Genomic DNA, 144179 nt, shown 5'->3' with positions numbered 1-144179 from the left:
ACACACGGCCATGCAAGAGGCAGGATTCTAATCTGCGACCGTAGCAGCAGTGCGGTTCCAGACTGAAGCGCCTAGAACCGCTCGGCCACAGCGTCTGGCGAATAGCATTCCAGAGGGTGTTTTCCAACAGAATAACGCTCGTCCTCAGACCCCTGTTACAACCCGACATGCTCTACAGAGGTTCCGCATGTTGCCCTGGCCTGCTAGATCACCATAACAGTCTCCAGTCGAGTACATATTGCTCACCATCGGACTACTATTCCAGCGTCATCCACAAACAGCATTAACCGTCCCTGTATTGACCGACTCACAAACTGATATTCGACAGCTACACAATGCAATGCATGCACGTTTGGATGTTTGCGTACAACACTGTGGCGGTTACCCTGGTTATTAATGTACCACTATTCCACATTTGCAAATGGCTTATCTCGCGTTTACATTAACCTGTGAGCTTGCAGTATTAATTATTTAAATCGGTTATCTAGACAAATGTATTCCAGAAATGTCATTACTCTGCATTAATTATTTTTTGGGGTTGCGATTCTTCCTGTCAGTGCATTTTGTCAACGTACCTATCAATATGACATGTTCCTGTGAATTGTGCCTGCAAATAAATAGGTCTAATCCAAGGATATTTTGCAAGGTTTGTCATTTCTTTATACATTTCGACATTTTGTAAATGTTCTGTAGTGTAATAATATTACAACAACACTTATAAGTCATCTCAGTGAAAACAAAAATTCGACACAGTAACACTATCATAAAATCTAAATGAACGATTGTAAGTGTGAGTAATTCAATCCATGACTTGTGTATCAAGAAGAGTCACTAAATCTCCTACAAATTCTAGATTTGTTGAATATTACTACCTTCAAGAGCCTGTATTCACCAGTACTGTATATCTACACTGCGCACAGGCTGAAATTGCGATCATACTGCTTGTTAGTGCAGCGATTATCTTTGAAATTTATTTGCTGCGTCTTAATAAACCAACATGGGGTCCCAATACATATGCAAGTACGGAGCACTGTGTGAAGGTTGAGCGGATTTCAATGAAGTTGTACTATGACATGCTGTTACGTTAATTATAACATCCCGCAGAATTGTAAGAAAGCGGAGCAGGATTCAACAAACCCGTCATCCATCGCTCATCCCTTTAACTTACGCTGATAAGAGTCGTTCTATACAAAACATGGAATCAAGGAGAGATAATACTAATTAGTTAAACATACGTTAGACATATATACTGCCGGAAAAATTAGTACACTCTTTTAGAGGTTTCCAAGTCACTGAAAATTTATTGTCGCCAAAAGTGTACATGGAATACATGAAATGATTACAAAAAAAAGGTTCAAATGGCTCTGAGCACTATGGGACTTAACTTCTGAGGTCATCAGTAGGTCATCAGTCCCCTAGAATATAGAACTACTTAAACCTAACTAACCTAAGGACATCACACACATCCATGCCCGAGGCAGGATTCGAACCTGCAACCATAGCGGTCGCGCGGTTCCAGACTGTAGCGCCTAGAACCGCTCGGCCACCCCGCAGATCAGTAGCACAAGCGGATCTGAGTTATCAAGTATCGACCCATGCTGAGACACCCACATTATGTGTTGTAGCCTCTACTGGAGGCAATGAAGGCGCTGATTCTGGGATTCAGTTGATCGCATTGCAGGGGAATACTGTCCTGGAATACTTTATGCCACAGTTGCTCGACTTGATCACTTAGTTCTGTAAGAGTTGTTGGTTGATGAGTAGCTTGAGTCACTTCTCGTCACATCATATCCGACTCATGCTCGATTGTAGACAAGTCTGGTGATCCTGCTAGCCAACAGAACACGTTGAGTTTCACGTGAGATGTGTGGGCGAGCGTTATCTGTTGGAACAGCACAACACCTCCTGTTGCAAGAAAGGCAAAGGGACAGGTTTAACAACATTCACCACGTACGGAGCGCTGGTTAGCGTCTCCTCCAGCAAAGCCAAAGGTAGACGAGAGATATAGGTTATTGCACCACAGACCGCAAAGCCTGGGATGGGGCGAGTGTATCTTGGATGAATATACTCTACGAGGCAGCGCTCTCCACGTCTACATCGTACACGCAAACGACCACCGCTTACTTACAGACACAATCCGCTTTCATCGCTGATGACCACGACGCGCCATTCCGTCTTCTAAGTGATCCTATGACGGCAGCAGTTGAGCCGTGCACGTCAACGCTGTGACGTGAGTGAGAGATGGGTTACAGGTGTGCGTGCCCGTAGTTCCACTGCTAATAATCGCTTCGCAACAGTTCATGTTGAAACGTCTGGGCTCACGAGCCATGTCATCTGTGGTGTAGCAGCTACACATCTGCCACTGCTGCTCCTTACAACACAACCATCCTGGTGAGCGTCTGCGCTGTGTGGATGCCCAGAACATCGTGTACAAGTGTGAGAAAACTGACGTGAGCACTGGTACCAGCACCGTAAAGCAACTGACGCAGCACATTCAACTTATGTGGCAATTCTCCGAAAGGACCATCCCATCACTCGGAAGGTCACAATTTCACGATTCTCAAACACTCTCAGATACCCGTAGCAAGCACTAGTGCCCCTCTGTGGAGTGGTTGCCTGCACCACACTGAGCCTTCTGGCTGTGAGCGTTCTCCATTAAGAAGTAAATACAGATGGGGCTCTGGTAGCTACGCCTCCACGCCGTCTGTTGGCAGAAGACCTTGAAACCATTATCAGTAAATCTACTATTCTTCAGGTGGCATATGCTGCCGTTGGGTCAAAATCGACGTCATCTTTCCAGGTTTACTAATATAAGCCCAAATAATGCCATAACAATCGTTATACTATACTCGGTTACAGTGGACGTAATTCATTACTGTACATTAAAATTTCTTGTACAATGGCTTTCTGCGTCTCAACGCAGAATAATATCAGTCTCTTTCACACATTGATTTCTAATGGGTCTCATACGTAACCTCAGTTATAAGATGCCCTGAATATTGTCTCTTTTAATTCCAAGGAACAACCGCAGTTCAATTCCAGAAAACTCCAAGCGAAGTATCTCAAACAATTGTTATAACATCTCTGGACGCGCTCGGCCGCGTAGCATAAGCTCACGCAAAATGTGAAGAAAAGTGAGAGGATCTTCAAAAAAACACAGCTTCTTTATCATGATATCAAGCATATTCCAAGACAAATATAGAATCAAATTTGCTGGGAGATTGGTATCGCACAAATGAAAGGAAGTACTATGGAAAATATTCAGTGCGATAAAATGTGGAAGTATGTGGATGAGAAGAAGTAATGAAGAAATCTACACCCAAACTGTACTCTATCTAATGCGATTAGTTTAATGAAGAAATTAGTTTTATTTCTGCTTAATAAAACTGGAAAGACGGTCTAAAAACATATTTGACCGTTTTGATAATAATTCCAAAACGCATATCAGTTCGTTTCGGTAACTGAAGAACGACTTAGCACAAATCAAAGTCACGGAAAGAGTAATTCTAGGAAGGCCAGCTTTTTCATACGAGATTAGGAAGTTAGATGGCTCGCAAGAAAAAGAGCAGAAGGTGCATCACTGTATGGACAGATGAAAGAAGAAAAGAATACAGTGAAAGAATGAAGATATCCTAAAATCAGGAAAGAGGAGCTTACTTCACGTGGTCCGTAGGTTGCTGCCATCGAAGAAAGAAGAAATATACTTGTAACAAATTACTGATTAAGCATTATAACATATGTTACAAAAATATGTAACTTCTGTTAAATTCTTTTCTATCTGTTACAGTTTTGTCATTGAGACTACTGGAACAATTTTATTGCAAACTCTTTGGCGAAAGGGCTATTGGCAGCATAAGTTACATTTCGTGTAGTATGAACGTGTTACATGATGAATATTTATTGTGATGTTGTGAAAGAGTACATAATGATTATTAAAATATAGAAGATTGAAACAAATTGGGTGTGTCATTTCATTTTTTAATGTGTAAGAATTAATTGCAACCCTTAAATCGTTTTTACCAACAGAATCTTCAGTTAAACAACTGTGAAAACAACGAGAATGACCACTTATGGACAGTCAACATGAGATAACTAATGAATTTATTTCTTAAAACGTCTATTCCAAAATGTTGATCAACCAATTTCTTCTCTTTTTTTTCAGACAGTAAGAAGTAGTTGAACGCATACTAGATCACATTGAAACTTAGTGGTTAGATAAACAATATTAATTCAGCTACTTTAACAGTGGCGATAATAATAGGGAGGTTAGAGGTGGGATATCCCAGTGCACTATCACGATTGAAATTCCACTCTGGGCAGTTTTCGTATATGAAGAGTAAAAGTGGGAAGGTAACGGATAAATCAGTTTATGGTAGCAATTGAATTACTGGCACCACACGATGTATAATGAAGGGCAGCTTCCACTGGTGGGTCCGAAAGGACAAATAAGCAGATGGATGAGGTGTGATGGAAGTTTTGCTGTTCTGCTAACAAAACAGGAGATCCAAGAAATAGATCATAAAAACGAGTAAGTCAACCGTGAAGTAGAGGCAGTTTTATTGTGATGCTTGGTGCGTGTCCTTGTTTGCCACTGGGTTATTTTTTTGTAGAGCAGATATTTTCTCTTATGCTCCAAGGCCATAGTGTTACGGTTTTGTTAACGGACATGAATGTATTGCGACTGTCTGTGTAATCTCAAAGACTTTAGAACTCGTTGCAAGAATCGATGAACGGACGAAAAAAGACTTTAAACCTGATCTGATGTCAGGTATTGGTAAAAACATAAAACTATGTATCCATGTGATTGGTAACCCTTAGCTCGTATTTTTGTACCGATTTAATGAGGCTTTATTCGTTCCTGTATTGTTTACTTTCTGTCAGTGTAATGTTAATGTGTCGTGCAATTTGACGTAAATAATTTTCAGTCTGTTTTATTATTGGTATTTCTCAGATCAAAGCGAGAATATAACAAAATTTCTACAAAAATCTAATGTATACTAACCATATCAATATTGATACAAAGCAATACTGTGTATAAAGCGAGAGGAATAAGCGCACAGCAAGGAAAACTTGGAAGCGGAGGGTGTGACTCACCTCACCAAAATGTATTATAAACAGTTGCCTGCACTTTGTTTACATTTGACACAATCACAAAACACTTCAAAATCTTAGCCGTTATCGGCCTATATTGACAATCACGGGAAATGTTATGTCAGCCATACTTATTATTACAAACCTTTACGTGTCCTTGTTATCATTATTTACTGCTTTCATTTTACAGTTCTGATTATGGCCGGTATAGGGTAGATATCGATTAATGTTCGAGGAATTTTGTGATTCTGTCTAATGTAAATAACATGCACAGTTCAGTCAATCTTATTTTTTGGCAACAGATTGTCATCCTTACCAAACGTGATATTAAAAATGTTGAGATTTATGAAATATTTCAATAAGTTGGTGAGGTCATTCACTTGCGTCTCATTAGGTCGGAATTAAGAACTATCGGACGCTCCAATCCTGCATGTGTAGCTCGGAAACCAATTAAATTTAGACTAGTGCATACACACACAACTCGTGTAATCTATACAGAGTGATTTTTTCTACCATGTACAAACTCTAGGGACTGATCGATGAGATGATGTGGAACAAAAAAGGTCTAATGAAATTTTATCAGGGATTGATAGAGACCATTTATTCAATCACACTTTGTTACAGAGGCTGCCGTCTAATAAACGCAATACCGTGCAGCTACAGTTACAGTATGCCTGGTTTCCTCCTAGAGGGTGGTACTATTCCTCATACATCATGCCCTAGCTCCCGCTCTTGTCATAGTAATTGATAATGTGGTGTCCGATTCACTTCTCTTGTTGACTCACCTTGTAGTGGATGTGATACGGTGTTGTACACGATGGTTTCATATTCGAATCGAGAGCTTGCCGACATGGTGTTTACTTATGGAAAGGCAAATGGCAATGGGCGGTGTGTAGTAAGGTTGTATCAGGAGGCCTATCTCCGCCGACAAAAACCACAGCAGTCCATGTCTGCAGCAGTGTTTAGCCGTTAGCCTGAGACAAGGTCCTTTCAGGATGCAGGAAATCACGAAGGACGTACCACAAATGTTCGGACAGCAGACAGAATGGAATGTGATTAGCATTGTGGAAGGCGAACGCCGCACAGTGGGCCAGAATCTTGAAAACGTGGCCAAAAAGGAAAAACAAAGTTTAAAGATGGGGATTTTGGACTATCAGGTTGGCAGCAGCAATGCTGGGACAACTGAATGCCGGCTGTGCGGACGACCAGATGTTCATTTGTTCGGTAATATCTCAGTTCAAATGCGGCAGTTCATTGTTAGCGTGCGCGCAGCTGGCCAGGCTACAAAAACAGTCGTGTTGTTGAAGGAAGTTATTTATGTTTTGTGCAAGTGAAACCAATACTTTCAATATGGAATGTATTCCAGGAGGTATCTACTAGTGAAAAAACACTTATATCACTATTAAATCATCAATTATGCACGTTTACATTTCAATTAACGTACTACAGGGAAATGTATGACAAAATCGTAAAATGCGCTTAAAAAATAGAGATAAGTTACGAATTCCACGACATTCCGCTTTCTTTTGCACTGTGTACGCAAGTATATATATTAGTACCTTGGTAAATTAAGCTTCAAATCCTGCGACTAGTTGCGACTCTGGCTTTGAGCCACGTTTTAAGCGACACTTGCAAAATGTCATTGTTCAGACATCTTCAAAAATGGCAGTAGAATCAATTAATTATGAGTTTTATTTGTAGAATTTAAATTACAATCGACACGTGGAAGCATTGTAAAGAATAAAATAATTAGAAAAATGTAACACAGATTTTTTTTTTAATTTCAGTTTCATCTGATCCAGCGTATTCCAGAATCGGATTTTGGAGGAAAGATATTTTTCTAATAACAAAAGAGTATTTGTCAAATGATTTGGAAGGGGTTATAGAACATTTGGAAAGGTCGTTGACAGAAAAAAGTGGACATACAATTAAAATTCCCTATGATATGAGGCCTGCCATTTCGATTTTGTTAACAAAGTTAAGAAGCAAGTACAAGGAAGCAACTCGGCGACAAGGATATTTTTTCAAGAAGAACGAAACCTGGTTAAATACAATAGTATTGATTCGAAACCTGCAAGTGTGACAAAAACAACAGGCCGATCTGCCACAAAATTTGAAACATTATCTGATAGGTCTAAAAGAAGGAGAACTGAGGAGATTCGTACGAAGTTCAGTCCTGTCGAATTATCGTTCGCCGCGGAAATGAGTCTTCGATCTTCGGGGCACCCAGATCCTGTGAAGATTGTGAAAGACGTCACAATCTCAAGTCCATCCAAGGTGAAAAAATACAAGGCAGGCTTGCGATTTTCAACATCATCGCCATCCTCATATGATGCAAATGAAGGTCTAGCACTGCTTTTCGACTTGAAATTGTCAAAAGAATCTCACCAGCATTTGAGAAATGGGGCTAACGGAAAAGGCTTAAACACACTATATCCACCGTATTCAGCTGTTTTGGTAGCAAAAAAATCTTGCTGCCCTCCAGACGTAACCCTCACTTTTACCGAATCAAAAGCTGAGGTACGGTTGCAAGCTTTGTTAGACCACACTGTTCAACGTGTTCTACTGCTGAAACGAGACGATATTTTACATATGAGTGATTCGGATATGTCTAATATGGCCCTTATTTGTAAGTGGGGCTTTGACGGAACCTCCGGGCAAAGCGTGTATAAAATGAAGTTTTCAGATTCGAGTATTTCAGATGTAACTTTATTTTTCACTTCGCTTGTTCCACTGAAACTTGCAGGTGTAAATGAAGAAACTAAAGAAGAAAAGATCTTATGGATTAATCTGAAGCCGTCTTCAACCCTCTTTTGCAGACCACTGAAGTTAGAATTTACAAAGGAAACAGAGCAAACGTCTTTAAATGAGAAAGCGTATTACGACAAACAGATCGAACAACTCCAGTCATTCGAAACAGTTATTCATGGGGAAGACATTTCCATTAAATACAATTTAAGCATGACCATGGTAGATGGTAAAGTGTGCAATGCTATCACCAACACGAAATCTGCGCAACGGTGCTATCTCTGCAAGGCTACGTCTGCCCAATTTAGTAACATTGACGATGTTTTGAAAAACAAGTTACCGCCGATTATCTGCAGTACGCACTATCAACTCTTCACGCCTGGATTCGATGTTTTGAATGTTGTATTCATTTGGCATACCAAATGAAAACAAAAAAGTGGCAGGCACGTAAAGCAGAAGATAAAGAGGAAGAAGCAATACTGAAAGCCAACATTCAAAAAGCTTTCGAAGAGCAGCTTGGAATTGTAATTGACATGCCGAAACAAGGGTTTGGCAGTACGAATGACGGAAACACCGCTCGACGTTTTTTTGAAAACACTCCAACATCAGCGCTGATAACTGGAGTTTCCGAAGAACTAATCCACCGTTTCCATATAATTTTGCAGACGAATTCGAGCGGACGTCAGATCGACGTTGAAAAGTTTAGAGCATACGCCTTAGCAACTGCCAGTCACTACGTGAAAGAATACCCCTTGTACAACATGCCAACAGCAGTCCATAGATTGTTGATTCACGGTCCAGACATTATTTCTTCGGCCATTTTACCCATCGGTCAACTGCCGGAGGATGCTCAGAAATCAATGAATAAGTTGATAAAGCAATATCGCCTGAGTTTTTCTCGAAAGTTTTCAAGAGTTAAGACTATGGAAGACGTGTTCAGGAGATTGTTGGCAACGACAGACCCCTACGTTTCTTCCTTACGCAAATCTTCGCCGAAGAAACTGAAGAGTTTGTCGCCAGAAGCCGTTGTCCTCTTAGTTCCTGTGGCGGAAGACTATGTAGATTCAGATGCAGATAATGAGGAAACAGTGTTTGAGGATGATGACGATTCAGTTGAAGCAGAAGATGAAAAAGAATAAGAAAATGAAAACTTGTAAATTAAGTTATAAAAAATGTACAAAATAAATAATTGTAATTAAAATGAAATAATTTTTTGTAATATTTTACACCATCTTGTAACCTATATTTGGTCCTTTCTTCGAGTTTTCCACTTTTTTGGTTTATTTTTTAAGCATTAACTAAAATAATCCCTAAATACTGACTTTTATATGAATAAAAATATATAAATAAAAATAAATAAGAAGACATAGATTTTGACCGACATCTTGGATCCACCATTTTTAAATTTTTTGAAATCTGTCATCATCAGTAACCTCGATAATTCCCTAAAAATTACTTTTATACGTAAAAAATGATAGTAGTGTACATAGAGCCTGCCATCTTGGGCCCGCCATTTTGTTTTTTTCACTTTTTGATATAATATTCTTAATCAGAAACTCCATAAACCCATACATACTAAGTTCGGTACAAATTGAACAACTACTTATATTTTGACCAGCTTTTTGGGATTCTGACCCACTGTGCGCCGTTTCAATATAAGGCAGTTTCCTCATCAGTACAGGGTAAGCCAGACGTCCGTGTGAAACATTCTCTATGGCAAATGTTACTACCCTTATCACTTACAACGTGTGCAGGGCTTACTGGCGATATACTTTCCACATAGGGAACCAGTTTTATAACTGGTTTCTTCACCAGGCAACCAATATTTCGGGATCTGTGTCATCTATTCACAGATGAGGTCACCTTCACGCGGAGTGATATCTTCAACTTTCATAACAGTCATCTGTGGGTTAGTATGCAGAACGGCCATGGTATGGTGACAGCGAATCATCAACATCGGTGCAGCCGGAATGTGTGGGCCGGAATAAATGGCGACCGTATTTTGGGACCAGTCTTCCTTCCACGTCGCCTAACAGGCTGGAACTATCGGCGTTTCTTAAGAGTGACTTTGGCTCCCCTACTGGAAGAAGTGCCATTGGTGGTTCGAAGGGTTATGTGGCTGCTACATGATGGTACTCCAGCTCACTTCACTGTTAACTTCCGGATGCATCTCAATCGTGTCTTCCCTGGCCGATGGACCTGACAAGGCGGTGCAATTGCATGGCCTGTTCGTTCACCGGATGTCAACCTGTGTGATTTCTAGTTATGAAGCCATCTCAAAGTATCGTGTATGCAGAGCCCATTCCAGATGTGGAGACGCGGGAGTAGCGTATTAATGCTGCCTTTGACACTGTTCGTATGCAACCTGGCCGAAATGAACGTGAGAGACCGAACGTGCTACGACGCGTATACGCATGTATTGAGACACATGGAAACCATTTTCAACACATACTGTAACTGTGGCTGCCCGTTACAGCGAGTATTAGAGTGCAGTCTCCGTGACCATGTATGTCCGAATAAACATTCTCTAGTGTGGAACCATGCATTTTGGGACAGAAGTTCATTAGAGCTATTTTGTTTCGTATCCTCTCATCGATCAATCCTTAGAGTTTTGTACACGGTGGAAAAAATCACCCTATATACACAACTGAAGAGTAGACGCAACGTCACACACACTATGGCCGTCGGCATGAGGGCATTGCTTAGTGGTACCTGATACCTAATTTGAGGGAGATAAACTTGTAGCTCTGCTTAGAGTTCTGGATCTGATGACATGAAATATATACATATTTTCATAGTAAAAGACATATTAATCAGTGTGTGGAATGGTTTCACACCTATTATCCAGTGGTTAAGAAGAGTCAGCTATCAAGACAAAACGTCATTTTGGTTGATTTTTGTGATGACAGTGGAACCTTAGAACTTAAGATCTGGAACGTGGCCAGCCATAGACCGTGAATGAATCACTTAAACTCTCCACAAGTCTTGAGAATAATCCAGAGAGTAATCCACTAAATTACAGGCATAGTAGCAGTAATCCATCGTTAACGTCGATATGCAGCAGGAATTTAGAACATATGTTGTGTGCAAACATTATGAATTACCTCGAAGAAAACGGTCTATTGACACACAGTCAACATGGGTTTAGAAAACATCGTTCATGTGAAACACAACTAGTTCCTTATTCACATGAAGTTTTGAGTACTATTGACAAGGGATTTCATATCGATTTCGTATTTCTGGATTTCCGGAAGGCTTTTGACACTGTACCACACAAGCGGCTCGTAGTGAAATTGCGTGCTTATGGAATATCGTCTCAGTTATGTGACTGGATTTGTGATTTCCTGTCAGAGAGGTCACAGTTAGTAGTAATTGACGGAATGTCATCGAGTAAAACATAAGTGATTTCTGGCGTTCCCCAAGGTAATGTTGTAGGCCTTTTGCTGTTCCTTATCTATATTAACGATTTTGGAGACAATCTGAGCAGCCGTCTTCGGTTGTTTGCAGATGACGCTGTCGTTTATCTACTAATAAAGTCATCAGAAGACCAAAACAAACTGCAAAACGATTTAGAAAAGATATCTGAATGGTGCGAAAAGTGGCAGGTGACACTAAATAACGAAAAGTGTGAGTTCATCCACGTGAGTGCTAAAAGGAACTCGTTAAACTTCGGTTACACGATAAATCAGTCTAATCTAAAAGCAGTAAATTCAACTAAATATCTAGGTATTACAAGAACGAACAACTTAAATTGGAAGGTACACATAGAAAGTGCTGTGGGGAAGGCTAACAAAAGACAGCGTTTCATTGGCAGGACACTTATAAAATGTAACAGATCTACTAAGGAGACTGTGTACACTACGATTGTTCGTCCTGTTTTAGAATACTGCTGCGTGGTGTGAGATCCTTACCAGATAGGACTGACGGAGTACATCGAAAAAGTTCGAAGAAAGGCAGCACGTTTTGTATTATCGCGAAATATGGGAGAGAGTGTCACAGAAATTATACAGGATTTGGGCTGGACATCATTAAAAGAAAGACGTTTTTCGTTGCGACGGAATCTTCTCACAAAATTCCAATCACCAATTTTCTCCTCCGAATGTGAAAATATTTTGTTGACACCGACCTACATAGGGAGGAACGATCACCAAGATAAAATAAGGGAAATAAGAGCTCGTACGGAAAGATATAGGTGTTCATTCCTTCCGCGCGCTATACGAAATTGAAATAATAGAGAATTGTGAAGGTGGTTCGATGAACACTCTACCAGGCACTTAAATGTGATTTGAAGAGTATCCATGTAGATGTAGAGGCACTTAGGACAAAGAGATTGATCTAGCATCAGAAACCGATAGAAATTCATGATGACAACGCATGGCAGCACTCCTTGGCACAAGAAATCAGGCGGTTGGAAGTTCGAGGTTGTCAGTGATCTCTCATCTTGCGTATAACTTCGTTGTCTTTGAGGATATTACGGGTATAGTTATTTGAAGACATAGGTTGCGGACAAGCTGCTAACGGGTGAATACGACGGTGCTCATCCTACACTGCTTCGATGATGATTCGAGAGATGACTTAGGAATGGCATAAACGCGTCACTTTTAACGAAGGGTAAGTTGGATAACATTTATGTGCATCGGAAGAGCCACTCTATCTACCTGTGCGATTTCAAGCAAATGTATCGACTGAAAAAGTTAGTTCCTCACGAACTTTACCCTAGTGTTGTCGGTCAGGCACATTCTATTACAAATCAATTGAAATACGACAGCGAAATTCTTATAGTCTTTCTAGGAGATTGCTTGGTATCATTGAAATAAATATGCCAAGTATTTCTCTCATTGGGTTTTGCGGAACAATACAATGAAATCCTCCACGCTTGTCAAAACGTACATTATGTTTACATTTGGCATTAATGTTCAAAACATCGAAATATTCCGATTTCTATTTGTTAATCATTAATTCGTATTGAACAAATTTATCTGGCCTTAAAAGATAAATAAGAGAAGGGTAGAAAGTTTTTATTTACGGCGTTCCACGCATTACGATAACGGCAGCGTCCCTGGAATTCCCTGCCTTTTTAATCTGGCACTGTGCTGCGTGACTGTCGACTCGGCCACAAGTTTCGTCCTGACTCTGACAGATTTAATTTTCATGCATATTTTCGGGATCTGCTCAACAGTATTATGCGTATGGTTTCCCTGTTAGTGTACACATCGAGAGAATTGCGCAGAACAGCTTGTGGGACTTTGGTGCGAGAACTCTGAACCCCGGGTAGCCCAGTGCGGGGGCGATGTTTGAATAACGACATAAATGTATTCATATTTTCGCCATGAAGCAATATAAATGCAAATTGACTTAGTTCGGCGGTGACCCAGTCGCAAACCGCAAGCAACCTTTGATCCTAGGTGACGCCGTCTTGTGTAGGAAAATAAAGTCGCCAGCAGAACTTGCTTTATACGTCCACCGAACACGGCAAAAGTTGAACTGACATCTCCTAAGGGATGATAAAAAATAAACATCAAAAGAGACAAAAATATCTAGGTCCAGACTGTCGTATTTAGTAGTCAATTCAGTGCTGTTAACAGCTATTGGTATGAAAATGAGAAGTTATCGAGAGGTCGTTAATTCAACAAGAAGGGAATTCTGGTATCTACGAAAGTCATTGCTTTATCATAATTTATGTAAGATGTTGTTCAGAGCTGTAAATCACGGTACAGCAATAATAAGGTATATACACTAGAAAGAAATAAGAAAACCATACAATTAATCATACATATATCTAACACTTAAGCAGTGGGAATTTATACATGTTGTGATACTGGGTTGATACTACATTGTCGTGCGGTTAGGTGAATGCTCTAGACACAATAATTATGGCAATAAAAATGTGAAACGCTGCCTTTGCAGAGTATTCAAAGCAAGCAGTGGATATGCATAAACCGAAAACTCTACCAAATGCTTACCGAAAACTTCTTCTAGTGCTTCAGTGACGTTACGTGAAATGGAAGCTACTAAGTAGCAAAGAATATAAATGGAACATTTAGCTCTGTGCCGGTACGGTTGACAACACTATCTTCGATCGAGTAGGCTACAATGGGTGGCGACCGTTTGTAACATGACCATTGTATTAAAGGTGAACTGCCATTTACGGTAGTATTCCTACGTTCTAATATATTTAATCATACTTTAATACTGATTTAATACTCCAGCCATTGTCGAGTATGATTTTGTTTTCGTTCTCTTCATTGGACAGAGTTCTCACATTAGTACAAGCATATATCTGAAAAATAACGTCATTTCCTCCAGTGATATGAAACTAGTAGCAACAATAATAAAGACAAAAGAACAATAACAATGTCTTAATTGGTTTTTGGACAATACAAAACCTGTCGAAATTTCCACATATATCTGCGTAGGATAAATTCAATTGGCAATTTACCTGAACCCGAGAATGTATCGCCGATACTTCTACAATTCTCGACAATGCTAAGCATCTCGCACGACTTAGTGAATCCATTGAATTTATCTTATCTTTAGCGACGGATACCTGTCTCTGTAGCTCACATAGCTAACACAGGCCTAATGCGCGGGGTTCGGCTCTGAGGTACGCCTGTTCGAATCTTGGTGGTGGACGATTTTCCCTGCCAGTATCTGGCCAGCCAAGATTGGTGAGGCATTGGTATAAAGTTGCGTCAGTGTCCTGTATTAAATTCTAGACCACTCCATAGCGTCTTATTAAATGAAGGCCTGTCTTACTGTTGATGGTCATATATTAATCGGATGGATATATTAAGCCCGTAGGTCCCTTGGTGTATTCGAGAGCTATAGGCTACGTGCCAGCAACGAGTTTCGCCCTCTGCCTTCCCTTCATCCAAAAGAATGCAAACCCATCACTACACAGTAGAAGCACTCTTCACAATCATCCACACGACACAATTACACACTTGAGCTTCATATGTAGTCGAAGTAAGGTAAAGTAAAACCATTTTCATTAGGACCTCGTCTAGGAAGGTGGTACAAGGTCCCTGCGTGTGCTCCAATACGCCGATTCCCTTTCCAAGAGACTACTTTGATTTGAGTGGAACGGGCAAATTAGGTCTGCTTTCATCTAAAAGTATGAAAATTCAGGTTTTCATAAATTCAAAGCTATGAAATATTGGTATAATAAGGTCACGTATGGTACCACATCAAACTCTCTAGAGAAACAATTGCAGACGCGGAAGCTGCGTTGTCTATGAACAGCAACGAAACTTCGTACATTAAAAGATTCCTTGTAACTTCACGTGAGAGCTGCCTCGATTTATATCAGTCTCTCATTTTCTATAGTTCATTTTCTACAGTTCAAATTTTTATAGAATTTCGTAAATGAAGGAAACAATACAGTAATTTAACAAATCTCTCTCTCTCTCTCTCTCTCTCTCTCTCTCTCTCTGGAACTTTAATAGTGCCAACTACTTATTTACAGATCGTACGACAGTAAATCGGGTCGGTCTATTGGCCGACGAATTTGTAGCAGTTCTGAAGCGAATGCCGTGAAGTGTTTCCTTCAGTTTAGAAATCGAGTTGAACTCACGAGGGCTTAAGTTAGGGGAGTGCAGTAGGTGGTATAGCACTTAGCAGCCCCATCAGTCAAACAAATCAGTAAGAGCTTGCACTGTACGTGCTTCAGCATTGTCCTGCCAAATGATGGTCCGGTCCTGCAGAAAGTGTCATCACTTCTGTCTCTAAGCTAGCAGTAGGTTGTGTCCAAAAATGAACAGCATAGAGACAGAAGTGATGACACTTTCTTCAGGACTTGACCATCATTTTGTAGGACAATGCTCAAGCACGTACAGTGCAAGCTGTTACTGATTTGTTTGAATGATGGGGCTGCTAAGTGCTATACCACGTGCTGCACTCCCCTGACATAAGCCCTCGTGAGTTCAACTCGATTTCTAAACTGAAGGAAACACTTCATGGCATTCGCTTCAGAACTGCTAGAAATTCGTCTGGCAATAGACCGCGCCGCTCGAACTGTCAACACAAATCTGGAAACGGGTTATACACAATGCTGGTGACTACTTTGAAGGTCAGTAAAACTTTGAAACACTTATATATTTTGTAAGAGCTGTAAATAAATAGTTTCTACTATTAAAGTTCCAACCCTTGTACCTTTATTTGTCTATCTCACCGATCTCTCTTTATCTATTTCTCTACATATGTCTCTCGGTATCTCTCTTTCTTTCTCTCTCTCTCTCTCTCTCTTTCTCTCTCTCGCTCGTCACTTGTGTGGGGACTTCTCAGCTGGATGTAGGTCTTTTTAGTTAATGCCATTTAGGTGACTTACGAGTCGCTGATGATGAAACGATGAAGAGAACAACGGGACACCCAGTACCCAACGGAACTCGGGCCTCTTGATTTTGCATCCAGCCACGCTGACCCTTCAGTTACCGAGGTGGACTTACAATAAATCACATTTGGTCTGAACTTATAAACAGTTGCTATTGGTGCAAGGGATCCATGATGTTTGCATTGACTGTGTAGGGGAACTGTACAATCGAAATTTTGATGCATTATCAGCCGAGTAGCAGGACAGTGTTGTTTTGCAAAGTTTTTTCTACAATTCTAGATCTTCTTGCTCATTTACCAGACTATTTGCTGTAGTACTATAAACTATTGAGTTGTCCCTAGTAAAGAGAGACTGATTAGATGACGGCTGAGTACACAGGGCGTTTCATAATTCCTGTTACAGGACTGTACGGGTTGCAGAGGGGCCTTGTAGATAAAATTTTCATAATGAATGGTACGCACACAGCGGAGACCAGTGATCTCTGAACTGCGCGCTCTACAAGAGTTGCTCCCTCCACGTTCCGATCCTGCCGTCCGTTGTACTGGGTTCAACTAAGATGTCCGTGTTTATACACACGATCAACAAATATTGGTGCGCATCCGTGTAGCACCACAGTCGGTCTTCCGAGTTGGGAATGTACCAGCTTCTCGCAGCCATTATTGCAGGCAGAGAAAATCGCTGTTTGAAGAACTGACACGATCCAGAAAAAGCTATAGATACAAGCTGTGAGCACCTGTACACTTACTTATCGTACCACGGAGTAGGAGATTTGAAAGCGATTCGACCTTCAAATTTGTTTTATATTCAAACAGTACACTTTCGGGCAAGAATTCCTCATCACAACTTTATCTACAAAGTCAGTTTGATTCCGACTTACTAATTAAGCACATGTTGATTGTGCTAGTCATCCGCGAACATTTTATAATGCGTGTATTGCGACCCAGCTGGCTCGAAACTAGTCAGCAAAAATATGTTCTGCGACTGTGGGAGATTTGTTAATAACTCCTTCATGAAATATTAAAGAGCTGCGGGTTCTGTATCAACAAAATGTTCAAATGAAGAAGAGAGAGAGAGAGAGCGAAAATCTAATAGCCATGGCGGATTGGGATCCAGTTTCATGAAAATGAGAAGAAAGGGTTACGGGAGAATATCGGGTTGGCAGGAGCAATGAGAGAGGAGAAAGACTAATTAAGATCTACAAAAAATTTCGCATAGCGTTGGCCAATACTTTGTTAAAGAATCACAAGGGGAGAAGATAAACTTGGAAAATAAGGAAATACAAACGTCCAGGAAAATTCAGACTGTTAAGAATGAACTAAATAGGAAGAGCAGGGAAGAGGTGACTCAGCATTTAGAAAAGTCAAAACAACCTTCGGTTTGGTGTTAACACTAAAAGCACAATGTGAATTCCGCTTTTAAATGCAAAGAAGAGGGCGGATGGATGGAAAGAGTACATTGAAGGCCTTTGTAAGGAGGAGAATTTGTCTGATAACGTGACAGAAGAAGAAACAGGACTCGACGGGTACGAGATGAGGGATCCAGTATTAGAATAAAAATTTAAAAGACCTTTGGAAGACTTAAGATCAAATAAGGCAGATGGCATAGATTGTATTCCATCGGAATTTCGTCCGCAGCTCGTGGTCGTGCGATAGCGTTCTCGCTTCCCGCGTCCGGGTTCGATGCCCGGCGGGGTCAGGGATTTTCTCTCCCTCGTGATGACTGGGTGTTGTGTGACGTCCTTAGGTTAGTTAGGTTTAAGTAGTTCTGAGTTCTAGGGGACTGATTTGAACCGTCGGAATTTCTAAAATCGTTGGGGGGAAGTAACAACAAATCGACAATTCACACTCGTGTATGGAATGTAGCAGACTAGCGATACACCTTCAGACCTTCGAAAAAACATCACCCGAATAATTCCGAAGATAACACGAACCCACTAGTGCGAGCAGTATTGCACAATCATCCTATCAACTCATGCATCCAAGTTGCTGATAAGAATAATATACAGAAGAATGTAGAAGAAAACTGAGGATCTCTTAGATGGCGATCAGTTCGGTTTTCGGAAAGGTAAAGGCACCGCAGGAGAGACTGTCACGTTGCGCTCGATAATGGAAGCAAAACTGAAGAAAAATCAATACACGTTCATAAGATTTGTCGACAAGAAAAAAATGATAGACTATGTGTTATATCCTAGCCAGTAATGCCAACCGAGCCCGCTGCCAAAATGTTGGCAGCATCAAAGTCCGGACGCCGTCCGCATAAGCAGCGCCAGCGATACAGGAAATCGCCGCAAGTCTGCGCGCGCCACCGCTGGCTTCTGGCTTCTTCAGCGCTGGAGTCGCGAGCGCTAGGACAGTTCCGTATTCGCCGCTCAGTTGTATACTCGCCACCGAATTGTGTACTTGCTAGTCAGTTGTGTGTTCATCGCAGCAGAGTTGTTGTTTGTCGTCAGCCGACGCTGACCTAGCCGCTCCGACTCGAACTAGACAGATTTCTGTAGACACGGAGTTCACCACTGTGTTTCTGTATCTTCGTTAATAAAGATAAGTACCGACTTTTATTTAATCAGTGTGTTTGGGTTTTCATCTTTCTGTTCACTGTTCCAGTGGACCGGTCGGCCCGCTATTAAAAGTGTGGCGGTGACTTCGTAAGCCGTTTCTACAGCGAATTGTTTGTCGCTACGAACGCCGCCACAAAACTGGCGACGAGGACTTCCGAACTCGTGTGCAGGGCTGGTTATACTAATTATAGCGATAAAATTTTGGGGGCTGGTTTAATTTGTGTTCACTATGTCTGCCGAATTACAACAGTTGATCTTGTTACAGAGGCAGCAAATACAAAGTCTGGTGGAAGCAATCGCCAAACAAGCGGCTAATCCTCCAACACAAAAGGAACAAGCACAGGCAGCACCACCTTTCCGTGCTTTTGATCCATCAAGAGAAGAATGGCGAGAATATTTCGCGCAGTTGCAGGCGCACATGACAGTCTACAAAATCACAGGTACTGAGCGGCAGCTTTATTTAATTTCCACTGCCGGCGTGGAAGTCTATCGACTACTTTGTAAGTTGTTCCCGGAATCCCAGCCAGAAGCTTTAGACTATGACGTTGTTGTTAACAAGCTTGCTGAGTATTTCTAGTCGCGAGTTCATGTGGCAGCAGCCAGATTCAAGTTCTTCCGATTAAAGAAACTGCCACATCAATCTAATAAACAGTGGTTAACAGATTTAAGGGGCCTCACCCGTCAGTGCCGATTTAATTGTGTGTGTGGAGCTTCCTACAGTGATGTCATGCTACGAGACGCTATTACTCAAAACATTGCAGATTCTCGTATTCGTGCTGCTATCTTAAAGTTGCCTGACCCGTCATTAGAGACTGTGATGAACATCATTGAAGCCCAAGATACTTTTAACTATGCTGAGTGTGAGTTAGATCAGCCATGTATTTCTCAAATTGCCTGTGCTAAGCAAGTTATGTCACGCCCGCGGCCCCACCGGCAGAGTCAGACTGTAAACACTAGCCGGCCGCGTCATGTTAAACACATTCGTCAGCCGCGAGTGCAAAATGATAAAGTCTTGCCCTAAGTGTGTTCTTGCTCATCCTCGTGAACGTTGCCCGTTGAGAAACGCGGTTTGTCACTTTTGTCAAAGGAAAGGACACATCCAGACTGTTTGTTTGCGTAAAGGCAAGAACAATTCTAGTGCTGCCCAGCCCGTGGATATTCATGTTTTTCAAAGCCAGCCCGCCCAGAAGGTCGCGTTTAAAGACTCTTCCACGGTTCGTGTGGGTAATAAACTTGTTCGCAATAAGCCACCCACCCAGCCCTCTATGCGACCCAAGCGTAATTCAAACGCTGTAAAAAGTAATGTACAGACTGCAAGTGAAGCGGGAGTTGTTGTTCCACCCGCCCAACCCACGAGTTGTTGTAAGCAGCGAACACGCGCTAAACGCGCTGATTTTGTGTCTTCCGCCTCCACTGCACCGATCCAGAGACAGTGTAATAAACTATTTGTGAAGCTACGCATCCAGGATAAGACCTTCAATTTTCAATTAGACACTGGTGCGTCTGTGACTCTCATAAATAGTGCTACGTATGCGGCTATCGGCCGCCCTAAACTTTCAGCGGCAAAACATTCTTTGGCTACTTATAGTGGAGAACAAATTCCTGTGTTAGGTGTATGTAGCGTGCCAGCCACATTCCGTGGCAATACAAAAACAGTTTCATTCACAGTGCTCCGCGCTACAGACAGTGTAATCATTTTCGGATTAGACTGTTTTGACTTGTTTGGCCTGTCTATCCAAGACAATGTGTTGCAAATTAATTCTGTTGTTGTTCCTCAAGACAGCATAACCGATTTGTGTAAACGATACAGTGACATATTTAAAGACGAACTAGGTTGTGCTGCGAACTTTGCCGCTCATATTACGTTAAAAGATAATGCTCAACCTCGATTTTGTCGTGCTCGTCCAGTGCCTCACGCCCTCCGGGCACCTGTAGAAGATGAACTTCGTCGTTGGCAAAACAACGGTGTTATTCAACCCGTTTCAGCGAGCCAGTGGGCTTCTCCCTTAGTTATTATAAAGAAACCGTCTGCCAAGTTACGTTTGTGTGCTGATTTTAAGTCGACAGTTAATCCTCAGACTGTCATTGATTCTTTTCCTTTGCCTAGACCGGACGAGCTGGTGGATAAGTTAGGGGAAGCTCGTTTCATTTCCAAAATTGATCTCCGTGAAGCATATTTGCAATTGCCCCTCGACGAGCAATCACAACAGTATTTTGTCATAAACACGTCGTTGGGGTTGTTCCGTTTTCTGCGTTTGCCTTTTGGTTGTGCGTCAGCCCCAGCTGTTTTTCAGCGTTTTTTGTCACAACTTCTGGCTAATGTGCCATCGTGTTGCAACTATTTAGACGATATTGTTGTGTCCGGTCGGACGCCTGCTGAACATTTCCGTAATTTGGAGTGTTTGTTTACAGTGTTGTCTCAGGCAGGCCTACGTTGCAACATCGATAAATGTTCATTTTTCCTTACGGAGATGGAGTATCTGGGACATGTTATTAATGCTCAAGGCATTCATCCCTCCCAGTCACATTTAGCAGCTGTTCGTGATTTGCCCGCCCCTCGCAATCTGCATGAATTGCAAGCAGTTCTTGGCACATTGACATATTATATTAGGTTTATACCTAATGCATCACAGATTGCTGCACCGTTGCATCGTCTCCGCCGGAAGAATGTTCCGTTTGTGTGGTCAGCTGATTGCCAATCAGCCTTTCAGCAGCTTAAAGAGGCTTTATTGAATGATCGTTGTCTGGTCCATTACGACCATAACAAGCCTCTGGTGTTAGCTTGTGATGCCTCTTCTTTCGGCCTCGGTGCTGTGTTGTCTCACCGAGTCGGTAACACCGAACGTCCTATTGCGTTCGCATCTAAATTGCTAAACAAAACTCAGTGTAATTATAGCCAATTGGACAAGGAAGCGTTGGCTCTTGTGTTCGGTGTCACAAAATTCCATCACTACCTCTATGGTAGACCATTCTATTTAGTAACAGATCACAAGCCTCTGACGTCATTGTTTCATCCGTCTAAACCAGTTCCTCAGCGGACAGCTCAGAGACTACAACGTTGGGCTCTTTTGTTATCACAATACCAGTATGAGATACTATAACGGCCTACAGCTCAGCATGCAAACGCTGACGCGCTTTCTAGATTGCCGATTGCTGCGGATGATGTCTTCGATTCCTCTGAAGACTCTTGCCATCAGATTGACGCCGATGAGCATCAATCCCTCCGGGATTTTCCGATTGATTATCGTCAGGTGGCACGTGAGACAGCTACGGATCCTCATCTGAGTTTACTATTACGTTGGCCGTCCAAGGCAAAGGACATATCGGATCCTGTGGTTCATCGCTATTATCCGCAACGTCATGTGTTGTCTGTTTCGCACGGAGTTTTGCTGTTACGCACCGAGAATGACCAGCTTCGTGTAGTGGTTCCCCAAGTGCTCCAATCCAAGGTCCTCGACTTGTTGCATCAAGGTCATTGGGGAGTGGTCCGCACCAAGCAGCTTGCCCGCCGTCATTGTACATGGATCGGCATTGATAAGCAGATTACGCAGATGTCTACAGATTGTTCGACGTGTGCCGAACACCAAGCTGCTCCTCCTCAACGCTATTTTGAGTGGGCACGCCCTGCCGGTCCCTGGCAGCGAGTACATATTGATTTCGCTGGTCCATATTGGAATTCTCGTTGGCTCATCGTGATAGATGCATTTAGTAATTTTCCGTTTGTTGTGCCCATGCAGTCTACAACGTCTGCACAAACTATACAGGCGTTGACTTCAATTTTTTGTATTGAGGGTCTTCCAGAAGTTTTAGTGTCTGACAATGGTCCACGATTTACCTCTGCTGAATTTGAAAGTTTTTGCTCTGCCAATGGCATTCGCCATGTTCTTACTTCGCCGTTCCACCCTCAATCGAATGGTGCAGCGGAACGTTTTGTACGCACATTCAAGGATCATATGGACCGCCTTCGTGCTACGCACTCTCGTCAGCAGGCCCTCATCACGTTCCTGTCGTCGTACCGGACCACGCCACGCGACGGCCCTTCGCCTGCGGAGCTTCTCCACGGCCGTCGTCATCGCACCCTACTACGGTTGTTGCACCCCCCGGATCGACCTGCCGCTTCTGAGCATCGCACGCGTTTTCAGCGCAACGACGCCGTTTTTTTCAGAGTTTATCACGGTCGCCGTCGTTGGGAACGTGGTACCGTGATAAGTGTCCAGGGTCGTGGTTTTTATACTGTTCAAGGTGCTACTGGGGTGCACAGGAGGCATCAGAACCAGTTGCGCCGCGCTGGCCGCCCGGATTCTGCCGCTCGTTCTTTGTCCACAGATTTGGTCCGCGGCGGGTTCCAGCCGCGCCTTCCGACTTCGCTGCCGTCCCCAGGGCAGCAGCAGCAGCAGCCGTCGCCGCTACCACGCCGACAGCCCGTCCCGTTGATGCCTCCCGCGCAGCTTCATCCGGGAGCGCCCTAGGTAGTCGCTCCGGCGCCTGCGGTCCCTCTTCAGGCGCCACCGCCTTCGGAGCTGATGGACGTCGACCCCTCAGCCGGGCCGCCTTCCCAAGCGGTAGCTGTGCAGCCTGTCCTGCAGCCGCTTTCCTTGGGCACCCCCAAGGAGTCTGACACCGCAGCGCCTTGTCCGGCGCCCACTCAGCAGCCGTCGACGCAGCGTCAGGAGACGCTGCCTCTCTTCGTGGGTCCCGACGCCCCGTCGCGTCCCGTACCAGAAGCTGCGCCCGTGGTCACAGGCGTGCACCCTGACCTCGGTTTTCAGTCGGTGTTTCCCGAGGCCCCGCGCAGCCAATGCTGGGGTGCGGACCGGGGACTGCCACCGACAACAGTCTCCGCCCCGGTCTCGTCCGCTACGCCTGCGGCCAGACCCCTCCCCCGCCGTCGACGCTTGCCACGTCATTATTCAACGACGGTGCGGCGATTTGGGGGGGAGGAGTGTTATATCCTAGCCAGTAATGCCAACCGAGCCTGCTGCCAAAAGGTTGGCAGCATCAAAGTCCGGACGCCGTCCGCATAAGCAGCGCCAGCGATACAGGAAATCGCCGCAAGTCTGCGCGCGCCACCGCTGGCTTCTGGCTTCTTAAGCGCTGGAGTCGCGAGCTCTAGGACAGTTCTGTATTCGCCGCTCAGTTGTATACTCGCCACCGAATTGTGTACTTGCTAGTCAGTTGTGTGTTCATCGCAGCAGAGTTGTTGTTTGTCGTCAGCCGACGCTGACCTAGCCGCTCCGACTCGAACTAGACAGATTTCTGTAGACACGGAGTTCACCACTGTGTTTCTGTATCTTCGTTAATAAAGATAAGTACCGACTTTTATTTAATCAGTGTGTTTGGGTTTTCAGCTTTCTGTTCACTGTTCCAGTGGACCGGTCGGCCCGCTATTAAAAGTGTGGCGGTGACTTCGTAAGCCGTTTCTACAGCGAATTGTTTGTCGCTACGAACGCCGCCACAAAACTATGTAAAGTTATTCAGTATGTACTAAATTCTGACACAAATAGAGGTAAGCTACAGAGAAAGACGTGATATAAAATATTTACAAGAACCAACAGGGAATAATAAGACTAAAGTACATCTACACGTCAACGAAGCATTGACGGAATTAAAAGAAAGGTCAACAACTAATATCCTTGAGCTGTAAAACTGTCGGGTAGTTGTCTTATCTATCTCTTCTTGCTGTATTTAAGGTTGTGTTGATGCTATCATTCCAAAAGTACACTGACACGTTTCAAGTTTCAGAGTTTCATAGCTTCAACATATCTGTCCCTTCTGCATTGTTTCATTGGATGTCTTACATTCTAAGTCAGGCGGTGACTCTAGATTCCTTATGCCTTCCAAATCGACAACCAAATCATCTTCTTTCACGTTTCTAGCAATTTCTTCATCGTCGTATACACTTTTTAAACATACCCTCTCTCTTCTCTGCACTTAACAGTCGAATCGCTTTTACTTTTTTATTGTTGACCCTTTGTTTAAAAAATCTACAGAACTTTTCTGCACAATAAGTCCTTTTGACGGACATTTCGTTTAGATTCCTTTACGTTTCTTCTGAAGCTATTTCGCTTTACCTTCTAGACTTTTCACTGATTTCATTTTTAAGTTACCTAAACTACTTTATTCCCTTCTTCTGACCATTTCTATCTTTTATTCTTTCATCGTCCAGTTGAAGTATTTTTTTGCTAAACGAAATTATTTTCAGTTACCTTTTTTTTTACACCTACATTTATGTTGAATTTCAGTGGTTACTCTTCGTAGAGATAACATCAACGAGACCACCTATTATGATAATCTCAAATAACTTCAAACATACTTCATTACTTCTGAGTAATTAAGCGTCCAACATCCTTACACATCGGTTCTCACTGAGAGTTTTCTAAAATTTCTGAGACTAATTAACGTATAAAATTTTCATCTACATCTACATCTACATTTATACTCGGCAAGTCACCCAACGGTGTGTGGCGGAGGGCACTTTACGTGCCACTGTAATTACCTCCCTTTCCTGTTCCAGTCGCATATGGTTCGCGGGAAGAACGACTGCCGGAAAGCCTCCGTGCGCGCTCGAATCTCTCTAATTTTACATTCGTGATCTCCTCGGGAGGTATAAGTAGGGGGAAGCAATATATTCGATACCTCATCCAGAAACGCACCCTCTCGAAACCTGCCATGTAAAGGCAGTAAACTTCAGGCTGAGTAGAAACTATTGACTTTCGGAAGAATTCTCCGAAAGGGGTAGATTCTGTGGGATAGCTGCAGCAGCTCTCTGTGGTTAAATATAGTCTGCTAATGTGCCTATCGTGAAGTGAACGTGGCTCACACCAGAATATCACAGAGAGTGTGATGACTGTCTTATTCGCAACTGGTAATGCCACGTCCCTGTTTTTCTCCGTACTTTTTTGTCTCCTAAATTAACTTAATTCAACTTCAGCGAATGTACAGTTAGGATAGAAGATGTTAACCGTTGACAGAGGGTAATCAGGGGATACCAGTATATTTTTCGTCAGTGTGCCTGGTGGTGCAACATAGTCCTCTTAGTGTAACTCATCCTCCTCTTACTTAGACTGAACAAGATGAGTAAATGTGCTGAAATATAGCTTCATGTTCCAACAACAGAATTTATTGTCCACTAAAAAAACAAATGAACTTCTTACCGAACTTGAGGCATATCCATAGTAATGATCTTGCACTTCTGAGTTACTCATTGCCTTGTTACGTAATCTGCGTTGCTGCATTAGTACGCACATAAGAAGCAGTTAACTATCATGGCCTATACAAAAATTTGTTTTCCTTAACTCATTCTGGCAGCATGGAATTGGGCGGTACTTGAATCAGTGTTCCACACGGTATTAAACGCATTTTCTAGTGTTTACTGAGCTAAAAACATTATCGATACGTTGTTTTTGTCACACGGGGCTCTTATCACTTATCATATAAAAGCGAGCTTCCCCATAATGTAACAGACGGTAAAGGTAGAGTACCTATCATATCGTTAACGAATTTTTATATTTTTTCACTTGAACATTTTTCACAATTTTTGCACTAAACTAACTAGAACACGTCTACTACGTTTCATTACCAACATCAGACTCTCGAATTGCTGTCTTTTCTTTTTTAGCCGTCAGTTTTCTAATCTGTTCGATGCAGAGCGTCACAATTTCGTCTGTGCCAACCTGTACATCTCAGAGTAGCTCATACACCTAATGTCCACGTGTATCATACTATTTCTTGCTTTCTTAAAACGTCTATCAACCTGCGGAGTTGTTTCCACATGTTCCTCATCTCGCCGATTCTGCGGACAACGCCCTAAAATGCGTTCTTAATGCGTCCTTATCTGTCAGGCCTGGTGGTCTAGTGATAAAGCTCCTACCTCTAAACAGAAAGGCCGCGGGATCGATAACCGGCCTCACCACTGAGTGTTTAAGTATGCCTTCAACCTAGCTTTCAGCTCTCAATCTTGCTACAATTTCCAGTTCCTCGTCAAATTCCAGTTCACCTTTAGCCTGTAGGTTTACTGGAGTAGTTTACAGACAATAAATTCGCCGAAATGGCGTCCAAATAAAGGACTTTCATTAGGTCATTAAGGTCCACTCCATTGTTATTTCTTATCACTTGAATGCTACTTTTCTCAGAGACCGCAGAAACCTACTTAACCCCTACACCACCAGCAAGTGAAATCATATGTGTGTACGTTCTTTACTATACACCTAAGCCCCAAAGAAACTTGTATAGGAATGTGTATTCAAATACAGATATATGTAACAAGGCAGAATACTGCACTGCGTTCGGCAACTCCTGTATAAGACAAGTTCTTAGATCGGTCACTGATGCTACAATGGACGGTTATCAAGATTTAAGTGGGTTTAAAAGCGCTGTTACAGTTGGCGCACGAGCGATGAGACACAGCATCTCCGAGGTAGCGATGATGTGGGGATTTTACAGCACAACCATTTCACGAGTTTGTCGTAAATATCAGGGATCCGTTAAAACATCAAACCTCCGACATCGCTGCGGCTGGAAAACAGCAAGAACGGGACCAACGACGACTGAGGAGAATCGGTCAACGTGACAGGGTTGCAAATCTTCCCCAAATTGTGGTAGATTTCAATGCTGGACCATCAGCAAGTGTCAGCGTGCGAACCATTAAATGAAACATCATCGATGTGGGGTTTCGCAGCCGAAGGCCTAATCGTTTGCTCTTAATGACTGCACGACACAAAGCTTTACACCTCACCTGGGCCCGTTGACACCGACGTTGTACTGTTGATGACGGGAAATAATGTCTGGTCGGACGAATTGTATTGAGCGGATGGACGTGTGCGGTTATGGAGACAATCTGATGAATCCATCTACCCTGAATGTCAGCAGGGAATTGTTCAAGTTGGTGGAGGCTCTCTAATGGTGTGAGGCGTGTGCAGTTGGAGTGATATGGGACGCCTGATACGTCTAGATACGACTCTGACAGGTACAAACATCCTGTCTGATCACCTGCATCCGTTCATGTCCATTGTGCATTCCGACGGACTTGGGCAATTTCAGCAAAACAATGCGGCACCCCAAACGTCCAGAATTGCTACAGTGTGGCTCCAGGAACACTATACTTAGTTTCAACACTTCTGCCGACCACCGAACTCCCCATATGTGAACATTATTTAGCATATCTGAGCTGCCTTGCTACGTGCTGTTCGGAAGAGATCTGATCCCACTCTTACGGATTTATGGGCAGTTCTGCAGGATTCGTGGTGTCAGCTCCCTCCAGCACTACTTGAGACATTAGCCTAGTCCTTACCACGTTGCGTTGCGGCACTTCTGCGTGCTCGCGGGGGTTCTACACGATATTAGGCAGTTGTACCAGTTTCTCTGGCTCTTCAGTGTATGTAATTCATATTTTTGATGCAGTGTTTGTAAGCATTTGAACGAGTTCAGGGTTTTGCTTGTTCATTAGCGATACCGATAATAGAGTTGTTATAAATCCGGGGCCGAAAATGCTATGATCATCATTACCGCTGTCTTCAATAAATCTTTCCTACGATCATCATCAGCATTACAATAGATGTCTCACACACGTTAACAGAATTTTCTGTTTAGTTTGTTGCCAACAAAATATTGGAGATCTGTGTCGTAGAAGTCGCCCGCCGAGGTCAACGATACGAAATTATGTGGTTTGCCTACAGGTTATGGCTAGTACGTACACAGGGGAAAATAGAACATTCTCCATATGATCGGTATCACATCAGGCGTCCAGTTCGAACAAAAAAAGAAACCACCCAGCACCATACTGTGCTAAGATGTTTGCCAAGGAAACACTTGGAATCGAACTTGAATCAAGGGCGTCGTGTTCTTTTCATGAGGGTGGGTTTAGTCTGATGGTGACAACTCTTACAGAGGATTGTGAAGGCTACCAATGCACGACTCAGGCTTCTCAGGAGATGGTTAGAGTTCCCGCACACAATCAAACTTCTTTTTCAAATGCATTCTTTTCTGTCCACGGGTTTGTCAACCGAGCCTGTATGTACATGTTCCTCATCAATTTGGTAAAAGAACCGTTCAAATGATCTGTGGAGAGTATAACTAGTTAATACGTACCAACAAAGTTTGTCAAGGCAATTTAACCTCACTTTTGACACAAAAGCTGTTCTTGTTGCGAAGCATTTAGACGTTGGTGCGAATGGCTACCACTGCAGCCACAAGATTTCTTGGCTCCAGTACTGTGTATAGAGCAGAAAAAGGAAACTAGACGCTGATCCAGAGAATGGTTGAAACTAAGCTAGTTAGTTCCTTGTTCCATAGTTCACCTGGCCGTTGTGGCCAAGCGGTTCTAGGCCCTTCAGTCTGGAACCAGCTACGGTCGCAGGTTCGAATTCTGCTTCGGGCATGGATGTGTGTAATGTCGTTAGGTTAGTTAGGTTTAAGTAATTCTAGTGCACTGATGACCCCTGATGTTAAGTCCCGTACTGCTTAGAGCCATTTGAACCATTTTTCCATAGTTCAAACTCACGATACACGAGAGATAAATATACGAAAATCTGTCAGAGGAAAGATTGCACAGAATCTGATAATTTCATCAGCTTTCTACGAAAGGATAATCAGATTTCATGTTCACATTAAGATAGAAGCACAAGTATGCAAAAATTTATACTCCTCTATTTGGTTTTCGTCCGTGGAAGAACCAGAGAACCTCGACTTTTTTATTGTCAGACTTGAACTCAGTTGTTGCACGTACAACTCTAATTTTCTTCTTAACATCTTCTCACGTAATATAATGATAGGAATGACGAAATATTTCTACCATTTTGCTAATTACCACTGCTATTTTTTTAGCCTTGATCGTTGTTGCCATAGTTGTTGAAATTCAAAACACTGAGATATGTTGTAATAAAACCCTTCATCTCTAAACACAGGAGACAAGGAAAAAATACGGTCAGCACTACGATGAAAATACGAAGAGGCAGCACCAAGAGAGGTGAGGAGTCGGACCACTAACCGTGAGAAACTATGGCCAGACACCAAAACAGGGGCTCGAAGGGCGCTGTATTGCATGGCGTCTCTGGTAGCTGGAACTATTGACGACCTGCTCGTAATACTGTAGCTGGAGATATCAGTTATCGCACGGCAACGGCTAAAAGGAAACAGGCCGTAGAAATTACCTCGTCTTCAGTTACTGGCAAATCACGTATACAAGACACAATTATAGTAGTAAATTCTAGAAACACGTTTATTATATTCATATAAAACTCCTCGTTCTCTTTATTTGACCGCCAAACACTGTGCCCTGAGCACTTAAGTCATAGTTTCAAAAGTACTATTATGTAATGAGTGTAAATTATTTTTGTTGTGCGTTTTTTCCCTTTCTGCAGATGTCACTACGTTGTGTGGAATGACTCCGTTGGCATTCAGCACTGAGTGACAGTACCATTATACAGGGTGTTTCAAAAATGACCGGTATATTTGAAACGGCAATAAAAACTAAACGAGCAGCGATAGAAATACACCGTTTGTTGCAATATGCTTGGGACAACAGTACATTTTCAGGCGGACAAACTTTCGAAATTACAGTAGTTACAATTTTCAACAACAGATGGCGCTGCAAGTGATGTGAAAGATATAGAAGACAACGCAGTCTGTGGGTGCGCCATTCTGTACGTCGTCTTTCTGCTGTAAGCGTGTGCTGTTCACAACGTGCAAGTGTGCTGTAGACAACATGGTTTATTCCTTAGAACAGAGGATTTTACTGGTGTTGGAATTCCACCGCCTAGAACACAGTGTTGTTGCAACAAGACGAAGTTTTCAACGGAGGTTTAATGTAACCAAAGGACCGAAAAGCGATACAATAAAGGATCTGTTTGAAAAATTTCAACGGACTGGGAACGTGACGGATGAACGTGCTGGAAAGGTAGGGCGACCGCGTACGGCAACCACAGAGGGCAACGCGCAGCTAGTGCAGCAGGTGATCCAACAGCGGCCTCGGGTTTCCATTCGCCGTGTTGCAGCTGCAGTCCAAATGACGCCAACGTCCACGTATCGTCTCATGCGCCAGAGTTTACGCCTCTATCCGTACAAAATTCAAACGCGGCAACCCCTCAGCGCTGCTACCATTGCTGCACGAGATACATTCGCTAACGATATAGTGCACAGGATTGATGATGGTGATATGCATGTGGGCAGCATTTGGTTTACTGACGAAGCTTATTTTTACCTGGACGGCTTCGTCAATAAACAGAACTGGCGCATATGGGGAACCGAAAAGCCCCATGTTGCAGTCCCATCGTCCCTGCATTCTCAAAAAGTACTGGTCTGGGCCGCCATTTCTTCCAAACGAATCATTGGCCCATTTTTCAGATCCGAAACGATTACTGCATCACGCTATCTGGACATTCTTCGTGAATTTGTGGCGGTACAAACTGCCTTAGACGACACTGCGAACACCTCGTGGTTTATGCAAGATGGTGCCCGGCCACATCGCACGGCCGACGTCCTTAATTTCCTGAATGAATATTTCGATGATCGTGTGATTGCTTTGGGCTGTCCAAAACATACAGGAGGCGGCGTGGATTGGCCTCCCTATTCGCCAGACATGAACCCCTGTGACTTCTTTCTGTGGGGACACTTGAAAGACCAGGTGTACCGCCAGAATCCAGAAACAATTTAACAGCTGAAGCAGTACATCTCATCTGCATGTGAAGCCATTCCGCCAGACACGTTGTCAAAGGTTTCGGGTAATTTCATTCAGAGACTACGCCATATTATTGCTACGCATGGTGGATATGTGGAAAATATCGTACTATAGAGTTTCCCAGACCGCAGCGCCATCTGTTGTTGAAAATTGTAACTACTGTAATTTCGAAAGTTTGTCTGCCTGAAAATGTACTGTTGTCCCAAGCATATTGCAACAAACGGTGTATTTCTATCGCTGCTCGTTTAGTTTTTATTGCCGTTTCAAATATACCGGTCATTTTTTAAACACCCTGTATATTAGGTTTGGTTTATGTCAAAATGGTTCAAATGGCTCTGAGCACTATGGGAATTAACTGCTGTGGTCATCAGTCGCCTAGAACTTAGAACTACTTAAACCTAACTAACCTAAGGACATCACACACATCCATACCCTAGGCAGGATTCGAACCTGCGACCGTAGCGGTCGCGCGGTTCCAGACTGTAGCGCCTAGAACTGCTCGGCCACCCCGGTCGGCTGGTTTATGTCCAGGTGAGCGATATGCTAACGAATGACTGGAGAATTATTAGGGCGCCCCTGGAATTTTAAACTGATACCTGTCCAGTGACCTGACGCATAAGACGTCAGCAACGTTCCTACTTGCAGTGGGTCCCTGGTTAATTCGGATATTGGGGAAGGTTGGAGAACATCACAATTCTTATAAGAAGAAAAAAGAAGCATGTATTCTAAAATTAGCATTAAACAAAACACAATATGTAGCCGAGGTAGCCTTCCCTGACATTAAACAATGATAAACGATACAGGGCAAATGTATTGGAGCCATAACTAGGTACAAAGAACTACGGTGAAGGCGCAGAGACTGAGAGAGAGAGAGAGAGAGAGAGAGAGAGAGAGAGAGAGAGTGTACTGAACCAAGTGAGTAGATCAGGATGGCAAAAGGGGAGAGTCCGATTAATCTTACCAAGGGGCTGGCGCCATTGGTTTGATGACATTGCAGAAGGTACTTGCGTTCGCCTAGCGAACAACATGGCGTGTGCGCGCGAGTGACATTGCTGCCTTTCGCTTAAGTCGAAGAAGAGCTAAAGTACTACTAACTGCATGGTGGTAAATGCCTACAGCAAGACCTATCTGTGATGGCAACGAAGCTGCAATTACTGTTCAGACTCAACGCTCAAATCAGAATGGGCACCGGAGCCGCACTCCTGTCAAATTCCGTCTACAAAAATCAGAGCTGTTGCCAACTATAATGAAGAGCAGAAGTCAAAGCCTTCCTTCTAATACATAGCTGACCATGTGTTTTTGCCGGAAGACGTTTCTGGCTTTTTTCTGATCGTCAGTTGCAGTTCCAGCTGTATCCGTACACCTCCACGAGTAAGAGGTAACACCATCTAAAACTCGAGCAATTACCTCCTCTCAAAACGACGGTTTCCACATTCCGGTTCCTCATTGCGTTCGGGATCAAGACACAGATTACGTGCACAGATGTCTAGTTGTAAAAAACAGACAGTACACGCAATGGTTGTGGTTTGAGATGTAGGCGCCTGCCAAACATCTCGAAGTCTGTTTAGAGGACTCGTACATGGCATCATCTACAGATGTTCCTCTCGCAGCAGAGTCACGCAACCAGTAAAGAAATCTGTGTTTCTGCCGATGCAAGGAAGATTTCTAATCGAGCGTTTCAGCTCGTTACAGCAAGGGAAATTTCGTGATACTATATATTTCGGAGCTTTGTGTAGCCAATAGCAAGTGAGGACGCTGTTCCGAAGTAGCTGACATCGCGACACGTCAGCAAAACGCCATGCTGAAAACGCCACGCTGAAAACGCCACGTCATCCTTCCGGCGAGACTGTAGGTATTGTGACATATAGCACCAATTAAGAATACTCCATTCACCTTGTGACGTACGTGGGCAGCACTCAGCCCTTGTGAGCCCAGTTGAGCTACTTGATTCAGAAGTAGTGTCTCCGTTCAAGAAAAATGACAGCAATCTGGTGTACTAGCTACATGCTCCTCCATATCCTCATCCAAGGCACCTAATGGCTGGGGTGAAACCCAAGGCACCTAATGGCTGGGGTGAAACGGAGGTCAATCGGTACCTTTGGGTCTTCCGAGTGATGTTCAGACGGACTTTAGGGTAGGTTATTGTCACATAAGTGTTACAAATACCCTGAAGTTCCTCTTCTCTCTGAAATTTCGTTGATAGTTAAAATCGCGAAGAATTTTGAAAGAACTCGAAATAAAATTCATAGGGAAATTATGGAAAGACAGTTCGTTTGTTTATTACCAAAGGGTCCTGAATCCTTCTTTTGATTGAGTGCCTATTAGTTTCGTATTCGACTCTTTGTTTCTTTTCGGCTATGTGCGATCAACCAAAAAAAAAAAAAAAAAGTTCCAAATGTGTGTGAAATCTTATGGGACCTAAACGCTAAGGTCATCAGTCCCTAAGCTTACACACTACTTAACCTAAATTATCCTAAGGACAAAGACACACACCCATGCCCGAGGGAGGACTCGAACCTCTGCCGGGACCAGCCGCACAGTCCATGACTGCAGCCCCCTAGACTTCTCGGCTAATCCCGCGCGGCTGCGATCAACACAGGCAGACGTCTCGTCATATATCGGATCTGGGCAAGTCCATTATGTTAAGGTATTCCATAAGTGGGCTATTTCCATCGCATGCTTGTGCGTTGGAGATTGTGTTTGCTGAAAACACTAGTGTAATAAACGACTTTTAGTACATCGAAGTCGGAAATGTATAGGAAAAGCCCTAGCAAAGCGCTGTTTCTGTGTTGATAGCATGCCATCGATATCGAGTGTAACTTCAATGCTGTGCGGTAGAGGAACAGAATCCTCCGACATAGTGTACATCCGCATACTTAACATTTTACATCGGGTTCGTCTCACGAGACGACAATGCACGAGCATTTCGTGCCCACCTCGTGACTACCTTGCTCCAGGAACGAGGTATCGTCATCTTCATTTTGCATGTGCTCTATGGCTGGCGCCGCTTTTCGCTTTCAGTTTTCTACTTCCTCCTACCATGCTAGTCTCCAATATGTAGTCCTCCTGCATCCATCGCACCCCAGACATTTCGACCCCAGTAGGTCGGGCATGTTTTGTTCTTTCTTCTGCTGTTGACTGCCACACTTTCTACGATCATTCCCTGTCGTCCATCTTTTCTACATCTCCATGATATTTAGATGTATCTACAGCGACAGGTACTAATTTATCGTCGCCCAAAGCCTCTCTTCTTTTGGTATTTGGTACATGATTCAGATTGGAGATGTCACAACTTCGCCTCCTAAAGTCATACAACTCTTTAACTGCTTCGATGTATATATTGTGAGCGTGAGGTTGATCTGAGATTCTGTTATTCTGCTCAACGGATTAATCTGAGATGTACCCTTTATCCTGTGGCTCCTGAAGGATGCAATTTCCACCCCCACGCTACTACAGAAGTCAGACAGACGCTCCCAACGTTCTAAAGAGAAATGCCTGAAAAACTTTCAGCAATAAATATCTTATGGAGTCGTCTGCTGTAAGGAAATGACGCAAAACTCACAAAATTTCTTACGTGACTAGTGAGATACTTGGGTACTGGAGTAGTGCTAGTTAGTGTAAGAAAAACATGAAATTAACGAAAGTTATTATTTATTTTGCAAAATTCTGAGAAATCACAATGGCACTTTTAGTTATGAATTGAACAAGTTATATCCTGGTTCGTTTCGGAATGTGAAGTTACCTTTCAAGCACAGGATTCGCTAATGAAATTTCTATACAAGGTTTAATATTGTTATTGACTTGGCAGAATGGCTGAGGGATGCGCTTACTCAACTTGAATAATTATCCTATAGAATGTTGCTAGGTATGGTCAAGGCTGTCGCATGTGAAATGCAGTGAAGTGTACTGTTATGGAGGAAATATGGAGCTTGCAATAGCTGTAGCGTACAATACCGTAAGCTGTGATCACTGCTGTCTGCACTGCACGCTGCTGACATATAAGCTAACTCTCGTTCTATCTGGATTGACCTTTGCCAATCAAACTCTCCCTACACCCTGATGAAGCCAAGGATTCCTATTCGCACCTAGTCGAACTATTGGTGTGGTACGCCATTCAGATAACCAGTCCACCGCGATGCCACTCAAAAATTCGCTCGCAGGCGCTTAACTATAATTCTGTTCGTTCACACTGCACAATAAGTGAGCGGGCAACACAGTGAACAACGCTTAATCGCAAGGACTCAATATAGAGAGTCGCCCTTCGATTCGCTCTCGACAGAGGTGCTCTCCCAGTGAAGTACTGAGGAGAGACTTGTTCCTCGCTCCAAGAGCGACAATGGAACGGCGCCTCTCCACGCCAGACGTGAAGGGGTATATCGTTCGGTCTCTTACATTACTCCTTCAGCTTAAGGCGTCAGAAATATCGTCTACCAATCAGCATTGCTCTTCTAAAACGGGAGAATGACGTTTCGTTTAAGGCGACCAATCCGGACATCTGTAGTATCGGCGTTTGGCGTTTGCTATCTCCCTGTGAAAATCTCTGAAACTGCGTGCTATGTGTAAAGAATGCGTAGGCTGGTTGCTCCCACACAATGTAGCGGAATTTGCTTTTAAGGCGAACACGGGGTCGTTCCTCCTTTATCTCGGGCGAACGCTGTCCGCTCCATGGGCGGCCACCGGCCGACGTAGATGGGTTGGGACTGGCCTCCTGGCGTGCGGTTGCCTCTCTCGAACTAAAAGCTCCTGTGACCGTCGTGTCTGGAATGTATGTGTGTACGCCAGCCTCGAGTATTTCAACCACAGTGCGCACTTGTGATTTATTAGTTATTTGCATATCGTTTACATGAATTCATACAACATTGACTTTATCTTATCGAGTTTGGGTTCGAAAGAAGCGTCTTGATGTGCGGATTATAATTGTAAGTGCGGAATATGTAAGCAATGAAGGTCAGGAGACCACGACGTCTTACAATATGTGACATGCTACTTTTCTCGGTTCCTGCTCAGATATTGTTTTGTGGTATGGCGTCGTAGGCCTTCTGCAAATCCACGAAGACTAAAAGGATGTCTATCCCTCTGGCAATTCTCTTCTCTATGAGATTCTGTAATGCGAACATTCCATCAATATGTGAGTACCCTGGTCTAAAACCATTATGTTCTTCAGATAGTTTAGCTTCCGTCTCTAATCTTTCTTTTACGATTCTCCCATGTAATCGTGCTACCGATGGCATCACACACCAGTAAATTACACAGTACTGCATATTCCTCTTCTAGTAGACTGCCGAGCGGTTCTAGGCGCTACAGTCTAGAACCGCGCGACGGCTACGGTCGCAGGTTCGAATCCTGCCACGGGGATGGATGTGTGTGATGTTCTTAGGTTAGTTAGGTTTAAGTAGTTTTAAGTTCTAGGGGACTGATGACCTCAGAAGTCAAGTCCCGTAGTGCTCAGAGCCATTTGAACCATTTCTAGTAGACTGAAGTAACAACAGACTTTTTCCATTTCTTGGATACCCCATCACCTTTCAAACGTTTGTTATACAATTATGCCATGATATCATACACAACCATAGTAGCTGTTTTTATTAACTCTATGTTTGTTCCATCCAGAGCCAGTGATTTCCCATTTTTCATATGCTTCACAAGTTTACAAATTTCCTGTGACGGCATCCGCTGTGTATGTGAAAGTCAGTCCTCTTCCATCAAATTTAACATTCCTTGTGCGAATTTCTTCCTCTTCTCACTGAACAAGGCTTGGTAATACTCTGTCCACACTTTCATTCTTATCAGAGTAATCCCAGCATTATCAGATGTCAACTGAATGCAATTGCCTACAGTTCCTGCTGGCATTAACGTGACGGAGAATACTTGGGACCAACTGAAACCTGTAATGCGTCATTGCAGAAACACTCCCCTGCCACTGGGCGACATCGGGAACGAAAAGAGTGATTTGTGGCGTCAAATTTTGACTACCTTGTGGACTGATTTTCAACGGTGATTAAAATTGTGTTACAATTGACGTTGTGGTACAAATGGGCAGTGAGTGTAACCCAGCAGCAGTTTCTAATTTCACGGATGCTCACTCTGGAAGAGAACAGTTTTATTTTGGTTATTATTTCTTATTTTATTCCACAATACAGTTGTTTATTTAGTTTCATAAGGCTTATTCTATAATTCCGTGTTTTCCTTGAATCCAAGCCCATACGAGTTCGCGTATAGGCAGGTGATGCAAAACTAATTTTTCACTTTATATGTCGAACCCAGTACCGACAGTAAAAATGTTACTGTGCGTGACTGGATAAAAAATAAATTAAAATAGAGAGAATTAATTTTCTCTCTGCTGCTCAGTTACATACCGTCTTTTACAGAAGTGTAAGATTTTGTCATTTATTTCAAAGCTTTCAGCCCAGGACCAGGAACACAATGAGTAATTAGAATGAGTGAGGTGGAATATCGCCCGTGGGAGGTGTTGCGAGTGTGCTTACTGAAGGAGACTTTAAAGGACGTAAATGTAATAAAGAGATGCAGATCGAATTTCTGTAGCTGAATGTAGGCTTGCAAATGAATAAATGGAATACCCTGTGGCAGAAAAACTGAAGATAGGGTGTACAAGACGTTAGTGACGCCACCATTGCTGTACGAAACGAAGGGGTGGATAATTATTATAAATAACTTTGGATTTCTTCCTGTGATTGTAATTTCATTTCTCGGGTGAACTTTCGTATGGGCTACACTGATCTTCAGCGTCTTCTGTGAGGCGTAACTGTGATCAGTAATGACGAGGAAAACTGGAAGCATATTTTAGGCTGTAAAGTGTACTAGAGACTTTTATGCTGCTTCATTATAGAAGTACTGCACTTTTCCAAAATTCCCCTACAAATGTAAGTGTTCCATTTTCTTCAATGAATTCATTTGTTTGACTCTTTCATCAGTGTTACCAATGGGTAAATAATTATCTGACATGCTCGTGATGTTACTGGATTCTTTCTTCTTGTTGTGGATATCGTATTGTTTTTATCCGTATCTGTGGAGATTTCCCATTCAGTACAGCAAGTGAAGTATTATGTTAGTATTATGCTAATCATGATTTTGAGGTTACGTTTATGTACAAATGAATAAATGAAATATGTCATTGGTCATACTCATTTCACCTAAGGGCAAGCGACTTGAGATATAAACATATATTCGCTAACATGCGGCACAATCCGAGTCTTGACTGAAGGCTGAAAGATTTTCAAATATGCAAAGTACCAGTCGTTTCTAGGATCTCTCGCCAAAATCTGCCTGGAAATGATCGTAATTACACGTGTAGCAATTTTTACTCACGCACGAGTTTACGTATCCCTAAAATTCTCCTTTCAAGCTATTGCCCGAAAATATTTATATTCACCACAGTATCTGTTTATCAACATAAACCCAAATTCATTTTGGCCGTCTCTTAGCGGTTTACTTGGTACTATCTTATTTATGTAGTGATTTATGAATAGTTGTGAGAACATTTTAATGAATCGCGCAACAACTCGTAATTTGAATTGAAATCCATACTACTTGTCACACTATTATTAGTATATTCTGCACACCACTGTATTTAAAGTAAGAGGTACAACGGGTGGCAAATGACTGCCATGTTAAAGGATTTTTATTTCACCGCTAATTGCAGTAGCATGAGAACGGCTTCCATAAACACCACCCTTTGACAAGTTTTGTTTACGTTTGTAACCTCATAAACTTTACCGGATAAAAGTATCTATATGTTGCCCGTTTACAAATGAAAAATCGTAATTGATAAAAGGGATGGAAAGCTGATATTATTATAAATGCCTTTGTGAGCGAAAACCACAATTATTTATGTAAATTGTCTGCATTTCCGTATCAGTTTAATAGAAGTGTTTTCTAAATGCTAAAAGTCGTTAATAACGACAGTGTACGACTGGGAATAATGGTAGCAGACGTTTGTTCTACCCCAAAATAAGCTGACAGATATTTGTAATTTTTCCATTTCATCGTGTGCAAATTGTACATTGTCAAGGTCATAACTTTTTAGGTGGTTTACAGGATCGGTATCTCAACTAGGACTTCAGTAACTTAAAAACAGGAATCTTACACTTGGCTTACCTTCCAGAATTACTTATGTCACGCAACATGAAGCATAATGATTTTTATAAATGAACTCTGTTTTCCACAGACATGCTTGCATTGAACACAATTTTTCGGGAGCGAGTTAAGAAGCAGAATAGGTGCTAGAATTTATCAAGACGGAATCGATCACACTATGCAATGTGTGTGTAAACCAATATAAGTAGCTTTATATTTGATTAATTACTACTTGCACTCGTCAGACTTAAATATCTTCAAATGTTCATTCATGGTGATCGGCAATGGTAATAGATCAAATAACATACAATCTTTTGTGACTGATAAGTGTACTAAATGCTTATGGTCAACACATCTCCTACAAGCAATACAAGCGTTTGATATATATAATTATTTCTTAAATCGTTAACATTTATTTTTCACCTTGTGACTTGCTAAGTTATCGTAGTCCGACCGGTAGTATGTGGTGATGCAGTACTCGTATTCAACTTGATTTTAAAAGCACATGCTTCTATGTGTGACGGATAATTCTTGCGTGGTGCATGCGTTTTGCTCGATGTAGGCATTAAGACAGTAGCAAGGAATTTTGTAGACAGCCGACTCTTGTTGAAGTGGATCATACTTCAGCAACAAACTCCATCGGAAAACATAAGAACACTTATTGAAGAGGCACGTAAAATTTCCGAAAATACCCCAGGTGGAGCTAGTAAAATTATTAACTTTATGTCCGATATTTTATTGTCATTTGAGTTGATCATGGGATTCCATTTCGAGTTGCCGATTTGCTTAGGAGAATATCCGGCGCGCTTGTGGGAAATGGAGACACATATGCCCACATTTTAATGCAGACAGCTTATATCATCATGACTAAAAGAGAGTCTCTTACACACATCGATAATCATCAATATTGCCGGCCGCGGTGGCCAAGCGGTTCTAGGCGCTTCAGTCTGGAACCGCGCGACTGCTACATTCGCAGGTTCGAATCCTGCCTCGGGCATGGATGTGTCTGACGTCCTTAGGTAAGTTAGGTTTAAGTATTTCTAAGATCTAGAGGACTGATGACCTCAGATGTTAAGTTCCATAGTGCTCAGAGACATTTGAACCAGTTTTCATCAGTATTGAGTCAGACGACGAACATGTATATTCCACAGAACAACATCACGAAAATATGGCCAGTCGAAATGACTGTAGATAGTGCTTAAAGAAGGCAGTGTTCCATTAGTATATGACGGTGTATACCTTCCCAACGTTGCGAATACACGTCGCATACTGACGATACCATGTTTCTACAGACTAAAGAAAAAGACGACCGTGAAGACTACGAGACAAACTGCAAATGGCAAGTAATCTATTCACCGTGGATTGTTATGAAAGGAAATAGTCCACCGACAGCAAACGCTAAACCTGATTTACGCACGAAACTCTAATGTTATTGATCAAAACACTGACAGAATGTGTTCAAATTTGTATGGTTGAAACGCGATACAGCGAGATGGAGCGTTAGGAAAGTATTCAAACAGTAATAAAATAATGCAGTCGACTGGGCCATGAGTAGATTACTGGTAAAAGACGTTAGATAGTATCTCATTCGCTACAAAGGTAGTCTCAGAAATAAATTGCAACAAAAACGGTTAAACTGTGTTCCATAACTCTGTAATTGCTTACAACCCGGGAATACACAGTCTATGTGTACTACATGCATTCTAAGTTAGTTGCCAAAGGTTGGGACACTGCGGATTTGTCATTCGCATATCAGATGACTAGAAATGGTTGACATTTGTGATTTCACATTAATGTCTGATTCCCTTTAATCCTTAACCTAATAGTTTTTAAATTACTGAAATGCGATGTTCTACAATACCAATTTTATATTTTCATTGAATTAGTTCAATTTTCTTCAATGATTTTCGACTTAGAATACCATCAACGTAACTCAACTGACTGCCGTTGTCAAAGAATATACAATTATGATGAACAACATTGAAAAAGATGTTACACATCCAGAATGTGGTGCAAACAAAAAGCACATGTCATCTTTGACAGTCCAGTGGTAAAGTAATTGAAAATGTTAAAGTTAAAGAGTAAATAATATTAAGTGAATAAACAGAAAAACATAAGCACTGCTTGTGCGCCTGTTCGCGCGCACTTGTGTGTGTGTGTGTGTGTGTGTGTGTGTGTGTGTGTGTGTGTGAGTTTCCTCAAGAAGATAAGTTAGAAGAGCAGAGAGAAATAGCAGAAAGAATTAAATTTGACTGAAGAGAAGATGTACATCATATGGAGCAACGTAAAAGGCCATAAATGATAGAACTGGCAATTTTTGCAGGAAATACATCCGCTAAATTAAATGTCAGTGGTATGAACAATTTCGTTTATTGTAGGGAGGATGTTCATATATATTGAAACAACGGAATGTCTTAAGTACAAACGTAAATAAATGGGACCATTTAATTTTTTCTTCTTCGTCCAGAACAAGGTTGGGTTGAAAACTGCGTTCCGAAACAACTGCAACGGGAACGAGATCTGTATGATAGACCAACGCATAGTTTATAAATAGTCGTATTTCTGAGCCGCCAAGAGTTGTCGATGAAATAATTCTTTCTCAGATAACCGTTTAGATCAAGTAATCATCTTCAGCCACCATAAAATTATATAATTACATTTGTCTGCTTGCAGCTTTCTTACTGTGTCATTAAATAAAAGAGCAGCCATTCTGCGGCGCTCCCGTCAATAGTAAAATATAGTCAACAGTAAAATGCGCTCTTCTCCTTTTACCCTGCGCAAATTCCGGAAAAGATGTCTTAAGGTGCTGACACGATAAAATCAGCTATGTACGAGGCTTGCTTAACTATGTCAATGCATTTTACCGCTGATTGTGTATTGTATTTAACCATTGATGGCAGTGCGGCAGGCTGAATTTTGTTTTATTTGTCGGTGCAGTAAGAAAGTTGCAAGTAGGCTCTTACACATAATTTTATACTAACTGAAGATGATCATGTGGTGACATTCCCTGCAGTTCAGCATCGGCCCACTCACATCCGCAAGGCCCACGAATCTCGATACTGCATGATTCGACGAACCATCCAAATGGAGACCCTCAGTTTCAAAAACTGTCAGGTGCTGATAACGCTGTCTCAACCAAGTATGCACCTTTTCAGTTAGCTTCATTGCGGTCTTTCGCCTGCTGACGCTATTCACGCCCTTTGTATCCTCTATCAAGCCTAGTGACAGCACTGAACGCGAACAACACCAATGTATTCTGGTGACTGCTCTACCGGTCATACAGAAGTGGCGCTCTATAAATCATTTACGTACCCGTTGACAGACTGTCCGTGTACTAAGTTATACTCACATCCTACCATGCCCGTTGCGGGCCTCGGCTTATTTTGTCAGGTGGTGTTCTTTGTTGCCGGGAGTCCAATGCAGACATTATTTTCGTTAGCTATTGTTTTATTACGCCAGTCAAATGGTTCAAATGGCTCTAAGCACTATGGGACTCAACACCTGAGGTCATCAGTCCCCTAGACTTCGAACTACATCTACAGCCAAATCTACATCTACATTTATACTCCGCAAGCCACCCAACGGTGTGCGGCGGAGGGCACTTTACGTGCCACTGTCATTACCTCCCTTTCCTGTTCCAGTCGCGTATGGTTCGCGGGAAGAACGACTGCCTGGAAGCCTCCGTGCGCGCTCGAATCTCTCTAATTTTACGTTCGTGAACTCCTCGGGAGGTATAAGTAGCGGGAAGCAATATATTCGATACCTCATCCAGAAACGCACCCTCCCGAAACGTAGACAGCAAGCTACACCGCTATGCTGAGCGCCTCTCTTGCAGAGTCTGCCACTTGAGTTTGCTAAACATTTCCGTAAGGTTATCACGCTTACCAAATAACCCTGTGATGAAACCCGCCGCTCTTCTTTGGTTATTCTCTGTCTCCTCTGTTAACCCGACCTGGTACGGATCCCACACTGATGAGCAATACTCAAGTATAGGTCGAACGAGCGTTTTGTAAGCCATCTCCTTTGTTTATGGACTACATTTTCTAAGGACTCTCCCAATGAATTGCAACCTGGCAACCGCCTTACCAACAATTAATTTTATATGATCATTGCACTTCAAATCGTTCCATAGGCATACTCCAAAATATTTTACAGAAGTAACTGCTACCAGTGTTTGTTCCGCTATCATATAATCATACAATAAAGGATCCATCTTTCTATGTATTCGCAATACATTACATTTGTCTATGTTAAGGGTCGGTTACCACTCCCTGCACGAAGTGCATATCCGCTACAGATCTTCCTGCATTTCGCTGCAACTTTCTACGAGGTGCATTCAAGTTCTAAGGCCTCCGATTTTTTTTCTCCGGATTGGAAAGAGATAGAAACATGTGCATTGTTTTAAAATGAGGCCGCGTTCATTGTCAATACGTCCCAGAGATAGCAGCACCGTACAGCAGATGGAATTTTACCGCCAGCGGCGAGAATGAGAACTGTTTTAAATACTTAAAATGGCGACGTTTTCCTTACTTGAACAGCGTGCAATCATTCGTTTTCTGAATTTGCGTGGTGTGAAACCAATTGAAATTCATCGACAGTTCAAGGAGACATGTGGTGATGGAGTTATGGATGTGTCGAAAGTGCGTTTGTGGGTGCGACAGTTTAATGAAGGCAAAACATCATGTGACATCAAACCGAAACAACCTCAGGCTCACACAAGCCAGTCTGACGACATGATCGAGAAAGTGGAGAGAATTGTTTTGGGGGATCGCCGAATGACTGTTGAACAGATCGCCTCCAGAGTTGGCATTTCTGTGGGTTCTGTGCACACAATCCTGCATGACGACCTGAAAATGCGAAAAGTGTCATCCAGGTGGGTGCCACCAATGCTGACGGACGACCACATGGCTGCCCGTGTGGCATGTTGCCAAGCAATGTTGACGCGCAACGACAGCATGAATGGGACTTTCTTTTCGTCGGTTGTGACAATGGATGAGACGTGGGTGCCATTTTTCAATCCAGAAAAAAAGCGCCAGTCAGCGCAATGGAAGCACACAGATTCACCGCCACCAAAAAAATTTCGGGTAACCGCCAGTGCTGAAAAAATGATGGTGTCCATGTTCTGGGACAGCGAGGGCGTAATCCCTTCCCATTGCGTTCCAAAGGGCACTACGGTAACAGGTGCATCCTACGAAAATGTTTTGAAGAACAACTTCCTTCCTGCACTGCAACAAAAACGTCCGGGAAGGGCTGTGCGTGTGCTGTTTCACCAAGACAACGCACCCGCACATTGAGCTAACGTTACGCAACAGTTTCTTCGTGATAACACCTTTGAAGTGATTCCTCATGCTCCCTACTCAACTGACCTGGCTCCTAGTGACTTTTGGCTTTTTCCAACAATGAAAGACACTCTCCGTGGCCGCATATTCACCATCCGTGTTGCTATTGCCTCAGCCATTTTACAGTGGTCAAAACAGACTCCTAAAGAAGCCTTCGCCGCTGCCATGGAATCATGGCGTCAGCGTTGTGAAAAATGTGTACGTCTGCAGGGCGATTACGTCGAGAAGTAACGCCAGTTTAATCGATTTCGGGTGAGTAGTTAATTAGAAAAAAAAATCGGAGGCCTTAGAACTTGAATGCATCTCGGAATGCTGCAACTTCTCTGTGTTCTACAGCATCATCCGCGAAAAGCCGCATGGAACTTCCGACACTATCTACTAGGTCATTTATTGTGAAAAGCAATGGTCCCATAACACTCCCCTGTGGCACGGCAGAGTTTACTTTAACGTCTTTAGTAGTCTCCCCATTGAGAACAACATGCTGTGTTCTGTTTGCTAAAAACTCTTCAATCCAGGCACACAGCTGGTCTGACATTCCGTAGGCTCTTACTTTGTTTATTAGGCGACAGTGCGGAACTGTATCGAACGCCTTCCGGAAGACAAAGAAAATTGCATCTACCTGGGAGCTTGTATCTAATATTTTCTTGGTCGCATGAACAAATAGAGCAAGTTGGGTCTCACGCGATCGTTGTTTCCGGAATCCATGCTGATACCTACAGAGTAGTTTCCGGGTTTCCAGAAATGACATGATACGCGAGCAAAAAACATGTTCTAAAATTCTACAACAGATCGTTGTCAGAGATATATGCCTATAGTTTTGCGCATCTGCTCGACGATCCTTCTTGAAAACTGGAACTACCTGTGCTCTTTTCCAATTTGGAAACTTTCGTTCCTCAGAGACTTGCGGTACACGGCTTTTAGAAGGGGGTCAAGTTCTTTCGCGTACTCTGTGTAGAATCGAGTTGGTATCCCGTCAGAACTACTTAAACCTAACTAACCTAAGGACATCAGACACATCCATGCCCGAGGCAGGATTCGAACCTGCGACCGTAGCAGCAGCGCTGTTACGGACTGAAGCGCCTAGAACCGCTCGGCCACAACGGCCTTCGTTACGCTAATCCTAGCCTTTCTATTGATTTATTCTCTATGCACTAGTGACACGTATATTACAGTGAAAACGTTCTCAGTTAAAAGCCCTGTAACAATACCTCAGCACTAATTTCACCATCCATAAACGTAAATTACACTGTAGTTTGCGGAAACATGTACGCTTATTGATACACGTATCGGCAGCGCTGGGAAAACGTGATGCGGCGTAGAAATAACGCTATTGGCTACCTCTGTCTGCTTCAAAATTCTGTAAAGTATTCCGTGACTGATATTAAGCAACAGATTTAATCACCATATGCTACCACAAACAAGAGGTCTCTCCCGCACATTTTTCTGAAAACTGTAAACGCAGGACTGTGAACACCTCCGCGCATAAAATGTAAAATAAATTGATATGCAGTACCAACAAGATATACCTTGGCGTCACGATTTGATTGCTACAACTGATGCAGAAAATGTCCGCTAACTATCTTTGTTGTGCAAGAGTTATATTTTAACAGTTGATGTTCGAATTCTGTATTAATGTGAAAAAGCCACATGACTAGAGGGTGAATTTTTGTATCTTTCATTAGATTTTACGTGCATATTTTTCATGAATGCAAGTAATACATATTCCACCAAATATATCTTACTCGTTTAGTAAATATTTATAAAACAAACGTATATAAAAGCGATGCTTACGAAAGGAAAGTATTTACACAATACACTGAACGAGGTCACATATTTACGTCTTAAAAAGATGTAAATTTCGTACATTTATAGGAACAGGTCTGCTATTTAAATTTTCACACCCGAATAGTGACAACTAAAGATTACAGAAAGACAATTAATTGGATAAGCAACTATTGTGGTGGTGGCAGGTATAGTTCTCGTTTCACACGTATACTTAGTGCTTGATATGTCATGACTATTGAAACGGAAACTCAAAGAAATTTGCTGTGCCGCCAGTGTGGCCGAACGGTTCTAGGTGCTTTAGTCTAGAACCGCGCGTCCGCTACGGTCGCAGGTTCAAATCCTGCCTCGGGCATGGAGGTGTGTGATGTCCTTAGTTTAGTTAGGTTTAAGTAGTTCTAAGTTCTAGGGGACTGATGTCCTCAGATGTTCAGTCCCATAGTGCTCAGAGCCATTTGAACCATTTAAAATTTTCTGTGACAGTGGATTAAGACAGACACCCGTTTGGAAGGTCCAGAGAAACGATGACAAGTTTGCTATAAATCTTCAAACCAATTTTTAATAATAATTGCGGCACATGGAAGTGAAACACATCTGAACTGCAGATAGCATGTGAGAAGGGAACTTATTCAGAATATGGAGCTTTTTTTACATGTTGAAGAAAAGTCGAAAATTTTCCCTGTCGTCATTTAAATTTGTGCAACGTAGCTTGTGCTACAATTGCTGCAAACGAAAGTATATTCTAAAAGTCTGTGCAGGGCCCTAGTGTCGGCAGACATACACTCCTGGAAATTGAAATAAGAACACCGTGAATTCATTGTCCCAGGAAGGGGAAACTTTATTGACACAATCCTGGGGTCAGATACATCACATGATCACCCTGACAGAACCACAGGCACATAGACACAGGCAACAGAGCATGCACAATGTCGGCACTAATTCAGTGTATATCCACCTTTCGCAGCAATGCAGGCTGCTATTCTCCCATGGAGACGATCGTAGAGATGCTGGATGTAGTCCTGTGGAACGGCTTGCCATGCCATTTCCACCTGGCGCCTCAGTTGGACCAGCGTTCGTGCTGGACGTGCAGTCCGCGTGAGACGACGCTTCATCCAGTCCCAAACATGCTCAATGGGGGACAGATCCGGAGATCTTGCTGGCCAGGGTAGTTGACTTACACCTTCCAGAGCACGTTGGGTGGCATGGGATACATGCGGACGTGCATTGTCCTGTTGGAACAGCAAGTTCCCTTGCCGGTCTAGGAATGGTAGAACGATGGGTTCGATGACGGTTTGGATGTACCGTGCACTATTCAGTGTCCCCTCGACGATCACCAGTGGTGTACGGCCAGTGTAGGAGATCGCTCCCCACACCATGATGCCGGGTGTTGGCCCTGTGTGCCTCGGTCGTATGCAGTCCTGATTGTGGCGCTCACCTGCACGGCGCCAAACGCGTATACGACCATCATTGGCACCAAGGCAGAAGCGACTCTCATCGCTGAAGACGACACGTCTCCATTCGTCCCTCCATTCACGCCTGTCGCGACACCAATGGAGGCGGGCTGCACGATGTTGGGGCGTGAGCGGAAGACAGCCTAACGGTGTGCGGGACCGTAGCCCAGCTTCATGGAGACGGTTGCGAATGGTCCTCGCCGATACCCCAGGAGCAACAGTGTCCCTAATTTGCTGGGAAGTGGCGGTGCGGTCCCCTACGGCACTGCGTAGGATCCTACGGTCTTGGCGTGCATCCGTGCTTCGCTGCGGTCCGGTCCCAGGTCGACGGGCACGTGCACCTTCCGCCGACCACTGGCGACAACATCGATGTACTGTGGAGACCTCACGCCCCACGTGTTGAGCAATTCGGCGGTACGTCCACCCGGCCTCCCGCATGCCCACTATACGCCCTCGCTCAAAGTCCGTCAACTGCACATACGGTTCACGTCCACGCTGTCGCGTCATGCTACCAGTGTTAAAGACTGCGATGGAGCTCCGTATGCCACGGCAAACTGGCTGACACTGACGGCGGCGGTGCACAAATGCTGCGCAGCTAGCGCCATTCGACGGCCAACACCGCGGTTCCTGGTGTGTCCGCTGTGCCGTGCGTGTGATCATTGCTTGTACAGCCCTCTCACAGTGTCCGGAGCAAGTATGGTGGGTCTGACACACCGGTGTCAATGTGTTCTTTTTTCCATTTCCAGGAGTGTAGTTTACAAGAGCATCACCTTTAGCAGGGAACTCCCCTGGAGAGGCAAAGGTACCAGGTTAGAGTTCCAGTTAATCGCTCTGGACGTTTCATATCAGCACACACTCCGCTTCAGACTGAAAATTTATTGTATAGGAATCTCAAAAATCCGCTACTTAGGAGATTCGTTGAACTATATAGTGCCATGAAAACTTTAACCACCTGATATATAGAAAGAACTACTTAAATTCGTGATTTTCTGTGGTGAAAGCAAGAACGTAGTAGACATATCCACAGTAAACGCTCATACCTGTACCATAAAACAGCTAAATTCTACATTTGGTTGCCATTTACGTATATCCTGCTGGCTATCCAGATCGTTTGACTAGAAGAAGGGATCGGTTGGTAGGACATGCTCTGAGACATCGAGGGATCACCAAATTAGTATTGGAGGGCATCGTGGAGGGTAAAAGTCGTAGAGGGAGACCAAGAGATGAATACACTAAGCAGATTCAGAAGGATGGAGGCTGCATTAAGTACTGGGAGACGAAGAAGCTTGCACAATATAGAGTAGCATGGAGATCTGCATCAAACCAGTCTCAGGACTGAAGACCACAACAACAACAACAACAACAACAACAACCATATCGTCGGGGGCGAACTGGCGAAACCTTCCAGTTGTATTAGCCTCGCGGGGTAGCCGCGCTGTCTACGGCGCCTTGCCACGGTTCGCGCGGCTTTCCCCGTCGGAGGTTCGAGTCCTCCCTCGGGCATGTGTGTTCGTGTTGTCCTTAGCGAAAGTTGTTTAAATTAGATTAAGTAGTGTGTAAGCCTAGGTACCGATGATCTCACCAGTTTGGTCCGACAGGAACTTACCACCACGCTCCAGTTGTTTTGGACAGAGGGACCGGTAGACTATTGAGAGAGAGAATTTGTAATTAAATATAGCGATTGGATATTGTAGTAAATGTGAGTTTCTATGGAATACAAATACAGATAATTGCGAACAATCACGTTTGAAATATTTGTTTATTCTCGTAAACTGGTGTTCCAGGCATTTCAGGTTCATACAGAGTTTGCATACTTACGTTTGTTCGGTGATGCTAGGTACTGGCTTGTGCCAGTGTTGGCGGTAATGTAGTCATGTTTTCTGATGTGGCACGCCACGAATTCCTCTCCTGCGCCAACCTCTTCAGTCTACAGTAGCGTTTGCACCCTATGTTCTCCGTTATTTGCTGGATTTATTTAAATCTGCGTCATCCTCTACAGTTTTTATCCTCTACAGTTCCCCCTAGTACCAGAATGCCCTCTAGTACCATGGGGATCATTCCCTGACGCCTTAACGCATGTCCTGTCATCCTGCCTTTCCTTTATGTCAAATTTTTCCGTATGTTTCATTCCTCTCCTATTCTGCAGGGATCCCTCTCATTCCTTACCTTATCAGTCCATCTAATGTTCAACATTCTCCTGTATCACCATAAACACATTGATTCTTTTCTGTTCTAGTTTTCCCACCATGATTCACTAACGTACAATTATATGCTGCAAACGTACATTCTGAGGAATTTCTTCCTTAATTTAAGGCCTATGTATGAGACTAGTATACTTTTCTTCGACAGGACTGTTCTTTTTGCCAATGCTAATCTGCTGTTCATGTCCTGCTTGCTCTGTCCATCATAGTTTACTTTGCTGCCCATGTAGCAGAACTTCTTAACTTCCTCTGCTTCGTGACCCCCAATCTGATGTCAAGAATCTTGCTGTTCTCATTTTTGCTACTTCTCATTACTCTCATCTTTCTTCGATTGACTCTCAATCCGTATTGTGTTCTCATTAGATTGTCCACTTCATTCACATTCGCTCATTCGCTCAGGATAGCAATGTCATCAGCGAATCTTATCTGTATCTTTGGTATCCTCTCACCATGGACTGAAATCGCACTCTTGAATCTGTTTTTTATTTATCTTTTTAAATTTTTTTTATTTTTTTTGTTAGCCTCACACAGTAGCTTCTTCGATATATAGCTTGAAAGCTTGAACAGTAGCAGCGAAAGAGTGTATCCCTGACTTACACCCTTTTTGTCAGAGCACTTCGTGCTTCGTCTTCTAATCTTATAGTTCGGTTTTGGTGCTTGTACATATTGTATATTACTCATCTATCCCTATAGCTTACTCATATTTTATTCAGAGATTCGAACATCTTGTGCCACTCCACATTGTCGAACGCTTTTTCTAAGTCGACAAATCCTATGACTACAGGTACGTCTTGATTTTTCTCTATTCGTGCTTCCACTACCAAGTGCAGCGTAAGAACTGCCCCTCTAGTGCCTTTACCTTTCCTAAATTCAAACTGATAGTCCTCAATTTTGTTTTCGATTAATCTGAATATTATTATTGCCAGCAACTGTTGGTAGATGAGCTTCTTCCATTTCAACGTACAAGAAGGTGCACTACCGATGAAGTACTGCTTTACGGACCACACATTAGATACCGGTAACTACTTTTAAAAACATATAGAGTTTTACCTGCCACAAAATTCTGTAACTGAAGAATTAACAAAATATTAGATATAGTTTTCATATATTATACAGCACTTAAATGTGTATAACTGGAAATATTTAGAAATGCTTCGCAAAACATGAAACCATTTCTAGGAACAATAAAAAGTATAGAATATTGCAGGGACTGCTTATCCCATGTATTTCGTGTGATTCTAAAATCAGTCACCAGACTGAAGCACCGACCAAAAGGGAACATACGTCCACAGAAACGCTATTCTCTAGGTGCAACACTCTTCTCTACATAAAAAGATGGAACTATTTTCATTAAAATTCTTTCTTAACAGGGAAAATTCGATTCTACTTAAGGAGGAAAATCGTTTTCTGATATTTTTTGTTATTTAGAAAGAAATAACAGCACAAAGGATATAACAGAAAGGTATCATATATTGTCTTCTAAATAATATTTTATAGTTGCACTGGAATGTATACGATTCCACTTGTGCGCAGTAATCGTTGAATATTGGCAGTATGAAAAAGAGCAGCTATCGATCGTGACACCCGTCATTTTATTAAAGCAGATACAGCTTTCACATGTTATATAGTCATTTTCAACAGGTAACATTAGTTCACACTGACACGTAGTAAACAGTGTTCATTGAAGTAGAGCATAAAAGATGATAAAATGAACTGAAGACGTTGCTTACATAATTTCCTTCCTGTTCAACCATGTACGTAGCGGCGTGAGTTCATGTTAGACCCCTGTATGATATATATAAACCAATACTGTTTACTACGTGACACTCTGGAGTAATCTCACCCGTTATTATATGCACTGAACATAGCTTTGTAGTAGTTGAAATCTAGATCTCCTGGAATAAACATTTCCTGATCGGTTGATTGGAAGAAACGGTCCAACACCCTGGCCACTCTGCCCTACTGGAATTGGGGATAGATAGTTATTTCTTTCTCCATTGCCTATTGTTTTATTAACATAGGAGAGTGTTACCAGTTTTTTAAGGTCTCTTACGTTTGTAAATCTCAACGTGTGCTCCCATGGTAGCTCGGAGAATGTCGAGACGGTATTCCAGTCCCCGCCAGGTGTTTCTTGACATGTGTTCTGTCACAGTACCCACAGCAGCTTGTATCCTAGCCTTGAGTTCGTCGCCGTCAGCAACTGGTGTGACGAAGACGATGTCCTTGATATAGCCCCAGAAAAAAAGTCAAGGGGCGTAATGTCAGTAGGGCGGAGTGGCCAGGGTGTTGGACCGTTCCTTCCAATCAACCGATCAGGAAATGTTTCATCCAGGAAATCACGCACTATCAAAGCCCAGTGGGGGGCGGGGGATGATCCTTCTTGCAGGAAAAGTTTCCATGGTTGATATTCTTGTAACTCTGTGGCAATGAACTGTTGCAAAAAGTGTAAGTAAATGTTAGCGGTAATGGATTTTTCCGCGAAGAAAAACGGTCCAAAAACCTTGTCATGCATGAAGCCACACCAAACATTCACTTTTTCGCTGTCTCGGTGTAACGGCACAGTAGCATATGGAGACTCTGAACCCCAAATACGGACTATATGCCTATTTAGATTTCCACTGACATGAAAGGTGGATTCATCGGTAAAGCATATGCGATTTAAGTAATCGTTAGCGCCGTCAAACCTGTTGAGAATCTCAGTTGCAAATTCAGCACATGTCAGCAAATCATTCGGTTGCAAGGGCTGCACGATTTCCACTTTGCAAGCATGCAACCTAAGCCTTTCATGAAGAATCTTCACCACACTTACGTGCGGTATTTGAAGTTCACGTGATGCTTGACGAGTTGATTTAGACGGACTCCGTTGAAACGACTACCGAACACGATCAACAGTTGCATCACTCACACGAGGCCTACCACTTCCAGGCCGGTCTTCAACGCTGCCTGTTTCGTTAAACTTCGCGTACCATAGCTTTATTGACTAAACGTCAGGAGGGCTGCGTCCATAAGAAGCCCGAAAAACCGCTGAACACTGATGGGCGATTTCTTTTCGTGAAACCGAAGTACACATTGCGCTTTCTCCTGCTTCGACGCCATTTCGCCAGCAACTAATGTGAGGTAACAGACCGCGTTGGTGTTGTGGAGCACTAGCGCCATCTATTGGTCACAGCAACTAGTAACACTAACCTATGTAGCGGCATCAAATGTAACTTATTATGTCAAACGGTTGTTCAGTTATAAATTTTTATAATCAGGGCAGGACTTTGTGCTCACCCTGTATGTTGTTGTTGTTGTTGTGGTCTTTAGTCGTGAGACTGGTTTGATGCACCTCTCCATGCTACTCTATCCTGTGCAAGCTTCTTCATCTCCCAGTACTTACTGCGACCTACGTCCTTCTGAATCTGCTTAGTGGATTCATCTCTTGGTCTCCCTCTATGATTTTTACCCTCCACACTGCCCTCCAATGCTAAATTTGTGATCCCTTGATGCCTCAGAACATGTCCTACCAACCGGTCCCTTCTTCTTGTCAAGTTGTGTCACAAACTCCTCTCCTCCCTAGTTCTATTCAATACCTCCACATTAGTTATGTGATCTACCCATCTAGTCTTCAGCATTCTTCTGTAGCATTACATTTCGAAAGCTTCTATTCTCTCCTTGTCCAAACTATTTATCGTCCATGTTTCACTTCCGTACATGGCTACACTCCATACAACTACTTTCAGAAACGATTTCCTGACACTTAAGTCTATACTCGATGTTAACAAATTTCTCTTCTTCAGAAATGCTTTTCTTGCCATTGCCAGTCTGCATTTTATATCCTCTCTACTTCGACCATCATCAGTTATTTTGCTCCCCAAATAGCAAAATTCCTTTACTACTTTAAGTGTCTCATTTCCTAATCTAATTCCCTAAGCATCACCCGACTTAATTCGACTACATTCCATTATCCTCGTTTTGCTTTTGTTGATGTTCATCTTATATCCTCCTTTCAAGACACTGCCCATTCCATTCAACTGCTCTTCCAAGTTTTTTGCTGTCTCTGACAGAATTACAATGTCATCGGCGAACCTAAAAGTTTTTATTTCTTCTCCATGGATTTTAATACCTACTCCGAATTTTTCTTTTGTTTCCTTTACTTCTTGTTCAGTATAAGATTGAATAACATCGGGAGAGGCTACAACCCTGTCTCACTCCCTTCCCCACCGTTGCTTCCCTTTCATGTCCCTCTACTCTTATAACTGCCATCTGGTTTCTGTACAAATTGTAAATAGCCTTTCGCTCCCTGTATTTTACCCCTGCCACCTTTAGAATTTGAAAGAGAGTATTCCAGTCAATCAGGTATAAACAACTTAATTCCGATGATAGTAAGGGCAGCGAAGTGCAATAATTATTGCATACTCAGCTTAATTCTTGTAATTCTTGTAATTCTTTCTAATAATACCTTTACTTCATTCAATTTCACGTTCTGATTACTGGCGTGTAGCAGAGTATTGATGTAATAGATAGACGACTAAATATGGTACCGACAAGAGATTATCGATTGTAATGCTTTCAACTTTTCATAGAATATTTGCTGCTAGGTACATCTCCATGTTCTACCGAGTAACATGATTTTTTCCATTTGCAAAAAACCTTAATTTTCCGGGACAATTTCTGTAATTTCATAAAAAGGCTGCAGCACATAAGACAGAATGGCATCATTTAAAAATGAAATAAGCAAATAAAACAGCAAAAGTAATCTGGAGTCGTAAGTATGAAAATTGTACTCAGGGAATGCAAGGTACAACATTCTCTTCTACTTGTATACGTTTTCTTTGTCCAGGTATTATAAGCCGTAAATATTTTTTGTCTTTCAGATATTTGGCCTCGTTTGTGTAACACTCTCACTGTCATACGAAAACAATAGAAATAAAAAAATAAAACATAAGAAGACATGGAAATATAAAATCTGCTACTACAATATGAGCCAGAACGGCCAGAATATGTTAACTTTCCGTATATTAGTACGCGTCGCCACCGTACCCCCCACAATATCAACGTACAAACCTACCGGCTAAGATACCTTGACAGCGCCTTTTCGTTCCACACAGTTCCGCTGACGAAGCGTGCGAAAACCATCATTTGAAATGCTGTGTGAAATGTTCTGACATTTTGTTCCATGACATGTATATGAACCTACTTTAAACGTAAAGAAACACTTTTCACTTGTATATTAGTCTCCACACAAACTTTAAGACTTCATATACAGTATTCCATTTATGAATTTTTCTTATTGTTCGCAACGTATACCTTGCTTAAAATATATACAAGATTTCGGGCCAAATGTCAAATACGGGTTGTACCTGTGACCTACCGTCACCTCGCAATAATGTCTTAGATCTCTAGAAACAGCCTTTTACAACGGCTACTTTAAAAGCCAACAAAAATTAAACTTCATAGGACCATTACCAGATTGGTCGTGATACTGACGAAATAATTGTTCTCTAGCTATAGTCATCTATCAACATACTCTGACCAGCCACAACATTATGACCACCTCCCTATAATTGCCGGTATGTTCACCTTTGGCACAGATAACAACGGTGACGCGTCGTGGCATGGAAGGAATGAGGCCTTGGTAGATGGCTCGAGGGAGTTGGCATCATATCACACAAGTCACCTAATTCCCGTATATTCCAGGGAGGGGGCTGATGAGCTCTGACGTCACGTTCAGTAACACCCCAGATGTGTTAGATTGGGGTTCAGATCTGGCGAGTTGTGGGGCCAGTACATAAAGTGGAATTCACCACTGTATTCTTGGAACTACTCCACAATATTCCTGGCCTCGTAACATGGCGCATTATCTTGTCGAAATATGCCACTGCCGTCGGGAAGCATGATAGTCGTGAAGGGGTGTACGTGATCTGCAAGCAGTGTATGAGACTCCTTTGGCCGTCATGGTGCCTCGCACGAACTCCACTGGAACCTTGCATGCCCACTTGAATGTTCTCCAGAGCATAATGGAGCCGCTAACCGCTTGTCTCCTTCCCGCAGGACAGCTATCGAGGCACTGTTCCTCTGGAAGACGACGATGACAGTATCGATATCTACATCTACATCTACATCCATACTCCGCAAGCCACCTGATGGTGTGTGGCGGAGGGTACCTTGAGTACCTCTATCGGTTTTCCCTTCTATTCCAGTCTCGTATTGTTCAGAAGGATTGTCGGTATGCCTCTGTGTGGGCTCTAATCTCTCTTATTTTATCCTCATGGTCTCTTCGCGAGATATACGTAGGAGGGAGCAATATACTGCTTGACTCCTCAGTGAAGGTATGTTCTCGAAACTTCAACAAAAGCCCGTACCGAGCTACTGAGCGTCTCTCCTGCAGAGTCTTCCACTGGAGTTTATCTATCATCTCCGTAAAGCTTTCGCGATTGCTAAATGATCCTGTAACGAAGCGCGCTGCTCTCCGTTGGATCTTCTTTATCTCTTCTATCAACTCTATCTGGTACGGATCCCACACTGCTGAGCAGTATTCAAGCAGTGGGCGAACAAGCGCACTGTAACCTACTTCCTTTGTTTTCGGATTGCATTTCCTTAGGATTCTTCCAATGAATCTCAGTCTGGCATCCGCTTTACCGACGATCAACTTTATATAATCATTCCATTTTAAATCACTCCTAATGCGTACTCCCAGATAATTTATGGAATTAACTGCTTCCAGTTGCTGACCTGCTATATTGTAGCTAAATGATAAGGGGTCTTTCTTTCTGTGTATTCGCAGCACTTTACACTTGTCTACATTGAGATTCAATTGCCGTTCCCTGCACCATGCGTCAATTCGCTGCAAATCCTCCTGCATTTCAGTACAATTTTCCATTGTTACCACCTCTCGATATGCCACAACACCATCCGCAAAAAGCCTCAGTGAACTTCCGATGTTATCCACAAGGTCATTTATTTATATTGTGAATAGCAACGGTCCTACGACACTCCCCTGCGGCACACCTGAAATCACTCTTACTTCGGAAGACTTCTCTCCATTGAGAATGACATGCTGCGTTCTGTTATCTAGGTACTCTCCAGTCCAATCACACAATTGGACTGATAGTCCATATGCTCTTACTTTGTCCATTAAACGACTGTGGGAAACTGTATCGAACGCCTTGCGGAAGTCAAGAAACGCGGTATCTACCTGGGAACCTGTGTCTACGGCCCTCTGAGTCTCGTGGACGAATAGCGCGAGCTGGGTTTCACACGATCGTCTTTTTCGAAACCCATGCTGATTCCTACAGAGTAGATCTGTAGTCTCCAGAAAAGACATTATACTCGAACATAATACGTGTTGCAAAATTCTACAACTGATAGACGTTAGAGATATATATAGTTCTGCACATATGTTCGACGTCCCTTCTTGAAAACGGGGATGACCTGTGCCCTTTTCCAATCCTTTGGAACGCTACGCTCTTCTAGACACCTACGGTACACCGCTGCAAGAAGGGGGGCAAGTTCCTTCGCGTACTCTGTGTAAAATCGAACTGGTATCCCATCAGGTCGAGCGGCCTTTCCTCTTTAGAGCGATTTGAATTGTTTCTCTATCCCTCTTTCGATATCTACCATTTTGTCATCTGTGCGACAGTCTACAGAAGGAGCTACAGTGTAGTCTTCCTCTGTGAAAGAGCTTTGGAAAAAGACATTTAGTATTTCGGCCTTTAGTCTGTCACCCTCTGTTTCAGTACCATTTTGGTCACAGAGTGTCTGGACATTTTGTTTTGATCCTCCTACCGCTTTGACATAAGACCAAAATTTCTTAGAATTTTCTGCCATGTCAGTAGATAGAACTTTACTTTCGAATTCATTGAACGCCTCTCGCATAGCCCTCCTCACACTACATTTCGCTTCGCGTAATTTTTGTTTGTCTGCAAGGCTTCGGCTATGTTTATGTTTGCTGTGAAGTTCCCTTTGCTTCCGCAGCGGTTTTCTAACTCGGTTGTTGTACCACGGTGGCTCTTTTCCATCTCTTACGATCTTGCTTGGCACATACTCATCTAACACATATTGTACGATGGTTTTGAACTTTGTCCACTGATCCTGAACACTATCTGTACTTGAAACAAAACTTTTGTGTTGACCCGTCAGGTACTCTGCAATCTGCTTTTTGTCACTTTTGCTAAACAGAAAAATCTTCCTACCTTTTTTAATATTTCTGTTTACGGCTGAAATCAACGTTGCAGTAACCGCTTTATGATCGCTGATTCCCTGTTCTGCGTTAACTGCTTCAAATAGTTCGGGGCTATCTGTCACCAGAAGGTCTAATATGTTATCGTCACGAGTCGGTTCTCTGTTTAACTGCTCAAGGTAGTTTTCAGATAAAGCACTTTAAAAAAGTTACTGGTTTCTTTGTCCCTGCCACCCGTTATGAACGTTTGAGTCTCCCAGTCTATAACCGTCAAATTAAAATCTCCATCCAGAGCTGCAACATGGTGGGGAAATCTACTCGAAATATTTTCCAAATTTTACTTCAGGTGCTCAGCCACAACAGCTGCTGAGCCAGGGGGCCTATAGAGACATCCAATTACCATGTCTGAGCCTGCTTTAACCGTGACCTTCACCCAAATTATTTCACATTTCGGTACTCCGTCAATTTCCTTCGATACTATTGCACTTCTTATCGCTATAAAAACGCCTCCCCCTTCAATGTCCAGCCTGTCTCTGCGGTATACATTCCAATCTGAGTTTAGAATTTCATTACTGTTTACATCTGGTTTCAGCCAACTTTCTGTCCCTAGTACTATGAGGGCATTGTGACCGTTTATTAATGAGAGCAGTTCTGGGACCTTTCTATAGGCGCTCCTGCAGTTTACTATTAGCAGATTAATATTGTTATTCCCTGTTGCATTTTGCCTATTCCTACCTTGCCGCGTCTTAGGAGGCGTCTTGTCTGGCCGAGGGAGGGAATTCTCTAACCTAAAAAACCCACATGTGCACTTCACACGTATTCCGCTACCCTTGTAGCCGCTTCCTGCGTGTAGTGCACGCCTGACCTATTCAGGGGGACCCTACATTTCTCCCCCCTATAGCGGAGGTCGAGAAATTTGCACCCCAGATCTCCGCAGAATCGTCTGAGCCTCTGGTTTACGCCTTCCACTCGGCTCCAAACCAAAGGACCGCGATCGGTTCTGGGAACGATACTACAAATAGTTAGCTCATTCCACCCCGCGAGCGAGGCTTTCCGCCTTCACCGACTCCGCCAACCGCCTTGGATGATGAAGAAGGTATCGGAGTTCATCAGCCCATGCAACGCAACAGCATTGTGCCAACATACAGTGTAGCAGGCAAAGTGCCCGTTTCAGTCGTGGTGTTAACACTGGCACGTGCATGGGTCACCGCCTGCGGAAGCCGATCGTTAGCACTATTCGGTATGATGTGTGTTCAGACACTCCTGTACTCTGCCCAGCATTAAAGTCTGATGTTAGTTCCACCACAGTTCGCCGCCTTTTTTACCAGTCCGCCCAGTCTATGATGTTCAACATCTCTAATGGAGGGCGGCCGCTGAGCCCCACATCGCCTGGACATTGCATCACCTTGGTTTCGCCAAATGTTGAAGACACGCACTACACCACTCTTCGAGCACCCGACAAGTCGTGTATTTACCGAAGTGCTCACGCCGAGCCTCCGGGCCATCACATTCAGCTCTCAGTAAAACTCAGATATGTAGGTCGCGCGCCTTCCCCATTCTATACACTTACAGCATGCTCACTAACACTACACGCACTGTGCGTGTGTCTGCCTAGCTATCAACCCCTACCAGGTGACGCCGTTATCGACTGGAGTAGTTTATATCGATAGTACATCTGTGGTCATAGTGTTCTGGCTGATGAGCGTATATGTAAGAGGATATTCGAACTTGTTCTGTATCGCTGATTGCGTCCAAAGTTTTGTAAACCCTCGTCGCCAGTTCGTTAAAGGCCACGTCGCTACTGCAGGGGAGGCCGAGTTGCCACTGTTCTTACGGTAAGTCGAGTTTGAGAGTTCGTGAAAAGGCTTCTGGTGCAATACACCGCTTAGAGAATTTCTCCCTGCCACTATTGTACAGCTCTGGCCCAGGGTCAGGAAACAGGATAGGAGACGGAGATTCTACAACACTGGAACAAATTAGTAACAAAGTCACACAAATAAGTTACTTATCTCTGTGACTTGTTGAATAGTGAAGTGTGCAGGACTGCATGTAAAATAACACAAAAATGGCCATCAATGGCTAAGTGCAAATAATCAGGTAAACTTCACAGTACATAACAAATGCAATTTACAAAAACTGTCTGTTCACTTCTAAAAGTTCACTAAACGACGTTCCCTGTCTGAGTCAGTGCTGGAAGATGATCTATAACCAAGTGGGCGAGAGCTGCTCTCTTGTCTTCCAAGTAGGCTACTCCGTTGTCGTCCGACCATTGGCGGATTGCACTCGACCGGCAACTGGACGAAGTTAAGTCGATATCTTCATCCTCAGAGCCATCCGTGGAGCTGGTGGAACTCGCGAGTCTCTAGCGCTCTGTCAACACACAGAACCTTTGCGCCTGTCCTGATTTCGCCCTGGCTGTGTCTTTTTCGTACGACGTAGCACAATGTGTCGTACATCGCGAGAATTTGATACCTACAGGATTCAGAAGACAAGAAAAAATTAACTTAATTGATCGTTATAAACAACAAAAATGCATATTGCGAACACACAGGAAATGTTATCTCTCTCGGAATATGTGATCACTAGTTTTCTTATTTTCGAAAGAAATTTCGAGATATATAGTAGCGCAAGTAATTTCAAAAGCTACGAAACAAGTTTTAATGCGCTGGAATTATACCATTCGTGAGGAACACTATGTTTTTGAAAATTTTCTTTAACAAATGTCAAATTTTACGACCTAACGTATATTATGTCTCACGTTAGAATGCTGCTTGTCACGTAAATTTCAGCAGATTTTCGCTCCTGTCTGTACGTATAGTTTATTACCCGTCCACATCTCTATTTAAATACGATGTCAAAATCTTATTTATGTGTAATTATAGTAACATTTAGTTGAATATGTAATATGTTTTCTCATTTATTTCTTTTTTCCAATTTTCCCGCTTATTATCACTTTGTCCATAACCCCTTGCAATATTTGTAGTCAGGGACAGGCGTGTATATTATCTGTCCTCTATCCGCTCCATACAAAATTACCAGAAGCACTTGCTAGCAGTCAGGATCATTTGGTTTAGTTTCCGTAAGAAGTACGCTCAATTTCGCCACTTCGTCTTCTGGGAACAACCAACGAGTAATTTTTAGAATCGCACGGAATTAAAGCTGAATTATCGTTCCAGTTTGTGCTTTCTTACAATTTTAATGGAAAGTAATCAGCTGTTGTATGTGGTTGAAAATATGCAACGCTCATTTCATTCGCGGAAACTAGTACGCCTAATATTGTTTGTGACACTCCTCATGTTGATTGATGAAACTACATAAAAACGTGAGACTTCAAAATGACGCACGATTTCTGGGGAGTCTTCTATATAATGGGAGATGGCAGTTTTGTTTGTAACATTTGTCATAGAATACGTATTCCCTGCGTACATGTGAAGGGGAGAGTCTTTGGATTACAAAGTGTATATTGCTGTCGAGTGGTCAGCTTGCGCGGCGAGATTTTCATTTTCGAGCGTTGGTAGAATCGGAAGTGTTGGACGTGCTGACTTGATTTCGGAATACAGTTGCTACAACTGGGAACATATCGAATAAGGTAACACCAGATTAAACATTAGCACGTGCTTGAATTGAAGGAAACGAAATATCGTGATTAGGGACCATTTTCAGTGTCAACTTTTTGAATGTTACAACTTGTTTTTTGCCTATTAGAACATCGTCGGCTTAAGATCTTCACAATATGCATGAAATAAGGAAAGGATCACATTACTCTTTACCCTTTTCTTTTAAAGCACAGAATAGAAGAGCAAGTATTACCTAAAATTCTCATTTCATGAACGCTACATACTTTATATCCAAAATTACGGTAATTATTAATAACAATGATCAGCAGTAAGTTCATATTCTCTAATTCCGCTAATTAATATACAGCTAAACCACAATAGTTTGCTGCTGAGCCTTCACATCCAACTTGCCTGTTCAAAAGGTTTCTAAAATTAGATTATCCGGAAACGCATCGCAATTCGTGTGATCCGATTAATAATACGTATTTTTCTGGCACGTGGATTCCTCGCGTTACACTTAGCGAGATTTAGTTAAGCAACATTAAAAGCAGTGCGATTTCTTCCAACTCATCTTGCTGCAGGTGATTATAATTGCATTGTATAGTGGAGTTACATTTCCCTTGTTAAACAGAAAACCAAGACCAGATTCAGACCTTGTGTAGTGGTTTTAAGGAACAGTGAACATTTATACATACCTCTAGTTACCATGTATGTTTAACATGTCTCTCGATTACTGTTGTTTGGTCAAATGGTACTATCGTACTCAGAGCAATGCGTTAAGAAATATGTTGTTGTTCTATACTCATTGCAGAGGATAGGCACACTTTATATTCATTGATTTGATCAATCATCATGCAAGAATGTTGCATATTTACCTAGGTAAATGTTGGTTTGGTTAACATACATACCGATACTGAACAATTAAACAGTAGTATAAATGTTTTGCTTTTGAAATCGGAAGATAAAGAATACGCATAAAGTTTATACAGTTATGCAGCAATCATATACGGAAGGTCAGATATTTAGGCTGCACAGGAAGTGCTTGCAGGGTACAAAGACTCTGAAGTTTCACTTAGTTACAGCCAATGGGTACACATAGCTATCAACAAGCATAAAGACACAGCAGACAGACACTCATACGCACTAAAAAGTATTGAATCGTAAAGTTACTCTTTTCAACTTTTCCGCCTAAGATACGATTTTATTGCTAGCTTTTGGTTCAGAGAATAGATGAAAAGCTCTTATCTGCAATTGTATCCTTAACAAAAACATAACCTGTCGTTTCTTGACCGTCTGTTTATATATTTTATGATATAATACTCAGCGTGGCAAGTTAGAAGATTACTTTTTATGAAGTAGTTTAGTGTAAGAATTTCTGGTATTCTTTTTCAATAAATTTCACACCGTAACTCTTTTGTTTTTTCAGGGTGATTTGTCTGTTGGGGAGCAGTAAGGAATATGATTTATAAAAGTAGGATTTTCACTATCTTAGTACTTCAAAGTGATTGAAAAGTTATTCTTCGTGTTTCCTTTAACTAGATAGTTGATGCCCTTGCATTAGTGAAAAGCACACTGCCTTTGTCCGTCTAGTTAAGATACATGACATACTGTCTGTTGAGAGTAATAACTTGCTCTATATAGATAATATGGTTTGAGAGAATTTTGTGTTCATTCCAGAAGTAACTTAGCATGCAAAATTGCAATTGTGTAATGATTATTAGTAGTCGGTATTTATGAGAAGGACAACAGTTTAGTACATTTTCTTATGTGTTAAATGGAAGCATTTGTGTAGTATATTTGCAGTGCGGACGGTAGGGCTCTTATTCTGTGCTTATTTAGAGCAAGTGACTGGTTTCCTAGTAGACATTTTTTCTTACTGTTACCATTTTCTTTCTTTTTTGTTTTGGACAAATTTTTGTTTCCACCAAACATTATTTTGTTTTGTATGTTATACGATTAGGCAGTGATTTATGGTACCTGTTTGTACTGAATGTTCATTCTTGGGTTATCGAAGTGCAGCTATTTATCTTCTTTTGTACATACACAACAGAATTTCTGTACTTCCGTTTGATGTTTATGTCAAGCTTTGAGATAGAAGGCTTCTTCAATTCTTTGTGTGTGTGTGTGTGTGCGTGTGCGCCAGTGTGTGTGCGCGCACGCTCTTTTCAATTCCCAGATTTGATGTGGAACTAGTTTGTGTTGTCTAGTAATATCTGTGTATAATAATTATTTCCTGATGTTGGTAGGATATTAATAATTCCCATTCGATGTTGTTTATATTTCAGCTAAGATGTCAACGGGTACTAGAGCCGAAACGGGAGTTAGAGGACAAGAAGTTCCTGCTTCAATTGATTTATTAGATATATAAAATATGAGTAAGTAATGATTCAAATGAGATAGGTGTAAAATGGTAGACAGAGATGATCAGAATACTTACCTTCCGGTACTACGAGAGGAGCGAGAGAATGTACCTGAAGATCAAATAATTGAAAATAATTCTGTATAATGTGGTATTTCACAGCACTCCAGCTTAGAGGGTGTAGGTTCGAGTCTTGCATGTATAACATCAATGCAAACTAATCCACGTTCTTCCTCTCTCAGTTGTGTTGCTGAATCTGGGGACAAGGATTCTCGATAATTTATCCAGGTGATGTTTACGAGACAGGCAGAGGTTAAAAAAAACCTGGAAAACGGTAGTAAAACAGAGCTTTAAATAATGTAAAATACGACAGGAAGAGAACTTCAGGTGACCGTAAAAGCGTAATAAAGAGATTAGGACCGGTAATAAATGGCTTAGAGATGAACTTTCGTATAAGTTTAATGAGTTGGCAGTGCAGCTTATATGACAAGTGCTTGAGGATCTCATGCCTATGATAAATAAAATAGAGTCCAGGCTTTAAAGTATAGAAACTGCTGAGTTATGGTGCTGCTGGAACGAAGGAGTCAGCATGATACGCCTGTACAAGAATTAGGGAGTCAATTAGAGTCACTCAAACTACAATAGAAAGCTGAGTCACTTTAAAACTAAAGAACAGTCGAATACAGTTACAAAGCAGGTAGAACTACAAATGTGGCACCATTGTTCACCAATTCTGACGAAAACTATTATGATACTCAGCACCCCATTGCGCCGTCTCTGAAGACTTTCAGTCTTTGCAACATTTGAGGATGCGTAAATGACTATAAATCAACAACATAAATGAGAAGTTAATAAAATATACCAACAGTTTTAATAAGGGAGCCAATGACAGTGAGCTGAATAGCTGTCATACTGGAGCTTATGACTGCTCTGTAGTGTTGTCATCTTATATTACACACATAACGGGTAACTCTCTTGTCCTTTGATCTCTTAAGATGGAAATAATTCCGAAATGCATCATGTATACTTTGTGCTCAAAGTCATTCTTCACCTGCTGTATGACATTAACTACAGACCCGCGCATATTTACATTTTCTTGTTTTAAGAATCATCGTATTGTTTACAATGTTCACACAACATTTTAGTCCAGATAGAAATAAATATATCAATGTAGTGTGTAATTTCTGTTGGTGTATGTATCATGCATTCTGTTGTGTCGGTAGCTGGGCCGACACCGTGAAGTTGAGATGGCTGAAAAGGCAAGCTAGACTAACGCAGACGGGCGTGATGTACTGGAACAGGATACGTAATTAATGTTAGGAAGAAAAGTACGGAGCAGGATTAATACTTATCTTTAATATCATTGTGGTACATCGATCTTGACGATACACAGGAGACTTTAAGTACAGTCACTGTATGGCTAATGGCGCCTTGCTAGTTCGTAGCCATTAACTTAGCTGATGGCTATTCTGTCTCTAGGCTAATGAGAGAGAAAGGCTTCGTACATCTGGTCGGTAGCTAGGTTCTCGTACAACTGGGGCGAGTGCTCTCTCGTATCACGAGACCTGCCTTGGTGGTGGCGCTAGGTCTGCGATTACACAGTGGCGACACGCGGGTCCGACATGTACTAAATGGACCGCGGCCGATTTAAGCTACCACCTAGCAAGTGTGGTGTCTGGCGGTGACACCACATTCCTCCCCCGCAAATCGGCGAACGGTCGTGTGATAAGGCTTCCGCCCGCCGTGGGGAGGACCACATGTTGACGTATGCGATGAGGTGGGGAGCCTAACAACAGGCGAGGTTGTGCCACCCGCACCCGGCCATTCGGTCCGAGGGGAGCTAGGAAACGCCTGAAAGACTAGTCCAGGGTGCACGTCAACATGCGGTGTATGCGCCCGTAAAGAGACAGGAGGGACCGAAGGATCAACCTCCATTGCGGCGGGGTAGCCGACGCGCGATGACGTCATGTGGTCCGGAGCGGGCGGGAGTTCCATGGCGGAGGACAGCTGGTCATGGGAAGCGATCGGCGGCGCGTGACCCTGGGAGGCGCGAGGCGGCTGCAACGAAGCGTCGAATGCGGGCGACGCCGGCGGGATAACAAGCGGCGGCGGCGGCGGCGGCGGCTGCTGCTGCTGCGGCGGCGGCGCGTCGCCATGGGGCAAAATGGAAGGCATCGTCGGTAACACCTGGGGATGAGGCGAGCCAGTAGATGGGTCCCCAGGGCGCTGACCGGACGGCACCGTCGCTGAAAGCAGACGGGGAGCGGCAGAACCCGAGCGACGACAGAGGCGCAGCTGATTGAGAGGCCGACGCACCTCACCAGAGGCCCCCAAAACCAAATACATCGCGCGGCCGAGGCAGCGAAGAATGCGCCCTGCGAGCCAACGCCGTGAACCTCGATAGTTGCGATAAAATACAACGTCGCCTGGAGCAAAAGCAGGAGTCTGCCGCTGCACAGGAACCTGATGCGGCGGATGCAGCAAAGACATCAAGGTGCGATGAGGACGACCGTGGAGCAACTCAGCCGGCGAGCGACCATCTCGGGGCTGAGAGCGATACGAAGACAAAAAGAGCAACAATGCGTCCTCCCGAGAATGCGACTCTTTCAATTTCAACATCTGTGACTTGAAAGTCCGGACCAATCGTTCAGCGGCACCGTTGGACTGAGGCGAAAACGGCGCGGATGTCAGATGTTGAATACCATTGGCCTGGCAGAATGACTGAAATTCTGCGGACATGAATTGTGGGCCATTGTCGGAAACAATAGTCTGCGGAAGACCTTCAATGCAAAAGATAGCAGACAACGCTTGGATGGTGGCGGAGGACGTCGTGGAAGACATCCGGACAACAAAAGGAAAATTACTGAAGGCGTCGACCAAAACCAACCATCGAGCATTCCAGAATGGACCAGCAAAATCAATGTGCAAGCGTTGCCAAGGGGAAGTGGCTTTTGGCCACGCAAAGACTTTCTGCGGCGGTGCGGACTGTTGTTCGGCACACGCCGGGCACGAAGAACACATATTCGTAATCGCAGCATCGATTCCGAACCAAGTACAGTGCTGACGAGCAAGTTGTTTCGTTCGCACTATACCCCAATGTCCTTGGTGAAGAAGCCGTAAAACAGAGGACTGTAACGAACGTGGGACCACGACTCGGGACTGATCATTATCAGAACGCAACAACAAAACACCACGTCGAACAAAAAGTCTCTCCTTGTGAGCAAAAAATCGGCGAACCAACGGATCCTCGATCCGAGACTTTGACAAAGGCCATTGCGTAGCAACAAAACGTAAAACAGTAGCAAGGACAGGGTCAGCAGCTGTGGCTGTAGCGACACGACGAAAATCAATCGGAAACGATTCGACCACTTCATCGGTTTCCGAATCAATGAACATGCAAGCAAGTTCGGAAGAATCGAATGCTTTATCCTCAGCAACAGGCAAAGGGGACAACGCATCGGCGTTCCCGTGCTTAGCAGTGGACCGATACAAGATATCGTAGCGGTACTGCGAGAGGAAAATAGACCAGCGAATGAATTTCTGCGCAGTACGTGGAGGTACAGGCTTGGTCGGATGAAAAAGCGATGTCAAAGGTTTTTGGTCTGTGATGATGGTAAAGTGACGACCATACAAGAAATCATGGAACTTAGTAACACCAAACACGAGAGCCAAAGCTTCTTTCTCTATCTGTGAATAATTTCTTTGCGCAGACGAGAGCAATTTCGACGCAAAGGCAATAGGCCGATCATGGGAGCCAACTTTGTGCGCAAGCACAGCACCGATCCCGAAATCCGATGCATCTACCATCAACAAAAGGGGTTTCTGGGGGTCGAATGGCGTAAGGCAAGTATTAGAAAGCAACGCCGATTTCAACTGGCGAAAGGCGCGTTCACATTCCGTCGTCCAGACGAACGGAACACCTTTACGGCGTAAGCGATGAAGCGGAGCTGAAATGGAAGAGGCATTGCGCACATATTTATTGTAATAATTAATTTTACCCAACACACTCTGTAGCTGTTTCACATTTTGAGGGGAAGGCAATTCTTGTATGGCACGGAGGTTCTCTGGACTCGGATGTATGCCTTGGGCATTAATGACATGTCCCAGGTATGGTAAGTCACGAGCAAAAAACACACATTTGTCCTTCCTCAAGCGAAGACCATTTTGCCGCAAGACCTGAAATAATGTTCGTAAATTCGCAAGATGATCTTCTTCTGTCTGTCCGGAGATCACTATATCGTCCAGATAGTTTGCTGCAGTAGGGACCGACGCACAAATAGTTTGTAAATATTGCTGAAACAAGGCAGGGGCGGATGCACACCCGAAAGGCAGTCTTTTGAAGCGGTACAATCCAAGATGCGTGTTAACCACCAATACGCGCTGGGATTCGTCGTCCACCGGTATTTGCAAGTACGCATCGGCTAGGTCCAACTTTGAAAAATATTTTCCCGGGCACAGTTTAGCAAAAAGATCTTCCGGGCGGGGCAAAGGAAAAGTAGCAGTCACTAGCTGTGGATTCACTGTGGCCTTGAAGTCCACGCAAAGTCTCAATTTTCCGGAAGGTTTTGGCAAAATTACTAAGGGTGAGGCCCAGAGAGAAGCTTGCACACGTTCAATTACACCCTGTGATTCGAGATCGTGTAACGTTCTTGCGACCTCATCACGCAATGCGTGGGGAACATTGCGCGCCCTGAAAAATTTCGGTTGCGCGTTTACCTTCCAGTTCCAAATGTGCTTCATAGTTTTTAGCGCAACCTAAGCCCGGTGCAAAAATGTCTGCAAATTCGTCACATACACTAGAAACACTGTCTGAAGGCACAGTCTGATTCACTGAGAGGACCTGATTTACAATAGACATGTTAAACAACTGAAATAAATCGAGACCAAACAAGTTCACTGCAGAAGAAGAACGAAGAACGTAATATGACACAAGTTTTGTTTGTCCCTTGTATGTTGCAAGAAGGCTGCACTGTCCTAACACAGGAATTTTCTGTCCGGAATATGTAGTTAGCTTAACATTTGCGGAACGCAACGGAGGTTTGCCCAGTTGTTTGTACGTGTCATGATTGAGCAATGAAACTGCAGCTCCGGTATCGAGCTGGAATGGTATCACTTTGCCTTCAAAGTCTAAGTCCACAAAAAGTTTATTGTTCTGCTGACAAGAGCGACTGTTTTGTGCAATTTGAATAGACACTGGTACAGAATCACTTGCTAATTGACGTGAGTTCCGGCGACGTCGACGCACAGTTTTTGTGGGACGATCACAGTTACTGTTAGAGAAAGTGTCACTGGACGAAGCGGAATTAACGACATGAATGTCCATAGGCGAAGGTCCACGAGCCTGAGTGTCTTTGGTTCGATTCCGGCGCGAAGCAAAGGGCCTGGAATGATTGTGATTGTCTGATCTGAGCTTTTTCTGGCAAACACTTTGAACATGTCCTTTCTTATTGCAGAAAAAGCAAATAGCTCGGCGTGACGGGCAATGTTCACGCGAATGTCTAGTAGCACACCGCGGGCACGATTTCACTACATTTGTGGGCTGGCGCGGCACACGTGGCTTAGCGCGCGGCGGCAGCTGTGCGGACGTGCGCGAGGCCCGGTTACTAGGCCGCGCAGCGCGGCCAGCGGGCCGGGTAATGTGACACACGGCTGGCGAAGTTTCAAAAGATTCCTGAGCACAGTCAAGTGTGTCCTGTCTATCCAATATGTCTATCACTTGTTGAAGGGAGGGATTAACTAATTTCAAAATTTGCTCCCATATGCGAACATCAGAAACGTTCTGTGCAATTGCATCACGCACCATTGTATCTGAATAAGAAAGACCACAGTCACATTCAAAGGCACAGTCCCTAGTAAGTCCTTGCAATGTTGCTACCCACTCCCTATTAGTTTGACCGGCCGTACGTTTTGTACGAAAGAACGTATACCATTTTGCAACCACATTAACTGTTTCTTTGAAATAGGCATCTAATGCAGACAAAATTTCCTCGTAGGACAGAGTTGCTACGTCGCGTCGGGGAAACAATTTCACTATCACACGGTATGTGGACACACCGACGCAAGAAAGCAAAAACGGCTGCCGCTCTTTACCTTGAATTCTGTAGGCTGCTAGATGAAAGTTGAACTGGCGAGACCACTCGTGCCAGGTCTCATCGGCTGCCACGTATGGTCGAAAGGGAGGTGCAACAGCGTTTAGTGGCAGCGGTAGCGAAGAAGCGGCTGCGGCCGCATCGGTTTGCAGCGCACGTTGACCCTGGACGAGCTGTCCAAGGGCATCCAATAACGCCTGCGTCTGCTGATTCTGCAAGCGATAAAATTCGGACAGTACATCTGGAGAATGTGGCGAAGCCATGACACAAGTAAATGTAAGCAATCAGAAAAAACTCTTTTATCTCGTCGCCAATGTTGTGTCGGTAGCTGGGCCGACACCGTGAAGTTGAGATGGCTGAAAAGGCAAGCTAGACTAACGCAGACGGGCGTGATGTACTGGAACAGGATACGTAATTAATGTTAGGAAGAAAAGTACGGAGCAGGATTAATACTTATCTTTAATATCATTGTGGTACATCGATCTTGACGATACACAGGAGACTTTAAGTACAATCACTGTATGGCTAATGGCGCCTTGCTAGTTCGTAGCCATTAACTTAGCTGATGGCTATTCTGTCTCTAGGCTAATGAGAGAGAAAGGCTTCGTACATCTGGTCGGTAGCTAGGTTCTCGTACAACTGGGGCGAGTGCTCTCTCGTATCACGAGACCTGCCTTGGTGGTGGCGCTAGGTCTGCGATTACACAGTGGCGACACGCGGGTCCGACATGTACTAAATGGACCGCGGCCGATTTAAGCTACCACCTAGCAAGTGTGGTGTCTGGCGGTGACACCACACATTCACTCCTGGATGTACATGGGAGGTACTCATTACTGTATGTATATGCTTGTACACAATCTTGAGTGGATCACTAGTATGCCCACTACAAAGACTGAAATTTGATTTCCAGTTCCGCTTCACTTTATGGAGGATCACAGGCTCCTAGCACGCCACATTGCCTCAGTGCCTGCGCTTTCAGCAAATCAGCAAAGAGGACTTGTCAGCTTAAATTAAGTACAGTGACAATGAACTACGAGAGAGCCGACATTCAGTTATTTAGTCGATCTTGGATCTTTGCGTTGTCAGTGGAGGAACTGACAACATTTTGATCGTCTCTCTGAGCCTCTTCAACGCACATATATGCACCTTTCTATTCATTTCTGACTACTTCCTCTAGCAACTATATCATAGATTCAGTGCGTTAGCTCCAAATTGAATCTGTGAATCAATTAATAGTGCTTCCTCTATAAAACAAAATCAGTGTATTCAATAACAAATGTACTGCATGTGACATTTTCCATGAGCTAAACATTTTCATCTCCTATTTCAGGGCAGTGTCCTACACGTATTTTTGTCCCTAATTTCTGCAAGACGGTTTACATTTTACACATTTCATTCTTTTATTAACGTATTTCAATACTCGTAAGTCATTCAACAAGTTTCTTTTCTGAAGATTTACAGTTCCTTATCGCTTTTCCTCTTATTAAGTTATTATTTTTCACTCATATCGATGTACGCACTGTTCAATGTAGTACAGGTTAGTCCGTAGCTCGTGGTCGTGCGGTAGCGTTCTCGCTTCCCGCGCCCGGGTTCCCGTGTTCGATTCCCGGCGGGGTTAGGGATTTTCTCTGCCTCGTGATGACTGGGTGTTGTATGATGTCCTTAGGTTAGTTAGGTTTAAGTAGTTCTAAGTTCTAGGGGACTGATCACCATAGATGTTAAGTCCCATAGTGCTCAGAGCCATTTGAACCATTTTTTGAGTACAGGTTATTTACTTTTGAGTCAGTCTTTTTTAGACAAATACAGGTCTGTTGTTGGATTATCGACATAATTTATACTTCCTGACATTGCTTGTCTTTGACTTTGTCTGACAAAAGGTGGAATCTGTTGTATAAATGCGGGGAGCATAAGCCCTTCCTCCATCGTAAGGGGTGTACGGATCTCGCGTTGCATCATGGGCCTCCATGGACGCCTCATCTCACACTATGACTTCTTTATTACGTGTTATGGGAACTCAACCTATTTGTCTCCCCTTGGGACATGTTACGGCGGACGGTGATGCTGGAGATCAAAAGCGGTGAACGCAGTAACTCGTGACAAACTCACAGAACTACGGCACAGCTGGACTATCGTCTGAGTGTTTGTCATATGTCCAGTTGAAGGCGCATTGACTACGTCTAGAAAGCAAACGAAATAGGTGAATTTGAACGTAAATATTTAAATTACCGCAATTCTGTATGTTCAAGTATGTAAAAGCTATCCTATTGTAAAATCGAACTTTTTTTTTTTTTAAATAAGAACTGAAATCTGATGAATCTTTTTGTCGTCTAAATCTCCATCTAGTTCATACTCCACACACCACGTTATGGTGTCTGGCGGAGAGTACTTAGTTCCAGTACTAGTCAGTTCCTTTCCTGTTCCACATGGAAACAGAGCGTGCAAGAAACGACTATCTATATGGATTCGTATGAGACCTACTTCCTCATGTCTGCGTGGTCCTCACGCAAAATGAACGTTGGCGGTAGCAGAAGCGTTCTGCAGTCAGCTTCAAATGACAATTCTCTAAATTTTCTCAGCAGTATTCCTGCGAAAGAACATCGCCTCCACTCCAGCGATTCTCGATTGAGTTCCAGTAGCATCTCTGTAATACTCGCGTGTTGATCGAACCTACCGGTAACAAATCTAGCAGGCCACCTCTAAATTGCTTCTATGTCTTCCTTTAAGGGCAGGCGGAAGGCAATTTTTATTCCTATTCTGCCAATGCTATTTTACCCTCTGAGTAGGTACACTTTTCAAAAGAACTATGAGTGATAAAACAATGAAATTTTTACTGCATATATATAACATACATGCCTCAAATTACAAGAAAAATTAACGTAATACCTCTTATTGTTTTGAAGAAAAAAATTTAGCCGTTCACTAATAAAATTTAACTTTTTTGTACATAAATGATTATAAAACCGTTTTTGATTGTTTGATGGTTCTCAATTTACTTGTAATAACTTATTACCATCTGCAATACAAATTGACCAAATTTCATGTTTCGAACTCCCAGTAGTTTATCAAATAATCGTACCTGAAAGTAAAAAAATGTGGTTTTGAGAAAAATAGATTTAAAGTTTAATATTGCAATTCTAGTACAGTTATTGATGAGAATCACTTACCACTAATATTTTCCTGCACCATACTGAGCATCGTCTGAATCATACTGATCTTCTTTTCTTCTCTTGGTCCCTCTTCTTTTCTGTCTGGCTTCTTTTGTGCATTTTAAATTAGCCATATCTACTTCGCGGATTCTTTCTTTATCTATTTGCACCAAGGATTTTGCAGTATTTCCACTAGATTTTATGCCCAATAATTTCAAAACATTCAGTTTTCTAATTACACTACCATTGAAGCATAAATTAGCATCATAAACACCAAATCTGAGGGTTGTAAGCTGAACAAATACAGTTTTCGGTAACCGGTTCCAAATGACAGAACTCACACATTCGTTTAATTAATTTAAATTTAGGGTTTCCCCATGAAGACATTTCTTCAACAAGGTATCTTTACAAAGGTCTCTAAATATGGGTTTAATTTCATTCATTACTGATGCAGGTAAGGAATGTTTGTGGCCATATCTGGCACTTCTCCTGTACTTGCACCAAGAGTCAGGATCATTCGGGCAAAGACCGTGCGTCAGGAAAACCATCATATCTCACGAAAAAATTGTCGTATTTATATAGAACAAAAATTTTTTAATGCAGGAAAGACCAGGCCTTTCAAATATGCTAAAATGTGAAAGACGAATTTTTGAAGCTCACTTGCCTTCCGTCTCCTCTTAATCTGACTTGCTGGGATCCTGATCAGTATTCAAGAATGAGTCGTATTACTATTCCATACGTGGTCCACTTCATAAAATTCTCCCAGTAAACCGATGCCGATCATTCGTCTTCCATATTACAATCCTCACAACCTCGTTCTGTTTCAAATTGCTTTGCAACCTTACGCCTAGATAATTAATCGATACGACTATGCCAAGCAGCATACTACTAATGCTGTCTTCGAACATCACACGATTGTATTTCAAAATTAATAAAATGTTCCGGGATATTATGCCATGCTCCAATGGATTTTACATTAAATGTAATTTTAAACACAACGTTTAGGAAGTTTTAAAGGTGGGTCGTGGCTTTCTCGAGTGTCCGATTCACACCCTGGCTCGCTATTGCAGCAAAACACGAGGTCTATTCGGAGAACAACTTCCGATCGATTTCGAAATGGAAACTACCGTGAAAATCCAATGTTTTGCACATATGTGTTAGGTAGTGTGTGTAGTACGTCCGTCGATCGCGGCACCTTGTTCTTTTCCATTCTGAGCGCACACTAAGCCCGTAAAGATGTCTAGAACATAGTGTCTCCCGCAAAGTATAAGAGTCTGGTGAGAGATTTTGCTTGATGTCGTGCAGTCCACGAAACATAACTATCATGCGCTTCGTTCTTCATGACATATCTCGGCCGCACTCTGCTGGGGCTACGAAGACAATCCTGCAGCGTTTTCGTTGGGAAGTATTTGATCACCCAAAAACAGTACTTAATTGTCTCGTCCTAAGTTTCATCTCTGCTCACAATAACCGCTGACTATGAAGACAACATTTTGGCACAGACAACGAGCTGTGGACGAGTGTAGAGAACCGGAGGAAAGCACTGGCGGCTGTCTTCTATGACGAGGGTGTTGGAAAGTTGGTACAACGCTACGACAAATGTTGAAGTCGGAGCGGTGATTATGAAGAGAAGAAGCTGTAAGGTGTAGCTAACGGCCGGCCGGGGTGGCCGAGCGGTTCTAGGCGCTACAGTCTGGAACAGCGTGACCGCTACGGTCGCAGGTTCGAATCCTGCCTCGGGCATGGATGTGTGTGATGTCCTTAGGTTAGTTAGGTTTAAGTAGTTCTAAGTTCTAGGGGACTGATGACCTCAGAGGTTAAGTCCTTTAGTGCTCAGAGCCATTTTTTGTAGCTAACTATTGCAAATAAAACAGTTCTGGTTATCACAGTGGTTTCCATTTCGCCTTAGATCCGAACTTACTTTCCGAATAGCCCTCGTAATCGGTTTACGCGTGCTCCTGCGCTGTGGTGTGACGTCACATGCTTATCTCCTTCACCACCGGGATACAAATTTCATTCTATTTTACAACCTCCTCCTTCGTATTGAAATTCCTATTTTACATTCTCTGTGGCCTCTCTGTGCGGCCTTTCATCGTATCTGTTTATGACTGCCAGTACTTGAGTTCTATCAAAATGAATGTGGTGGACTCACGGCTGCAGAGCATGTTCCGTTGGGGTTGATCTGTCAGTCTGTTCCGTCTATAGCGGTTTTCTAGTGAAGCTGGTAGGTTAGGCCACACAGTTTACCGCAAAGCCACACACACAGACTGTGATTCGAACCACCGCCCACAAAAAAGCAAGGTATTGTGGAAATGTCTGCGGATAGAGTAGGGAACATCTGCGAACCAGAATTGCTGGACGCGCAATTAAAACAGCTCGCCAATGCGATGCTCAAGAATGGTTAACAGTGGTTATTCGTCCGCTGAGATAAAAAGAGCGTTAAGACCAGCACAGAAATATCATACCGATGTACAAGCGCCTGTGAAATTGAAAGTTTTCCTGCGGCCCATTGTGGACGTTACTGACGGTGAAGGAAAAAGCTTGGGGAACGGATATTCTATAGTGTCACCGGAAGATACAGCATCACCTATAATTGGCCAAAGATGATCGCAAACCGCTGGAAGAATCAAGAATTTATAGGACTTCATGTAGTTGTTGGGAGGTGAAGTGGTTACTACAAAAAGAACGGTCAAAAAACTACTAAAAGAGCACAAGGGCAATTGTATAAGGAGGGAGATCGACAGATCAGCTGCTGCGGAACATGCTTTGCAGCCAGCAGACCACCAGATATATTTTGATAGAAAGTTCCCGGCAATTATAGGCGGATAGGATACCATGAAAGGATGGCTATTCAGAGAAGCCATAGACACTGTTAAACACTTCTTCAGTCGGAAGAAGCAGAACGTGAAATTGAATGAAATTTGGATTCAGGCGCTGAACAAGATGTGTATCTTTGTTCCATCATGGGGTAATAGCCACAATGGACTTCGCCAATCGACAACGCCAATTGTGCTCGGCTATTCAAATACTGTGACCTCGTGACACTCTGCAGTAGAACGCGTAAACGGAATTTTGCTGCAGTCAGTTGCGAGTCAGGGTATGAATCGGAGCCACAGAGAATCTGCGATCCCCTTGAAAATGTTCTCGGGATGTGCGGACGAAACATTGTGTTTAAATGTGAAATCCATTCGACCGCGGTATAAAAGCCTGGAAATTTTATTAATTGTGACATTTCCGGCCGTGAAATTTTGCATTTCACTATCGTATTCCTACTCGTCCACATTAACTTCCATTTTCTACAGTTGGAGCTAACTGTCATTCGCCACGCCATCTAGAAATTTTGTTTAGTTCAACTTCTACCCTTCATATCCTAAATACTCGTAAATAAATAATAAGCATCATCACAGTATAAACTCTAGATATGTCATTACTCATAATTCGTTTCTTTAATCAGTTTTCTTAACCCAGGAATACTATGGTGGGATGCGGTGTTCCCCACTCATTCATCTTTTAAATATTTCTAGGAGATGACATCAGTTTGTTACTTGAGCCATGTAGCAACTTCAAACTAATCTGAAGATTTGTTTCTCACTAGCACTTATCCAGTACCAGGTACAGACTCGTCTGAAGTGGTTGTATTTTTACAAACAGCCTTGTTGGGACACTACATACCCTCGGACAGTGTTAATGCAATATTTCGGTCTTCTGAAGTATTTCATTGTGATACGAAACTGTGCTGCTGCTCCAATAATAATAGTAATTATTATAATAATAACAACAGACCTAGTAAGTACAAGAGATGAGTGCTAGATTCATTCTTTTTTTTATTCAGATTTGAAGAAAATGACAAGGAAAACTCATCGGACAACGATATTTTGTTATGACGGTGAAAAGGGTTCTAAAGGGAGGACGAATATGGACGCAGTGAAGTAGACCAAGATGAGTGCAATGGTGATGATCATGGTGAATAGGACTGGGTCCATACATATAAAAGTAGATGTAGGTATGCCTATGTTTGTTGTTACGTATATTCCACATTTCCTTCTTTATCACTGGACTTATTTTAACCAAACTTGGTACACATCTACGTTAGTGTCACGCAACAGTCTCTGTGGCGGCAAGAGCCATCTACCTATCAAATAGGTTGGGATGGGAGTGAAAAAGGAACGTAGCCCACGGCGTACGAATTCCCTGACTTTAATCTCTCAATAACTGAGCACGCTGATCTACTTGCTACAAACTTATACGCGTAATTTCAAACCGCTACTAACTTTTTCTCGCTGGTAGCCCCTAAAATATGATGAAAGGAATAAAAATTTTCGCTAACTACTTTTCCGCCGTTCCGAGCGGTTCTAGGCGCTTCAGTCTCGAACCGCGCTGCTGCTACGGTCGCAGGTTCAAATTCTGCCTCGGGTATGGATGTGTGTGATGTCCTTAGGTTAGTTAAGTTTAAGTAGTTCTAAGTCTAGGGGACTTATGATCTCAGATGTTAAGTCCCATAGTGCTCAGAGCCATTTTCCGCCGTTCTAAAAGTATCGCTGACGCATGATGTTATAATTTATTACTTCTTTGTTACTAAAACTATTAAGAATACTTTTCACAGACAGAATGCATGTATAACATTGAATGTAAAGGCAAAATTATTTTACGACACGTAGTTCAAAGGAGATATGACGTCATAAATAATGAGCCGCGTGAAAATTGCTGCATGACTTTTAAATTTATTACTCCTTTGCTATCAACTCTAATCGCAACATATTTTCCACACGGTATACATAAACGCCGCTGAATGTACTTGCGATATTATATCATTGTACGACGTCTAGTTCAAGAGATATGACGTCATAAGCATTAAGCTCAGGGTCAGGATCTGCGTGGTACGGGCGCCAGCCTTCAGCTGTAAACAAATACCTGGGCAACGTCGGAAAACTTTGCTAGAGGTAACCATGCAGTGGTCCCCGGTTCCACTACAGGCCGGGATGGGGATTTTCTCCGCTCGTGAACTGGGTGTTGTGTTATCAACATCCTTTCATCATCGTCACCGACACGCAAATCGCCCATTGTGGCGTCGCCTGAAATAAGACTGGGAACCCGGTGGCCAATCATTCCCGGATGGGGCGTCCCGTGTAACGAAGCCACACGTCATTTTATTTATATTAGTAGTCGTTATAGAGCCGACATTTTCGGAAAGAATCTCAATTTTAACCCTCACACACCATCCCAAAATATAATACTACTAAATCAGGATGTTGTTGTGCTTGTTCAAGAAAGACTGACTAAAAGAGAACGGTTATGTGTGAAAAGAGTAACAGGCATATTTTCACGACGCATAAAGTCTGTTTATACCATAATTGTTTGTAAATTATCAAGTTACAACTGATTCTACACCTCATTTGATCGTGTACTCTGGTTTCATGACGCTAAAACATGGGTTTCTATAATTGGCTAGGCGATTTTAATTATATTGGTAATTGACTTATACAGTGCTCCAGTATAGCATTCACGGGTTGTGCGCATGGGTATAATATTAAAAAACAAAACGAATTTGTGTGCTATAGTATTTCACGGTCAACATGAACCATTATGTGAAGCCTAAGTTCTACCTCCCTCTTTCGGAGCAACGGACTGCACACATCTTTACAATTATTCATATCTGTTAACATGAAGTGAGTATTTGCTGCTGTTCTCGACAGGCCTACTAATAAATCCTGCAGGTCGTTTTCTTGATGACGACTTCCCTCGCCGCGGCAGCATTGGATATTTTAAGCACGCAATAATAACGGTCGCGACAGTCGAGTTCCAAGAAACACTCACGCCGATGTCCGGCAGCGTCATCACGGGATGCAGTATTAACGCCCTTTCGCGGAAAACGTAGTCGATACCAGGTTAGGCGGGGCAGCAACTGACGTAGCAGAGTGGTGGCTGGGCGGGGGGTGGACAGGTTCCCACGACAGAGACGCGCCCGCTTCAGCCGGTATAGTCCCTCACAGAAGCAGCACTGTGCACCCGCTTGGGAAGCTACGTTCCATCTTTCGCTGCGTTGCCTAGCTACGACTGCCTACGGCAACGTCGTAAGGAACCTACTTTGTAGACTTGTAGGTTCTTTACCGTGAGTGAAAGAAACGTTAGGGTCATCTCCAGGCAATATGGTTTCAACAGCAGAGAGTCTTCATGGTACAAAACAATACATAGTTGTTCTAATTGCGTTTTAATATAAACAATCCTTTAAATGAATGATGACAGTGTTATTTGACAACATAACACACTTGAGCTAAAAATCAAGGAAAGTACTGATGTATTACGATTCACCCCATTTGCTAAAATTATCACGAAATAATTTTATTAAGACGATTACTATTATACAACATACATTGAAGAGTCAAAGAAACTCGTAAATCTGCCTAATACCGTGTTGGGCCACGACGAGCACGCAGAAGTGCAGCAACACAACGTGGCATGGACTCGACTAATGTCTGACATAGTGCCGAAGGGAACTGACACCATGAATCCTGCAGGGTTGTCTATAAATCAGTAAGGGGCGGGGGGGGGGGGGGTGGAGATCTCTTCTGAACAGCACGTCGCAAGACATCCCAGATATGCTCAATAATGTTCACTTCTGGGGAGTTTGGTGGCCAGCGGAAGTTTTGAAACTCAGATGAGTGTTCCTGGAGCGCCCTCTAGCAATTCTGGACGTTTGGGGTGTCGCTTTGTACTGCTGGAACTGCCCAAGTCTGTCGGGATCCACAATGGACATGCATGGATGCAGGTGATAACATAGGATGCTTACATAGGTGTCACCTGTCAGAGTCGTATCTAGAAGTATCAGGGATCCTATATCACTCCTACTGCACACGCCCCACACCATTACAAAGCCTCCACCAGCTTGAACAGTCCCTTGCTGAGATGCAGGGTCCATAGATTCATGAGACTGTCTCCATACCCGTACACGTCCATCCACTCGATACAATTTTTAACGAGACTCGTCCGACCAGACAACATGTTTCCAGTCACCAACAGTCCAATGTTGGTCCTGACGGGCCCTGGCGAAGCATAAAGCTTTGTGTCGTGCAGTCATCGAGGGTACACGAGTGGGCCTTCGGCTCCGAAAGCCCATATCGATAACGTTTTGCCGCGTGGGATTAGCCGAGTGGTCTGATGCACTGCAGTCCTGGACTGTGCGGCTGCTCCCGGCGGAGGTTCGAGTCCTCCCTCGGGCATGAGTGTGTGTTTGTCCTTAGGATAATTTAGGTTAAGTAGTGTGTAAGCTTAGGGAGTGATGACCTTAGCAGTTAAGTCCCATAAGATTTCACACACATTTTTTTTTCGATAACGTTTCGTTGAATAGTTCACACGCTGACACACGTTGATGGCCCAGCTTTGAAATCTGCAGCAATATGCGGAAGGGTTGCATTTCTGTCACATTGAACGATTCTCTTCAATCGTCTTTGGTCCCGTTCTTGTAGAATCTTTTTCCACCCGCAGCGGATTCCTGATATTCACAGTACACTTGTGAAATCGTCGTAGCGGAAAATCCCCGCTTCATCTCTACCTTGAAGATGCTGTGTCCCATCGCTCGGGGGCCGAGTATAACACCACGTTCAAACTCACTTAAATCTTGATAACCTGCCATTGTAGCAACAGTAACCGATCTAACAACTGCGCCAGACGCTTGTTATCTTATATAGGCTTTGCGCACCGCAGCGCCGCATTCTGCCTTCTTACATGTCTCTGTATTTGAATACGCATGCCTATACCAATTTCTTTGGCGCTTCAGTGTATAATAGAATCTCTTCTGTAACACCAGACAAGTGATCTTCCGGTCACGTTTCATTTATTGGAAGCTCAAATCCATGTTGGTGGACGTGTGTGTCAGAACTTTAGAAAGACTAAACAGCTTTTTTCACGTCCTAATGACCAAGCTGTGAGATACGTTCTGCATAAAGATCACGAAAGAAGCTTTGAGGAACGATAAACGATGGTTTTCAAAACGTTGAAGGTATATACCAAAGAGTAGGAAGTACGTGTTAGATGTGGAAGTGGTCGCAAGCTCAGATGTAAAGAAAATTTCCTCCCAAATTTTTGGATATTAGAACGAAAAAGCGAGTGGGGGAAGGAAACTGGCTTCTACTGTTTCAAACAGGTTTCTTACACCGCCAGAGTGACTCAAGGTAGTCTTTAATATTTTCAGAATTCGTGGTCTTGTAATTTCATGTCTTTCGAGATGAAAAATATAATTTGCCTACTAATACGGACCTGAATTTCGACAAATAAACCGTTGCTCCATGGAGCTTCCATGGAAGAGAACAGTGATCAGCATTATGTGGAAGAATTTGTGGGAGAACTGAAAATTTTTTCAAGTGAGTTGTGCAACGAAGTAGGTCACCTATGATGTAACGATACTTCGTGTGAAGATGATTCCCTTCGAGATTGCAGTCTTTATGAATTAGCGAGCTTCAGTGAAGACGTTACTCACGCTGCCTTAAAATACCTCGGAAGATACATCGCATTCAAGTGCAAAAACATTCACAGTTCATTAGGAATTACAACAAGAAATTTAACGTCGACGCAAAATTAGCTGCAAAACGTGGATAAGTCCACTTTCGTAAGGGGGGCCTCCGTATGAATCACCTGAGTTGTTTGCTACGATATCGGAGTCCGAATTTATTCTTGCTTCTTTCAATGGAGTAAATATTTGAGGTTGCAAACTCTTGATGGTATAATGAGCAGCATTAATACGATCAATATTTCCCGGAATCGATATGAAATTAATTTATTTATATGTCAGACTAAGAATTTTCATCTACACTAGATTTTTAAATACGCATGCTTCAGCGATAAGATACACTTTACGCACAGTGTCGTGATCAGCTTTGAATTAAATTTTACGTACATCAACATTATAAGTTAAGTTTCATTTGTCTTATTATTTTCTCTGAATATATCGGAACTACAGAAGCATGCAAAATTGTGAAATACTCAACACAATCACGTGCTTGATCAGTATGACTGAGTGACGATCAACGACAACTGATTTTGGGCAATGACAAGTGCTATCATCGGTGATTTTACTGCTTGACATTCCCTTTTGAATATTTCAATTACTAATTTCTTACAATTTTCTTGAACCCCACTAAAAAAAAAATAAGGAACATGAAAAACCAGTTTTACTCTGTGTGAGTCCCACTAGTGCCTATCTCTGAACTGGCACCGCAAGGTCACATCCATTGTATTGTGTCTTTAGGTGCGAAGCTCTGTGATTTGTACCCCTCACAAGTGTGGTGTTACAAACACACACTGCAGCAATGAAGGAAGACAGCTTCAGCTGTAAGTTTAGTGTTCACGTGCGACATCGTGTGTTCACGTGTGGCACGCCCGGGTCTAGAGAGCGCAGATCGGGGTATCTACCCCTGGCGGCAATTTCATAGGGCACCAAATTCATATTCTTGAAGAAAGAAACCTTGTTTCACAAGGCGCCTAGCAAAAAAAATGTTCAAATGTGTGTGAATTACCTAAGGGAGCATACTGCTAAGGTCACCGGTCCCTAGACTTACACACTACTTAAACTAACTTATGCTAGGAACAACACACACACCCACGTCCGAGGGAGGACTCGAAACTCCGGCGGGAGGGGCCTAGTTGTCCGTGACACGGGGCCTCAAACGGCGCGGCCACTCCGCGCGGCCTTTAGCATTCAGTGCACGTTGGTCTATTGATAATTCATGTGATTTTGAAACATTTCCCAGTTGGTTTTCGAACATTTTTCAACTCATGATTTGATCTCTGAACGAATCATAGGTTGATTTTTGACCGCGTGCGTAGTGAACGTGATACCTTTGCCAGGGGTATCTCCGTCACGTCTAGAAATAAAAGACTTTCCCGCAGACAAAAGGGGACGGAGCTATAAGAGCTGAGCGGAATAAACCCGTACTGGTGAATGCCAATCGCTGTTTGTCAGCGTTCTTATAATTATTAGCGAAATACATAGATTCAGACTACCAGAGCGGAAATAAACGACGGTTTTAACAGGAATAACAGGTAAAAACGATTATATATTACGTTCTAGGTGTATCCAAGAAAATGAAATTTTGACAGAAAATATTTGCCAGGTCGCTCAAACACCAGTTGTACACTCTCCGGTTAGCAGTCGCTTTAAGTTCTGTTATCAGAATAGTGTAGAAAACATGTAATAACGCCTAAGCGGAAAACAAACGCGGGGTAACTGAACCTGTGATTCTGGCAGGGTTAGTGAAGTTAATTGGAGAATAAGTTTTGACAATGGCAGGAATAGTTAGAGAATTAGTGATGACTACGTTGTTTGTTAGAACGAGGAAGGAGAAGAAACGGGGACATAACACAAATTATATGGAACAGTATGGCGATTCCAAATTTACATAAAAATTTCATACTACAACTTTTCGATCTCATTCCTGAGAAACTAGAGCGTATCAGTGGAATGTGAAGCTATTTCCTGACTTAAAACTTTTTATTTGCACCAGGCCTAATAGGCATTCGGTATACGTACTTAGTGAATTATGTTCTGTCGTGTTATTTATGTAAACGAAGTACACAGAAATGACCAATTGTGCCACAACAGCCTCGCTTGTTTGGCGTGTATTAAAATTGCTGTAATATTATAAACTAGAAACCACACCAGTCTTGGGTATTATTCGTATTAACAGATTTTTCAGTATCAAACAACGACGTTTAAAATTTTCATGTAGCAAAACTTTTGGCGAACTTTGATGAGGTAATAGATTCTTTCGCAGAAAGGAAAGCGCGCTGTGCAAAGCTGTAGTAACATTAGAGAGAAAAAAAATGATGGGGCGTAAGGATTAAAGAAATGTGTACTGTCGTGCTTCTTTCTTGTCTCTACTGGTTGTATGTTTCCCATATTTAATTTTATGTCACACAAAAGACAAAACTATTAGCCAATAGGCAATACAGAGTGCAAATTTTCTGAAGAGTTCTAATTCTCTAAGTCACAAATAATCCCACCCAGTATTAATTTTCTTTTTTTTAAAGGGGGTAAGATGTCAAACCGGTCGTCTTACATTTTCTCCAATTTTTATATTTTATATATATAATCTTCAGAAGGATGTGTGCTTCAAAATGAAAATATTTTTAGAAAATCAATTTTTTTTTAAATTTTGACGTCGATGCTGACGTGTGGTTTCAGTTTTCCATGGAAAGATGCTTTGACTTAAGTTTTGTATGGAGCGTAATGCAGGAGCGAGGGACTACGTCTACGAGCTGCATCGGTCTCCTTGCGCAAAGGGCGCGACAGGTCAGACGAAAACAAACTGAAATTGTTTCATCGAACGTACTGAAATTTATTTACTGAACTGGCCAAAAGTGAAGAAGCCAGGAATAAAATTAATTATGCAGAAACTCATTAGCTGACAGCAAAAGATTTTGGTATTTCCGAATCAACTGTATTCCATATTAACAGTGCGGTAACATAAGGAGACTCACCAGATGTGAATACTCGTTTCAGTTCACAAGAAAAATAAACAAGAACGAAAAGCTACAGAATTAAATGAATTTAACAAAACGTTTGTTAGTGGCAATTCACTTGATTGCTGTGACAGACGTGAAGGTCTGTCAGGCTACATTAAAAACCAGCGATCTTCGTGAAAAAATAATTAGTCTGTCTCAGAAGTTTCCATTTTTCATTTTCTCCACTCCTTTACTTTTCGATTCAGAAAATGCAATCACTGAATAAAATTTTTATTGGAATGCAGAGTCATTGCAGCAGTCAGAGCAAGAGGCATTTATTGCTCGCTGAGGGAAATTGTCTATCACTATACTTACAAAAGACTTTGCTTTGACGGAATCAGACGCACAAATATTTTTGCTCAACTTCAGCGCAAAGAGTATGATGAAATAAAGTACTTTTGTGAATAAAAGTACTGACGCACTCACGCCTACGGTGTCTCTCGCAAATAAACTGCGTTCATAGGTGACACGATACAATAACGATGACTCAGATGTTACCAAAATGAATTTCATAGTTTTCTTAACAGCTTTCTCTCTGGAAGATTCAACATCGTCCAATAAAACGGAAATTCATCACAGAAGACATTTTTAGCCACACCGGCGAAACAGTTTCACATCCCTTACCGCGTTTTATTCTTTTTATCTCGAAATATTTTTTACGTTTTCATGACAGAATGTGAATCACATGTAGCCACAACCTTCCTGGCAGAGTGGCTAAATGAAACCTACAATCTACTAGCATGTGCGGCACTGCTGCGTGTATTACTTGAATTCTCTATAGTCGTCAAGCCACAACAGGGCTACTTTACCGAGAGGCATGTGACTCACGTGTGAAACTCGGCTATCCGATGCATTAATTCATATGAACGAAAAATTATCATTTCAGTACTATCTGACTTGCCTGGTGCTTGACCTGTTACGAGGCGTGTGACTGCAATTCTTTCCGCTCCATTCACACTGAAATTAGAAGTGTAAATAAATCTTAACTGATTTTTAATCACACTAAGTGGACGTCTCGGTCAAAGTGCAAGTAGTGAGAAAAAATCTACTAACTTCACCCGTTCATTTTATTACTCTAACTCTTTATCGTCTATAGCCAAACTGGATTTTCACCTTAGTTGGATTAGGAAGGAAATGAGAACTATGAAAAACTAGATTTTCATTTACACACATGCAAAATATATACAGAAAACAATGGCACAGTTCTCTCTCAAAGGTTAGTTATATTCGCAAACAATTAGCGAGTGGGAAATGAATGGTTTAGTATAGGAAACAAATATTTTTCTTGAAAATTTCTTATAACGTTAGGTTTTAGTTTTTTACATAATGAGTAGCAAAAATTTTTTTTCGGAGAATAGTCCATAATATTCTTGACTAAATACAGAGGTATCTAACTTTTTCGGAATTTTTGCTTACATATGAACTGATACGTAAATTGCGACATCTTAAGAATGTGAGATGATCTTGACCCGAATAGTATCGTGACAGCAACTATAGCGATTGCATTACTGCACCTGCTCTAGTTGCCAGTTGATGCAGTCCATCGCTGACCATCGAGAGCGTACACACTGGACTACCCCACCTTTCAACTGTGTGTACATTGAGCTTTCTAATTGTACTTCATGAGGTAGCCATTAATTCTTGCTTTGTTCCTTTTCGTAGTTCACTTTATTTTGTACTGATTCTTTTCCTTGTGATAAGAATACATAATAGTTGCAGTTAGGATTTTTATTAAACATGTTAAAAAATACGATTTAAGTTTCAGTTACAAAGAACATTGAAATTTTTTACCTCTGTGCAGTAGTTCTACTTTCGCGGTAGCTTGAAGCACCGATTAAAGTGGCCGCACAGTAGGATTGTTCCTCCCCCCCCCCCCCACATCCCCACCCTTGGCGATAAATGAGGGGGCTGGCTTCTTTCCTACGATCTCTGTAACCCCACCTGGCAACTGGACTAATTACGATCAACACCACTATATTGTTCACCATTTATAGCGACCACACATCATCTTTATCTTACCTTATTTAATTTTAGTAGTTAGATGATATTCCAACAGCATTGGCGAAGGAGGACATATTACGTTTGCTGAAACTTCCATCAAGTAAAATATAAGCCTCATCAGTCCTCAGTACGTTTGACAGCCAGACAAAGTTATTTTTCGTTTGTACTAGGCAAGAAATATATTTAGATAGTGACATGAAGCAGATCAGAAAAGCCATTTGCTAGGAAAAAAGCTACTGTTCTGGTCATGAATGTCTTAGTAATTAAAAGAATGCTTCGCAGTTTACGTAAATTTCCGCGAAAAAGTAATCACTACTGCTAACAATGCTCTTCAGATATTTATTTTTAATGTTTATTCATATCTTTCGATCACTGGTTCATTGTTAAACCATATAAAACTGTGTAGTATTGACAAGCAAAATTTTACGGCTGTGTGAATGTGTAATTCTGAATCGAAAATCCCGGTAGACAGGAAATGTTCCTGTTTCAAGATGTTAGGAACATTTCTTCATCTTGTCGCAGCTCTCTGTTAATAGGTATGTTCTGCAAACTATATTAAAGACAAAATATCTCCACAGTTTTTGTTAATAGTTTTGCGCATCACTGAAACGTCGCGTGTGACTTTGCAATTTAATTTTGTGTTCATATTATTTTGGCTTTTCGTAATTCGTAGAATTATTTTTGCAATGCCTTGCGTGTTTGTGCTATAGTCGGCTTCAATTACTCGAAATAATTTCTTTGAACAATATCTGTTTGCCCACTGAGGAATATTGCGTCTTTGGTTAATGATTTTGGCTATCAGCCAATTAGAAGCGTTCGAATGAGCAATCACAATTTGTTTACTGTTTCTGTTCTTCTTGGACTTAGGTTCCGTTTCATTTGGGAGGGGGCAGAGAGGGAGAGGTGGATGCTGACTTTGTTTGGTGTCAATCCAAGTTCAGAGCTTCTGTAGTGGTTGGATCTTCTCAGTTACTTGCCGTGGTGAATATTAGGCGGATGCATCTGTTATCTCAAAAGTAGATTCTAAATTTCCGCACATTTCATTTCCGATCAGTCAGCATTCAGACTTGGGATAATATTCTTTCATGTGATTACATGGAACCTCAGAGGTTCCTCAGTTTTTGTTAAATTGCAGCTGATCATAGGAACAGCTATTGTCTTTCCAATCCGTTTTGCTGCAGCTGTACCGTTATCGTCCGCTCCTCCATTATAAAAGAGTTGTAGCCTTGTTAAAAGTTGTGTATTGAGAACGTATGATTCCTGTTACCCTTTGCGAGAGTCATACTACCATGTAGTTCGCTCAATATTTATTGGCATTCCTATATAATCCTTACACTGTAGTAGTTTAAAAGGTGTGTCGATGTATGCGTGAAGATAAACTATGGTACTGTCTACTGCCATCAGTTAGTGTTACTGCTTCCCATAGGGGGTGCTTTGCAGCAGCGCTTGTCCCAGCTTGTGCGTACACCGGTGGACCTCGACAAGAGGACACGGAAGCAGACAGGCATGGGAAACGGTGCACAATACTGTTTCTTTGGAGGGAAGGAGTAACTGGTTCAGACGTACACAAGTGGTTAGAAGCCATATGTGGGGAAACAGAGGAAGATTGCACTGTACTACCTTCTCTAGATTGTCGCACAGATGACAAAATCGTAGATATCGAAATAGACGACAGAGGGATAGAGAAACAATTAAAATCGCTCAAAAGGGGAAAGGCCGCTCGACCTAATGGGATACCAGTTCGATTTTACACAGAGTACGCGAAGGAACTTGCCCCCCTTCTTGCAGCGGTGTACCGTAGGTCTCTATAAGAGCGTATCGTTCCAAAGGATTGGAAAAGGGCGCAGGTCATCCCCGTTTATCAAGAAGGGACGTCGAACAGATGTGCAGAACTATAGACCTATATCTATAACGTCGATCAGTTGTAGAATTTTTGAACACGTATTATGTTCGAGTATAATGACTTTTCTGGAGACTAGAAATCTATTCTGTAGGAATCAGCATGGGTTTCAAAAAAGACGGTCGCGTGAAACTCTGCTCGCGCTATTCGTAAACGAGACTCAGAGGGCCATAGACACGTGTTCATAGGTAGATGCCGTGTTTCTTGACTTCCGCAAGGCGTTCGATACAGTTCCCCACAGTCGTTTAATAAACAAAGTAAGAGAATATGGACTATCAGACCAACTGTGTGATTGGATTGAAGAGTTCCTAGATAACAAGTGGTTCAAATGGCTCTGAGCACTATGGGACTTAACATCTGTGGTCATCAGTCCCCTAGAACTTAGAACTACTTAAACCTAAGGACATCACACACATACATGCCCGAGGCAGGATTCGAATCTGCGACCGTAGCAGTCTGGAAGCAGTTAATGCCATAAATTATCTGGGAGTACGCATTAGGAGTGATTTAAAAGGGAATGATCATATGAAGTTGGTCGTCGGTAAAGCAGACTGAGATTCATTGGAAGAATCCTAAGGAAATGCAATCCGAAAACAAAGGAAGTAGGTTACAGTACGCTTGTTCGCTCGCTGCTTGAATACTGCTCAGCAGTGTGGGATCCGTACCAGATAGGGTTGATAGAAGAAATAGAGAAGATCCAACGGAGAGCAGCGCGCTTCGTTACAGGATCATTTAGTAATCGCGAAATCGTTATGGAGATGACAGATGAACTCCAGTGGAATACTCTGCAGGAGAGACGCTCAGTAGCTCGATACGGGATTTTGTTGAAGTTTCACGAAGATTCAAGCAGTATATTGCTCCCTCCTACGTATATCTCACGAAGAAACCATTAGGATAAAATCAGAGGGATTAGAGCCCACACTGAGGCATACCGACAATCCTTCTTTCCACGAACAATACGAGACTGGAATAGAAGGGAGAACCGATAGAGGTACTCAAGGTACCCTCCGCCACACACCGTCAGGTGGCGTGCGGAGTGTGGATGTAGATGTAGATGTAGAACAGCATGAAGTCATTAGGTTCAGCAGCAGTTCACTGAGGAAGACGATGACTGGGTTGGGTTGTTTTGGGGAAGGAGACCAGACAGCGAGGTCATCGGTATCATCGGGTTAGGGAAGGACGGGGAAGAAAGTCGGCGGTGCCCTTTGAAAGGAACCATCCCGGCATTTGCCTGGAGCGATTTAGGGAAATCACGGAAAATCTAAATCGGGATGGCCGGACGCGGGATTGAACCGTCGTCCTCCCGAATGCGAGTCCAGTGTGAAGTCATTAGGTATCAGAGTTCAGAAACGGTATGGACTGTCCAAGGACGTAGCTAGGTGTTTGTCAAAAGGTGAAGGGGTGTATTTGTTAAAAAGTACCTTAAAAAGACTCATGGTTTTCATTTATTCTGCAAATTTGTATAGAGAACGATAAAACGACGATACACCATTGCATTCGACAATGAGCTCGGAGTATCGCCAAGCGGAGATATGCATGAAATGTATTCGTAGTTCCGTATATGGTCAACCATCATCTGGATGACGACAATGAAAAATTCATGCTGACCGGACTCGAACACGAATTTCCTGCTTATCGTGTTCGCTTTACAAAAAAATGGGTCTGAGCACTATGGGACTTAACATCTGAGGTCATCAGTCCCCTAGAATTTAGAAATACTTAAACCTAATTAACCTAAGGACATTACACACATCCATGCCCGAGGCAGGATTCGAACCTGCGACAGTAGCGGTCGCGCGGTTCCAGACTGAAGCGCCTAGAACCGCTCGGCCACTCCGGCCGGCGGTCGCTTTACAGTTGAGCAATCCGAACACAACTAACGGTCAGACCCATACTTCCATATTTCGTCAACCCTCTGTCTACAACCTGTATTCGTACATCCATTATGTATAATCCTTTACAGAGGAGATATTCTAATTGAAAGTTATTGCCCTTCGGTCTAAATTTGAACTTGAAGGAAGTGTTCAGGAATGGAGGAGCGCAAATTTTTTGGGACACCGTGATTGTTATCGACAAGGTTCCTGGAGTAAGGAGATCTCTTTTCAGCACAAAAGCTAGAACAGTTTTTGGTGGCGATAATGCAAAGGATTTGATATTATTCGACCTTACACTTCCCAAATTTCCTCATTTCTTTATGCAGCTGTCGCTTCTCCATTAAAGAATGTCCTTCCGCTCTCCGCAAATCGCTCCCCATTGTTCCGTATCGGAACTGGTTTTCATAACTGAGTACTATCTGGGTGAACAAACTGGGCAATATTTTGCCATGTGGGCTACTAATGACAGTACAGTGAGAAATGTTTTAAAGAAATGCCACCTTCGTCATTTGGACTATATTTTCGTCGATCAATGCGATTTTTGGGGGACACAGACAAATCTAAGTGTAATTTATGCACTGATTTGCCTAAATGAGGAGGATTTGGATAGCTATTTAGCCCTGTCTGTCATATGGCTTTCAGTGCCGGGAGTCTCCGAAGAGATGCTCTACTCGCCTTCAATTCAGTTCTCCTCATTCAAACGGAGAGGCTGCATCTTTAAGGGAATTGTTATCTGTCAGACTGTGACATATAGTAAGGGCCAAACCCGGCATCTGCTTAAAATGAAAATGGGAAACCACATAAAATCATTTTCAAGGTTTCCGTCGGATGGTTTGGAACCACATCGCTTCCGACTCAAAGTCGGTGGAGAATTTAGAAAAACTGATTGTTGTGCAATGTTTTAAAATAAAGTAAAATGCATCACAACAAATGATTGAAAACTGAATTTATATTTCTTTAGTTGTGGATGTTTAGTCACTTGATAGTGCAGTTGCACATGCATGCATATTTTAATATTTAATTGTGCATGGAGTTGCTGACTTGTGGTTATTATGATATTACAAGCAATCGGCTGAAAAAAACTCTTAGAAACGAACTAACTAAAGACTGCTGTTGTCACATATCCCTTCCGCTCTCCGCAAATCGCTCCCCATTGTTCCGTATCGGAACTGATTTTCATAACTGTGTACTATCCAGGTGAACAAATTGGGCAATATTTTGCCATGTGGGCAACTAATGACAGTACAGTGAGAAATGTTTTGAAGAAATGCCACCTTCGTCATTTGGACTATATTTTCGTCTATCAATGCGATTTTTGGGGGACACAGACGAATCTAAGTGTAATTTATGCACTGATTTGAATCGAATATTATTTGCAATGATACTTACCGCTCGACTGCCTTGTGAAATACTGATAACTGCAATGGAATACTGCTTGTGGAATATCGTCTGAGTTATGCATAGAGTAAATATCTGTGGAGTGAGCATTCACATGCGCAGAACAGATTTTGTGTTGTCAACATACATTGCCGGCCTGGTCACGTGATCTCGGAACGTCGTGTGTTTGTCCGTATAGCGCCCTGTATATTTAGAATGTCACTACATTACATTCAGCTTCTTTGCGATAGGTGTCGTTGTTCACATGCAGTCGATTTTTGGTGGTTTTTGGTATGATACAGCACTTTATAGTATTACAGTGCCTGAAGTACATTTTTGCAGTGATAGTCCTGCAAAACGACTTGACAGTACGTTAGTATTTTTGCAAGTGTCCGAAAAACACCGAATTTGCCACACATTAGCGATTATATCCCTGCTAATTCGTCGTTTTTTCTTGTACTTCTGGGTATTTATTTTCTCGTTTTTGCTACCTAAAGCACAATTTTTCTTACTGGTGGCACTTTGAGGTATTTATTTAACGCATTTTAAGTACTTGCTCCCAGTTTATTAAATAAATAGTAGACTGAGTAATCTATATACATAATTGACAGGTCACTGATAAATGCATGGAGGATAGTATTTACTGAAACAACTAACCTTTCCCTTTCCTGTTCCACTTGCAAATTTACGAGAGGAAGCGATTGTTTGTAAGCTTTTGTACGAGCAGTAATATCTATTGTATAGTCATAAAATCGTAGAAAAATAGGTCTACAGAATCAAGTCTTAATTATAATGCGTCTCGAAATTTTTAAACGTATACAGTGTCTCTTACTAAAATGAAAACCATAATTAGAGATATATGGAATGTACCCATGAAAAGTTACTATCCCTCCTTTCACATATTTTTCTTTGCATCCGTAGCAACAACAATAATTCACCATCGCTATTACACTATCAACAAACGGTGAAACACAACAAAAACTCTTGATATTATAAACTTCAACCGCTGCAGAAAGCACACACGCACAGCGAAGTCCCGAAATCACGTGACGATCCTGGTTTAATGTTGACAACATGCGCAGAACGCAATGCTCACTCCAGAGATATTTACTCTATGGAGTTATGCGACTAGATTCGTGACTTTCTATCAGAGAGATCGCAGTTTGCAGTAACTGGCGGGAAGTCATCGAGTAAAACAAGTGATTTCTGGCGTTCCTCTGCTATTCATTCTCTATATAAACGATTTAGAAGACAATATGAACAGCCGTCTCAGGCTTTCTGCGGATGATGCTGTCATATACCGACTAGTAAAGTCAACAGAATATCAAAACAAATTGAAAAACGATTTAGAAAAAATATCTGTATGGTGCGAAAATTGGCAATTGACTCTAAATAATGAGAAGTGTGAGGTCATTCACACTGGTGCTAAAAAGAATCCGTTGAACTTCAGCTACACTGTAAATTAATCAAATCTAAAGTCCATATATTCAACTAAATAACTAGAAATTACAATTATGAACAAAAATTGAAAAAAAAACCATAGAAAATGTTGTGGGGAAAGCCGGAATACTTAGAAGGTGCATCAGATCTACCAAAGACACTGCCTAGACTACGCATGTCCGTCGTCTTTAGGGTACTGATGGGCGGTGTGGGGTTCTTACTAGACAGGATTAACGGAGTACATCGAGAAAGTTCAAAGAGGAGTAGCATGGATTGCATTATCGAGAAATAGGGGAGATAGTGTCTCTGAGATGACACAGGAATTGGGTTTCGGAGGGGGGGGGGGGCGGACATTAATAAAACAAAGGCCTTTGTCATTACGGCGGTATCTTCTCACGAAATTTGAATCACCAACTTTCTTCTTCGAGTGCGAAAATCTTTTGTTAACTTCGAGAGAAACACTCATCATAATAAAATAAGGGAAGTCAGTGCTCGCGCGGAAAGATATAGATGTTCGTTTATTCCTCAGTTCTCGATAGTGGATTAGTAGACAGTTATTGGGAAGGTGGTTCGATGAATCCACTGCCAGGTTCTCAAGTGCGATCTGCGGTGTATCTATGGAGAAGGAGATGCAAATGATTTCTGAAGTTCTACCAGCCTCGAGAAACGTCTCGAGTGCTAACATCCAACTGCTATAGACAGGTAAATAGGCTACTATAGCAGTGAGTAAACATTTATCAAAACACTAGCGGACGAGTGAAAATGGGCAGTCCTCTTCTTCCTTATTAAAACTTATCAATAATTGGAAACTATCGTAACAGCACAGAGCAAAAGCACAATAAATGGTAGCACTTACATTAAATCCAACTGCAAATAAGAACCAGATAACTAAACAACAACTAAGCTCGAGTAAGACCAATAACTGGTCTTGCCTAAAACAGGGATTGGCGATAGGCAATAGTACTACGGATGTATAGATAGTTTATCGTTGGTTCACCGACTCTCGTAGTGCGTGCTCCTTGTTCGTCGAATGAGAAAATCGAGAAACTTTCACTTTCACTACACGGCAGAGAGGTCGCGTGTGAGTTATCTATGTCTTTGGACTGTACTGAAAAACGGAAAAGCATTGAACATTGAGCAACTTCAAGCAAACCAGACAATGCCTGGCGTGACTTGATAATGGGACAAGGGGAATCACGTTTGATGAACTAGAGAAGGCAACAAGTCTATCGCGGGGAACCCTCCAACCCATGATCCACGGTGATTTGAAGTTGAAGAAGGTGTGTGCACAGTGGCTGCCCAATTCCCTCACCACTGCGCAGAATTAAAAGCGTGTGGAGATATGTCAATAACTGGTACAAAAGTACGATGCAGGCCCAGCGGAATTCTATGAATGTCTGGTCACCGACAAAGTGTTCTATTTCTTCCACGAGACAAAACAGTCTATGGAATGGAGAGACACTGGGAGCTCTCGTCCCAAGAAGTTACGGACGGGTCTGTTCGTGCATAAACAACTGGCAACTGTGTTCTTGGGTTAGGAAGGGATATTACTAGTGGACTGTTTCCCTCCCAATACAGCCTCAAACAGTGAGTGGTACTGCGGTTCGCCGACGCACTCAACAATGCCGACACGGAAAATGGAGCTGTGGCGTTCTGCGCAGACACGCGTCACGTGGCGGTTGCCAGACATTGCCTCCGTGTGTGGACTGGCTTTTACTCTGCTGCCACATCCTTAATACTCGCCGGCTCTGGCACCCAGTGATTTCCTTATTCGATGCAATGAATGGATCTTGTGGAGCAAAACTGTTACACCCAATGTTTAGCTAGACAAACTGGTAAGCTGCCATAACGGTGGCAGAAGTCCATAAACATTGGCAGAGAATAACTGTAATAAAATCTGTTACTGGTGGACTGGCTCCACTTTTGGTTCAAATGTAGCACTTTCCAAAATGTGGTAACAGGGAGAATGCCGTAGAAGGGACCTGTTCCAGAGTATCTAAGGCGAAGAGGTGCTCATAGCTCTTAAGATATGCATTTTAGAGCCCATGTTTGCTAGGGTCTTGCTCTGAATGATATATCCTATAACAGCCACCACTCATTCTAAGACACCTTGGATATCCATAAACTGCTTTTCTGAATTATTTCGTTCAGACCAAGTCATTTCATTTCCTGCCGTTACTTAGCGCCACTCCTTACTCCCACGCTGTCATACCGTACACAGTTATTGATGATGACTGCGGCACGTAAATGCTCTGATAAGCACAAACAACAGAAATACTTACGTTGTGCAATTGCAAACTTGTAGCAATACATACTATATCTTTGCATGAAAAGAGGTTTCAGGTGGGGCAAAGCAAGTCAACAGCTAGTGTTACAGACGACCCATGTCTTTTAAATGTAGCGCAGAAAGAGCTGCCATATTAGTGTGATATATTGTGAAATACATAACAGAAAGGAGCTTTCTAACCACAGTTTTAGGTGTAAATCACATTCTGAAGTTGTGTTCTGATCTTGAGGGTTCAAATAGTAAAAGTCTAATTATTCTTTCACATCTAAAAATCAGTTATTGCATATTTGGATCATCTTCAGTAGCACTTCTTGTGGCTAAGCCAAAAGCAAGCAACCTATTCTACTGATGTAACAGTTAGCTATTATTGTTGTAACAGTTAGCTGTGAAAAATTCATTTAAGTTATACTTAAGGTTATTGAAAGCCTGGCGTCCGTGACTATTCAGTTAAATATTCGTAGCCACACAGCGTTTCAAATTTATTTTCTCGGCATATATTAGCGCAGGGATTAATAGTTCAAGGCTTTATTTGACTGCTTATGGTAGCAGTTCAGTCCATAAAAATCACATAGACCTTACTCACGTCGCTTGCATATTATTTACAGATAAAAAAATATGACATGTCACCAGATATAGAAGGTGTCAGTTTGAGACTTCAAAATATCTATAGAAATATGAAAAAAGGAAACGGTAGAGACGGTGGTGGTGTGAGTGTGGAGTGGGAACTCGAAGGAACAACCACAGATAAACCAAGACCAGGCAGACTTCACGCACTGAGGGACAGGGGCCGTCGATCATTGCGGACGATGGTTCTAAAAATCGCATAAATCAGTGAAAAGATCTACTCCAGAGTTACGAAGTGCCACCAGCAGTCCAGATAGCACAATGACTGCTAAGCGACACTTGTAGAGGGCGACGCCACTGGACAGTGGATGACTAGAAACGAGTCATTTGTGATTATGAATCACGCTTTAACTTGTGTCAATCCGATGGAAGGGTTTGTCTTTGGCGAACGAATTCCTGGAGAATGGTACCTGCCACCCTGTGTAGTGACGAAAGTGAATTATGGAGGAGGTGGTGCTGTGGTATGCGGGTCGTCCTCTTACTGTGCTTAAGAGAACGTTGACTGCAACTGGGTTTGAAAGCATTGACAGTTGTGTAGAGGGTACAGTAGAGGAGCAAGGGTGACGATAGTTCTTTGAATGAGTATGGCAGTGTGTCCTGTCATAAAGCAGAATCTGTGAGGCAGTTGCTTATTGACAATGACACTCCCAAAATGGACTGGCGTGCTCGACCTGAACCACATGAGAAACGTTTGGGATGAGTCAAAACTTCTACTTCACTCGAGACTCCACTGTCCAACATCACTACCTTCTCAGGTCTCGACTTTTGAGGAAGACATCGCTGCCATTTCTCCGCAGAAATTCTGACGTCTCACTGAAAGTGCCCCCAGCAGTGTTCAAGCTATCATAATGGTTAAGTGTGAAAAAACCCCCATATACGTCCGGTATTAGGTGGACAGATACTTTTGACATATAGCGTACGCATAGACAAAATGTATACCGACTTGCCGCGCGGGATTAGCCCAGCGGTCAGGGGCGCTGCAGTCATGGACTGTGCGGCTGATCCCGGCGGAGGTTCGAGTCCTCCCTCGTGCATGGGTGTGTGTGTTTGTCCTTAGGATAATTTAGGTTAAGTATTGTGTAAGCTTAGGGACTGATGACCTTAGCAGTTTAGTCCCGTAAGATTTCACACACATCTGAACATTTTTGACTTCACGTTGCCAGTGCACACGTGTGTATGAGGAAATCAAAATTCGGGAGTTATCTTGTGACATGATGGAAACAGGTTGTTGTAATCTCGCATAATTTAAATTTTAAAGCTGTGAAGATATTCTGGGGACATCTCGTATTACGTGTACTACCGTAGCAGAATCGGTTCCCTCAGAACGAATGCCAGCCCGCTCCGCTTCCGTGGTGCCTTGATAAACGATTTATCAATACCGCACCTGTAGTCACACGGCGGCCATTGTGAAAGGAGCGGGAGGGGATGAGAGCTGTGACATAAATTGCGCCCGACCCTCCCTTCCCTTCGCCGTTTCTTGGAAGCCTCTCCCTTCCTGCCTTTCGTGCGCACCGAAACCGTACAAAACGTTTCCGAGAACTGCTAGCTACCTTCCTGGCGCCTCGGTGACGTCAATTTCCTTACTTTTCCGCTGCCACGAGATATGGGGCCCGACACGCAGCAGACTAGAGCCAGAAACGGGGTGCAGACTACAGCGAAGGATGGGAGTTCAGCTGACATTGATAGTACAACGCAGTTATAAATGTTCTCATTTTATTTTGTGGGTGTTACTACTAATGTGTTACACTGATTACGGCTGAAATATTGCAAACCCAGTGCATAAATGATAATCAGACAGGATACCATGGGACATTACTTCCTGGCTGCGAAAAATATCCTTAAACGTGTCTTAATAAAGTAATTACATCATAGTGCAATTATGTTACAACATATGTTTATGTAATCTATATTACTAATGAGCTAATACAGTCCCCGGTCTCACCTCCAGGTTGCCTATCTAATTACTTGCAGGGGCAAGAAACCAGATTTCCAGTATTACACAGTTTGTATTCCTCAGGTAAATGAGAATGAGAGCACTTAGTAAATGTGAATAAACTTTGCACATAATTTCAAACCTTTCTGAAACCTTCCCTCGCTGATACCTCACATCAAATAATGAAAGGAAAACTTTTTATCGCTTGTTGTACTTTCACTGCTCCTAGAGTAAAACTTCAGCATTAATCCTGTTTTATTACTTCTTTACTATTAACTCTATTCGCAACAGGTTTTGCTGATACTATCCAGATATAACGCTGAATGTACTTTCAAAATTATCTCATTGTCCGAAACACAGTTCAGGAAATACGACGTGATAAACATTGATAAGTGAGGATAACTAGCTTTCAAGTATGAGGTACTGTTGACAAATATTTAACGTATTAACTCATTTTTGAAACAATCGAACGTATTATATGTAATGATGCTCGGTCTATATCTGAGGCTAATCCGATGCAATAGTACATAATTATCTTTTAATGTTAACTATTAAAATATCTACAATATTATGACGTAAAAGTGCAAAAGGACAGCATAATTCCAAAGCTTTGTTCGGGGTTTATAGCGTAAAACATGTTGATGAGAACGTTAACACAAGTTACAAAAAAGTAGAGATGAAAAGTATGTGTGAAACCCAGCTTTTATGAAGATAAAATTGCTACTTTCGAAAATACAATTCATCAATTATATTTCCGATAGTATCAGTTTCAAACTCTGTGCCTCAGTGTAAAAATCTATATGCTTCCAAAACTAAGTACTTGCTGTGACGGTACACATGCGGTCACATAGAAACATACACACATAAAACTTCCAAACACACTCCCTTCCACTTCACTTGTCCACCTACTTACAACCCCTATGAAACCATCACTCCAACACCTTACTCCGAATCAATTCCGACATAAATTAGCAATACCAAGTAAAACCAACAAGATACAACTGATATCTAGTTCATAATCAGTATCTAACAAGGAATAGTAAATGTGTTAAATGTATCTTCAGTACTAAGGAATATGACAGAAAAATCGTTCTGAAACCAAATTTTATAGACCTGTAAAATAGTACATGTTAATACTGTCATACTGAATGAAATTTGCAGTTATCAAAGTCAATGAGCAACTTTTGAAAATATGAATGATGACCAAAGGAGATCTCTGCTTCAACGCAAAACCTCCGAAAATTAGTGTAAGTCAGTCTCTCTGTTTGATTTATATCCTATAAAGATTAGATAGGATTAGTTTAGATTAGATTCAGTTTTATTTCCATTCTCATGGATGTCGGACACGTTAGAAAATATAAAATGAAAAACGTAGATCATCTGCACATAATACTCACTTCCCTGATCATTTTTCACGAGAGTGTCAAGACGTGAATATATTAGAGTAAACAGGAATTGCTGATATTTACGGAATTAATACGCTATCACAATGAAACATATTTATGCACTTTTAATAAGTTTGTCATACACGAAATGGCAAATCTCTACTGTTGTGACCAAGTGCTGTCAAAAATGAAATCTGAAATTTTAAATTAGACTGCTCTGGCAGTCTCTGTTAATATCTTAACAGTAGAGTAGAAGGAGTTTCTTACCAAAAAATCTTCCAAATGATGTTTTAAGTGTGGTTTATCTGGAAATAGGTTTTTAGTCGTTGTTGCCAGTTTAATGAAAGTGTGTATTCCTGAATACTGTATCCGTTTTTCGACCAAGGTAGCTGATTTTAGGGCTTTATGTAGAATTTTGTCATTCCTGCTCTGGATCCTGCGTATTAAGCTATTGGTTGGAAATAGAGACATATTATTTTCAACAAATTTCATTAAGGAATAAATATATTACGAAGCGTGGTTAGAACACCCGGATCCTTGAACACGTTTCTACATGATATACTGAATCCAACTTATTTGAGTCTTATAAAAAGCTGTCGTTCGGTTTGATGAGTTACCACAGTATTTTATACCATGTAATATAACAGAATAAAAGTAAGAGTGTTTATATCTCTTACTTCTGACATCAACCGCATTGCAAATACAAACTCGTTTAGGCGCTTCAGCAATTCTGTGGTACGCCCTTCCCAACTGAATTTGTTATCGAGTTGTAATTACAGAAATTTAACATTGTCAACCTCTTTTATCTGCACGTCTTCATATGATGTAGCCGCTCAGTCTAAGGCTATCTTCTCACCATCCTTGTGTTATAAGCATTTTAGAAGGAAATCATTTACAGGTTCTGAACTACATATAGTAGGTCTTTCCAAAGTGTAATGACAGTGAATTAGCTTCAAACCATTTATTAATATCAGTGAAAATTTAATTAGCAGTCATTTCTAAATCTGTACTTCATTTGCGGTTTATTGCAATGTTTGTATCATCTCCCCCCCCCCCCCCCCCCCATGACCCATGGACCTTGCCGTTGGTGGGGAGGCTTGCGTGCCTCAGCGATACAGATAGGTGTACCGTAGGTACAACCACAACGGAGGGGTATCTGTTGAGAGGCCAGACAAACGTGTGGTTCCTGAAGAGGGGCAGCAGCCTTTTCAGTAGTTGCAAGGGCAACAGTCTGGATGATTGACTGATCTGGCCTTGTAGCAATAACCAAAACGGCCTTGCTGTGCTGGTACTGCGAACGGCTGAAAGCAAGGGGAAACTACGGCCGTAATTTTTCCCGAGGGCATGCAGCTTTACTGTATGATTAAATGATGATGGCGTCCTCTTGGGTAAAATATTCCGGAGGTAAAATAGTCCCCCATTCGGATCTCTGGGCGGGGACTACTCAAGAGGATGTCGTTATCAGGAGAAAGAAAACTGGCGTTCTACGGATCGGAGCGTGGAATGTCAGATCCCTTAATCGGGCAGGTAGGTTAGAAAATTTAAAAAGGGAAATGGATACGTTGAAGTTAGATATAGTGGGAATTAGTGAAGTTCGGTGGCAGGAGGAAAAAGACTTCTGGTGAGGTGACTACAGGGTTATAAACACAAAGTCAAATAGGGGTAATGCAGGAGTAGGTTTAATAATGAATAGGAAAATAGGAATACGGGTAAGCTACTACAAACAGCATAGTGAACGCATTATTGTGGCCAAGATAGATACGAAGCCCACACCTACTACAGTAGTACAAGTTTATATGCCAACTAGCTCTGCAGATCACGAAGAAATTGAAGAAATGTATGATGAAATAAAAGAAATTATTCAGATAGTGAAGGGAGACGAAAATTTAATAGTCATGGGTGACTGGAATTCGAGTGTAGGAAAAGGGAGAGAAGGAAACGTAGTAGGTGAATATGGATTGGGGCTAAGAAATGAAAGAGGAAGCCGCCTGATAGAATTTTGCACAGAGCACAACTTAATCATAGCTAACACTTGGTTTAAGAATCATGATAGAAGGTTGTATACATGGAAGAACCCTGGAGATACTAAAAGGTATCAGATAGATTATATAATGGTAAGACAGAGATTTAGGAACCAGGTTTTAAATTGTAAGACATTTCCAGGGGCAGATGTGGATTCTGACCACAATCTATTGGTTATGAACTGCAGATTGAAACTGAAGAAACTGCAAAAACGTGGGAATTTAAGGAGATGGGACCTGGATAAACTGAAAGAACCAGAGGTAGTACAGAGTTTCAGGGAGAGCATAAGGGAACAATTGAAAGGAATGGGGGAAAGAAATACAGTAGAAGAAGAATGGGTAGCTCTGAGGGATTAAGTAGTGAAGGCAGCAGACGATCAAGTAGGTAAAAAGAAGAGGGTTGGTAGAAATCCTTGGGTAACGGAAGAAATATTGAATTTAATTGATGAAAGGAGAAAATATAAAAATGCAGTAAATGAAGCAGGCAAATAGGAATACAAACGTCTCAAAAATGAGATCGACAGGAAGTGCAAAATGGCTAAGCAGGGATGGCTAGAGGACAAATGTAAGGATGTAGAGGCTTATCTCATTAGGGGTAAGATAGATACTGCCTACAGGAAAATTAAAGAGACCTTTGGAGATAAGAGAACCACATGTATGAACATCAAGAGCTCAGATGGAAACCCAGTTCTAAGCAAAGAAGGGAAAGCAGAAAGGTGGAAGGAGTATATAGAGGGTCTATACAAGGGCGATGCACTTGAGGACAATATTATGGAAATGGAAGAGGATGTAGATGAAGATGAAATGGGAGATATGATACTGCGTGAAGAGTTTGACAGAGCACTGGAGGACCTGAGTCGAAACAAGGCCCCCGGAGTAGACAACATTCCATTGGAACTACTGACGGCTTTGGGAGAGCCAGTCCTGACAAAACTCTACCATCTGGTGAGCAAGATGTATGAAACAGGCGAAATACCCTCAGACTTCAAGAAGAATATAATAATTCCAATCCCAAAGAAAGCAGGTGTTGACAGATGTGAAAATTACCGAACAATCAGTTTAATAATCCACAGCTGCAAAGTACTAACACGAATTCTTTACAGACGAATGGAAAAACTAGTAGAAGTCGACCTCGGGGAAGATCAGTTTGGTTTCCGTAGAAATACTGGAACACGTGAGGCAATACTGACCTTACGACTTATCTTAGAAGAAAGATTAAGGAAAGGCAAACCTACGTTTCTAGCATTTGTAGACTTAGAGAAAGCTTTTGACAATGTTGACTGGAATACTCTCTTTCAAATTCTAAAGGTGGCATGGGTAAAATACAGGGTGCGAAAGGCTATTTACAACTTGTACAGAAACCAGATGGCAGTTATAAGAGTTGAGGGACATGAAAGGGAAGCAGTGGTTGGGAAGGGAGTAAGACAGGGTTGTAGCCTCTCCCCGATGTTATTCAATCTGTATATCGAGCAAGGAGTAAAGGAAACAAAAGAAAAATTTGAAGTCGGTATTAAAATCCATGGAGAAGAAATAAAAACTTTGAGGTTCGCCGATGAGATTGTAATTCTTTCAGAGACAGCAAAGGACTTGGAAGAGCAGTTGAACGGAATGGATGGTGTCTTGAGGGGAGGATATAAGATGAACATCAACAAAAGCAAAACGAGGATAATGGAATGTAGTCGAGTTAAGTCGGGTGATGCTGAGGGTATTAGATTAGGAAATGAGACACTTAAAGTAGTAAAGGAGTATTGCTATTTGGGGAGCAAAATAACTGATGATGGACGAAGTAGAGAGGATATAAAATGTAGACTGGCAATGGCAAGGAAAGCATTTCTGAAGAAGAGAAATTTGTTAACATCAAGTATAGATATAAGTGTCAGGAAGTTATTTCTGAAAGTATTTGTATGGAGTGTAGCCATGTATGGAAGTGAAACATGGACGGTAAATAGTTTGGACAAGAAGAGAATAGAAGCTTTTGAAATGTGGTGCTACAGAAGAATGCTGAAGATTAGATGGGTAGATCACATAACTAATGAGGAAGTATTGAATAGGATTGGGGAGAAGAGAAGTTTGTGGCACAACTTGACCAGAAGAAGGGATCGGTTGGTAGGACATGTTCTGAGGCATCAAGGGATCACCAATTTAGTATTGGAGGGCAGCGTGGAGGGTAAAAATCGTAGGGGTAGACCAAGAGATGAATACACTAAGCAGATTCAGAAGGATGTAGGTTGCAGTAGGTACTGGGAGATGAAGAAGCTTGCACAGGATAGAGTAGCATGGAGAGCTGCATCAAACCAGTCTCAGGACTGAAGACCACAACAACATTGTATCTTCTGTAAACAAAGCAGCAGTCTTAGTATCTGTGGATGTAAGAGAAGACAGATCATTAACGTACACAAGAAAAAGAAAATTTTGTGAGAACACTTTCTTCGCCAAGATCGCAAATATGGATACATTATAACTAGTTTCAACAACTTGAATTGCCATCTTCAGATCCGAAAATATTTAACAAGCAGGTCACAGGCCAATATTGAATATTGGCCTGTAACACGCTTCTTAAATATTTTTCGAATCTGAAGATGGCAGCTTAATTTGCTGAAAGTAGTTATCAGTATACAAATAATTGGCTAATAAAACCTTCTCGCAAGAAGACTACAGCACTAAGTGTATGACTTACATTAACGACATCTTGCATATACAAAGAGAACGAAAATCATAATTATGATTATACGAGAAGCATAGTCACCTCCTTCCAATGAATAGTTGTTATAGTCACCTGTTCCATTCTCTATCCTCCATCTACCCCCCCCGAGGTCTAACTAGTTCTCTCACTACAGTCAGCTGATAATTATTTTTTCTTCGCAATCTATTTTCTATTATTCTGCCAACACGATCATGTTTTTCTGCTCTCTTTTGTCATTAGCTGCAAAGAATTATAAATCTGATCTTGTTTCATTCCTTATTCTATGCTTTCTATTGCAGCCCCTTATGTATCTCACGAACTTCAATCACTGCTGCCTGTATAGGTGATTTTTTTGTTACTGACCATGATTCATAACCAAGAGCAGGGACGGCCGTAACTATAGAAACACGGTCAATAATGAAATTTCTAGTCTTTGGATTCAGCTGACAGTACCAAATTATGCGCGGTAACGCGATTAACAAGATTTTCCTATATGGGGTGACGCGAGTACTAAGCACATTATCACATACAAACGTTTTTTCTCTTTTCTGCTTGTTCGCCCACTGCTTGAATACTGCTCACTGGTGTGAGAACCGTAACAGATACGGTTGATAGAAGAGATAGAGTAGATCCAACGGAGAGCAGCGCGCTTCGTTACAGGGTCATTTAGTAATCGCGAAAGCGTTACAGAGATGATAGATAAACTACAGTGGAAGATTCTACAAGAGAGATGCTCAGTAACTCGGTACGGGCTTTTGTTGAAGTTTCGAGGACATACCTTCACCGAGGAGTCAAGCAGTATATTGCTCCCTCCTACATATATCACGCGAAGAGACCATGAGGATAAAATCAGAGAGATTAGAGCCTACACAGATGCATACCGAGAATCTTTCTTTCCACGAACATTACGAGACTGGAATAGAAGGGAGAACCGATAGAGGTACTCGAGGTATGCTCCGCCACACACCGGTAGGTGGCTTGCGGAGTATGGATGTAGATGCAGATGTAATAATAAATTTCATTGTCCAAAGCGCATGTGTTGTATGGATCGGGAAGTATAAAACCAAATGTCTTCTTCCATACGACATTCAACCGCATTTACAGATTTGTCCTGCGGCCGTCCATCTAAAGCACTGCAGATCCCGCTGGTTTGAAACTCGAAAAGTGGTTTGGCCTGCACAAAACGCTTCTTCGTTAAAGTACCCTGATTCTGTCATATCGACAGCGAATCTTGTCGGCAGGGCATTGCAGCAGTCATCGTTGAGCTTTATTAATTTGTGTACAATGAACGGAGGATTGAACATTCTTGTAGCACTGCAGATAGACACTAGTCACCTTTTCTCCATTTTCCTTACATGTCACTTTGACGAAGTCCTCGTACTCTCAAAGAAATGGTTCAAATGGCTCTGAGCACTATGGGACTTAACATCTGTGGTCATCAGTCCCCTAGAACTTAGAACTACTTAAACCTAACTAACCTAAGGACATCACACACATCCATGCCCGAGGTAGGATTCTAACTTGCGACTGTAGCAGTCGCGCGGTTCCGGACTGCGCGCCTAGAACCGCTAGACCACCGCGGTCGGCTCGTACTCTCTGGTAGCAACGAATCGAGTAGGGACATGACTATTGCGAGCATGAACACTTTCATCAACGTTGAATATAGTATCTCCTTTGTCCGACGAGTTCAAGTGTAGATTTTGTAATTCAGTGAGGGTTTTCCTTGTCAGCCGAGAAACTCTGGCCTATGAAATACCCACAGGTGTTTCCCAGGACAGCTGATTGTATTGGCTCATAAATTTGTGGAAAGACTCATACCCAGCTATTGTCTCTTGTTTCTTGAAACAATGTAGAAATTTCAAACGTTCTGCATCACTGAGGGCTGCCTCGCAAAAATCTTTGGCTATATTTTGAACTCTCTTTGTTGCAGCAGTTTCCTGTTCGCCGGAGAAATAAGATTCTTCTCCAGATATTTCGCTTTTTTTCTTAGCGAAGTACATGTTGCGCCTTTCATAACGCACTGAGTATTGGATATTTCCGGCGTGTATAGTGGCTCCACTTCTTACGGCTTCTGTTGCCATACCAAAGTCACGTGGTCTGCTGGGCGATGCATTTTGAAGACAAAAATACTGTGGTGGGCATCAGAATACTCATTTTAGAGAGTTTGTTACGTCCTAAAAGCAGGGATCTTAATGCAAGAGTGTACGAAAATAACATATGGCTCTCGTAAGGCTCGAAAACGAACCTGAGTTTTCCTGGGGACTACTGCATCCTCCGCTCGTTTCTATGGTGGTTCCTTCAGTCTAGTATGTAACTTGTGGCAACGTGTGACTATTACATTAGCTTTTAAATCAGAGGGTTATTGCCTGCCAAAATGGATGATCAATATTCGTTGTTCAGCAGTTCACCTCCACGGACGATAAATTATTCGCGTCAGGCGCGATAAAAATTGATTAGATTTGCATTTACGCCCGGCGCTACGTGCTCGCTGACATGGGGGAAGCATTGTATTGCCAGGCATGTGACATCGCTCACGGCCGCACGTGACGGGGGCCGCAATTGTTGTAACTCACGATTCTAAACCATTCACGAAGAGCTTCCGCTGGAATTTAAACGCAATGTTATGTTCACAACGTTATTTAAAATGGGTAGAGCTTTATTGACACTTAAAATTTGCGTTTTATGTATTTACTGTTGGAGATCATTTACTTGTGTATTGACTCTAAAACTACCATATACCTTCTTTATGCTCATTTCACTGAGGCAAGCAATATGAGGCTATATAACATATTTTCTCTATTCCTCCTACAAATTAGCATTAGAAAGAGAATTTTCTATACTTCCGTAAACATGAGATCAATTGTACGTTAGAAACTTGGGTAGATGCCATAACCGAATTTATACAAAGCATAAACACTCTGCACAAATGGACCATAAGATATCTGTAAGTACAAATTCCACTAAATTTCGCCACTAACTTCACAAAAAGATCGACAACCAACTAAAAATCGCGTATTTCTTATATATTCCAGTTAAGTTGACGAAGCGAGGGAGACTCTCACACATCGACAACATCACATACAAATGGCATAACAAACACACAAAAAGCTCTTGTAAATGGGAATCATTTCCCGAAAAGCGTCGTGTGAAAAGTAAAATAAAGTAAATCGTAACTGGTAGCACAAAAACTATTTATAAACAAATCTAAAACAAACACACGGTACACAAAAGTGGATTTTTGGAAACAACTGTAGACTAAGCGTAAGTAAAATATATCAATAGACAAAGTGCAACTTCAAATCAGGTAAATGATTCAAACGGAAAGTAAAAATTGTCCCCATACACAAAACATTGGCTTAGTGATGCAGAGAGTATCTTATATCCTGTAATTCCTTTGCAAACAGTTCCTACACTCATAATATTCTTGGTGGAATCTATAGTTGTTACAAAATGATTACCGTTCAATAATATTTACTAAATATTTGAAGTACATTGAAATATTAAAATCCACAGCTGGAAATTATTACACTTACGAAAAATAGTTACAGCACCATTTCGGCCTTTTCTGTTTAAGCTATGGTACTGAACAATTCTAGCATGTTTATTGCGTGAAATATGTGCGTATGACAGTGGAAGAAATTAATTAGCTTATATGTATGGGGCCCAGTTGTGTATGAGCACAAAATGAAGTGATGGCGTAACTATACTGCCTCCCATTTCTGATAAAAAAATTTTTAATTTCAGTGTTTCGATAAATAATCTTCTCCATAATAATATTTACAGTCCATAATAATATTTTCATGCCTGAACCATAAGACGGTTGACATATGTAAAATTGATGTAACAACTAGTATAATTTAGTAATCACATAGACGTCTTCCACAGCTTAGTTAGAAATAAGCAGCGATTGCAAGGAGAGTCTGAAGAGTGATAGACTATATTCGAAAGAGATTAGATATTATTAACAAAGAACGTTGTGTCAGAAATGAAAGTAGATGAAACCAAAACATTTACATCTGGACATAATACACTCTTGTTGATGGTTTTTTTCACAAGTGATCAGGTAATTCCCAGCACTTGACAACAAATATGCTGCCAACCGACAACTTAATATCCAGAAATATGATAGTCTGAACTTTATCATTAATAGATCCGTTTCGAAGTAAATTAGGAAGTCACTAAACCGGAATGCGTAAAATTTTCTTGGAGGATATACTGTTTTATTGTAGTGAGACATGGATGCTAACAAAGCGGTATAGGGGGCAAATAGTAATCAGTCATGAGAAGTAAATTTGGAGCCACCCTTATCCAGTCTGACGTAACAACCGAAATATCGAGAAGCAGTAACTCCCTTGTCTAACAACGATTAGCTATGACCCTTTTCCTTAAGAAGCTTATCTTTAACAAACAAGAGGCGGATCAATAGTCTGTCGACTTCTTCCGAGGTGGAGTAAACAAGTACAAGAGTATCTGACTGAGACATGGACAGGAAAAGATACATTTTCTGTTTTCCCGTGTAACTGTATACGTCCCTACGAAATCATTCAAGCCAAATACTGCAATCGCACATCGAACCATGTGTGATTGGGTCATAATAATGTCGATGCCGTCTGTGTTAAACGATGTATTTTTTAATTTTGCAAGATGTACAACGACAATTAATCAGCTTATTCAGTTCCAGATGTTGCGTCGGTTACTATGGGAGTCAGCACCGACACAAACAAGGAGGGAGAGAAGTTGCGACGGACGGTGATATGAATCGACAATGATCTGTACATAACACTTTCAAATGAATAGAACTTCTTTATAATTTTTTTCTGTTTATTGTATTTACTATTTTTATTATTTTATTCATTCTGTTTATTAACTTATCTTCTCCTTATGAGATAGCTTTCTGTGCTTCCTGATACTCCTGCACGTAATTATATTTATTGTCCATTACTACTCGCAGAACGCAGTCTATCGTCTTCCTATTACTCAGTACTGATGCTCCAGAATTCAGCGACCAAACTGGAGCCGACCAGCGCTGGGCGGCTGGTTAAGTCAGCGTTGACAGAGAGCGCTCAACTGTCTTCCTGGAGGTGTGTCGTTGCCCGCTCTTTCCACTGGCGCGTGGGTCAGTGACTTCTTCATGCAATTCGCGCCGCAGCGTTGTCTAGTGCGCAATCGATGCTTTAGGAGTGCACAACTTGACTGGAATACTCTCTTTCAAATTCTAAAGGTGGCATGGGTAAAATACAGGGTGCGAAAGGCTATTTACAACTTGTACAGAAACCAGATGGCAGTTATAAGAGTTGAGGGACATGAAAGGGAAGCAGTGGTTGGGAAGGGAGTAAGACAGGGTTGTAGCCTCTCCCCGATGTTATTCAATCTGTATATCGAGCAAGGAGTAAAGGAAACAAAAGAAAAATTTGAAGTCGGTATTAAAATCCATGGAGAAGAAATAAAAACTTTGAGGTTCGCCGATGAGATTGTAATTCTTTCAGAGACAGCAAAGGACTTGGAAGAGCAGTTGAACGGAATGGATGGTGTCTTGAGGGGAGGATATAAGATGAACATCAACAAAAGCAAAACGAGGATAATGGAATGTAGTCGAGTTAAGTCGGGTGATGCTGAGGGTATTAGATTAGGAAATGAGACACTTAAAGTAGTAAAGGAGTATTGCTATTTGGGGAGCAAAATAACTGATGATGGACGAAGTAGAGAGGATATAAAATGTAGACTGGCAATGGCAAGGAAAGCATTTCTGAAGAAGAGAAATTTGTTAACATCAAGTATAGATATAAGTGTCAGGAAGTTATTTCTGAAAGTATTTGTATGGAGTGTAGCCATGTATGGAAGTGAAACATGGACGGTAAATAGTTTGGACAAGAAGAGAATAGAAGCTTTTGAAATGTGGTGCTACAGAAGAATGCTGAAGATTAGATGGGTAGATCACATAACTAATGAGGAAGTATTGAATAGGATTGGGGAGAAGAGAAGTTTGTGGCACAACTTGACCAGAAGAAGGGATCGGTTGGTAGGACATGTTCTGAGGCATCAAGGGATCACCAATTTAGTATTGGAGGGCAGCGTGGAGGGTAAAAATCGTAGGGGTAGACCAAGAGATGAATACACTAAGCAGATTCAGAAGGATGTAGGTTGCAGTAGGTACTGGGAGATGAAGAAGCTTGCACAGGATAGAGTAGCATGGAGAGCTGCATCAAACCAGTCTCAGGACTGAAGACCACAACAACATTGTATCTTCTGTAAACAAAGCAGCAGTCTTAGTATCTGTGGATGTAAGAGAAGACAGATCATTAACGTACACAAGAAAAAGAAAATTTTGTGAGAACACTTTCTTCGCCAAGATCGCAAATATGGATACATTATAACTAGTTTCAACAACTTGAATTGCCATCTTCAGATCCGAAAATATTTAACAAGCAGGTCACAGGCCAATATTGAATATTGGCCTGTAACACGCTTCTTAAATATTTTTCGAATCTGAAGATGGCAGCTTAATTTGCTGAAAGTAGTTATCAGTATACAAATAATTGGCTAATAAAACCTTCTCGCAAGAAGACTACAGCACTAAGTGTATGACTTACATTAACGACATCTTGCATATACAAAGAGAACGAAAATCATAATTATGATTATACGAGAAGCATAGTCACCTCCTTCCAATGAATAGTTGTTATAGTCACCTGTTCCATTCTCTATCCTCCATCTACCCCCCCGAGGTCTAACTAGTTCTCTCACTACAGACAGCTGATAATTATTTTTTCTTCGCAATCTATTTTCTATTATTCTGCCAACACGATCATGTTTTTCTGCTCTCTTTTGTCATTAGCTGCAAAGAATTATAAATCTGATCTTGTTTCATTCCTTATTCTATGCTTTCTATTGCAGCCCCTTATGTATCTCACGAACTTCAATCACTGCTGCCTGTATAGGTGATTTTTTTGTTACTGACCATGATTCATAACCAAGAGCAGGGACGGCCGTAACTATAGAAACACGGTCAATAATGAAATTTCTAGTCTTTGGATTCAGCTGACAGTACCAAATTATGCGCGGTAACGCGATTAACAAGATTTTCCTATATGGGGTGACGCGAGTACTAAGCACATTATCACATACAAACGTTTTTTCTCTTTTCTGCTTGTTCGCCCACTGCTTGAATACTGCTCACTGGTGTGAGAACCGTAACAGATACGGTTGATAGAAGAGATAGAGTAGATCCAACGGAGAGCAGCGCGCTTCGTTACAGGGTCATTTAGTAATCGCGAAAGCGTTACAGAGATGATAGATAAACTACAGTGGAAGATTCTACAAGAGAGATGCTCAGTAACTCGGTACGGGCTTTTGTTGAAGTTTCGAGGACATACCTTCACCGAGGAGTCAAGCAGTATATTGCTCCCTCCTACATATATCACGCGAAGAGACCATGAGGATAAAATCAGAGAGATTAGAGCCTACACAGATGCATACCGAGAATCTTTCTTTCCACGAACATTACGAGACTGGAATAGAAGGGAGAACCGATAGAGGTACTCGAGGTATGCTCCGCCACACACCGGTAGGTGGCTTGCGGAGTATGGATGTAGATGCAGATGTAATAATAAATTTCATTGTCCAAAGCGCATGTGTTGTATGGATCGGGAAGTATAAAACCAAATGTCTTCTTCCATACGACATTCAACCGCATTTACAGATTTGTCCTGCGGCCGTCCATCTAAAGCACTGCAGATCCCGCTGGTTTGAAACTCGAAAAGTGGTTTGGCCTGCACAAAACGCTTCTTCGTTAAAGTACCCTGATTCTGTCATATCGACAGCGAATCTTGTCGGCAGGGCATTGCAGCAGTCATCGTTGAGCTTTATTAATTTGTGTACAATGAACGGAGGATTGAACATTCTTGTAGCACTGCAGATAGACACTAGTCACCTTTTCTCCATTTTCCTTACATGTCACTTTGACGAAGTCCTCGTACTCTCAAAGAAATGGTTCAAATGGCTCTGAGCACTATGGGACTTAACATCTGTGGTCATCAGTCCCCTAGAACTTAGAACTACTTAAACCTAACTAACCTAAGGACATCACACACATCCATGCCCGAGGTAGGATTCTAACTTGCGACTGTAGCAGTCGCGCGGTTCCGGACTGCGCGCCTAGAACCGCTAGACCACCGCGGTCGGCTCGTACTCTCTGGTAGCAACGAATCGAGTAGGGACATGACTATTGCGAGCATGAACACTTTCATCAACGTTGAATATAGTATCTCCTTTGTCCGACGAGTTCAAGTGTAGATTTTGTAATTCAGTGAGGGTTTTCCTTGTCAGCCGAGAAACTCTGGCCTATGAAATACCCACAGGTGTTTCCCAGGACAGCTGATTGTATTGGCTCATAAATTTGTGGAAAGACTCATACCCAGCTATTGTCTCTTGTTTCTTGAAACAATGTAGAAATTTCAAACGTTCTGCATCACTGAGGGCTGCCTCGCAAAAATCTTTGGCTATATTTTGAACTCTCTTTGTTGCAGCAGTTTCCTGTTCGCCGGAGAAATAAGATTCTTCTCCAGATATTTCGCTTTTTTTCTTAGCGAAGTACATGTTGCGCCTTTCATAACGCACTGAGTATTGGATATTTCCGGCGTGTATAGTGGCTCCACTTCTTACGGCTTCTGTTGCCATACCAAAGTCACGTGGTCTGCTGGGCGATGCATTTTGAAGACAAAAATACTGTGGTGGGCATCAGAATACTCATTTTAGAGAGTTTGTTACGTCCTAAAAGCAGGGATCTTAATGCAAGAGTGTACGAAAATAACATATGGCTCTCGTAAGGCTCGAAAACGAACCTGAGTTTTCCTGGGGACTACTGCATCCTCCGCTCGTTTCTATGGTGGTTCCTTCAGTCTAGTATGTAACTTGTGGCAACGTGTGACTATTACATTAGCTTTTAAATCAGAGGGTTATTGCCTGCCAAAATGGATGATCAATATTCGTTGTTCAGCAGTTCACCTCCACGGACGATAAATTATTCGCGTCAGGCGCGATAAAAATTGATTAGATTTGCATTTACGCCCGGCGCTACGTGCTCGCTGACATGGGGGAAGCATTGTATTGCCAGGCATGTGACATCGCTCACGGCCGCACGTGACGGGGGCCGCAATTGTTGTAACTCACGATTCTAAACCATTCACGAAGAGCTTCCGCTGGAATTTAAACGCAATGTTATGTTCACAACGTTATTTAAAATGGGTAGAGCTTTATTGACACTTAAAATTTGCGTTTTATGTATTTACTGTTGGAGATCATTTACTTGTGTATTGACTCTAAAACTACCATATACCTTCTTTATGCTCATTTCACTGAGGCAAGCAATATGAGGCTATATAACATATTTTCTCTATTCCTCCTACAAATTAGCATTAGAAAGAGAATTTTCTATACTTCCGTAAACATGAGATCAATTGTACGTTAGAAACTTGGGTAGATGCCATAACCGAATTTATACAAAGCATAAACACTCTGCACAAATGGACCATAAGATATCTGTAAGTACAAATTCCACTAAATTTCGCCACTAACTTCACAAAAAGATCGACAACCAACTAAAAATCGCGTATTTCTTATATATTCCAGTTAAGTTGACGAAGCGAGGGAGACTCTCACACATCGACAACATCACATACAAATGGCATAACAAACACACAAAAAGCTCTTGTAAATGGGAATCATTTCCCGAAAAGCGTCGTGTGAAAAGTAAAATAAAGTAAATCGTAACTGGTAGCACAAAAACTATTTATAAACAAATCTAAAACAAACACACGGTACACAAAAGTGGATTTTTGGAAACAACTGTAGACTAAGCGTAAGTAAAATATATCAATAGACAAAGTGCAACTTCAAATCAGGTAAATGATTCAAACGGAAAGTAAAAATTGTCCCCATACACAAAACATCGGCTTAGTGATGCAGAGAGTATCTTATATCCTGTAATTCCTTTGCAAACAGTTCCTACACTCATAATATTCTTGGTGGAATCTATAGTTGTTACAAAATGATTACCGTTCAATAATATTTACTAAATATTTGAAGTACATTGAAATATTAAAATCCACAGCTGGAAATTATTACACTTACGAAAAATAGTTACAGCACCATTTCGGCCTTTTCTGTTTAAGCTATGGTACTGAACAATTCTAGCATGTTTATTGCGTGAAATATGTGCGTATGACAGTGGAAGAAATTAATTGGCTTATATGTATGGGGCCCAGTTGTGCATGAGCACAAAATGAAGTGATGGCGTAACTATACTGCCTCCCATTTCTGATAAAAAAATTTTTAATTTCAGTGTTTCGATAAATAATCTTCTCCATAATAATATTTACAGTCCATAATAATATTTTCATGCCTGAACCATAAGACGGTTGACATATGTAAAATTGATGTAACAACTAGTATAATTTAGTAATCACATAGACGTCTTCCACAGCTTAGTTAGAAATAAGCAGCGATTGCAAGGAGAGTCTGAAGAGTGATAGACTATATTCGAAAGAGATTAGATATTATTAACAAAGAACGTTGTGTCAGAAATGAAAGTAGATGAAACCAAAACATTTACATCTGGACATAATACACTCTTGTTGATGGTTTTTTTCACAAATGATCAGGTAATTCCCAGCACTTGACAACAAATATGCTGCCAACCGACAACTTAATATCCAGAAATATGATAGTCTGAACTTTATCATTAATAGATCCGTTTCGAAGTAAATTAGGAAGTCACTAAACCGGAATGCGTAAAATTTTCTTGGAGGATATACTGTTTTATTGTAGTGAGACATGGATGCTAACAAAGCGGTATAGGGGGCAAATAGTAATCAGTCATGAGAAGTAAATTTGGAGCCACCCTTATCCAGTCTGACGTAACAACCGAAATATCGAGAAGCAGTAACTCCCTTGTCTAACAACGATTAGCTATGACCCTTTTCCTTAAGAAGCTTATCTTTAACAAACAAGAGGCGGATCAATAGTCTGTCGACTTCTTCCGAGGTGGAGTAAACAAGTACAAGAGTATCTGACTGAGACATGGACAGGAAAAGATACATTTTCTGTTTTCCCGTGTAACTGTATACGTCCCTACGAAATCATTCAAGCCAAATACTGCAATCGCACATCGAACCATGTGTGATTGGGTCATAATAATGTCGATGCCGTCTGTGTTAAACGATGTATTTTTTAATTTTGCAAGATGTACAACGACAATTAATCAGCTTATTCAGTTCCAGATGTTGCGTCGGTTACTATGGGAGTCAGCACCGACACAAACAAGGAGGGAGAGAAGTTGCGACGGACGGTGATATGAATCGACAATGATCTGTACATAACACTTTCAAATGAATAGAACTTCTTTATAATTTTTTTCTGTTTATTGTATTTACTATTTTTATTATTTTATTCATTCTGTTTATTAACTTATCTTCTCCTTATGAGATAGCTTTCTGTGCTTCCTGATACTCCTGCACGTAATTATATTTATTGTCCATTACTACTCGCAGAACGCAGTCTATCGTCTTCCTATTACTCAGTACTGATGCTCCAGAATTCAGCGACCAAACTGGAGCCGACCAGCGCTGGGCGGCTGGTTAAGTCAGCGTTGACAGAGAGCGCTCAACTGTCTTCCTGGAGGTGTGTCGTTGCCCGCTCTTTCCACTGGCGCGTGGGTCAGTGACTTCTTCATGCAATTCGCGCCGCAGCGTTGTCTAGTGCGCAATCGATGCTTTAGGAGTGCACAACTTGAATAACAGACAAAAGTATGCTGATGTGCATGCGACTGATAAAATATGAAGTTAATAAGCTATATGCAGTCATATTTGTTCTAGTTAAAGGCGTTTCGTCTTGGTTTTACCCTTATACATTTCAAAATTATGTCACTGATGACGATAATCTCTTAAAATGCTATTATGGCATTCCAAGGCAAAAACGGTTAACGAAATAAATAAGTGCTGTAGCTCTGTTTTTCATTTACAATCATTTCGATGTGGATTAAGGAATCCGATATGTACAGTAACGTGCATGTGTGTGCTTAAAGCTACCTGACGAAGTCCTACCGAGCACACCTGGAACATCTCTTATCAAATCGTGCTCACTTACTCAGCTGCCAACAATTTGTGTGGGTTGTGGTTCCTTGCCTTGACCCGTCACTACCGTTACCAGTGCTAAAAGAGGTACTACACACGTATAACAGGGCTGTTTAATTCTACTGCTCATGAGTACATCTACATCTACATCTACATCTACATCTACATCTACATACATACTCGGCAATCCACAACACGGTGCGTGGCGGAGGGTACCTCGTACCACAACTAGCATCTTCTCTCCCTGTTCCACTCCCAAATAGAACGAGGGAAAAATGACTGCCTATATGCCTCTGTACGAGCCCTAATCTCTCTTATCTTATCTTTGTGGTCTTTCCGCGAAATGTAAGTTAGCGGCAGTAAAATTGTACTGCAGTCAGCCTCAAATGCTGGTTCTCTAAATTTCCTCAGTAGCGATTCACGAAAAGAACGCCTCCTTTCCTCTAGAGATTCCCACCCGAGTTCCTGAAGCATTTCCGTAACACTCACGTAATGTCAAACCTACCAGTAACAAACCTAGCAGCCCGCCTCTGAATTGGTTCTATGTCTTCCCTCAATCCGACCTGATAGGTATCCCAAACGCTCGAGCAGTACTCAAGAATAGTTCGAACCAGCGTTCTATAAGCGGCCTCCTTTACAGGTGAACCACATCTTCCCAAAATTCTACCAATGAACCGAAGAAGACTATCGGCCTTCCCCACAACTGCTATTACATGCTTGTCCCACTTCATATCGCTCTGCAATGTTACGCCCAAATATTTAATCAACGTGACTGTGTCAACCGCTACACTATTAATGGAGTATTCAAACATTACAGGATTCTTTTTCCTATTCAACTGCATTAATTTACATTTATCTATATTTAGGGTTAGCTGCCATTCATTACACCAATCACAAATCCTCAAATCCTGTTCAAATCATCTTGTATCCTCCTACAGTCACTCAACGACGACACCACAGCATCATCAGCAAACAGCCGCACATTGCTATCCACCATATCCAAAAGATCATTTATGTAGATAGAAAACAACAGCGGACCTACCACACTTCCCTGGGGCACTCCAGATGATACCCTCACCTCTGATGAACACTCACCATCGAGGACAACGTACTGGGTTCTATTACTTAAGAAGTCTTTGAGCCACTCACATACTTGGGAACCAATCCCATATGCTTGTACCTTAGTTAGGAGTCTGCAGTGGGGCACCGAGTCAAACCCTTTCCGGAAGTCAAGGAATGCGGCATCCATCTGATACCCTTCATCCATGGTTCGCAAGATATCATGTGAAAAAAGGGCGAGTTGCGTTTCACAGGAGCGATGCTTTCTAAAGTGGTGCTGATGCATGGACAGCAACTTCTCTGTCTCAAGGAAATTCATTATATTCAAACTGTGAAAATGTTCGAGAATCCTGCAACAAAACGATGTTAAGGATATTGGTCTGTAATTTTGAGGATCCGTCCTTCTACCCTTCTTATATACAGGCGTGCGCTTTTTTCCAGTCGCATGGTACTTTACGTTGGGCAAGAAATTCGCGATAAATGAACCTAAGTAAGGAGCCAATGCAGTAGAGTACTCTCTGTAAAACCGAATTGGAATCCCATCAGGACCTGGCGACTTATTGATTTTCAACCCATTCAGCTGATTCACAACCCCAGGGATGTCTATCACTATGCCCTCCATACATATAGTGGGCATCTCTGCTAAACGTCGTCAGGAGCTCCCTATCTAGCATCTGACTCCTGGAATCCTTTAGATGGAGAAGTGGAGTCAATCCTAGAAATGACTGAACATCGGTGTTTCATGCGATCGCCAGAATAGATGGAAAACTTTCTATTGGCTTTTATTACGAACATGCATACAGGCTGTTCCAGATTACTGCAAATACCTTCACCTTCCTAAAACATAAACAAGTGAATAAATATAAACTGAACGTCAAGTAGTATGAGATGGAAAAGGAGAGAAGCGGAAAGAAAATGGAAAGAAGCTCGTTTGGCATATCAGAGAGACACTGATTTATACGAGAAAAACAATGGTGCGTTTCATTTGACCAGAGCCTTTTTCACTTCTCAGTTGTGATGGATTCTTCATCGTCACGGGTGACGGGAAGGATGACATAAACTCATGCTAGGAGGATGGAGATCAGGAGAGAGGGGCACCTGCGTTATAGCAGACGAATTCAACCAAACCACGCAGGCAGCCCACAGTGTGATGATGATATGTCTTGCTGACTTCCTCGAAACTAGCTTCGTCGCACGTAAACCGACAGCTGGAAGGCTCAAAACCTTCCGTTTCGGTTTATAACTTGGACATTAAGGGAGAATCTGACTCGAGGAATAAGCCAAATGAATTACCCTCAATATATAGGGTGAGTCACCTACCGATACCGTTGGATATAATTCTTAAAGCACATCAAATACTGACGAACCGATTCCACAGACCGAACGTGAGGAGAGGGGCTAGTATAATTGTTTAATACAAACCATACAAAAACTCACGCAAGTATGTTTTTTAACACAAACCTACGTTTTCTTAAATGGAACCACGTTAGTTTTGTTAGCACATCTGAACATATAAACAAATACGTAATCAGTGCCGTTTCTTGCATTGTAAAACGTTAATTACATCAGGAGATATTGTAACCTAAAGTTGACACTTGAAACCTCCGACGTTCAGTTGCGTGTTGTAACAAACACGGGCCACGGTCGGCGAGCAGCATCTGCAGGGACGTGTTTACGATGACGACCGTGTTTACGAGTGTGGCTGTAGTGCACTGTTGTGGTTTGGTCTAGCTGTCGCAGTGTCCGCATGTAGCGCTTGCTGCTATTGTTATTCTGCATTCGTCCCCGCACGCAGACCAACTGTAGTACACCGTGTTACCAGACGTCTGTGATAGTGTAGTGTTGTAGGAACTGTGACCATGGTGTATTCGAACTCTGAAAAGGCGGAGATGATACTCATCTATGGCGAGTGTCGACGAAATGCAGCTGAAGCCTGCAGGGTGTATGCAGAACGGTACCCGGACAGAGAGCATCCAACGTGCCGCACATTGCAAAACATCTACCGCCAGCTGGATGCAACAGATATGGTCGTAGCACGCAAACGGGTCCGTAAGAGGCCCGGCACAGGAGAAGCGGGTGCAGTTGGTGTGTTAGCTGCTGTTGCCATGAACCCACACATGAGTACACGGGACATTGCGAGAGCCGGTGGACTGAGTCAAAGTAGTGTCATGCGCATACTGCATCGTCACCGCTTTCAGCCGTTTCATGTGTCGCTACATCAGCAATTACATGGTGATGACTTTAATCATCGAGTGCAATTCTGTCAATGGGCATTAACAGAGAATGCGTTGCAGTTGTACCTGTTTACCGATGAAGCGGGTTTCACAAACCACGGGGCAGTGAATCTACGGAACATGCATTACTGGTCCGTGGACAATCCTCCCTGGCTCAGACAGGTAGAGCAACAGCGACCGTGGACTGTAAATGTATGGTGCGGAATCATTGGCGACCACCTCATTGGTCCTCATTTCATTGCAGGGGCCCAAACAGCTGCAACATACATCGCGTTTCTACAGAATGATCTGCCAACGTTGCTCGAAAATGTCCCACTGGAAACGCGTCGATGTATGTGGTATCAGCATGATGGTGCACCTGACCCTTGACAGGATGTTCGACGGGCGTTTCATAGGACGTGGAGGACGCATAAATTGGCCAGCTCGTTCTCCTGATCTTACACCTCTGGACTTCTTTCTGTGGGGTACGTTAAAGGAGAATGTGTATCGTGATGTGCCTACAACCCCAGAGGATATGAAACAACGTATTGTGGCAGCCTGCGGCAACATTACACCAGATGTACTGCGGCGTGTACGACATTGATTACGCCAGAGATTGCAATTGTGTGCTGCAAATGAAGGCCACCACATTGAACATCTATTGGCCTGACATGTCGGGACACTCTATTCCACTCCGTATTTGAAAACGGAAACTACGTGTGTACGTGTACCTCACACCTCATGGTAATGTACATGTGCGTCAGTGAAAAAGACCAATAAAAAGGTGTTAGCATGTGGACGTAATGTGCTGTTGCAGTCTCTTCTGTACCTAAGGTCCATCACCATTCCCTTTGGATCCCTACGTAATTCGGTGCTCTCTGATACACACGATCGAACAGCGGAGGAGTGGTACTCAAGCGTCAACTTTAGGTTACAATATCTCCGGATGTAATTAACATTTTACAATGCAACAAACGGCACTGATTACGTATTTGTTTATATGTTCAGATGTGCTAACAAATGTAACGCGGTTCCATTTAGATAAACGTAGGTTTGTGTTAAAAAACATACTTCCGTGCATTTTTTATGGTTTGTTTTAATCAATTGCACTAGCCCCTCTCCTCACGTTCGGTCTGTGGAATCGATTCGTCAGTATTTGATGTGGTGTACGAAATATATCCAGCGGTAATGTTAGGTGACTCACCCTATATATATATATATAGTTTAATTTCCTCTTCGACAGCTCTGTTTGACAATGTATGTGATCAACAAACACTGACCGTAATTTGACCTGAACTTAGTTTACTTTAGGTGGAAATATGCTGACGAGAGAAATTTTTCACTTGGCAGTTCTATGTTACTTAAATTCGACTGACACGAAGAAATGCAAAACAATGACGTGGAGGTGTTTTATGCACACGTCATTTGTGACGGACTGCTATAAAAGGCCACACGTCATTCGGACACATCAATGGCGTGTCGGTACAAGTTTAATACATCTCAACAAACAGGTACGTTTACCTGATAAGATTACACAAGTATGTACGTTTCCGACCAGGTCCAAATAGCGCCAACTAATTCGCTTTTCGGACTGGATTGTGCATTGAGTTTAGTTTGTGTTTAGAAGATTGTCTTTAGAAGTTCCACATGTATAGCTTTTAACAAGAGATCGGCTGACACAATAGCTCAAAGCATAAGTTTATGGTAGCAAATGGTATTCCAAAGGACTTGGGTTCAGTGCTTAGTTGATGTCAAGACTTACTTCTTCAGACACTCCTAGCAGATATGTACATCAAAAACGCCAAATGGCGTCGTGACTGGGAATCCACGTTATGTGGAGATATAACTGGATAGATAAATTGTTGAATCCTGCCTAGTTGTCAAAGGTAGAGTGTCTGGGAAACCTGCTTTCCCGGATCGCTGGACAACATTCAAACAAATCGTACTAATGAATTTTATTACAAAAGGAAAAAATACAATAATTAACTTTGTGTTAAACAGATGTGTCGTAAGCAAAGGATGACAGACAAAATAAGAAATCTCTTCAGTATAACAATTCCAGTTTGAGCAACATAGAATGTATGAACAAATTAATGATCTTTGACGCTTTTATTCAGATCTCTGGTCTTGAAGCTTCTCGTAGAACTGGACAGCTGCCAGTCGGTCGCGGCACTATGTTCTCTTCGCATAGATGTCGCTGCTGTCGCGTTGTCTTCCTGGAGAGGGGTCGGTCAACTTGCAAATAGCTGACGTCTTGTCACAGCCCTCTCTGCTCTCTTGTTCCCTACTGGCGTGCCGGCGGTTGGCCTCACGCTGTAACATAAATCATTCGAACGTCGGAGGAAGGTGATGGATCATGCCTAGTAGGGACTACAGTGTTAAAATCAGCATATTGGCTGATGACAGCTTTGTATTCTTTTTAACAACAGATTTGAGCTTCTTTATAAAAGCTGTGCTCTTATTAAACTTACGAGGTACTGTCTGTCTAGCAATAAATTCACACTGAGCTTTAATTTCCGACTGATTTTTATAGGATTTAGTAGTTGAATACCGCCCATTCCCTGTGTATGTACTTATTCCACTCTCTTATTAGTGCATCTCGTCCTCCATCTTCTCCTTGTCCATCTCCTTCCCCCTCTCTGTACATCTTCATCTTCCCCCTGTCTGTGGCAAATTGCTACTTCCCTCTCTCTGTCTGCCCACCTCCCCCTTCCCCTTCTCTCTTCATATTATCACCTCCACTCCGAGAGTAGGCTGCAGGTTGCTACCCCCACAGTATTTCTTTCAAAATAGTCAGTAAAATGTCTACCAACACTGGTTGAATCGATCCAGGATTTGGAGGAGCTTTTCACACGTGGCTTTAACCACGTACGCACTTGTCACACATATCTTTTAAAATATTTCACTCATACTCGTACACATATTTCACCAGGATCTCTAGGTAAATTCGCTCGGCAGCTTCGTTTTCAAGCAACTCAATATTTTATGACACCATATCGCCTTCCTATGCGTCGTGCAACGATACAATTTTTCAGGTACATACAGCGATATGTGTGGTTACTGCCTGCGAAATGTGTTGTTAGTACAGATAGTAGTAAGGAATTAAGGAAATGTCATGTAGGAAGCGGAAGTTCATCACGAATCTCAATGTTTATGGCGTAATACCTCATGAAAAAAATGGTTCAAATGGTTCTGAGCACTATGGAACTCAACTGCTGAGGTCATTAGTCCCCTAGAACTTAGAACTAGTTAAACCGAACTAACCTAAGGACATCACAAACATCCATGCCCGAGGCAGGATTCGAACCTGCGACCGTAGCGGTCTTGCGGTTCCAGACTGCAGCGCCTTTAACCGCACGGCCACTTCGGCCGGCACCTCATGAACTATGTGTCGTACTGTCACACATTTTTTCAGGTACTTTCAGTGGTACAAGCGAATATTATCTGCAAAATATGTTGCGAACAGAATAAGTAGGGAAGAAAAAGCGATATGTATACCGAGTTTGGTTGAAATCGATCCAGTGCTATAGGAGGAGATATGGAACATACATACATACACTTTTGTAATATGTATGGATTAAATAACATAGAGTTGTAGCGCGTCGCTCGCACGCGCGTGTGTGTGTATGTGTGTGTGTGTGTGTGTGTGTGTGTGTGTGTGTGTGTGTGTGCGCCACATTTTACAATACTTTCGTACAGATGCTGTTATATATTTAACGTGGTCACTGTATCTGGAGAACATGTCAGAAACTTTAGGAGCTTATTCCTGCCAGCGACACATCACATAAAGTTCGTGTGAACGTGGGTTCGGAAATGTAGATCAGAAATCCCATGCTGTGACTACTGATTATGTAATTTACCTCAAACGTGCAGTTTTAGTCACTTTATTGTTTCCAAATGCTCATTCTGTTTGTTGCGTTACGCCAGATCGTATTTTTTCTGGTTCTGAGTCACTTACATTAGAAGACATCCCAACGACATATTCAGTGACTGAAACGATGGATATGCACTACATGCAAAGCCAAGTAGATGGAAATGCGGACGTACCACGTCTACTCTGTGGTGAAAGTTGCTCTGCGAAATAGATATTTTGTGCCAGAACGTTTGTGCGACTCCACAAACACTTGCGAGAGTCGGACTCATTGGAGAAGGGAGTTGCAGATGTTTCAGACAACACGATGTACGAACACCTGAGTTTGAACAACGGGTTTCTTCGTAATGTGTATGAAACATCATTAACTCGTACAAGGAGAGTTGCGAAAAGAGACGGTGTAAATCCCATGACAATATGGAACATTCTACACGAAAATATTCTGTACCTTTCCGCCGGCCAGAGTGGCCCAGCGGTTAAAGGCGCTACAATCTGGAACCGCACGACCGCTAGGTCGCAGGTTCGAATCCTGCCTCGGGCATGGATGTGTGTGATGTCCTTAAGTTAGTTAGGTTTAAGTAGTTCTAAGTTCTAGGGGACTTATGACCACAGCAGTTGAGTCCCATAGTGCTCAGAGCCATTTTTTGTACCTTTCCAAGGGTTGAATAAGTTAGAATTTCAACCAAATATAACATTCTGTCAAGGCATGTGTCATTTTTGTTCCATGAATAATAAATCAGTTCATACATGCAAATGTGTTTGTTAATTACATCAGTTTCGCGGCGCCAATAGATTCCTTCATATGTCCCTAATGAAGGTATTCCGGCCCCAAGTTCATGTGGACTTCTTGTACTGTTTTTATGTCGAGAATTAATTTCTAAATGTTCCGACACATGTTTTTACGCATCCTGCATACTTAGTTTATACTATTTATACATGTTTACGAAAACATATTAGTTTTACTGACATATAGTCTGTGCTTGCATCGAGTTCGTATACTTCTTGGAAACGTACGTGTCTCAACAACACTTTTTGAGATATGTGTCATTCTGTCGTATGACTGCCATCGGTCTGTCTTTATTGTAGCTACTACTCAGTTTTATATGCCCATCAGCCCGCCCTCCCAATGGATCATGAACTCATGCAAACACAACTGGAGAGAAGAACGAAGATTAGAATTTGACATACTACTGACAGTGAGGCCATTATAGACTGCAAAACTGCCAGCCCTCGGATTTGTTTGCATGTGTGAAAAGTACTGTTGTAAAAATACCGCAGGCTGTGATAGACTATGGTAAATAAACATAGACTGCCGCAGTTTTCCTAGTAGCTTTGATCAGTTGAGATCACAATCGCGTTACCTGTACGTTATGTGTGTTGCATACCTATTGGGCGTCACATCATTTCGATAGGTTTGTTTGTGTGTATAAGATCAGTGTGTTCCTACATTCCCCTAGAAAGCGGAAGCAATGAACTGTGTAGAAACTGAGTGAAGAGATGTAAAGGACTACATAACCTATGAAGTATTTTTGTTCAACATAGTTATCCTACTATTTGTTACTTAAAAAAGAAACAGTATTTATATAAAAACTGAAACTGTCAATATTTAATTCAGTCTTTAGTTGAAAATTGTTGATTTGTATCGTGATACAGGGGGATGTTATTGAATAAAATAGAAAACAACACAGATCTATCATATAGTACTAGAAAACCCGTCTTCCTCAAAAAAAGGTAGAGCAAAATAAAAAAAAACACGAAAAAACTTATCAAACATAGCTTCAATACTTCCTCGATCTTATATGAAACACCTTTCTATTATTTCCAAACAACTTTCGCAATTACCAGTAATAATAGGAAATTCTTGCCTTTGAAAATGATGAATGTTCTACCCATATTTACAGTTTATAATATACCTACCCGGTTAAGGGAGCTAATGTTTCACGCTCCGATAAGTAGAGTGCCAGTTCTACGTGCGACAACGTCCTCCGTCGCCAAGAGATCCGAATGACAAGTTTACTTATGGAGTGTATTCTCGAGGAGGATATTATAATCATCACATCATAAAATAGAGCTACATGTCCCCCAGTTTCTCCTTGCTGTCAAAACTCCGCAGTACTTAGCCTACATAGCAGGGGAATGTTAGCTAATTTTACAAGGCCAAATCAGTCAGACATCTAGAGAGAAGCTCCAACAACTGCTGGAAAGGCTGGGGCCCCTTTCCAGTGGCCATATACTCTGACTGACAATAAAGAGGAAACACTTAAAAGGGAAGGATAAAACAGAATGAAACTTAAGGGATGAAAGAGGGTATGCGGCATTATTTCAGTGAATAAAAATAAGAGTGAAATTCATAAAGAACTTTGCAGTATGAACCCAATTACCAGTATGACGCTGTATCCCCATCTGGCCTGCATGCATGTACTGATTCGGTTAGTAAGGGTAACAAAAAGCCATTGTATCCTCTTTTAATTTCTGAATAAAAAGATTTTATGTATTATCCAGTCATTGTAAATTAATGGTAGATACTATTTTCCCTTTTCGACTCTACGTATGAGATATGAGAAAAATTAATTTCGTTCTGATCCTCCGTCACTCTACGACAGCTTGCTCTGTCAGTATTGATTTCTACATTGGTAGTTACTGTTAAAAGACGAAAGAGAGAATTTCGTACCCTGTTCTTTAATAATTGTTGAGTACTGCAGATAATAACTTCCAACATGCGCTCAGTAAAATCTAATACAATTATGGTTAATACTTCCAATGCTGCACTAATATTTCATTAGGGTATGCTTTCATACGATAGCGGCCACACGCCCAGGTCTGAGCTTTCCGAAAATGCTTATTTCACTAATAAACCAAACTAATCGCTGACATTGTATAGGTCTCCACAGGCAGGGAGACAATATAAAATCCAGATATTAAAAATAGAAATTGCTGCCTTGCTAAAAATCGCATAGGACAACATATACAGGGTGTCCCATTTATCTCGACCACCCTAAATAACTAGTTGTCCAAATGCAAATTACAAAATGTTTCAAGCAAATGTTCTTTAGCCTTCAGCGGGACATCAATCAGCATGACTGCCTTCGGTGTAGCTTTGTTTTCTTTCAAAGATATGAACAGCGGTATGACTTTTTTAAATGGCACCCTGTATTTTTTATTTGGTAATTTATTTCCTCTCCTAAAGACCTATTCAAAAATGTATCACAGTCTATCATTCACTGAAACACAACGTTATTAATTACATAACACAAAATTTACTTTGAGCCCGGGATTACAAAGTCGTCCACTTGCTGGAGTTGTCGGAAAACAAATTCAAACCAACTAAAAGCATAACACAAAATTGACTTTTACTCTCCTATACCATTGCCCAGGAGTAGAACATTCAAAGGTGCTCAAAGTCGTAACCATGGACATCGATACATTGGTGCACTCGTTGAATGAAAGGATTATTTACTGCTTGCAGTGTTGCCTGCTGAAGAGAATTACAACCAAGCATGATACGTTCCTGCATGTCCTCCGGAGTTGTTGGAATATCACGATATACAACGCCCTTAATGCGTCCCCAAAGAAAAAAAGCCCAGAGGATTTAAATCAGGAGACCTAACAGGCCAAGTAACGGTTCCCCCTCGACCAATCCATCTGGCATTCAGAACACGACGTGCACGCAAGGCATTATGTGCTGGACATTCATCGTCTTGATACCACATAAACATTCTGGTTCTTAGCGGCACTTCATCCAGAAGAGGAGGAAGACTTCGTCTGAGGATGTTGGTGTACGCTGTGCCGTTTAGACTACCATTGATGAAATAAGGGCCAATAATTGTAGGACCAAGTATCCCACACGAGACGTTAACTCTCCATTGGCGTTGATGTTTCACTTGTCGAAGCCATCGTTGGTTGTCGCTGGACCAATAATGCATGTTACTTGTATTTACCTGTTCTTTGTTTGAGAAGTAACAGTCATCGGTAAATAGAACATTGGAGAAGAAGTTCGGGTTGGCGAGGATTTACTGCTGTGCCCACTGACAGAATTGTACACGATTCTGGAACTCATTCCCTTGAAATTCTTGTTGTAGGTGTACATGCTAAGGATGGAAACTGTGACGTGTAAGAACACGATGTACACTGGTTTTGGGAATGCCGATCTCATGTTCAAGATGCCGTGTGCTCACATTTGGATTCATAGCAGCGGAAGCGAGAACAGTAACTTCGGCAGCTTCGTCTGTGCGAGTGCTCCAACGATTGCACTGTCGTGGGTTGAAACTTCCCGTTTCGTGAAGCATTGCAACAAGACGAGAAAACGTCCGACGGTAAGGTGGGTTCTTGTCAGGATATCGCTCTCTGTACAGTTCCGCTGCCTGGATAGCATTTCGCCTACCTCCAATAACAACAATAAAAGAAACGTTATATGGATACAGTTTGCAGGAAGGACAGACTTTACTGCATGCGTACTCTACGCAACAGTATTTAAAAGAACTAAACTACTGTACTAAATGTACCCGTACATAAGAAAAAAATTGTTACAATTACTGATCTGCTAACTTACATTCCCCATAAATGAGTAGCATTTCTACCTTCTCTTCGTTGTTGTACAATCTGCTCACACAACTCTTCAACTGACGATGGTTTCGAAATGACGTGTGTGCATTCTACTTATGTTTACATTTGACCTCTGTCAACGTCAGCATGTGGATGTATTCCGTTACCCCGAGTTCCTGCAATAAGCGCTTGGGAGCGTCAACGTCAATGTTGTGTTATGTAATTAATAACGTTGTTTTTCAGTGAATGGTACACTGTGATGAATTTTTGAATAGGTCTTTAGTAGAGGAGATGAATTACCGAATAAAAACTACACGGTGCCATATAATAAAGTCATACTGCTGTTCATATCTTTGTAAAATATAACCGGTTGTTGTGGCCGAGCGGTTCTAGGCGCTTCAGTCTGGAACCACGCTGCTGCTACGGTCGCAGGTTCGAATCCTGCCTCGGGCATGGATGTGTATGATGTCCTTAGGTTAATTAGTTTTAAGTAGTTCTACGTCTAGGGGACTGATAAACTCAGATGTTAAGTCCCATAGTGCTTAGAGCCATTTTTTTGTTTTTGTTTTTTTGTAATACATAGGGCCACAACGAAGACAATTATGCTGATTTATGTCCCCCTGACAGCTAGAGAACATTTGCTTGATACATTTTATAATTTGCATCTGGACAAACAGTCATTTAGGGTGGTCAAGATAAATGGGACACCCTGTATATACAGGGTGAATCACCTAACGCTACCGCTGGATATATTTCGAAAACCACATCAAATACTGACGAACCGATTCCGCTGACCGAACGTGAGGAGAGAGACTAGTGTAATTGTTTAATACAAACCATACAAAAATGCACGGAAGTATGCTTTTTAACACAAACCTACGTTTTTTAAAATGGAACCACGTTAGTTTTGTTAGCACATCTGAACATATAAACAAATATGTAATCAGTCCCGTTTCTTGCATTGTAAAACTTTAATTACATCAGGAGATATTGTAACCTAAAGTTGACGTTTGAAACCTCCGACGTTCAGTTGCATGTTGTAACAAACACGGGCCACGGTCGGCGAGCAGCATCTGCAGGGACGTGTTTACGATGACGACCGTGTTTACGAGTGTGGCTGTAGTGCACTGTTGTGGTTTGGTCTAGCTGTCACAGTGTCGCCATGTAGCGCTTGCTGCTATTGTTATTCTGCATTCGTCTCCGCACGCAGACCAACTGTAGTACACCGTGTTACCTGACGTCTGTGATAGTGTAGTGTTGTAGGAACTGTGACCATGGTGTATTCGAACTCTGAAAAGGCGGAGATGATACTCATCTATGGCGAGTGTCGACGAAATGCAGCTGAAGCCTGCAGGGTGTATGCAGAACGGTACCCGGACAGAGAGCATCCAACGTGCCGCACATTGTAAAACATCTACCGCCAACTGTATGCAACAGGTATGGTGGTAGCACGCAAACGGGTCCGTAGCAGGCCCGTCACAGGAGAAGCGGGTGCAGTTGGTGTGTTAGCTGCTGTTGCCATGAACCCACACATGAGTACACGGGACATTGCGAGAGCCGGTGGACTGAGTCAAAGCAGTGTCATGCGCATATTGCATCGTCACCGCTTTCACCCGTTTCATGTGTCGATACATCAGCAATTACATGGTGATGACTTTAATCATCGAGTGCAATTCTGTCAATGGGCATTAACAAAGAATGCGTTGCAGTTCTACCTGTTTACCGATGAAGCGGGTTTCACAAACGACGGGGCAGTGAATCTGCGAAATGGTTCAAATGGCTCTGAGCACTATGGGACTCAACTGCTGAGGTCATTAGTCCCCTAGAACTTAGAACTAGTTAAACCTAACTAACCTACAGACATCACAAATATCCATGCCCGAGGCAGGATTCGAACCTGCGACCGTAGCGGTCTTGCGGTTCCAGACTGCAGCGCCTTTAACCGCACGGCCACTTCGGCCGGCAGTGAATCTACGGAACATGCATTACTGGTCCGTGGACAATCCTCGCTGGCTGAGACAGGTAGAGCGACAGCGACCGTGGACTGTAAATGTATGGTGCGGAATCATTGGAGACCACCTCACTGGTCCTCACTTCATTGCAGAGGCCCAAACAGCTGCAACATACATCGCATTTCTACAGAATGATATGCCAACGTTGCTTGAAAATGTCCCACTGAAAATGCGTCAACGTATGTGGTATCAGCATTATGGTGCACCTGCACATTCCGCAATTAACGCTAGGCTGACCCTTGACAGGATGTTCGACGGGCGTTTCATAGGACGTGGAGGACGCATGAATTGGCCAGCTCGTTCTCCTGATCTTACACCTCTGGGCTTCTTTTTGTGGGGTACGTTAAAGCAGAATGTGTACCGTGATGTGCCACAACCCCAGAGGATATGAAACAACGTAACACAGTGGCAGCCTGCGGCGACATTACACCAGATGTACTGCGGCGTGAGCGACATTCATTACGCCAGAGATTGCAATTGTGTGCAGCAAATGATGACCACCACATTGAACATCTATTGGCCTGACATGTCGGGACACACTCTATTCCACTCCGTAATTGAAAACGGAAACCACGTGTGTACGTGTACCTCACCCCTCATGGTAATGTACATGTGCGTCAGTGAAAAAGACCAATAAAAAGGTGTTAGCATGTAGACGTAATGTGCTGTTCCAGTCTCTTCTGTACCTAAGGTCCATCACCGTTGCCTTTGGATCCCAACGTAATTCGGTGCTCTCCGATACACACGATCGAACAGCGGAGGAGTGGTACTCAAGCGTCAACTTTAGGTTACAATACCTCCGGATGTAATTAACATTTTACAATGCAACAAACGGCACTGATTACGTATTTGTTTATTTGTTCAGATGTGCTAACAAAACTAACGGGGCTCCATTTTAAAAAAAAACGTAGGTTTGTGTTAAAAACCATACTTCCGTGCATTTTTTTATGGTTTGTATTAACCAATTACACTAGACCCTCTCCTCACGCTCGGTCTGCGGAATCGATTCGTCAGTATTTGATGTGGTTTACGAAATATATCCAGCGGTATTGTTAGGTGACTCACCCTATATATATAAAGTTTGTGTGTGTGTGGGTGGGGGGGGGGGGGGCGGGGGGGGGGGGGCAGCGCGCCGCTCTCCCGGCCATTGTCAGTTTTTGTTGTGACAGGATGCCACTACTTGTCAATCAAGTAGCTCCTCAGTTGGCGTCACAACAGCTAAGTTCAACTCGCTTGCAAACAGCACCCTGCAGACCCAGACGGTGAACCATCCATCCGCTTCCTAATGGCCGGCCGCTGTGGCCGAGCGGTTCTAGGCGCTTCCTTCTACATCTACATCTACATTTATAATCCGCAAGCCACCCAACGGTGTGTGGCGGAGGGCACTTTACATGTCACTGTCATTACCTCCCTTTCCTGTTGCAGTCGCGTATGGTTCGCGGGAAGAACGACTCTCTGAAAGCCTCCGTGCGCGCTCTAATCTCTTTAATTTTACATTCGTGATCTCCTCGGGAGGTATAAGTAGGGGGAAGCAATATATTCGATACCTCATCCAGAAACGCACCTTCTCGAAACCTGGCGAGCAAGCTACACCGCGATGCAGAGCGCCTCTCTTGCAGAGTCTGCCACTTGAGTTTGTTAAACATCTCCGTAACGCTATCACGGTTACCAAATAACCCTGTGACGAAACGCGCCGCTCTTCTTTGGATCTTCTCTAACTCCTCCGTCAACCCGATCTGGTACGGATCCCACACTGATGAGCAATACTCAAGTATAGGTCGAACGAGTGTTTTGTAAGCCACCTCCTTTGTTGATGGACTACATTTTCTAAGGATTCTCCCAATGAATCTCAACCTGGTACCCGCCTTACTAACAATTAATTTTATATGATCATTCCACTTCAAATTGTTCCGCAAGCATACTCCCAGATATTTTACAGAAGTAATTGCTACCAGTGTTTGTTCCGCTATCATATAATCATACAATAAAGGTTCCATCTTTCTATGTATTCACAATACATTACATTTGTCTATGATAAGGGTCAGTTGCCACTCCCTGCACCAAGTGCCTATCCACTGCAGATCTTCCTGCATTTCGCTACAATTTTCTAACGCTGCAACTTCTCTGTATACTACAGCATCATCCGCGAAAAGCCGCATGGGACTTCCGACACTATCTACTACGTCATTTATTTATATTGTGAAAAGCAATGGTCCCATAACACTCCCCTGTGGCACGCCAGATGTTACTTTAACGTCTGTAGACGTCTCTCCATTGATAACAACAAGCTGTGTTCTGTCTGATAAAAACTCTTCAATCCAGCCACACAGTTGGTCTGATATTCCGTAGGCTCTTACTTTGTTTATCAGGCGACAGTGCGGAACTGTATCGAACGCCTTCCGGAAGTCAAGAAAAACAGCGTCTACCTGGGAGCCTGTATCTAATATTTTCTGGGTCTCATGAACAAATAAAGCGAGTTGGGTCTCATACGATCGCTGTTTCCGGAATCCATGTTGATTCCTACATAGTAGATTCTGGGTTTCCAAAAATGACATGATACTCGAACAAGAAACATGTTCTAAAATTCTACAACAGATCGACGTCAGAGATATAGGTCTATAGTTTTGCGCATCTGCTCGACGACCCTTCTTGAAGACTGGGACTACCTGTGCTCTTTTCCAATCATTTGGAACCTTCCGCTCCTCTAGAGACTTGCGGTACACGGCTGTTAGAAGGGGGCAAGTTCTTTCGCGTACTGTGTGTATAATCGAATTGGTATCCCGTCAGGTCCAGTGGACTTTCCTCTGTTGAGTGATTCCAGTTTCTTTTCTATTCCTTGGACACTTATTTCGATGTCAGCCATTTTTTCGTTTGTGCGAGGATTTAGAGAAGGAACTGCAGTGCGGTCTTCCTCTGTGAAACAGCTTTGGTAAAAGGTGTTTAGTATTTGAGCATTACGCGTGTCATCCTCTGTTTCAATGCCATCATCATCCTGGAGTGTCTGGATATGCTGTTTCGAGCCACTTACTGATTTAACGTAAGACCAGAACTGCCTAGGATTTTCTGTCAAGTCGATACATAGAATTTTACTTTCGAATTCACTGAACGCTTCACACATAGCCCTCCTTACGCTAACTTTGACATCGTTTAGCTTCTGTTTGTCTGAGAGGTTTTGGCTGCGTTTAAACTTGGAGTGAAGGTCTCTTTGCTTTCGCAGTAGTTTCCTAACTTGGTTGTTGTACCACGGTGGGTTTTTCCCGTCCCTCACAGTTTTACTCGGCATGTACCTGTCTAAAACGCATTTTACGATTGCCTTGAACTTTTTCCATAAACACTCAACATTGTCAGTGTCGGAACAGAAATTTTCGTTTTGATCTGTTAGGTAGTCTGAAATCTGCCTTCTATTACTCTTGCTAAACAGATAAACCTTCCTCCCTTTTTTTTATATTCCTACTAACTTCCATATTCAGGGATGCTGCAACGGCCTTATGATCACTGATTCCCTGTTCTGTACATACAGAGTCGAAAAGTTCGGGTCTGTTTGTTATCGGTAGGTCCAAGATGTTATCTCCACGAGTCGGTTCTCTGTTTAATTGCTCGAGGTAATTTTCGGATAGTGCATTCAGTATAATGTCACTCGATGCTCTGTCCTAAACATCTGAGTGTACCAGTCTATATCTGGTAAATTGAAATCTCCACCTAAGACTATAACATGCTAAGAAAATTTATGTGAAATGTATTCCAAATTTTCTCTCAGTTGTTCTGACACTAATGCTGCTGAGTCGGGAGGTCAGTAAAAGGAGCCAATTATTAACCTAGCTCGGTTGTTGAGTGTAACCTCCACCCATAATAATTCACAGGATCTATCCACTTCTGTTTCACTACAGGAACCGCCCGACCGCTACGGTCGCATTTTCGAATCCTGCCTCGGTCATGGATGTGTGTGATGTCCTTAGGTTAGTTAGGTTTAAGTAGTTCTAAGTTCTAGGGGACTGATGACCTCAGATGTACACTACAATACAAGAAGCTGTCGAACTACATGCCATATCGGACAGCATCAACACAACGAGGAAAGGTACACTGCCGGAAAAGTACGCTAACCTCCAGGGCAGGTAACTGGGGCTTAGAGGCCACAAGGCAGAAAATACCGCTGGTTGCACCTCACTAATAAGAATAATGCTAAATTCAGTGATGAATAACACATAGAGAAAGACGGCTGCAATATTTCACTGCCCCGAAACATTTCACTCGTTACCGCGAAGCTCAGTGGCCCTGGGAGCAACAACCCGCCAACCAAAGGCGAGACCTCAGAATAGTCGAGGTTGCATTAGCAGTTAACTCCTGACTCAACTTAAACATCCAGGGTTTGGTGTGCAACGAAGTCGTCGCTCTCGCAGCTAGCCCTCCTTGATTCGGCAGTGGCTGCACGCCGCAAGCGGCCATGGCGGGCCCCCGTGCTACACGTACCTGCTCGCTGCTACGCACCAACCGAACTGATCTCTGTTCGCAACCACCTGCTCCACACAACGCAACTCGGAAATACTAACGGTGGCTCCAAAGATGGTACCACAGTACTCGTATCGATAAGCGCTGCTGCTACCACTCATGGGCAGGCAAGCCAACAACTTAGTGACGCCAGTAAATCGAATAAGTGACGAGATGCCATAACTGCAATGGCAAGATGCCAAGCAATGATCGGCACGAACACGAATCGCCCACGGCACATGACCTTTTTCCATTGCTGTTTATGAACATAAGTAAATCGTAAATTCTTAAAGAGATATCAATATGATGAAGAGATCGCTGTTTTAGATGAAGTGAGTTATGGAAAAATTCGGCTTTTGGTACAATCTAACTCATTTCTCTCGAAAAGCTTTAGTTAGTTCACAAATTGAAGTGCCGTACGTTTAGGTTTGTACCTGTCGAGTCTGAGAGAGTGAGCGCGAGTTCTGTGAGGAAGATGCTCGCTTATTTCATATTAGCTGTCCACAGAAAATTCAACTGAATAAATAAATGCAAAATAATCACATATTCTTTCACCATTACGAGGGCAACATTGGAAATTTGGGAAAATCTAACAAAGATTAACTTTAAAAGAAACCGGAATAATTTTATTGTTTTTCGAAACTTTTCCCTTTCACATAGACACATTATTCCATTCGATGGAACTAATCTTTAAAGCAGTGGTGTCAGTCTTCTTCCTGAACTTCAGACGTCTGGTTTTTTATACTGCTTCATTGCTTAATTTGTTCACGAAAAGGTGAATTCATGCGTTTTATCTTCATTTTATAAAATCATAAATAAATCTCAAAGTATTACGTCAGAGCTGTATGGTGGAAGGACATGTTGGTGAATTTTAGAGCATCGAGACAGTCAGCTGTTAGTTTCACTGCATGCGACCATGCGTTGCCATGGTGTAAAAAAGAAACAGCAACCACAATCTTAGTAGCACTACAAATTCATCGAAATTTTGTGGGCCTAGATTCTGTTCGAAAACTCGATTGAGGCAGTTAGCATTTCCTTTGAAGATGGCAACAATAAAACCAGGGTTTATCGTCCGTAACGAGGTTCCAGACCAAATTTTTGAACTGCCCTGATTGTGGTGCCGCTTCGGAATTTTTCCAGAGTTTTTATGCACCAGTCAGTGCATTGTTGTTTCTGATCAGGAGTCAGATTACGTTGAATTCATCGGCAGTGAAGTTGTACCACGTCAATAGTCGTTGATGTGAAATATTTTGAGAAAGTTTGTTTTAGTATATACTCGCAATTTACTTACTTAGCCTACTGACTAACGGTTTCAGTACACAGGACCATCGTCAGGCCATCCTCTGGCACTTAGTCATGATCCTATTATAATATTTGACGCACACACACACTTGGGAAGCGAACGTGACGACTGCGTGCCAGGGATGGCCTGAGGAAGGTACTACGTACCGAAACCAGTAGCCACTGGACAAAATAAATAAACTGCAAAAGTAGACCAAAACAAGCTTTCAATGTTGTTTTGGTCACTGTGCCACTGACAGTATGTTGGGAATATATAAAATGTTTTGGATTTTAATCATGCAAATGCCGAAGGTCGTTCGAAAAGATTGGTAAGAAGCCCGTCAATCTTCTTTAAGCACTGCTCGATCAGCGGCAAAATTTTCATCAGTAACAACAGTTCTTGAGCATCCTTCACGAAATTCATCACTAAGAAAAAAACCATCTCCTTTAAATTTATTATTAAAAATTGTTACATTAGATGGTGCTCCTTCCCCAAAAGCATTCCCAAGCTCTGCAGGTTTTGGATGACAATTTAAATCGTAAGAAATTCAAAGCCCGGAAATGCTGTCCAGTACAATTAATTTTTATGTGCACAAAAAGTCATTAAGTGATTATTATTATCAAACGAATACAGCAAATCGAACAAACTATATGGAATTCAGCTAGCGAAATATTATAAATTAGCTGTCAAATACAAACAAATTTCATTTATCTTTAGACCACGGCTGCAGCAAATGTAACCTGCACATAGATGCGGTCCTGAACGTAGAACGTTCTCTGCCATGATGGGATCCATGCAACACAATGAATGACTGAACGAACGAACAAACGAACTAACGAACGAATATCATATCCGAGCTTGCTGGGCACTGTCTTTCACGTTGTATGGAGAAAAGAAACGGCCGATAATCATTGCGATGGCACATTTCAATGCTGCGGCGCAGTAATCGGGGAACACTCTTACAGCAATGGCCGGTCTTGACAAACGTAATGCGTTCACCAAGCCTGGTTCCAGGGTCCACTGAGCCAGGCATAAGTGGCCCAGTTCACATTCAAACATCATGGACGGGTGAATGGAGCCAAAAGGGTATTATTTAATTAATGACTCTTGTGGCTCTCCTGCCTGTTTTCCTGCAGTCGCATGGTCGCACAAACGATTATGCTAACAGAAGAGCCACTTCATTTTCATTGCTGACTAGCATGAGGCAGCAATAGCTGGAAAGAAAGAGCCACAACTGTCACTTTACTGTAATGTCATTAACCCTTTGGTAATGTTTTAGTTCTCGATCCATTTATTGAACGAGATTTCCGGACACAATAACTACCCACGTTAACAAAAAAAAGGAATAACGACAATAAAAGTAAAATAAAAAATTACAGCTTGTAATGATTTTTATTTTATGCACTAAATTCTCCCTTGTGACAATAACAGACACGGAATAGGGCTGGGTCCCACACTCCTATCGGGAAGTCTATAGTACTACATTTCCGAGGAATATTGATAGCTTCCCAAATCCTAAGATGACATGGTTCACTATATACGTAGTTTGAAAGTATTCTATGTCAATTTTTCATTTATATTTTGTTCAGGAACAAATACTGGAGCAGCATCATTTACCACTGTCTTTCTTTTCTTGACGCTCCTACACACTGTACATCAGGCAGAAGGCGGATTACTCGTTCTTGCGTAGTTTATGTGTATTATAAAAGTATTGGGATACAACTGGTAATACTTTTAACATTTAAGCCTTTCCTTGTTCTAAATTCTTCGCTGAATATTTTTACGGCAAAAATTATTGGAGAGCGTGAATCAAGTCGGTCGTCTTAACACACTGAGGCCGTTGACCGCCCGTGTTTGTAGTTCTCCATGCTACTCAATCCTGTCCAAGCTTCTACATCCCCCAGTACCTACTGCAACCTACATCCTTCTGAATCTGCTTAGTGTATTCGTCTCTTGGTCTCCCTCTACGATTTTTACCCTCCACGCTGCACTCCAATAGTAAATAGGTGATCCCTTGATGCCTCAGAACATGTTCTACCAACCGATCCCTTCTTCTACTCAAGTTGTGCCTCAAACTTCTGTTCTCCCCAATCCTATTCAATACCTCCTCATTAGTTATGTGATCTACCCATCTAATCTTCAGCATTCTTCTGTAGCATCACATTTCGAAAGCTTCTATTCTCTTCTTGTCCAAACTATTTATCGTCCATGTTTCACTTCCATACATGGCTACACTCCATACAAATACTTTCAGAAACGACTTCCTGACACTTAAATCTATGCTCGATATTAACAAATTTCTCTTCATCAGAAACGATTTCCCTGCCATTGCCAGTCTACATTTTATATCCTCTCTACTTCGACCATCATCAGTTATTTTGCTCCGCAAATAGTAAAACTCCTTTACGACTTTAAGTGTTTCATTTCCTACTCTAATTCCTTCAGCATCACCCGACTTAATTCGACTACATTCCATTATCCTCGTTTTGCTTTTGTTGATCTTCATCTTATATCCTCCTTTCAAGGCACTATCCATTCCGTTGAACTGCTCTTCCAAGTCTTTGCTATCTCTGACAGAATTACAGTGTCATCGGCGAACCTCAAAGATTTTATTTCTTCTCCATGGATTTTAATAGCTACTCCGAATTTTTCCTTCGTTTCCATCACTGCTTGCTCAATATACAGACTGAATAACATCGGGGAGAGGCTATAACCCTGTCTCACTCCTTCCCCAACCACTGCTGCCCTTTCATGCCCCTCGACTCTTATAACTGCCATCTGGTTTCTGTACAAATTGTAAATGGCATTTCGCTCCCTGTATTTCACCCCAGCCACCTTCAGAATTTGAAAGAGAGTATTCCAGTCAACATTGTCAAAAACTTTCTCTAAGTCTACAAATGTCAGAAACGTAGGTTTGCCTTTCCTTAATCTAGCTTCTATGATAAGACGTAAGGTGAGTATTGCCTCGCGTGTTCCAACATTTCTACGGAAACCAAACTGATCTTCCCTACTAGTTTTTCCATTAGGCTGTAAAGAATTCGTGTTAGTATTTTGCAGCTGTGAGTTATTAAACTGATAGCTCGGTAATTTCCACATCTGTCAGCACCTGCTTTCTTTGGGATTGGAATTATTCTTGACGCCTGAGGGTATTTCACCTGTCTCATACATTTTGCTCACCAGATGGTATGATTTTGTCAGAAATGGTTCTCCTAAGACTGTCGGTAGTTCTTAGGAATGTTATCTACTCCCGGGGCCTTGTTTCAACTTAGGTCTTTCAGTGCTCTGTCAAACTCTTCATGCAGTATCCTATCCCCCATTTCATCTTCATCTACATCCTCTTCCATTTCCGTAATATTGTCGTCAAGTACATCCCCCTTGTACAGACCTTCTATATACTCCTTCCACCTTTCTGCTTTCCCTTCTTTGCTTGGAACTGAGTTTACATCTGAGCTCTTGATATTCATACAAGTGGATCTCTTTTCACCAAAGTTCTCTTTAATTTTCCTGGAGGCAGCATCTATCTTACCCCTAGTGAGATAAGCGTCTACATCCTTACATTTGTACTCTAGCCATCCCTGCTTAGCCATTTTGCACTTCCTGTCGACCTCATGTTTGAGACGTTTGTATTCATTTTTGCCTGCTTCATTTACTGCATTTTTATGTTTCCTCCTTTCATGAATTAAATTCAATATTTCTTCTGTCACCCAAGGATTTCTACTAGCCCTCGTCTTTTTACCTACTTGATCCTCTGCTGCCTTCACTACTTCGTCCCTCAAAGCTACCCATTGTTCCTCTACTGTATTTCTTTCTCCCATTCCTGTCAAATGCTCGTTTATGCTCTCCCTGAAACTCTGTACAACCTCTGGTTTAGTCAGTTTATTCAGGTTCCATCTCCTCAAATTCCCACGTTTCTTCATTTTTAATCTACAGTTCATAAACAATAGAGTCCACATCTACCCCTGGAAATATCTTACAATTTAAATCCTGGTTCCTAAATCTCTGTCTTACCATTATATAATCTATCTGAAACCTGTCAGTATCTCCAGGCTTCTTCCATGTATACAACCTTCTTTTATGATTCTTGAACCAAGTGTTAGCTATGATTAAGTTGTGCTCTGTGCAAAATTCTACCAGGCGGCTTCCTCTTTCATTTCTTACCCCCCATCCATATTCATATACTACGTTTCCTTCTCTCCCTTTTCCTACTGCCGAATTCCAGTCGGTCATGACTATTAAATTTTCGTCTCTCTTCACTATCTGAATAATTTCTTTTATTTCATCATACATTGCTTCAATTTCTTCGTCATCTGCAGACTAGTTGGCATATAAACTTGTACTACTGTAATAGGCGTGGGCTTCGTATCTATCTTGGCCACAATAATGCGTTCACTATGTGTGTGTAGTAGTAGCTTACCCGCATTCCTGTTTTCCTATTCATTATTAAACCTACTCCTGCATAACCCCTATTTGATTTTGTATTTGTAACCCTGTAAGCACCTGACCAGAAGTCTTGTTCCTCCTGCCACCGAACTTCACTAATTCCCACTGTATCTAATTTGAACCTATCCTTTTCCCTCTTTAAATTTTCTAACCTACCTGCCCGATTAAGGAATCTGACATTCCACGCTCCGATCCGTAGAACGCGATTTCTTTCTCCTGATAACGACGTCCTCTTGAGTAGTCCCCGCCCGGAGATCCGAATGGGGGACTATTTTACTTCCGGAATATTTTACCCAAGAGGACGCCATCATCATTTAACCATACAGTAAAGCTGCATGCCCTCGGGAAAAATTATGGCTGTAGTCTCCCCTTGCTTTCAGCCGTTCGCAGTACCAGCACAGCAAGGCCGGTTTGGTTAGTGTTTCAAGGCCAGATGAGTCAATCATCCAGACTTTTGCCCCTGCAACTACTGAAAAGGCTGCTGCCCCTCTTCAGGAAACACACATTTGTCTGGCCTCTCAACAGATACCCATCCGTTGTGGTTGCGCCTACAGTACGGCTATCAATATCGCTGAGACACGCAACCCTCCCCACCAACGGCAAGGTCCATGGTTCATGGGGGGGGGGGGGGGGGGGGGTTGTTGATTATATTACTTTGTCTGTTTTCTATGTTTCATATTCGACATGTTAACGGAGAAGAACTATTACAAAAGGCGAACCAAAGAGTAAAAGAGTGGACAAAATGTTTAATATTACGGACAGAGAAAACCAATAATAAGGAATCATTATTGACGTTGTCAATGCATCACTGGTTGAGGTAAGAACAACAGTCATCAATATTTGCAATTGATATAGTCGTCCACTAAACTGAAGAATTAAAGTTTACTTCCATACATTCCGTTATTATAAATAGTTAATATCCAATGATTATTCCCCACAAGATGGCTGTTCTTGTGACATTTTGTGTGTAATGGAAACAATCAAAGGTGTTGCTGCACGAACAATGCTCAGTCATTGTCGCTTATAAAACTACGTGCTAAATACTACTAACCAGTGGTTGCCTTTTTATATCATAATTTATTTAAAATTTTTTCAACAATTTTTTTGACTTTCATTAATGTTATTGTGAAAATAAGGACGAACGCAAAAATGGCTACGGAAGAATGTAGTAGCATAAAGTTAATCCAGAGTAAAGTGAACTCGCTAACGCGGAAGTTCAGAACACGACCTTGGATGGTGCCCTGAAAGAGAAACCATTGTTTCGACTGATTTTCTTTTTTTGCGAAGCTGGTTTTGACAGAGATAATTCTTTACGCAATGTAAATGTTGAACAATGTGACGCTTCTCGTGAATATTCCTACTGGCGGTATTTCACGTGAAAGGAATATACAATTAATCGGTCAACCAACTGACACAAAACCAGTCCAAAAAAATACAAAGACAACCTAGTGAGTTACAAAAACAATCAAGTAATTCACAGCAGCAGTCTAATTATTTGGATAAACAATCCAGAGACTTAGAGAATCGACTGCTAATTTCAATACATTGTCAGAGCAGTGCAACACTTTAGCAGATGATGTTTTACAATAACAGAAGGCCGCTCGTGGTCCCCAGTAAGCCGTATAGATATTGACTCAAGATCAGAAACAACTGAAATGAACTATGGTGAAATTAAAAAATAAAGAACATACTTCTGTTGAAGAAAAAGAATCTATAAAGTACAATAGCATTTCAGTCATCAGTGCAAACACACTACTGATGTTTTTGAAAGACATAACGCCGTTTGACTGTACAACAGGTTTTATTCCCCCTAAATCAAATTTGTGGAAAGTAAATGCGAGAGCATTTGTGTAACACTTACTTTTGACAAAACTGGTTTCATATAACCGAGGATACATATTTTGATGATAATTCGTGCTCTACTCAATTGTAATGATTTATAATATTTGTAACACATGGCAGTAACTTAAGGCAGAAATCTGGACTGTGGAATAAAATGGCGGCTATATCTTTTATTTATATAGAAGTGGCCCCCATAAAAGTAAAAACGTTAATACACTGTTGATTTTTCGCAGTGGCATTCGCAAAGAGGTATAGAAATTAATGGTGGATTAAATTCTGAGTTAGAACATGGTGTAAATGTGTCTGTCACGCCGCTGTGTCCTAACGAGGCAATTCCGGAGAATCCTTACAGCCGGAATTAGCTCAAATAAAAGTTACTGGGAGCAAAGATTTTCCTATAGTTGTATGGCGAAATAAATGCGCAAGCTACAAACGAACAAAAAGAATCCTTTGCAGTCAGGGGCATAGCTTAAGGAACCCCACATGCCGCTACTGAAGTATGTGACAGTTATGGCAGCCCCATTGCCGGATAGCGAACAGCATATGGTAACAAATTATCTTCTGTCTTCCTTGAAGAAAGTTTGTCGAAACAAAGATCATTTCAGTTTGCTGCAGAAAAGGGGTGACGGAGATCTTAACAGGTAAATGGAAAACGATTTCCTACATCTCATTTCGGAAAAAGCTTAAAAATTTCTTTGGGAATACCGTAGTTATTTAGCTCTGTCTCTAAATGGAACGTCAGCACTTGTATATTTCCGATAATCATTTTTTTTCCTGCTAAACATATTTCACTCTCGCTTTCTACCCTTATTCTAATGTAGTCTTGAGTAATTAACATAAGAAACCTAAAAGTTTTTTCGCCCTACAGCGTTTTTATTTGTTTATTTCTGAGCAGATCGACACAAAGCCTGAAGATTTAACGTCCAGCACGTTCACGTTTCCTTCTTAAAGACCCAGTATCATCTGTGCCTTAATTGTTTCAGAAATGAAATGAAAATGTGTGGTGTTTTTAAATATATTGTACCGTTTGCTTTTCTAATCAACGGCCTGGCAAATGGTATAAACAGAAATATCGTCGAGACGCACTAAGATAGCGGCTCCGAAAACTAACTATAGGTCAAGATAAATGAGGAACACGTTCAGTAAATTACGAATTCCATCAGTGTGTGAGTTATCACCGATTCGGAGCTCGATATTAGCGCGGTTCTGGTGGCACCCTAAATCTCGTAGTTCATATCGTGATGTGAAGGACGGCATCCATGGGCTTCAGAACAAGCGTGGCCGACGTTAGCAACGGGCCGATATTTGGGATACACAGTCTGCGGGTTTACTACATCGAGTATGCTTCATATCGTTCTAGAGTAGGTAAGGGCTCTCTTTTCTTTATTTTTTAATATTTTGTTTGACTCATCAAACTTGTGACTGGTTTAACGGTTCCGTTACATATTTCAATCTCTTCAGCTCAGCCTAGCGCTTGCACCCAAAGTCTTCAATAATTTGTTGTATACTTTCCAACCCCTGTATTCCCCTGGACCTTCTACCCTCTGCAGCTCACTCTAGTACCATGGATGTTATTTCCTGATTCTTAACACAAATTCTGTCATTCCGTCCATGCATCATTCCAATTTTTCCACATGTTCCTCTTCTCACCTATTTCGCGGACAATTTAGAAACATTTTTCTGTAGCATCACATCTCAGACACCTCGATT

This window comes from Schistocerca piceifrons, chromosome 8 (genome assembly GCF_021461385.2).
Source record: "Schistocerca piceifrons isolate TAMUIC-IGC-003096 chromosome 8, iqSchPice1.1, whole genome shotgun sequence".
NCBI lineage: Eukaryota > Metazoa > Arthropoda > Insecta > Orthoptera > Acrididae > Schistocerca > Schistocerca piceifrons.
The sequence above is the reverse complement of the archived record's forward strand: the minus strand, read 5'-3'. Positions refer to the sequence as shown.